The sequence below is a fragment of the Oncorhynchus kisutch genome, linkage group LG15, assembly GCF_002021735.2.
Source record: "Oncorhynchus kisutch isolate 150728-3 linkage group LG15, Okis_V2, whole genome shotgun sequence".
Taxonomy (NCBI): domain Eukaryota; kingdom Metazoa; phylum Chordata; class Actinopteri; order Salmoniformes; family Salmonidae; genus Oncorhynchus; species Oncorhynchus kisutch.
The window spans coordinates 33058578-33197649 of NC_034188.2; the positions used below are offsets into that span (position 1 = coordinate 33058578).

The following is a 139072-nucleotide window of genomic DNA, read 5'->3' on the forward strand; positions in this document are numbered from 1 at the left end:
GTGAACAGGCAGTGGCTCGGGTGGTTGTTGTCCTTGATGATATTTATGGTCTTCCTGTGACATCAGGTGGTGTAGGTGTCCTGGAGGGTAGGTAGTTTGCCCCCGGTGATGCGTTGTGCAGACCTCACTACCCTCTGGAAAGCCTTGCGGTTGTGGGGGGAGCAGTTGCCGTACCAGGCGGTGATACAGCCCGACAGGATGCTCTCGATTGTGCATCTGTAGAATTTTGTGAGTGCTTTTGGTGACAAGCCGAATTTCTTCAGCCTCCTGAGGTTGAAGAGGCGCTGCTGCGCCTTCTTCACGATGCTGTCTGTGTGGGTGGACCAATTCAGTTTGTCTGTGATGTGTACGCCGAGGAACTTAAAACTTACTACCCTCTCCACTACTGTTCCATCGATGTGGATATGGGGGTGTTCCCTCTGCTGTTTCCTGAAGTCCAAAATCATCTCCTTAGTTTTGTTGACGTTGAGTGTGAGGTTATTTTCCTGACACCACACTCCGAGGGCCCTCACCTCCTCCCTGTAGGCCGTCTCGTCGTTGTTGGAAATCAAGCCTACCACTGCTGTGTCGTCCGCAAACTTGATGATTGAGTTGGAGGCGTGTGTGGCCACGCAGTCGTGGGTGAACAGGAAGTACAGGAGAGGGCTCAGAATGCACCCTTGTGGGGCCCCAGTGTTGAGGATCAGCGGGGTGGAAATGTTGTTGCCTACCCTCACCACCTGGGGGCGGCCCGTCAGGAAGTCCAGTACCCAGTTGCGCAGGGCGGGGTCGAGACCCAGGGTCTCGAGCTTGATGACGAGCTTGGAGGGCACTATGGTGTTAAATGCCGAGCTGTAGTCGATGAACAGCATTCTCACATAGGTATCCCTCTTGTCCAGATGGGTTAGGGCAGTGTGCAGTGTGGTTGAGATTGCATCGTCTGTGGACCTATTTGGGTGGTAAGCAAATTGGAGTGGGTCTAGGGTGTCAGGTAGGGTGGAGGTGATATGGTCCTTGACTAGTCTCTCAAAGCACTTCATGATGATGGAAGTGAGTGCTACGGGGCGGTAGTCGTTTAGCTCAGTTACCTTAGCTTTCTTGGGAACAGGAACAATGGTGGCCCTCTTGAAGCATGTGGGAACAACAGACTGGGATAGGGATTGATTGAATATGTCCGTAAACACACCAGCCAGCTGGTCTGCGCATGCTCTGAGGGCGCGGCTGGGGATGCCGTCTGGGCCTGCAGCCTTGCGAGGGTTGACACGTTTAAATGTTTTCCTCACGTCGGCTGCAGTGAAGGAGAGTCCGCATGTTTTAGTTGCGGGCCGTGTCAGTGGCACTGTATTGTCCTCAAAGCGGGCAAAAAAGTTATTTCGTCTGCCTGGGAGCAAGACATCCTGGTCCGTGACTGGGCTGGTTTTCTTCTTGTAATCCGTGATTGACTGTAGACCCTGCCACATACCTCTTGTGTCTGAGCCGTTGAATTGAGATTCTACTTTGTCTCTATACTGACGCTTAGCTTGTTTGATTGCCTTGCGGAGGGAATAGTTACACTGTTTGTATTCTGTCATGTTTCCGGTCACCTTGCCCTGATTAAAAGCAGTGGTTCGGGCTTTCAGTTTCACGCGAATGCTGCCATCAATCCACGGTTTCTGGTTTGGGAATGTTTTAATCGTTGCTATGGGAACGACATCTTAAACGCACGTTGAAGATGGACAACGGCTGGGATCCATTCTGTTGTCCTGGGTGAAAGGCAGAACACAGGATCCGCTTCGCGAAAGTCATATTGTTGGTCGTACTGATGGTGAGTTGACGCTGCTCTTATGTTCAGTAGTTCTTCTCGACTGTATGTAATGAAAAAAACTGCATAGTTTCCTAGGAACGCGAAGCGAGGCGGCCATCTCTGTCGGCGCCGGAAGACCGCTCGTGCTACCGGTGGGTGCTGCTATGGTGACCAGTGAGCTGAGATAAGATGGGGCTTTCCCTAGCAAAGTCTTATAGATGACCTGGAGCCAGTGGGTTTGCGATGAATATGAAGCGAGGGCCAGCCAATGACAGGTCGAAGTGGTGTGTACAGGTCGAAGTGGTGTGTAGTATATGGGGCTTTGGTGACAAAAAGGATGGCACTGTGATAAACTGCATCCAATTTGCAGAGTAGAGTGTTGGAGGCTATTTTGTAAATGACATCGCCGAAATCAAGGATCGGAAGGATAGTCAGTTTTACGAGGGTATGTTTGGCAGCATCATTGAAGGATATTTTGTTGCGAAATAGGAAGCCGATTCTAAAGTTAATTTTGGATTGGAGATGCTTAATGTGAGTCTGGAAGGAGAGTTTACTGTCTAACCAGACAACTAGGTATTTGTAGTTGTCCACATATTCTAAGTCAGAACCTTCCAGAGTAGTGATGCTGGACGGGCGGGCAGTTGCGGGCAGCGATTGGTTGAAGAGCATGCATTTAGTTTTACTTGCATTTAAGAGCAGTTGGAGGCCACGGAATGAGAGTTGTATGACATTGAAGCTCATCTGGAGATTAGTTAACACAGTGTCCAAAGAAGGGCCAGAAGTATACAGAATGGTGTCGTCTGCGTAGAGGTGGATCAGCGAATACAGAGAAAAGAGTCGGCCCGAGAATTTAACCCTGTGGCAAATCAAAAGAGACTGCCAGAGGTCCGGACAACAGGCCCTCCGATTTGACACACTGAACTCTGTCTGATAAGTAGTTGGTGAACCAGGCGAGGCAGTCATTTGAGAAACCAAGGCTGTTGAGTCTGCCGATAAGAATGTTGTGATTGACAGAGTCGAAAGCCTTGGCCAGGTTGAGGAATAGAGCTGCTCTGTATTGTCTCTTATCGATGGCAGCATGGCTGAGGTGCACCCATGACCAGCTCGGAAACCAGATTGCATAGCGGAGAAGGTACAGTGGGATTCGAAATGGTCAGTGATCTGTTTCTTAACTTGGCTTTCGAAGACCTTAGAAAGGCAGGGCAGGATATATATAGATCTGTAGCAGTTTGGGTCTAGAGTGTCTCCCCTTTTGAAGAGGGGGAGGACCGCAGCTGCTTTCCAATCTTTGGGAATCTCAGACGACACGAAAGAGAGGTTGAACAGGCTAGTAATAGGGGTTGCAACAATTTCGGCCGATAATTTTAGAAAGAGATGGTCCAGATTGTCTAGCCATGCTGATTTGTAGGGGTCCAGATTTTGCAACTCTTTCAGAACATCAGCTATGGATTTGGGTGAAGGAGAAATGGGGAGGCTTGGGCAAGTTGCTGTGGGGGGTGCAGAGCTGTTGACCAGGGTAGGGGTGGCCAGGTGGAAAGCATGGCCAGCCGTAGAAAAATGCTTATTGAAATTCTCAATTATTGTGGATTTATTGGTGGTGACAGTGTTTCCTAGCCTCAGTGCAGTGGGCAGCTGGGAGGAGGTGCTCTTATTCTCCATGGACTTTACAGTGTCCCAGAACTTTTTGGAGTTTGTGCTGCAGAATGCAAATTTCAGTTTGAAAAAGCTTGCCTTTGCTTTCCTAACTGCCTGTGTATATTGTTTCCTAACTTCCCTGATAAGTTGCATATCGCGGGGTCTATTTGATGCTAGTGCTGTATGCCACAGGATGTGTTTGTGCTGGTCAAGGGCAGTGAGGTCTGGAGTGAACCATGGGCTATATCTGTTCCTGGTTCTACATTTTTTGAATGGGGCAGGTTTATTTAAGATTGTGAGGAAAGCACTTTTAAAGAATAACCAGGCATCTTCTACTGATGGAATGAGGTCAATATCCTTCCAGGATACCCGGGCCAGGTCGATTAGAAAGGCTTGCTTGCTGAAGTGTTTTAGGGAGCATTTGACAGTGATGAGGGGTGGTCGTTTGACCGCAGAACAATTACGGACACAAGCAATAAGGCAGTGATCGCTGAGATCCTGGTTGAAGACAGCAGAGGTGTATTTGGAGGGCAGGTTGGTTAGGATGATATCTATTAGGGTGCCTGTGTTTACGGATTTGGGGTTGTACATGGTAGGTTCATTGATCATGTGGGTGAGATTGAGGGCATCAAGCTTAGATTGTAGGATGGCCGGGGTGTTAAGCATGTCCCAGTTTAGGTCACCTAACAGCACGAGCTCTGAAGATAGATGGGGGGCAATCAATTCACATATGGTGTTCAGGGCACAGCTGGGGGCAGAAAGTGGTCTGGATATTAAGACATAGCCTGCAGAGTTCTCTCTGCAGTAGATTGCAACTCAGCCCCCTTTTGCAGTTCTATCTTGTAGGGAAATGTTATAGTTAGGGATGGAAATTTCAGGGTTTTTGGTGGCCTTCCAAAGCCAGGATTCAGACACAGCTAGGACATCCGGGTTGGCAGAGTGTGCTAAAGCAGTGAATAAAACAAAGTTAGGGACGAGGCCTCTAATGTTAACATGCATGAAACCAAGGCTTTTACGGTTACAGAAGTCAACAAATGAGAGGGCCTGGGGAATGGGAGTGGAGCTAGGCACTGCAGGGCCTGGATTAACCTCTACATCACCAGAGGAGCAGAAGGATAAGGATACGGCTAAGAGCTATAAGAACTGGTTGTCTAGTAAGTTCGGGACAGAGAGTAAAAGGAGCAGGTTTCTGGGCGCGGTAGAATATATTCAATGCATAATGTATGTACAGACAAAGGTATGATAAGATGTGAATACAGTTGAGGTAAAGAGGGTTAGCTGAGGCATATATTGAGCAGGGCTGGAGGCTCTACAGTGAAATAAGACAATAATCACTAACCAAAACAGCAATTGACAGGGCATATTGACATTAGGGAGAGGCATGTGTAGCCGAGTGATTATAGGGTCCAATGAGTAGCTGGACGGGCTGGAGACACGGCGATTCAGACAGGTAGTGGGGAGGGGCTAGCAGGTTAGCAGAAGGACCTTAGAGGGATGTCGTGATGGAGGAGCCAGTTGAAAAAACCCTCGGGCGGATTATGTCGGTAGTTCAGTCATGATGGATCGGCGAGTCCGTATCGGCAATAAAAGGGGTCCAGGCCAATTGGCAAAATAAGTATTGTAGCCCAAGGAGTGGCTGATGGTCCTCTTCAACTAGCCGGGAGATGGGCCTGGGTATAGGCAAGCTCTAGGCTAATTGGTGCTTGCTTTGGGACAGGGACGTTAGCTAGAAAAAGTAGTCCGATAAGCTCTGGGTTGAAACACGCTGTACTGACTGGCAGGAGTTGTCCTGGCTAAAGGTTAGCTGATGACCGCCAGCAATGGCTAGCTGACTCGTAGTTAGTTAGCTGGCTAGCTTCTGTTGGGGGTTCCGGTTCTGAGGTAAGGAAAATAGCAGATCCATACCACATTGGGTGACGCAGGTTGCAGGAGAGTATGTTGAAGTTGGGATTAAGAAAAAATATATATATTTAAGCGAAGAAAAAATATAGAAAAATATATATATATAAAGATATATACACGGGACACGACAAGACGAAGACAAAAGACGTCTGACTGCTATGCCATCTTAGATTGGGCGTTGTTATGACAGAACATAAAAATGTGGTGAAAATAAACAGGGGGGGGGGTCACCAAGATACACATCCCAAAAGGCACCGAATTCGCAGAACGACCCATTTGACAGTAGCTATTCAGGGGTTTATCAGGGAGGTTTATCTCTGAAGGGAAAACACACATTTCTTTGACCAGGAGATGGGTCTGATAATTGGAATTAAATGAAAGAGAGCGGAGAGGAGATGCAAACTGTGGAATGATATTTGTATCTGATTTGTTTAACAAACTGTGGATAATGAAACATATCCTCTGTTATTGTTTGAACTGAGACTGCATCAAGGTCTTGTGGTCTAAAATGCTGAAATAAACTATTCAAAACAATTCAAATATATTTACTCTTTACCTGTGCAATGTTATCGGCAAACCACTTGTGTTTTGAGTTGCTATTCAAACTCGGGATAATCAAAACTAGAAGAGATAGACGGATATTATGAGAGAGACTATAATAATGGTGTTCTGTTTCCATATTCTCATAATTTCCTTCAATCTAGCAATCCATCAGTCTACTCAGTCCCCCCCCCCCTCTTGAATCTCTATTTTCAACACCCTATCTCTGTCATCCTATCTCCATCTGCTCCTTTGTCTTTGTGTCCCTCCCAGCATTTTTATATTCAAATGTCTGTTTCCGTCTGTTGCTATAGAAGTTGCGTTCAAAAGCGCCGCTAATATAGAAGTTTCCAGACCGTTTGAAGATTTGCCCTTGTCATTACTGAAGGACCTCTATCGCTCTGTGAAGATTCCCTCCAGAAGCCTTTCTCTGATGTGATAGGAAGGCTCCTCTCTCGTTTAAGGTCGACTCCTTTGCCACACACCAAAGACTGAGGCTGTCACCCAAATGGCACCCTATTCCCTTTGTAGCGCACTACTTTTGACCAGAGCCCAATGTGCACTCGTCAAATCTAGTGCGCTGTCAAGGGAATATGGTTCCATTTGGGAGACAGCCTGACTCTCAAGCTTTGTTCCCAGCTATCAGCCTCTCAACTACTGTGCCCATTCTCACCTGGATTGTTTTTAATGTGGTTACCTCCACAATCTATGAGAAAGAGAACGTATTTATGTGTAGAGTGTTTTTTGAGATGGTGGGTAGGGAGGGGTGTACATACTATAAAACACTTTTAATTAGATCCATTTTTTAAGCCAAAAGAGGTGGGTGAGATTGTCACCTCCCTTGTTGCTTTTTGAAAGCAGTTGTTTGTGTTGCAATAAAACGTAGTGTAATAATGTAACGACCTCATAAAGAGGCTGCCTCTGTCTGCTGGAGCTGTTTATAGTGCAAGATTTCCCACTGCTCCTCTCTCTCTCTCTCCCTCTCTCATTGTGGTGCCCCTCTTTCGCTCTCCCTCCTTCCCTGCATTTTAATATTATCATTATTATCCCCCCCTCACCCCCTCCTCCCAGGGGAGTTGGCAATTTAATGGTAAGCACCAATTATACTCTCCAAGATTACAGGGCCAAAATGGTGCTCTTATAGCACCCTTAACGTGGTTAACATACACACACGAATGCGTGCACACACACACACACATACACACACACACACACACATACACACACACACACACTTACTTACACAAACGGCTGCACTGCCCATTGAAGGCCAAAGCTTTCTCCAGAGAAACTGGATTGTGTTTTACTTATGTGCTTACAACGCTCATTTGGTATATTCAGGCCATGGGTTGACTGTCTGTTGGTGTGAAGCCGAATTCCATTGTTCACTCTGTATTCTGTTTACATGACAAAACAACCTCCAGTTCAAGCCCAGTTTTATAGCTTGAGGTGGACAGAGAGGCTCTCTACAGTGTTAAAGGAGATCATTGGTTTTAGTTGTTGTGAATCTCAGAAAAGCGGCTCTCTGGTCCACCCCCTGGTTGAGAAACACACGTGTTGTGGCCCTCACAGCTACAACTGTGAAGGCCAACTGATACAGCCAGTGAACCAAGCCTTGCTTTAAGGAACTGCAGTTAGCAAGCATTAAAATGGGTAATATTGTCCCCTTCACAGTGTCATGTTTACACGCTGAATGGTTGGCCAAATGATCACTGCAGCAGATTGCTGTGTTGAGAACATCACAACAACACGCTGCCTGAGGGGAAGGAGATACAGAAGCAATGTACCATCCATCCTTCTATTCCGCAGTCTATCCATCTACCCATCCATCCCACTCCTCCACAGTCTATCCATCCAGTCATCTATTCTTGAATTCCTAAATCCATCCGTACAGTCGCCCATTCCTTTCCTCCTACATCAACCCATTCCTTGACCATCCATCTATCAATACATCCATCCATTCATTTATAGGAATCCTAGCTCTCTCAAATCTCTCCAGGTCCAATATTATGCTGTTCATATCATTAACAAGACATCATTAACAAGATGCTGAAAGAATAGAATATTAGGTATCACTTATCCACACACAGGCACACACATTCATCTGTAATTCCTTCTCATCCCTGCACCCCAGTTCCTTTTAAAAATACATAGAATATTTTTGAATTTCTCTTATCTCCTTTTATTCTCAAATGAGGCCTTTTCTTTTTGGGTTATCATTAGATTTCATCACCACCACAGTTTCAGAAGAGCAGCCTTTTTGAGGTGCTACACTGCCCTCCTTTGGTCTGACTGAGAACTACACTTGTTTGTATGCGTAGGTGCAGGCCCATTGTAAGTGGGTCTGTATGTGCAGGGCGATATGTGCAGAGATGTTCACTAATCTTTGAGGTAGAGTCCAAGTAAAGTCTCAAGTCTTTTAGGGCCAAGTCTAAGTCAAGTCTCAAGTCCCTTTTGGCAATGTCCTTCTGCCTGCTGTGGTCTATAGGTCTATAGACCCTGTAAATTATTTGAAGAGACTCCCTTGTTCATTAGTCCGTACGTGTATTCAAGAAAGCACATTAGGCGCTATTTAAATCAAAATACATTTCCTTTTAAAATGTAGACCGTTTACATTAATAAAAGTAATTGTACCAGATATGAAAAAAAGCAAACATAACATTTTAAAGTGCATGGTGGTTTGTGGAAGACATTGTCTATATTTCACATCATTCTGTCACACAAACCGAAAATCTGTAGGTGAGGGAAGATAAATGACAAGTATGAATGTAAGCCCCTAAATAAGATCTTGTGCAACCAATTACCTTCAGAAGTCACATAATTAGTTAAATAAAGCTCACTTGTGTGCCATATAAGTGTCAAATAATCTTTCACATGATATCAGTATATATACACCTGTTCTGAATGGCCCCAGTGTCTGCAACAACACTAAGCAAGGGGCACCACCAAGCAAGCGGCACAATGAAGACCAAGGAGCTCTCAACAGGCCAGGGACAAAGTTGTGGAGAAGTACAGATCAGGGTTGGGTTATAAAAAAATATTTGAAACTTTGAACATCCCACGAAGCACCATTAAAACCATTATTAAAAAATGGAAAGAATATGGCACCACAACAAGCCTGCCAAGAGAGGCCTGGTCCTTGAGTTTTGGTGGGCGGCCAAGGAGGGCATTAACCAGAGAGGCAACAAAGAGAACAAATATAACCATGAAGGAGCTGCAAAGCCTCACAGCGGAGATGGGAGAATCTGTCCATAGGACCACTTTAAGCCAAACACTCCACAGAGCTGGGCTTTATGGAAGAGTGGCCAGGAAAAAGCCATTGCTTAAAGAAACAAATAAGCAAACACGTTTGGTGTTCGCCAAAAGGCATGAGGGAGACTCCCCAAACATAAGGAATAAGGTACTCTGGTCAGATGAGACTTAAATGTAGCTTTTTGGCCATCAAGGAAAACGCTATTTCTGGCGACACCTCTCACCATCCCGGGAACACGATGCTGATGCTGCCACCACCATGCTTCACTGTGGGGTTGTTTTTCATCGGCAGAGACTGGGAAACTGGTCAGAATTGGAGGAATGATGGATTGTGCTAAATACAGAGAAATTCTTGAGGGAAACCTGTTTCAGTCTTCCAGAGATTTGAGACTGGGACGGAGGTTCACCTTCCAGCAGGACAACGACCCTAAGCATACTGCTAAAGCAACACTCGAGTGGTTTAAGGGAAAACATTTAAATGTCTTGGAATGGCCTAGTCAAAGCCCAGACCTCAATCCAATTGAGAATCTGTGGTATGACTTAAAGATTGCTGTACACCAGCAGAACCCATCCAACTTGAAAAAGTTGGAGCAGTTTCGCCTTGAAGAATGGGCAAAAATCCCAGTGGCTAGATGTGCCAAGCTTATAGAGACATACCCCAAGAGACTTGCAGCTGTAATTTCTGCAAAAGGTGGCTCTACAAAGTATTGACTTTGGGGGGTGAATAGTTATGCATGCTCAAGTTTTCCGTTTTTTTGTCTTATTTCTTGTACGCTTCACAATAAAAAATAATTTGCATCTTCAAAGTGGTAGGCATGTTGTGTAAATCAAATGATACAACACAATAGGACAAATTCCAAGGGGGGATGAATACTTTCGCAAGCCACTGTAGCACTGTACACCCTCACAGACAATTTCACAATATACACGCCTCACCTTGTAACGTTAGATTTCGCACCCCTGGTCGAAGCGGCCTTTCAGACGATGGACAAGAGTGCAGACACGGCACCCCTATCTAGAGGTAGCACCAATCCTTGGTCCTGAATGCTATAATGTACTCAATCATGTCACTTGCCACAATCTTCATTCAGAAAAATTTTAAGAACTTGTTTTTTTCCCCCTTTTTTAATAATGCCACCTAGACCAGTCCAATAACCTATTTTTAAAATAAGTAAAAACTTAATAGTTGCTCTTTAAGTTTACTAAAAAAGTTCACTAGGTCAACAGTCAATGTGAAACCATGTCCTCTTAAAAAAAAATAAAAAAAATAAACAGAAATGTCCTACATTTTTTGGGGACAATTTCATGAATTTAAAGTTAGTTGCCAAACACGGTCATAATTATATAATTTACAGCATATTATTTAAATATGACATGATTTCACATACTGTGATAAACGATAGATAACTTGTGCTTGTCTTAACAAGTTTAAGGTAAGATAAACTTAAGATAAACGATGGCTTAACTTTTGCTTGCGTTTTAATGTTCCAATTGATATAGAAATAGAATACACAATGTCCACTTAATCAAATAAGGACAAAGTGCAAATAAATATGAGTAACCACGATCCTCCTATTGAAATAGATACGTCCTAGTCTGCATATTTTTCTCTAACACGCTTTTCAGCCCTCTGTACTAAGCTACTTTCTCTGTGTTACAACGCCGCCTGTTCCACCTTATCTGACAGAATGCACAACAAAACTTAGCCCAGTAGTGACTTGCATTGTTCACAAGTCTCTCATCTAGAGTCCAAGTCAAGTCTCAAGTCAATTGATCACGAGTCTAAGTCAAGTCGCAAGTCATTTTCTTCTGAGTCTCAGACTCGAGTTTCCATCTCTGGATATGTGAGTGTTGATGCATCTGCGTTTGTCTCCAATCCCAAGATGTTGAAATTCTGCGATTTCCGCACCAGCACTGAAGCACTTTGAAAAAGTAATGGCTGGACTACATTCTGTACATGCATGAGCTTTTTTCCCATAGTCCTCTGGGGGTCAAAGGTCCAATGCATCCATTTCTATCTCAATATCAAATCATTTCTGGGTAACAATTAAGTACTTTACTGTGATTGTTTTCAATTAAAATATAAATAAATATATATCTTCCTAGCAAAGGGCAATTTCTCACCAGTCATTTTGCTAGCACTCTCTGGGAGTGGTCTGAGTTGGGAAGGGAAAACTGAAAGTTAGTTGTTATTGGCAGAGGTTTGGAACTCTCTTATTGGTCTATTAACTAATTTACCATGAGGTCACCATGGAAGGGCAAAGCAGGTTGTCTTTTCAAACAGCTTACACTAAAAGGGCATTATTCCAATTTTCACAATTTCACAGTATTATTCTAACCTCATAGTGTGGAAATATATATAAAACACACGAAAATCACATTTTTGACTGCACTGGGCCGTTAACTGGGCCCCCTGTGTTTATGTGATGACATTAGCAGCCGGTCATAAGGGAACTTGTCCTCTCTGTCCCTCTGTTTGCTTTTCTTTCTCCCTCCCGATCCCATAGCTCCCTCTCTCTTTCCCTCTCCTCCACTCTCTCCCTCTTAATCTCCCTCTACCTTCCTCCCATTCCTTCATGGATATGGTTGGCTCAGGTGACCTTGACGATGGGAAATTGCGCTGAAACCAGAGAACGGAAAAGTCACTTTTTTCCACCCAGAATTCTGCTGACAGTTCATCTGTGAATGGGCTGTGGAGTCTGAAGCAAGGAAAATCCAGTGTCACAGTTAAGCAGACAGATCTGGAGAGAGAGGGGGGGGGTGAAAGCGAGAGGGGGTGAGCAAGAGCACGAGAGAGGTCTTTGATGTTGCTGTGCCTCTGAAATGGTCTACCTCCAGGTGCCTTCAGCAGCATCCAAATGGGAATCCAAGGCTGGCAATATGACACTCTCTCTCACACACACACACTAGATGTACATAGATACATTCATATACCCCTACACATGCATGTATAAGGCCTTGTGTCACTGTAATTGGTGGCACACGTGTGTGTGTGTGTGTGTGTGTGTGTGTGTGTGTGTGTGTGTGTGTGTGTGTGTGTGTGTGTGTGTGTGTGTGTGTGTGTGTGTGTGTGTGTGTGTGTGTGTGTGTGTGTGTGTGTCTGTTTGCGTGCGTGCGTGCGTTTATGTAAAGTATGTCATTAGAGTGGCCGGTATGAGTGGTAGAATGACAGAGCCATATGTTCCTGACATCCACAGTCTTGTTCTGACTGGGCCACCTGCGGTGTGGAACACAGATATATGAAATAGGCTTATTAGACATATCACACTTTTTTCAGCTCAAATCTGGCCTTTAGCCCCCACACTGACAGGACTGCTCATTACACACAAATGCATACGGGTACAGACAGACTGACAGAGGAGCCAACCAACACTACAGAAAGAGACATTGATGTAAATAAGAGGAACATAACAGCCAGCAGTGATGGATTTGCATACGGTGGCTCTCACACGTCACCCCTGCATGGGTCAAAAACCCACTCACACACAACCAGGCTGTGGTGTTGTGCTCCAGTGCGCGCATACACACACACACACGGCGGCCAGTGAAAGTTTTGCATGGCGGCGGCTGACGGATCAGGCCTTCACGGGGTCACGCTTCCAGAATGTTCTAGTGGGCAATGGAGCTCAAAGATCAACCACAACAGCACTTGTTTCCCCCGACAACCTTAGAGCCAACTTGACCGACCTCCGACACCAAACACAAACATACACACACACACACACAGACAGAAACACATTATGAACACAGGAACATACCAACACTAAAAAAAGACCACACACACAAACATTTTACACAATGACTCTTACACTCTTTCTCCATCTCTCATCAGCTCCATTAAACTCTTCAGTCACCCTTTCGCTTTACATTCTGTCGTCTTGGTGGGTAAGTGTTCCAGGCACCATGCATTTTCTCTCTCTATCTCTGTCATGTGTATGTGTGTGTGTGTTTGTTTGTGTGCGCATGCATGCGTAACAGCTAATTGCTCCAGGGTTTTTCTGCCACGCAAATTGAATTCAGTGACATCTCTCCATTGCCCCTGCACTCCTCCGAGCCCACTGCATTCACCACCCTTCTAACCCTTGACCTCCGGTTGGCATGGCAACCTGAAGCCTTAATCATTTCTGCCCTTTGGTTAATGAGGAATCTGACACACACACACGCACACGCACACACACACACCTCCGTCAGAGAAGTTTGACTCATTGAGCTGCAAATCTACTGGTTAAGCAGCGCTCTGATGGAAATAAATGGAGAAATAAACTTGGCAAAAAAAGAAATGTCCCTTTTTCAGGACCCTGTCTTTCAAAGATAATTCGTAAAAATCCAAATAACTTCACAGATCTTCCTTGTAAAGGGTTTCAACACTGTTTCCCATGCTTGTTCAATGAACTATAAACAATTAATGAACATGCACCTGTGGAATGGTCGTTAAGACACTAACAGCTTACAGACCGTAGGCAATTAAGGTCACAGTTAGGAAAACTTAGGACACTAAAGAGGCCTTTCTACTGACTCTGAAAAACACCAAATGAAAGATGCCCAGGGTCCCTGCTAATCTGCATGAACGTGTCTTTGGCATGCTGCAAGGAGGCATGAGGATTGCAGATGTAGCCAGGGCAAAAAATTGCAATGTCCGTACTGTGAGATGCCTAAGACAGCGCTACAGGGCAGTGGCAGATCATGTGTAACAACACCTGCAAAGGATTGGTACATCTGAACATCACACGTGTGGAACAGGTACAGGATGGCAACAACAACTGCCAGAGTTACGCCAGGAACGCACAATCCCTCCATCAGTGCTCAGACTGTCCGCAATAGGCTGAGAGAGGATGGACTTGTAGGCCTGTTGTAAGGCAGGTCCTCAACAGATATCACCGGCAACAACGTCGCCTATGGGCACAAACCCACCGTCGCTGGACCTGACAGGACTGGCAAAAAGTGCTCTTCACTGACGAGTCGCAGTTTTGTCTCACCAGGGGTGATGGTCGGATTCACGTTTATCGTTGAAGGAATGAGCGTTACACCGAGGCCTGTACTCTAGAGCGGGATTGATTTGGAGGTGGAGGGTCCGTCATCGGCCTGTGGCGGTGTGTCACAGTATCATTGGACTGAGATTGTTGTCATTGCAGGCAATCTCAATGCTGTGCGTTACAGGGAAGACATCCTCCTCCCTCATGTGGTACCCTTCCTGCAGGCTCACCCTGACATGACCTTCCAGCATGACAATGCCACCAGCCATACTGCTCATTCTGTGCGTGATTTCCCGAAGACAGGAATGTCAGTGTTCTGCCATGGCCAGCAAAGAGACCGGATCTCAATTTCATTGAGCACGTCTGGGACCTGTGTGATCGGAGGTGGAGGGCTAGGGCCATTCCCCCCAGAAATGTCTGGGAACTTGCAGATGCCTTGTTGGAAGAGGGGGTAACATCTCACAGCAAGAACTGGCAAATCTGGTGCAGTCCATGAGGAGGAGATGCACTGCAGTACTTAATGCAGCTGGTGGCCACACCAGATACTGACTGTTACTTTTGATTTTGACCCCTTTGTTCAGGGACACATTATTCAATTTCTGTTAGTCACATGTCTGTGGAACTTGTTCAGTTTATGTCTCAGTTGTTGAATGTTGTTATGGTCATTCAAATATTTACACATGTTAAGTTTGCTGAAAATAAAACGCAGTTAACAGTAGGAGGACGTTTTTTTTTTTTTGCTGTGTTTACAATGCAACACAGCATGGTTTGGAGGCCAATCATCAATAAGAATGCTTAGAGATGGAGACCCACTCCCTGAGGACACAATCAACACTATGCATCACAATAGTAAACACATCTACTTTTAAACAACTGATAGGTATTCTCTTGCTGTCAATCAGACAGATAAGACAGTAAAGATTTCAAAACCTACAAATGTGTGTCTTTACCGTACAGTCCCAGCATGTTATCCAATAGATGTGTGCTTTCTTGCATTGATACAACGTCTGAAATGTGAGACCCGTGTCTCAGTGTGTGTTGAATCGGGAGTGCTGCCGCTACAGTGTTTGTGAAAGGCCTGCTGCTCTGTGCTGTTGTGTTGTAATGTAATTAACTGAGCAGTGTGGGCACCCTCTGAAGAGTCACAGTGACCCCTACAGGGACCTAGTGGAATAGCATGGACAGAGCGCCAATCACTGCAATGTAATGGAACCTCCTACATTAATTAATAGTATTATTTATATACTATAGGAGGGATCAACAACTACATTCAAACTGCAGGACGATTTTTTACTTGAGTGGACGGTCAGGGGCCGGATCTTAATTACAAATCATTTGTAGACAAAAAATGGTTTACTCCATGTGTAACTCTGTGTTGTCTGTTCACACTGCTATGCTTTATCTTGGCCAGGTAGCAGTTGCAAATGAGAACTTGTTCTCAACTAGCCTACCTGGTTAAATAAAGGTGAAATATACATTTTTTTTTTTTTATGTACTGCAAGAAGGCCAAACAGGTATATTTGACTAAAACATAATAATTTCCTAAATCACTTGGAGCTGATTGGCTGTTGTTTTTACAGTCTTTTATGTACAACAATATGCTCCGAAAACTTTGGGGAAAATCACCCGCAGGCAGTGGGGGAAAGAGTACCCAATCGTGATATTTGAGTAAGAGTATAGATACCGTAAATAGAAAGTTTCTCAAGTAAAAGTGAGTCACCCAGTAAAATACTACTTAAGTAAAAGTCTATAAGTATTTGGTTCTAAATATACTTAAGTATCAAATGTAAATGTATGTTAAAATATACTTAAGTATGAAAAGTAAAAGTACAAATCATTTAAAATTCCTTCCAGATTCCATCATTTTCTTGCTTTTTAAATTTTCAGATAGCCAGGGGCACACTCCAACACTCAGTCATAATTTGCAAATTATGTATTTGTGTTTACTGAGTCTGCCAGATCAGAGGCAGTAGGGATGACGTGTTCTCTTGATGAGTGCATGAATTTGATCATTTTCCTGTCCTGCTAAGCATTCAAAATGTATTGAGTACTTTTGTGTGTCATGGAAAATGTATGGAATAAAAAGTACATTCTTGTCTTTAGGAATGTAGTGAAGTAAAAGTTTTCAAAAACCTAAAATGGTAAAGTACAGATACCCCCGAAAACTAAACTACGTAAGGAGTACTTTATACCAACACCTGCAGGCCGCCATTTGGGGAACCCTGTACTGTAATATTCTCTGTAGTGTTTTTTCGCAAAAACACTACGGTGTATAGGCCTACTATATAAAGTCTGCAAAAAACATTGCAATGAATACTATATAGTATTTACTGTAGGGTTTTTACAGACATTGCTGTAGTATTTAACCCACTACAGGGTTTTATTTTAGCAGATTACTGTAGTATTCTATAGTAGGCTATTTAAAGTTTACTATTAGTGATGGGCATTTCGCGAACTATTCGTTATTTTTGAAAGAGTCATTTTACTGACTCGAGAGTCATGATTAGTTTTTTCTGAATGACACGTTATTTGTTGTCGTTCGTTTGACCTGCGTGTCGCAATGAATCCTATAGCAGGGTTGTGCGTTCCCCGGTGCAGCGGCTCCCGAGACATCCTCCGAACACCAACTGGAAAATAGATCATGCTGAAGAGAAGAAAAATACATATTTTAAAAAACTGATAATTGATCGCATGGTGCAATAATTAATGCAATGCATTGATTATTTAATTTTGTTGATGGACACAGCTTTGTAGAACCAAAACGTACACAGCTTGCCTTTCCGTGACTGCTGCAGTTCGAGAAGGATATTGTGCTCATCTCTCTCGCAGTGCTCATCTCTCTCGCAGCAGTCAAGCAATTGGATTCCACCAAGATTCGTTCACAATCTAGTCCGGTAGCGCCCGCAACTTCAAAAATGAATGTTATTTGTATGCCTAGCAATCACAAAATGTACATTGTTTGAATCACACTTTCATAAGTATCAGTCAGAAACGACAGTTCCAATAAGCCTCCTATGATGAACAAAAGGCTTGTAGAATCATGACTCTTTCGAGTTTTCAGTACATCGTTCGCCACCATTCGATTGCTCTGGAAATGACTGTATCAAATGAACGAAATGAGTCGAAATATGAGTTCCTTTAACTGAACGAGTTGAACAGATCGGAGTCAGTAAAAAGAGCCAAACTTTCCATCACTATTTATATGTAGTATATACTATAGTAATTACTGTAGTGTTTTTACTGACATTACTGTAGTATTGTTTATGTTTTGTTATATTTGACATAGAAATGGAGGCTTTCTTCGTCAGGAAACCTATTGGACAAATACTAAAAGAGCAAATGTTCCATAACCTGTAGGTAGGTAGAACTGTGGTCTGAACAGATAGAAAAGAGCAGAAGCTCTGACCTATAACCTGTAGGGAACACCATATATGGTCTATCCTTGGCATGTAGGTTTCTCACTCATGGGTGGCACACACTATGTGGGAGAAATGTGGGAGAGGAATTGATTGGGTATATGCAAGTGAATTACTGTAGTATTACTATAGTTTACAAAACTATAGTTTTTTGCAGACATTACTGTTGTATTTACTACAGTTTTTTTTATAATACTATAGAATTTACTATAGTATTCTACAACATTCTATAGTAAGTACTACACATGATCGAGGAATACTACAATGTGTAATATAGTATTCTATAGCATACTACATAATTCTAAAGTAAAGTACTGTAATATTCTATAGTAAACTGTAGTATTTTTTCCTGTGAACTGGCTGGAATGGTATTAATGACAGACAACTAGCGACAACAATGACACAGACAACACTGTGTTCTCAGTTTGGTTTGATGTCCAAACCTGTACACAGTGTGTCTTCCTCCTCCCCAGCCATCATTAAGATCTGAGAGAAGACAAGAGTGATGCTATCAGCCCAGGGAATTGGGTTTGGTGGTTAGGGGGTGGGGGGTTGCTTTTTTAATTGAGTGTGGGGTGCAATAGTGGCTTGTGGAGTGTTGTGTGACAGGAGGTTAGCAGCGTTATCTCCACTGATCCAATGATATAGGAAGTGATATGGAGCTGTGGGGATATTAAACCTCAATGTCTTATCAAGAGAGACGCACACACACCTAGGTTAAACGTGACATCCTGTTTTAGCCCCCTACACAACAGCTACAGCTAACACTCTGTCCAGCTTTGTTTCATTGAAATTAGATAACCTCTCTCCCGGGCAATGTTTTTAGCTTTTGAATTACATCCCCAATCAGAAAGGAAAAAATTGTTCATTGAGGAAGTTAGTCTTTCTTTTTCCCCACTCAGTTTTTGTTATGTGGATTGGTGATTTAACCCGCTGCGTATGGACAGACTGCCCAATGGGCACGGGGCATCAATTCAACGCCTGTTCCACGCTGGTTCAGCATAATTTCATTCAAACGCCTCGCTCCAACCCCAATTCAGTTCAGTGCAATTCAATTCAATACAACTTTATTATTCTATTGACGGGCAATCAAACAGAACGGGCAATAGCACTGCTTCTGTATTTCCCCTCGAAAACACTGCAGTTTAATGGAGGTGAGGCAGAGCGTCAATGCCATAAAAGTCCATAAAAGCCTAAAAGTGGTGTCTCCATTTGCGCTTGGGAAGCCAATTGCCGCCGGCGCCGTCTTGGCTCCATCTAGCCAACCTGTTACCGTGGACTCCACTTTGAAACGATTAAGCCTGTGATGCCTCTGTTCAGTTTGGCTTTGATAAGCCTATGAGAACAGGGGCAATTTTGGCTTTGTAAAGCCTATGTGGAGTGGGTCCATGTTGGCTCTGCAGAGCCTAAAAGCAGGGCTCCACGTTTCCCCTGATAAAGTGATCATCATGGTGGCAGAGAACCATCCTTGGGGAGAGGAGAGGTAGTTACAGAATCATAATGGTCCCCTTTTGTCTCAAATTACCTCTCTCCACTCTGGGCATCGTCCCCCTTTATCACATGTAATTGAATCACGGCAGAGCCAGAGGGATTCTCCAAAACACAGAGTCACAGTAGGAAGAAATAGAACAGAGGAATTTTTAAAAAGGGCCACGTTTTAACCAAAGCATAGTGATATGAGATCTTTCCAGGTACATTCCATAAGATTCAGGTTGTGTCGGAAATGGCACACGTTTACTTTTAGAGTGCAATACTTTTAACCGGGGCCCATAGGTTAGTTGTGTACTATATAGTTCACTATAATTCATGTGTGCCTCCTATATTGAACTATGTGGCTGGAATCTGGGGTTGTGAAGAAGACAAAACAGATAACTCTATTCCCGAAAAGAGACATAAGATGTTCCCTTGGAGTGAATAAGCTTGCTCCAAGCCTTGATATTCAAGGAGACATGGGATGGGAGCACTGTGAAATAAGACAGAGGGGGGAAATTATTTGATTATGGAACCATCTTATCAATATGCCAGAGGGCAGGATAACAACCCCCCCCCCCCCCCCCCCCCCAAAAAAAAAATCTGCTGGGATAAAACATAACTACCCTTGGACAAAGGAACTCAATGACAAGTATGTGGACACCTGCTCGTCGAACATCTCATTCCGAAATCATGGGCATTAATATGGAATGTAAGTAAGGGGCCTAGCCCAAACCATGAAAAACAGCCCCAAACCATTATTCCTCATCCACCAAACTTTACAGTTAGCATCATGCATTCAGGTTGGTAGTGGTCTCCTGGCATCCGCCAAACCCAGATTCGTCCATCAGACTGCCAGATGGTAAAGCGTGATCCATCACTCCAGAGAAGGTGTTTACACTGCTCCAGAGTCCAATGGCGGCGAGCTTTACACCACTCCAGCCGACGCTTGGCATTGTGTATGGTGATCTTAGGCATGTGTGCGGCTGCTCGGCCATGGAAATTCAATTGGTGAGTGTTGCAAACGAGGGCAGACGATTTTTACGCGCTACCCGCTTCAGCACTCGGCTGTCCCGTTCCGTGAGCTTGTGTGGCCTACCACTTCGTAGCTGAGCCTTTGTTGCTCCAAGACGTTTCCACTTCACAATAACAGCAGTTACAGTTGATCGGGGCAGCTCTAGCAGGGCAGAAATTTGACTATCTGACTTGTTGGAAAGGTGGCATCCTATGACGGTGCAAAGTTGAAAGCCACTGAGCTCTTCAGCACCGGCCATTCTACTGCCAATGTTTCCCTACGGAAATTGCATGGCTGTGTGCTCGATTTTACACACCTGTCAGCAACGGGTGTGGCTGAAATAGCCAAATCCACTCATTTGAAGGAGTGTCCACATACTTTTGGCCATGTAGTGTATTTAAGGAATATTAAGGGTGTGTGGACAGGTGTCTTTTATACAGGTAAGGAGTTCAAACAGGTGCAGTTAATACAGGTAATGAGTGGAGAACAGGAGGGCTTCTTAAAGAAAAACTAACAGGTCTGTGAGAGCTGGAATTCTTACTGGTTGGTAGGTGATCAAATACTTATGTCATGCAATAAAATGCTAATTAATTTAAAATCATACAATGTGATTTTCTGGATTTTTGTTTTAGATTCCGTCTCTCACAGTTGAAGTGTACCTATGATAAAAATTACAGACATGCTTTGTAAGTAGGAAAACCTGCAAAATCGTCAGTGTATCAAATACTTGTATGTAGGTATGTGCATATATAGATATGATAATTTGATTTGTATACACCAAATGCATTGTTTTATAAGCCCACGTGGGCTGGGCATCATGAAGATGCCTGACACTAATATTTTTTTCAGTTGGGATACAGCCTGAATTCAAACCAGGGTGTCTGTGGTGATGCCTCTAGCACTGAGATGCAGTGCCTTAGACCACTGCGCCACTCAGAAGCCCAAGAAAATAAATACATCTTATAAATGAAATAAGGCTTATGTGCCATTTCAGACACAGCATGGATTGATGATCCTCACCTCTCAGGTTATAATGAGACAGTTAAAGCCCTATCCCTCCGCCACCAGGACGATTACAGAGATTAAATAGGACCTAAAGGATTACACAGTCGGGGGATGTGTTACCGTGACGATGGGGAGGTGGTGTATCATGTCATCGCAGAAAAGGTCACGAGGAAACAGGCTCAACTGGCTAATGGGGCGACGCGATCTATGGCTCTGGGTGCATTTATCTTGTCTGGTCTGTCAAGTTCAATGCACCATGGCTCCTCTATCTAGTGACTAAGGCTGTTTTTGGTCGTCCACTGATGAGGAAAATGGAGGGAGAGGTGGAAGTGTTACTGACACAAAAGAGTGAGCAGCAGTGAATGGATGAATGAAGTAGATCACAACGGCTGTCTTTACACAGCCACCCTATCCTTTCTGACTGTCCACACTCAGTCGTGTGACCATATCAGATTTGCGCATTCATACTGATGTATCCTCTGGAGTAGCACCATAGAGAATGATAGAGGCCTCTAGTGGCCAAAAGGCAATTTTAGCATGGACAGTGCTATTGAGGGCTTATTTTTTTTGTTTATTAATTGAATTAAATCATTTTATTTTTTAAACAAGCACACATAAAACTTGAAAAAACCATACTTGCACATGAGTAATATCATTTTAATGTAGTCCACTGGGTAGGACTTGCAACTTCATCGGTTGATCCCTCTTGATGACACTGTTGGAGTCATGTCCAAACAGGTCATCAGGAGGGATCAGCCAATTGTGACTACTTCAAAATGGAGATGGCCTCATGGGCACCGCCCGTGTTCACATAGACACCATAATAGGTAGCATGTAAGGATACACTCTCTATCATTCTCTATAGCTGTGTTCGAATGCTCATACTAACCATACTATTTGTGATGTAAATTGAGAATATAGCATGCTTATTGGTCATGGTATGGATATAGTTAGTATGCCAAAAGTTCCCAGAATGCTCTGAGTTTACAAACGGACAATCTGACAATGCTCTGAATTTACGAACACCGAGTACACTCTGAGCGCTTCTGGCACTCCAGATTGAATTTAAGAACACACCCTAAGTCATAAAATGTCTAGCTAGTAAGTTATTATGCTAACAAGCTAGCAAGAGATTGCATAGCAACAGCATCAACTTCCGGTAGACAGACGAAGCGCTAGTATGCTAACCTGAAAGGTTACCATTCGTTTACAGTATACTAAAATGAAATAATAGTATATAGTATGTAGTATATACTCATTAAGTATGTAGTATACAGTATATTAGTATGGGTATTCAAACACAGTTTATGAGTAGCACACAAATGCAATCGATCTCCCGGTCTAAGGCACTGCATCGCTAGAGGTGTCACTAAAGACCCTGGTTTGATCCCGGGCTGTATCAAAACCGTCCGTGATCGGGATTTCATTAGGGCGGAGCACAATTGGCCCAGCGTCATCCGGGTTAGGGGAAGGTTTGACCGAGGTAGGCCGTCATTGTAAGTAATCATTTGTTCTTAACACGCCAGGTCATTTGCAACCCCCCCCCCCCCCCCCCCCCCAAAAAAATAGCTTCAGAGCATAAAAATCTGATCTGAGCAACCAGACAGATGGCGCATATGGAGGATGGGGTTTGCATCAGGATTCCGATCCACATGTGGAAGTGGTATGAATCAGAAGTCAAAAGATCAGATTCCATGTGGTTTTCAGGCTGTTTACACATCAGGGAAAAGATCAGACACGCAAATAATGGCACTCAGGTTGCTGAAACATGTTGTGGGCATAACCATAACATTGAACACGCTCTTACAGCACATCATAGGATAATACCCTATTCAGCTACTGAAGAAAATAACACACATCAGTATAAAATCACCTTTATTCAATAAAGCTAATTGATAGACCATCCATAGAGCATAATAACCATAACATGTACCACCCGTCATATGATGCACACCACCCATAAAACACAAAGCTCCTTCCTGTCGCAGCCCGCGGCTGACAAGGCTGCGTGATTGGCTTGTCTGCTTTCTCTGGCTAATGAAGAGAGGAGCGGAGAAGACCGAACGGTTAATGTCCAGTTAATATGGGAGACATTTTAAGGGGCTCAAGTTAAGGCTTGTTATATTACACGATAAATCACCTTACAGTAAGAAAGACGAGAACGGAGAGATTGTCCCCGCTGTGTTGAAGAGTGCGGCCCCTGTTCTAAGAGATATCCTCTTGTCTATGTCCACTCCAGGTCACACGTGTGGGTGCCTGTGGTGTGTAAATGGGCGTGTGCATGTAGGCTTGTGTGTATGCATGCACAAGCCATACGTGTTTGCATATTACTCCTAGTATTGCATAGAAAAGGCTAGAAGTTGATCATCTCAATTCATGACATTTCTCAGAACTAGTACATTGCAAAAGTCCTGGGAAACTAGGAACATAATGTATTTAATGCATGTCCCTGGGAGAGAGATTGTCTTGAAAGTCCTTTTCAGTTTGAAGAGGGAAAATAAAGAAAGTAATTTTCTCTGAACTGGCTCTCGGATGTAGAGGGTAGAGAGACTGATCGCCCTAGGCTCTGGCCCACTTCCTGCTTTCAAAACAAACCAGAACCACCAATCTTTATTGTATTGTGAGAGAGAATGTTTCAAACTAATACAGCCAAAACACCCAGAGTTTTTGGTCAGCTGCATTTGTTCCTGACTTTTTCTTATATAAAAATTAAATTATGAAGCTGTTTACTTTTCTCGTATTTTTCAAGGCGGCTGCTGTGGAGGTGGAATAAGAATGTGAGCTCGTGTATAATATGCTGATGTCCTGCAATACCATGATAACCATCACCATAAAGACTGTGTCAGGTGAGATTAAAATAGGCCAAACCGTGCTGTCTATTTCTCTTTAATCATAACATCTCCACATATATGAAATGTTAATAAAAGGAAGTAGATGAGAGGGGAGGATGAAGCAGGAGCAAGGTGAGAGAGAAAGAGAGAGAGCAAAATATTGAAGTCTAACTATTCTCCCACTTGCTGTATGATGCAGAGAGAGGGGGAGAAACAGAGAATTCAGTGAGATGAACTAGAATCCCTCGAAGGGCTCTTTGGCTAACAGAAACAGATAGCATATTTCATTAGCCTCTCCAGGTGATGTATAACCACGGTGGCTCTTCACTTTTTCACTGTGAGATTACATTCATTTATCAGCTGGGTTTCATCTCCCTCTCGGTCCCTTCTTCTCATCCCCAACCCTCTCTATCCCTTAATTCTTCTCCTTTTCTCCTCCCCCTCCTCTCTCAACCCTCTCCTCTCTCTCGCTCTGTTTCAGACTGGTGTTTATTAATAGCTTTCTGCATGGTTGGAGACAGTTCATTGCTGGGAGATTGAGTCGCTGTGTTATCCCAAACCCAGTGATAAACTATTTTTAATTAAACCTTATGAAACAATATTGAGAACTACCGAGCTGTGCCTAATTTTTCCACCACCTAGCTAGCCACAAACGCCCAGTATGTGCGCACACACACACACACGTATGCATATGTTGACATGCATGCACATACACACCGTCATTCTAGGTGACATGCTACCCTCCAAGTGTACTGACATGCAGGTAAACCACTCTCTTTTCTATCACTCTATCATACTTTGCTGAATGTCAAGGATAAAACCCTACCCACTTTCCTTCACAGAGGAAAAGCAAGAAGTGAATTTAATAAGGTGACGTTTTAAAGAGCGGTGTGGACGGAACACCTTGGTCCTGGTATCGTTAGTCCACTCCTCTACTCTCCTCCTCTTGAACCCTTTCATTCTCAGAATGAAGTGAAGATTCTGAGCGGTTCATTTAGACCTCTCCCACTAACGACCTCATTAGTCCATTTGGTAATTAAGCAATTAACTCCAGATTAGCTATTGATTAATGTTTGCCGTGAATAATGTTTCTCAATGGGATAGTACTGGTTAAATATTAAACCTCTGGTAATGAGAAACTGATTGATTACATCAGCAGATTAATTAGAAAAGCACATGTACAATGGCTCATTATCTCGTTAACACACTTGTTCACATGATATAATCTTTTTTTGGTACTAGCCTAATACTATAGGCTAGGTGGCATTTGGGATTTGTACCTTACGGCTCATGATAATACAGCAGATGACTCATGGGCATGGATTATCTCTCTGTTGATAACGGTGAGGCGGGGACATGGATTTAATAACTGCAAGACCATACTCCCATATTTGCCCAATGACTGTCAACTTACTTATTCTCATTTAAAATGGACAGCGATGTTGATATAAATACACTATATATACAAAAGTACGTGGACACCCCTTCAAATGAGTGGATTCGGATATTTCAGGCACACCTGCTGCCGACCGGTGTATAAAATATGCACAGCTATTCAATCTCCATAGACAAATATTGGCAGTAGAATGGCCTTACTGGCTCAGTGACTTTCAACGTGGCACCGACATAGGATGCCACCTTTCCAACAAGTACATTCGTGGCCTGCTAGAGCTGCCCCGGTCAACTGTAAGTGCTGTTATTGTGAAGTGGAAACATCTAGGAGCAAGAACGACTTAGCCATGAAGTGGTAGGCCACACATGCTGACAGAACGGGACTGCCGAGTGCTGAAGCAGGTAGCGCATAAAAATTGACTGTCCTTGCAACACTCACTACCAAGTTCCAAATTGCCTCTGGAAGCACAATAACTGTTCGTCGGGATTCATGAAATGGGTTTCCATGGCTGAGCAGCCTCACACAAGCCCAAGATCACCATACGCAACGCTAAGCACCTGCTGGAGAGGTGTAAAGCTCGCCGCCATTGGACTTTGGAGCAGTGGAAACACCTTCTCTGGAATGATGAATCACGCTTCACCATCTGGCAGGCCGACAGATTAATCTGGGTTTGGCAGATGCCAGGAGAATGCTACCTGTCCGAATGCATAGTGCAAACTGTAAAGTTTGGTGGAGGACGAGTAATGGTCTGGGCTGTTTTTCTTGATTTGGGCTAGGCCCCTTAGTTTTGGTGGGAAATCTTATTGCGACGGCATACAATGACATTCTAGATGATTCTGCGCTTCCAACTTTGTGGCAACAGTTTGGGAAAGGCCATTTCCTGTTTCAGCATGAGAATGCCCCGCGTGCACAAAGCTAGGTCCATACAGAAAAGGCTTGTCGAGAACACTTTTTGGATGAATGGGAATGCGGGCCTAATTTCCCAACATCAGTGCCCGACCTCACTAATGCCCTTGTGGCTGAATGAAAGCAAGTCCACGCAGCAATATTCCAACATCTAGTGGAAAGCCTCCCCAGAAGAGTGGAGGCTGTTGTAGCAGCAAAGGGGGGGGGACCAACTCCATGTTAATGGCGATGATTTTGGAATGAGCAGGTGTCCACATTCTTTTGGTCATGTAGTATATGTAAATATAGATTACATCTGAATTTAAATTAAGTTGGGGATATTACCAATTTCTAACCATTTACTTTATCTGTGCTGCTTGTATTTCACTAATAAGTCCACAGGTTTTTAATTACAGTGGGACAATAGTAGAGTATCCTGAAGTAGTCTCTGCTCAGAGTTACAGCAACAACAAAGGGGTATGCACATGACAAAACTGAATAAGCAAAGATTCAATGCACACACACACACAGCCCTATTTAGAATAGGTAAGGATCTGGCCCTGCGCTCCGGTCGTTGATGTATTGATGCGTTTAATCAGTGTGCCATTTCGCCGCCGCGAGGAGTAATCATTTTTCCATTACACTACCTCCGAAGGACGTCCACACACATTTGTTTGGCCTCTTTTGTGTTGTGTTTCTGGGCCACGGCTTTCCTCTGACTCATGTTTTATTTATTTATTTGATGGATTAGAGGCCCAACTTTTCTGCTAGGCCCCTGATGCAAAATGTCACCTTCCTCAATCACTGCCTCCCAAACACCTACCCCATCTTGCTCTACAAAAAACACATGCACCAGACCTAACTTTCTGCTCTGAGAATTGTGCTATTAAATGAATTATTACAAAAGAAGTGGAGGGAGGGAGAGGGTGAAATCAAGCAAAAAGTAATACAATTCCTTGGTCCTTCATTGGTCCCTTGTTTCTTAATTTATTTTGAACCAGAGTAATAATAGCAATTCATTTCCTTTTTAGAAAAAGCAAGTGGATTGGGTAAAAGTCAACTCTCAACACTTTTAAGCTTTCCCAGCAGTAATGCCATAATAAGGTATCTATAGGAGGATCAGAAACTGGGAAAAGAAACAGTTCTTGACAACCAAACATTTAAATAGATATGCTAAATGAAATTGTTATTGTTGTAATATATATATATTTGACAAGTTTAAGACTTATTTGAATTGTCACTGTACATTATGTATATTGAACACTGGATGAAACTTCTCCTAAAACCACTAAGGGCGACAAATCCACACATAATCCAATAAGGCATTGAATAAAAGACAAAAATGACTAATAAAACACATAAAAAAGGCAAAAGAAATGAAAAAACAACAAAAAACAGATGTTGCAGAGGGAACATCCAGTAATTCTTCATATCCAAATCCATTATAGTCCTTGTTTCAAATCGTACAGCAACAATTGTGCAAACACAAACGATTTGACTTGACACGTCTTAATCACAGAAACCTTCCTTGACCCTCGACTTCTTCCTCCTTGGTACCCATGCCCTCTTCAGGAGTGTAGTAATGATGAGACTTAGCAAAGACAAAGAGGCTGAGGGATGGAGAGACAGGCACGATGATGCTACCTTGTTGTTGTAGTCTCATTCCATAGAGAGCTGAACACTCTCACTCTGGCCTTGGTGTTGATGCTGGTCAAACTTCCTCGCTGTTAAAGGCATAAAGAAGTCCGAATTATACCAATTTAAACAGTGGGATTGATTTAGATATTTTAGAAGTGCTGTGTGAGCTAAGAGTTTATTAGTGAATGACACAGAGCTATTTGATAAACCAGAAATATATTTGACTTGAGTGATTAACAGATTTGAGGTCAGTTCCTAATCATGGACAGAAATATAAAAATGTATCTAGAAGAATTGTTCTATGTTAAATATGCATTTGACCCCAAGCTCTATCATAAGTGAGCACAAGTCTAACATTGACTGACGCATTATTCTGCAACAGCACTGAGACCAGGGCCGTTCCAGGCATAAGGGGTCGCTTGGTTGTACATCAGCCATCTTTCTCTTGATACGTCAGGCACTGGCAGTCACTTAATTAGCCATGTCAGCTAACAATGTTTGGATTGGTAGTTAGTCTAGGCAGGTATCTAAATGTGTAGTAATCATGGTCAAATACCATGCCCGGAGGCCCTGACCTCCAGCGGGTCCCCATTGATTTTGTTAGTCATTCTCACTTAAATATCATATTAACATGGCTTAAGTCATTACAAAATGTGTGGAATTGCAGAAAATGTGTTATAAAATGGCAAAAATGTCACTCCACCTTATGGCAAAATAGGAAGAATTGCAGGAAATTTGCTGTAAAACCACAAAATAAAGTATCTCTGCCCGATAGCAAAATGAGTAGAATTTCATGAAATTTGTAATAAAATTGCAAATCTGTCTCTTCACCCCATGGCACAATGTGTAGAATTCCCTCCACCGTCAAGGGGGGGGGGGGGGGGGGGCAACTAAAATGTTTTGCGTCTAGCTTAGGGCCCCCAAAAGGCTAGATAGAACCGGCAATCACTGTGACTGACAAACTCACCAAGAGAGTACATCTCCAGCTGCTGGCGGAGTCTCACTTTCTGCAGACTGTCATAGAAGTTCGGTTCGGTCGTGGCTCCAGCTGTGGGGGGCAGAGCGAATATCCTCATGATCTTCCTCTTATTTCTTATGGGGAGAAGAGGAGGAAAGCGAGTGAGACCCAACAGTAAACTGTCATTCATGTGCACTAGCTGGTTAGAAGCATTGTAACATCAAAGTGTATCAAAAACATGTTATTAAACACACATTTAGTTCAAAAGACTTATATATGTATTAACAGTCGGTCGCAAAAAAAACAAAGGAGCCTCTTACTTTCTAGCATACATTAGCAGTCCGAAGCTAACCAGAATGACGAGCAAATAGACATTGGTGGCCTCATTCCACGCCTCGTGCACCGAGTAATCCAACGATTCCTCGTTCGCCATCACACCATGACCTCCCATTGCGATCAAACAAATTGTGAGGTATGTTTCTATTTGTATAAACGTGTCTAAAAATAAGATTCAATACATCGATATTCATCTGAATACGTCCTACGATGTAAACAGAAGGCTGACGTTGTTTCCGGAATCGAATACTAGACGGTGATTGGGTTTTCATCCTCACAAAGACCAGCCCCGATTACTTTTTTTTAAAACAGGAAGAAAGTGCATTGCTTATTTATTATTATTATTTTCACTTCTCTTAATTTTGTTATTATTATAAAAATTAAAATAAATTATGAACACAACAAATACAAAAAAACTGAAATATACAAACAAGAGTACATAAACCTAACAGACAGGGGTATTACATTTCAATATTCATTTTCAATTTGTTAAATTATTTTATGGTGCATATTGCTTTTACATTTACTGATCATTTCAAAATATAATTATATAATTTAAATTCTATCTTAAATAATGTGAAGAGGGGTTTGTTCTCTCCCCACTTCATTTTATGGATAAAGAATCTTTCATGAAAGAGGTGTACCTGTGGATGTATTTCAAGGCCTACCTTCAAACTCAGTGCCTCTTGGCTTTACATCATGGAAAAATCCAAAGAAATCAGCCAAGACCTCAGAAAACAAATGTAGACCTCCACAAGTCTGGTTCATCCTTGGGAGGAATTTCCAAATGACTGAAGATACCATGTTCATCTGTACAAACAATAGTATGCAAGTATAAACACCATGGGACCACGCAGTCGTCATACCACTCAGGAAGGAGACACGCTCTGTCTCCTAGAGATGAACATACTTTGGTGCGAAAAGTGCAAATCAATCAGCAAATTACCTTGTGAAGATGCTGGTGGAAACAGGTACAAAAGTATCTATATCCACAGTAAAACAAGTCCTATATCGACATAACCTGAAAGGCTGCACAGCAAGGAAGAAGCCACTGCTCCAAAACCGCCATTGAAAAGCCAGACTACGGTTTGCAGCTGCACATGGGGACAAAGATCGTACTTTTTGGAGAAAAGTCCTTTGGTCTGATGAAACAAAAATAGAACTGTTTGGCCATAATGACCATCGTTATGTTTGGAGGAAAAAGGGGGAGGCTTGCAAGCCAAAGACCACCATCCCAACCGTGAAGCATGGGGGTGGCAACATCATGTTGTGGGGGTGCTTTGCTGCAGGAGGGACTGGTGCACTTCACAAGATAGATGGCATCATGAGGAAGGGAAATGATGTGGATATATTGAAGCAACATCTCAAGACATCAGTCAGGAAGTTAAAGCTTGGTCGCAAATGGGTCTTCCAAATTGACAATGACCCCAAGCATACTTCCAAAGTTGTGGCAAAATGGCTTAAGGACAACAAAGTCAAGGTATTGGAGTGGCCATCACAAAGCCCTGACCTCAATACTATAGAGAATGTGTGGGCAGAACTGAAAAGGAGTGCGAGCAAGGAGGCCTACAAACCTGACTCAGTTACACCAGCTCTGTCAGGAGGAATGGGCCAAAATTCACCCAACTTACTGTGGGAAGCTTGTGGAAGCCTACCCAAATGTTTGACCCAAGTTAAACCATTTAAAGGCAATGCTACCAAATATTAATTGCATGTATGTAAACTTCTGACAAACTGAGGATTGTGATAGAATAAATAAAAGCTGAATTAAATCATTCTCTCTACTATTATTCTGACATTTCACATTCTTAAAATAAAGTGGTGATCCTAACTGACCTGACAGGGAATTATTACTAGGATTAAATGTCAGGAATTGTGAAAACATTGAGTTGAAATGTATTTGGCTAAAGTGTATGTGAACTTCCGACTTCAAATATATATTTATATATTCAACATGATTTGGGTTAAACATTTATATTGAATAATGATGGACAACTATATGATTATCCAGCATTTATGAGAACACACAATGTTACATTCACATTCAAATTGTTGTTAGAGCTGTCCCTAAACGTGCTATTCTTCTTTTAGGAGAATATAACAGTACTCCAAGTGCAACTGTTGAGGATTTTGTAGCCTCAATACAACTAGAAGGAATTTACATTTTAAACTATAAATGTAATAACATGTATATAAGGAAACTATGTCAATATTTTACTATTCCCTCTGCTAAACTGTACTGGAATGCAGCCCTTGGACAAGTGAACTGGAACTGAAAGTTTCGTTGTTGTCTGGTAAATATTGTATATCTAATAAGGTGAAAGAAGTATTATACAAACTCATTCATAGAATCTGCCCTGTAAAGACCTTTATTATACACAGGTTTAAAATATCTATTGATAACAAATTAATCCTACAGACGAAAAACCATATATGTGACATTTAACAAATTTAAAAAGAGATAGACATGAAAAATCATTATTGGACACCCTTTTTCTATAGTGAACCGGCTTCACAAGCTTTCCACGCGCTAATTAACAATCATTTTAAATTTAAAGATAGGCTCTCGTGGAATAACCTTTTCGCCGAAATGTGGGAAAAAAAACGTAAAACAAAACTAAGAGAATGGAAAGACAGGCAAAGGAAGTTCTTACGGGATGCGGGAAAACCTTATACAAATATTAAAGGTCAAGAAAAAACTGGGAAAAGCTGTCCAAAAGAGGTATGTGGAAGAACCGTATATCAAACAATCAAGCTAGCTATCTATAGAGTACATTAACTAACATGTATGTTCTGGGTTGTCTCATTTGTAACTATAGAGAAAACATATTAGCTCAAGTTCGTTGACTACTAATTTATACATTATCGTTACAAATGTTATTGCTAGATTATAGAAGAAACATAGCTAGCTACTTTTTCTCCATCCACCGGATGATTCGACATGGCTACAGTAGCTAGCTAGTTATATGTAACGTTACACTGTATCCTGAGGGATTGCACACGGAGGGTCCATTGAGGTGGTAAACTGCATATTGAAGTGGGTGAAGACAAAACTCACGCCACTCACCAAACCAGAGTTGATCATCTTCAGTGACAGATGCTGTGGGCAGAATAACAACTGGCAGATCTGATGTCGATGCTCGTCTCTATGGGTTACTTTACCCACATTAAGCAGATGTTCATGGTCTCTGGTCATTCTTTTCCTGCTTGTGATCGATCTTAAAAATATATAATAATATAATAAATAAAAATAACTGATTATCTTAACATGGAAAAATTGTCACATATATGGTTCTTCGTCTGTAGGATTCAAATGTGTATTTTGTGGCTGTGACCCAGAAACTCTTGACCATTTATTATGTCAGAAGATTTTGGAGTGAGTTAGAATATTTTATTTGAAAAGATACGACTGTTAATGTTAATCTGAGAGACTGACATTATGTTTTATTTTGATATCCATATCCAAATGATATGGACCCTGACTTAACTTTCATTGTTAATTTGTTTATCTTTCATGGAAGATTCTTTATCCTTAAAATTAAGTGGGCAGAGAACAAAGCCCTCTTCACATTATTTAAGATAGAATTTAATTATTATTTTTTGAAATGATCAGTAAATGTAAAAACAATACGCACCATAAAAGTATTTAACAAATGTAAAATGAATCTTGATATGTAATACCCGTCTGTTAGGTTTATGTACTCTTGTTTGTATATTTCTGTTTGTATTTGTTCATTCATAATAATAATACAAATAAAAGAAATTGTTGTGCATGCGTACTGTAGTATGTAATTAAACCACTAGGGGGAGGTGTACCTCTATATTTGATCAACAGGACACATCAATACATCAAGGCTTTGAAAGGAGACTATTCCAGGTGTTAGATGGTCAGAACTATTTCACGACTGAAAGAGCAGAACAGTGAGGAAGTGTAACCATTGCTGCATTCTCCCAGGGAGATGAGAACCAGAGGTACACGAGTAGTACTGTTGTAAGGTGAGGTCTAGCTCTGGTCAGAACCGTAGGTCTACAGGAGAAGCCAGTCCACTCCCATCAGGCCCGTCAGACAGTGAGGTATGGCGTGGGAGCAGAGCACCGTACCAATCGCTGTATTTCTTTAATCTCATCACACGCCCGTTGGGTAATGTTCCTCCAGCCCACTGACATCAGTCAGGACACAGGTGTGTGTGTGTGAGCACACAGTACACCCATGAGGACCCAGCACAGCCCAGCCAAGGGTGTTTAGACTAGCAGGAAAATGACCGGGAGGGGAAAATAGTACGTAGGGAGGGAGTGATTATTTTTTTAACGAAGCCTCGAGTTAGGCCTGTGTCTTGAATGGGTAATTGTGATTTTTAGCCATACCTTGACAGATAAATTCCTTCCGGGGACGATGTGAGCCAAGTCTCTATGCATGTCTGTGGTTTTGTTGCGTGTGCTTGATGCCTTGTTTATTTTCAGAGACACTATTTTAAATGTCTCATTTGCACCTGCTGCCACATCCTGTTACCTAAGGTGAGGCAAGACCAAAGAGGTGTGTGTGTGTGTGTCTGTCTTCCAGCTCCAATCACCTCAGCGTTTGTACTGAAATGTTCTCCTCAGTAAATGCAACTCACTACCACAAGTGTTCAATGCATCATACTATTATTAGCAACACTATCCTACGTGCCCTATCACCAAGATCAAACGACTGGAGAGTAGGGAGATGTATTATACCATTTAAATAGTACCAAAATAAAAATCCCTCTGGTTCACAGCTAGACTTCAAAAACTGCTTGAAAGGGAACAGTTCAGAGTTCACTCTCGGACACCTTCCAGTTATGTCAGCACACAGGAGCTCGCCAGGCCCAGATGTAGGATCATCAGTTGAGGCAGTTTGTTACAGCAGGAAAATAATCCTGCAGCAACAGCAAATGTGGATGACGGTTCATGGCCATTTTTGTCGGGGTTGCTACGTTTTTCGTGAAGGCAAATTAAGTCAGAAATGTCCAATGGGAAATGATAGAAGCCCTTAGGGAAGCCAGGCCCCTCACTACTACACATTACTGATAGTCTTTAAACCCCACCTCTTCACCCCCATCTTTCCTTTACAGCACAAGGCTACTGTACCCACATGTCACTAACAGGGATTAATGACTATATGCATCTCCAGTATTTCCCATTTTCCCAACTCACCCATTCCCTATTCAATTTAGTTGATTACAAGCAGTATCTGACTCATGACTAGGGACATGTGTGGATGCTGATTGATGTCATACTGTAAGCAGACACTATTGTCCCTCGGGGCAGAGGTTTGGCCCCAGCCTACAGTGAAACCCTCAATTTAATGTGTTTCTCCACCCACTGACAGCCAGTATAAAACAATGCAGCCATCATGGCGACACGCGGTCGATTCAATCAATAGCCTTTATACACGGCCCCGGAGTCAGGGTGAGAGGGGCGACAGACAGGGGAGCCAAGGCGTTGACTGTCTTCATTCTCGTCATTCTCCTGAGGAAGATTAAACCGCATATGTCGATGGGGCCACTGTGTACGAGGCAGAGAGAAGGAAAGAGGAGATCAAACTATCAGCAGTCCAGTGTAGACATAGATCACCTCTCCTCAGTGAGTCTGTCTGACAGACAGGGCCACGCTACGGTAAGCGACAGTGGCAGATCGGTACTGCCGCCGTTGCAGGAGCGACTGAAAATGTTCCCTTGAGAACGGGTGAGCTTGTGGGTCATGTCATGGTAGATTTGTATGGTTGATTGTGATGCTGCCTTCTGGCCTGGGCTCCTTGTAACATCGATCTCAACGAGTCTTACCTGGATAAATGTATTTAATACAGAACGTTTAAGAAATCTGGAGCCAACTGATCTTTTGAAGAGATACCTTTTTCCCCGGATTTAATACAGTTCCCTATTCCTCTCTGTAAGTGTGTGAACTGCCCAGAGACCCAGTAGACTGGAGCTAGCCTCTGAGTTAGAACAGAAGGGTTTTTGGGAGTGCTTTTATAATGCCTCTTCTGGGGGTTCTGGGCCTTGTCTGTTCTCATTAAAGTCTCTTTGGACAACTCTCACACTTTCCTCCTTTGGTAGAGTAGACAGGGTTTGGGGGGGTCTGCTACTAAAATTGAGAACAAACCCTCTCCATTCCAAGGTTTTAAACTCTGTTAGCTAGGTGTTTTTGCTTGTGTTCGTTTATTTCCTGTGTGTGGCAGTTGGTTGTACTGTGTGTTATTGTGTCCCGCCCACCCCTGATCGGGGCAGACAGGCAGGCAGTCAAGCCTCTAAGGGATATCCGGGCCGACAACCAGAGGGGTTCTGACAAGCATATCGTCCTGTAAACAGTGTACAGTAAACACACACACACAAACATTATGCAGAGACATTGCTCAGATTGGTCTGTGAGCAATAACGATTCAGGTCATTTGCACCGGTAGGTCATTTCATGTGGAACAGAGAGCTTGACAGACGCCTACCTGTTTTCTGTCTGAGATAGCATTCCCAAAGGGTACACAACATAGATGTAGCTACATGTACCAGGTCAGCTGCTTCAGTCAGGGGTTAACACTGTCAGGAGAGGAATCAACCCAGGAGCGTTTTCTAAAATGGCCCAGAGTGATAATCCAAATGCACATCCAGTTGCCCTAATTCCCAGAGAGGATCTGTGTACAGTCTGTCTGTCTCATGGCTGCTGCTCTTAGAGGGAGGGCTCTGTAAAGCCCAGCATGTCGGTCCATTAGAGTGCTGCTCCTGCTGTTGAAACGGACTGGCACAGTGAATGACACAGTAGGTATGGGCATATGATGTTATGCAGACCACAGTTTACTACTAAAGATTTTTAGAACTAAACCAAGATAGACCACAGCTCGTCGCTTCCGTTGGGAACATATGAGTCCTTGTGGGCAGAACAAGCAAGGAGGTGAACAGAGCCAAGCATGAGCTAGCGAGATCCTATTGGCGTGATCTAGCATCATCTGCATATTTCAGTTAGGGAACACCTCTTCTGTGAAGTGCGCGTGTGCAATAACTCCATTCGCCTTTGCGCATCTTCTAAACAATGTGATAAAAAAATATATATATAAATCATTTTTGCAAAGTCTACAAAACTTTGTGTACTTTGTTCTTAACATATTCTAGTTTTGGGAACAGAAAACTGTGTTGAGATCAAATGTTTCATCGATAAGAACATTTGTAGAATGTCGGCCAAAATCCATCTCGTTCCATCGTCTCCCACTGCCCGGACGCTGGGCTTCCTCTCATTACCATATTTCGCAGTAGGTGGAAACGCCAAGCGGATGCTTCACGATTTATACATCCAGTGAAATATCGGTCTCATTGTTCTATCTGTGTTACTACCATGGCCAGGTGTCATTGTCATCTGAACAGCTGTCAAACATCTCACTTTAGATCTAGTCACAGAGATGTGTTAGATAAAACCATATCGATGTAAAGTGCATATGAACATATATCGACCAATATAATTAGTGTCATGTCTGTGCACAGGGATTTTCCCGCTCTCCTGCGATGACCTCGTATCCTGTTTAGTTGATCTCGTCATCCAGAATGTGTTGTATGTAATGTCATCTCTATTACAGTCTCCTCCGGCCCACTGGGAGGTGTCAGAGATCCTGGCCTGCATGAGTACCCAGAGATAAGACACTGTGGGTGGGCATGATGGATGACAGGAGTCCCTACCCACCCCTGGTTCTCTATCTTCTGCCATATCAAGTCTTCATTTACCTTCCTATTACCTCTGCCGTCTACATGGTTGTCAGGGATGGTATAATGGTAGGTTAGTAATTATGTTCGGGAATGTGAGCCTCCTGTGGCAGCCATTACTGGTGACAATCATCATCAAATTGCAGGTGTGTTATGATCTAGACACATTCAAATTCAGCGGTTGATCTCATAAATCCATGTCTCAGACAAATGTAAATGATTTATGGGTAAACATTGACATTTACAAAAACAAGCATCCACAACAGTTGACAGCTTCTTACTTTTCTCGTTCTCGCTCTGCTCGCAGTATGTTTAGGACTGCTCTGTTGGGGGTTAGACGGCAGGGTTCCACACTGATTTACACACTGCTATAGACACACACCAACCTGGTCTGGAAGAGCGGGAGAGGGCTGTTAGGAAGGTTAATAATGTGTATGAGATGGGATGAGAGAGTGGGGTGTGCCGAGGCGGTCAGTGTGAGAGGACTGGACAGATGCTGGGGCAATGGGAGGCTGCACTCATCTCACACCTGGCTGAGCCTGCAGCACCCTGGGTGGTTTTTACTGTGTGTTCTTGAGGGAGGGAGGGAGCTCGATGCACTCTTAGAAAAAAGGTTTCAAACGGGTTCTTCGGCTGTCCACCATAGGGTAAGCCTTTTTGGTTCCAGGTAGGACCATCTGTGGAAATGGTTCTACATGGAACCCAAAAGGGTTCTTCAAAGGATTATCCTATGGGTACAGCCAAATAACCCTTTTAGCGTATAGATGGCACCTTTTTTTGTAAGGGAAGGATAGGTAGGGGTGGGAGCAGCAGGGGATAAAGAAGAGCAACAGAGATGAGAGAATTAGTTTACTATGCCAAGCCAATCACAAGCCATCCGTTACTGATGGAGCTAGCCATGAAAGATTCCCCAGAACACCATCAAAACAAACATCGGATATCGCACTTAATCCGTACATAAACATGATTAAAAACATATGAACTAGTCTTAAAAAAAAATGAAATGTACCTAATAGGAATTTCAATCAAACTTGCTCTTTTATCTGATGTGAAGGAGCTGTTCTTCAACGCAGGCATTAATATTCCATCGTTAGTTCCAGAGTTAGTCAAAGCATGAAAAATAAATATGTTTTCCCCTTCTGTTCAAATCATTTGGCTGAATATTCCCTGCATTGCAGATAACCTTAGTTTTGGTACAGTGGTCAGGGCAATTTGTACGCTGAGGTGGGATGGAGGGAGTTTGTGGTAGGTCTCTCTCTTCCCTCTCTCTCTCTCTCTCTCTCACTTTCCCATCTCTCTTTCACACACAGACACCCCCATTTCTACTATTTTCCCCATAACTTATATCTGCCGACCCAGCACTTTACCAGGTATAGAGGTCTCTGCCATATTATACCCCGAATTGAAATTTCATTGGATTTCAAAAGCATTACTTATTTATACAGTTGTATTGCTTTACCCCTAGTGCTTCAGCCAGGGGCGCAACTTTCACTGGGGACGGGGGGGGGACAGGGGGGTCGTGTCCTCCCCACACAGCTAATTCCCGACTTTTCACACTGACACAGTAATAAACAGCTCTAATGTTACAGGCTTCACATGGCCCTACTATTGTATTACTGGGCAAGATCAGCCACTATGCTAGATGTTGTTTGAAGAGAGCAGATTTGGAGAGACTTGCACTTTCTCTCTAGTTATTTTTTTATAGTTACCTTTTGAGAAGTGGGAAGATTTTCAGACGGTAAAATATGGGTGATCAATAATTTAGGCCTATTTCTAGGCAATGTAGTAAGCTATAGCCTAGGAAGTACATTACCTTGAAAAGAACTGCCCCGCGCTTCTCCACCCATGCATAGGCTATAGCCTACTCTATTTCATTAAGACCACATGCACACCTGATCTCCCAGGTATGTCTATTGAACTGGAAGCAGGAAGAATGAGGACAGCGGCACTTCCTACGTTTTGCATAGCCCTGTTGGATATATCCTTCCTTTTTAGGGGGACGATTTTCAGGGAGAGACAAATAAATGGGTAATCAATACTTATCTTCTGACATGTTTTGATTGCACTTCGACTCGCAGCGTTTTCAGCGCTCTCCTTCATTCCATTATCAATATTTTTTTATTTACAGGCGCTCTAGTAAACTACAGTCTAATCGTATTTAAGTTTGTTTCATATTGAACTTAACTGTCAGGTGATTCGCCGCCCCTGTAGGCAGCCGACTCCATTTCAATGAGGCCACACGTACTAGGCCCACTTGAACTCTCACGCCCAGCTAGGAGAGGTAGGCTACGGAAGTTGAAGCAGCGAATTCTGAGTGTGTGAATAATGGGGGAAAATATGTGCTTTTAATACAATAGGAAGGCTAACGCATAAAAAGCAGAAAGAGGACCGTTTCCAAACAATCTGAGGGACGACAAAAATATTTTCATCCAAATGTCTTCCTGACCGCCAGCAGCGTAAAAGATGCAGACCGTGACGCAATTATCACTGTCAGGTCCAGCAGGCATCTCGCGGAAATGCAGCCCCTCTAGTGCAGTCAGTACACAACACTATGCTCATCATGTCCTAGCAGGATCAGATGGTGACAGGGGTCCCAGCAGGGTCACACAGCCAGGGTAGAACAGTCTACAGAGCTCAGGTGAATTCCGCAGTATATTAACAATATCAGTGAATGATTCAAAGTTCCATCTTATATTGATGGGCATAGCTACAGGACAGCAGCTTAAAGCTACAGTCTGTGAATAATGGTCATTTCAATTATTGAACCATTTCATTCTATTCTTGGATAATATAATGTATAAATATACACCAAGGTAATCATTTGCCATGCCTCAGCAGGGTCGGGCAGACAGGGAAGACCAGTCTGTGACTGATGTGAGGTGAATTTTGGCAGATACAACACTTTACTCTCTCTGTGCAGCAAACACTGGACAAGCCAGATGCTATTCTAAGGCGGTCTGACAAACCTCAAGTTCGTTTCCGAGAGAGAGAGAGAGGCAGTCAGCCGGTGCTGTAATGCAGAACTACAGGGTTGCATCGTGTTGGGTTGGCTTATGGAAGTGGCCTTGAGCTTATCTTTGTTTATCCGTCAAGATATCCTGCGTACACAATCAAGATACAGCAGGCGTCCAAATCTCCCTCCTGTCTCTGTACACAGAGCTGAATGCGTCTGTTTGGGGATCTCTCTCTGCGGGATCCAGGATGTAGTCTGGATGGGAGGAGGCTGACAGGAGTTGGGGATCTCTCTCTGCGGGATCCAGGATGTAGTCTGGATGGAAGGAGGCTGACAGGAGTTGGGGATCTCTCTCTGCGGGATCCAGGATGTAGTCTGGATGGAAGGAGGCTGACAGGAGTTGGGGATCTCTCTCTGCGGGATCCAGGATGTAGTCTGGATGGAAAGAGGCTGACATGAGTTGGGGATCTCTCTCTGCAGGATCCAGGATGTAGTCTGGATGGAAAGAGGCTGACAGGAGTTGGGGATCTTACTGTAAGATAATAAATAGATTTTTTTATCCCATTTTGGGTATATTTCCCGTGTTTGGATATGCACTAGGGTTTATAGATTAGATGTTTGTCTATTGCAATACACTCCAAAGCTTGAGTCCTATAACGGAATAGATTGGCTCGATCAGCTCCCCTGAATGAGATGCTAGCTCCTCTAAATGCAACGGGAGTCAAACTTTGGGGGGTCTCTAAATAATGCTAATTTAACCATTCTCTTATTTGTTTAAAATGTATGGCAGCTATGTTTTACAGTGGTAAATATGAAAAGAAAAACTTCCAAATGAAACAAACATTTCATGGTTTAAACCATTTATTTCTATGTGGCTGTCCACTCAGTAGTGCTGAATTTCGGCCTCAGCTGATCTACTTTACACAGATATTTCTTTCTACTTCCTCATTTTCACCATTTGTTTGCAATGCATCCTTGATTTTTTTTAAAGTATTTTATTCCGTTAGATTTAACCGTTGATTTGTCAATGTTTTATTTTGTCAGTCAGCTGTTTAGAGCGCACATTGTTTTGTTTTTCAGGTGGACACAGGCACTGGTGTTCTCCCTGCCATTCCATAACCAGAAGTACTAGACCATTTCTTTAGCTTCATTATTTTCCTCAGTATTTGTTTTCTTTGCTGGATCAGTTGGCGATGGTCAACAATGTCACTAGACAACTAGCCTACAGCTAGACAGCAATGCCCATCCAATCCATCTAACAAGTAGGTTATACATTAACCATAGGTTTATAAAGGAGACTCTTTCAGTTCGAAGAGGATTTATTCATGTTTGGTTAGAGGCATTCCATTTTGCAATGGCATAGGCCTGTGTTATTGTGGATTTGTGTGCCCACGAGAACAGTTTTTCACAGTGAAACTTAATGAGACGTTATGTACGCATAGTTACACTTACCTTGCACCTTGCAGGGATGTCATGTCATGCCCATTTTTAGCAGCGGCTAATTTATGTGGTAATCAATATGTACCTCATTAACTTCAGCTGCAAGCAAGGCGTGTGTGTGATGTTTAAATAGGACTGACAAATCTGCACTCCAATAAACTGTTATTCTCTCTCTCTCCCTCTCTCTCTCTCTCTCTCTCTCTCTCTCTCTCTCTCTCTCTCTCTCTCTCATAACTGTGGGAAGCAGGCCTCTGCTGATAGGCTGAGGTACACACACACACACACACACTACACAACACGCAAATGTCCCTGGACTGCTCCACCCTCTCATCTGCTTTCACACTCTCTTTGTCTCTCCCGCCCTGCCTCCCTCCCCCTGTCTGAGGTACTTAGAGCTGGGGTAGTCTGTCTGGCGGACACACAGGGATTAACCATAAGGAGGCGAATGTCTGTCTCTGAGCCAAAAAGCATTGACCATTAGCTTGAATGAGTATTTTGCTCTTTAATTACTTGTTTAAAAAAAAATATTCTTATCCATATTTTTCAAAACTCCATTGTTGGTTAGGGGCTTGTAAATAAGAATTTCACTGTAAGGTTGTTGTATTTGGCGCATGTGACTAATAACATTTGATTTGATCAGGTGCGTGTGCGTGTGTGTGTCACGAGCAACATGCATGCCCCGCCCATCTGAGGATCTGTCTTTCAGCTGTCTATTTCCTGTGTTTGAGGGGTGAAAAATCCACCTGGCACTTAAATCTCACTGGATTGATTGCTTTCATTTGACTCCTGTGACTCTTTCATACTCTTGCTTTGTGCCTGTCGTTTTTCCCCGTTAACGTTACAACCGCGGAAATATTTGTAATGACCTGTCAAACACACCCCCGTTAAAGGGCTGAAATGTACTCAATGGAATACAGTGCCTTCAGAAAGTATTCACGCACCTTGACTTATTCAATATTTTGTTGTGTTACAGCCTGATTTAAAATGGATTAAATTGAGATTTGGTACCACTGGCCTACACACAATACCCCAAAATGTCAAAGTGGAATTATATTTTTAGAATTTCTCACAAATTAATACAAAATGAAAAGCTGAAATGTCTTGAGTCAATAAGTATTCAACCCCTTTGTTATGGCAAGCCTAAATAAGTTCAGGAGCAAAAATCTGCTTAACAAGTCACTTAATAAGTTATATGGACTAATAGTGTTTAACATGATTTTTTTTGAATGACTACCTCATCTCTGTACCCCACACATACAATTATCTGTAAGGTCCCTCAGTCGAACAGTGAATTTCAAACACGGATTCAACCACAAAGACCAGTGAGGTTTTCCAATGCCTCGCAAAGAAGGGCAACGTTTGGTAGATGGGTAAAAATAAAAGCATACATTGAATATCCCTTTGAACATGGTGAAGTTATTAATTATTTAGAGTCTAAAGACGTTAGGGGGGGGTGCTAAGCTGACATATGGAATTGTTTTAAGATGCTCTAACTATGGATCATTTAGCCATTTGATTTGGAATTTTAGGACCCCTTTAGGTCCCCAAAAAATACTAATTTTATATGTATCATTTTTTATTTAAAAAAAATAAAATATTGAAGTTGACCTTTACTACTAAAGCCCTTAGAAACGCATTGAATAAGACATTCATAAATGTAAAAAAAAAGGAGTAAAAAATAAAAATCATAAGAAACAAGGTTTTGAAGTGTCTGTCCTAAATCTAGGCGATATGAAGAAATAATTTTGGGGGGGAAATATTTTGAGTTTTACATATTTAACCACTTTTTTGGGAAAGCACAAAACTACCCTCATACTTCCATTAGTTATTTTTGTTAACCGTACCGGTTGCCTTCAGACGAGTCCCGTGACACGTGTGGGGGTCCTAGAGCAAAACGGAGAAAACCATCATGAGAGTCTCCCCTTTCCATAGAGGGGTCATAATAGTTCGTAGGTCAAACCGTTCGGACGTCTAAGTGAGAAGACCGATTTTATTTATTATGTTTTTTATTTGTGGAATGGAAAAAAGTTCATTGAATACAGTGTTAAATGTTTATAAATTAGATGCACTGAAATTAAAGAAACTTCAGAAAATGAACACTCGGATTATAGTGATATTATGTCGGATCTCACAAACAATAAAGACCGATTTTCCTGGTCTGTCAAACACCGCTCCTAGCTCTGCGAAGTGAAACACTGGCGGATGTGGTGGATTGAGATGCATCCAATACAATGAGTATCTCTAGCTTAAAACTGAATGATTTTGATGGGGATTTAAAAAAAATGTTATTTAGATTGACGCACCGGTGCGTCAATCGACTCTAGTGGGTTAATTAAACGTTGGATGGTGTATCAATACACCCAGTCACTACAAAAATACAGGTGTCCTTCCTAACTCAGGTGCCGGAGAGGAAGGAAACCGTTCAGGGATTTCACCATGAGGCCAATGGTGACTTTCAAGCAACGACAGTTTAATGGCTGTGATAAGAGAGAACTGAGGCTGAATCAACAACATTGTGTTTACTCCAGAACACCTAAATGAAAGTGAAAAGAAGGAAGCCTGTGCAGAATAAAAACATTCCAAAACATGCATCCTGTTTGCAACAAGGCACTCAAGTAAAACTGCATGAAATGTGGCAAAGAAATTAACTTTATGTCCTGAATACAAAGTGTTATGTTTGGGGCAAATCCAACACATCACTGAGTACCACTCTTCATATTTTCAAGCATGGTGGTGGCTGCATCATGTTATGTGTATACAGTACGGCAAGGACCATGGATTTTTTTTTAGGATAAGAAATGGAATATAGCTAAGCACAGGCAAAATCCAAGAGGACAACCTGGTTCAGTCTGCTTTTTTTTAATCCATTTTCAATTCAGGCTGTAGCACAACGTGGAATATGTCAACTGGTATGAATACTTTCTGAAGGTACATTGTCCTTCTGTTGCATCTATAAGAACACTAAAACTTAGTCAGCGCCGTCTTGACACACAAGGAAGAGGAGAAAGATCTTTATTTTGATGGCTTTACATTTTTTGTAGAATTGAAAAAAGTTCAAAAGGTTTACAAATGAGTTGCGCTGGAATGAAAAACCTCTGAAAATTAACAATCGGATTATAGTGATATGTCTGATCTCACAAACAATGTGAAGTATGTATAGATAGGTGTAATCTAGAGCCAAGCGTGTTGATCTATAAACCGAGGGTATCCTGCTATTGACACACTTGTTGAATTAATGAGGCTGGGCAGGTGATTGCAGGTAGGCAAGTTTTTGGCGTTTGCAGCCCTGTTCCACCCATTGTATTCATGCAAATTAGGCACAAATAAAATTCTTTAAAATACTAATAAAAAATCTCATACTATTAGAATGTGTGTATTTATATATGTATGACTGCATTCTAAGAAAACAAAAGTGAAATTTGACAATAAATTGAATACCTGAATTCCCTCCAAAATCATTATTTGTCCCAGCAAGTAAAAATGTGTGTGCTATAATTCAGTCAATATCTGAAGGGGAAAAAAACGATTCTTAAAGTTTTTAGTATCTTCATCCATTGTGCAACTGTTTCATTTATTATAACTGTTTTGACTTTTGAACTATTTTGATGACTGTTGCTAGTGTGTGCATTAAGCTGCCCGCATACTAGGTTGGGTTTGCTCATAGCAGAACTCAGCTAGGCAAAGCAAACTCCCTTAAAAGACCTTTGTTTCAAAACATTTTTTTTAAGAATCCTGTCCATATATCCCACTCCTGTGGGAGAAGTACTGTTGACAACTCACAGATGAAGAGGCGTAGACTTCGGCTACCAAACTTCGACTTGGCTCAAGAAAACGTTTTGTGATCGAACAGCCGTAAAAAAATAAAAATATGAAAAACTGACGAACACCAAAGCGAAACACACAAGTCACATAATGCTGGCATAATATATCATCTGTCTTCAGAGGTTCCCTGGTTCAATCCCAGGTTGGGGCGAGGAAAGGTGACGGACGGCTACATGGAGCAGGCCTTTGCCAATCAGCTTCTTAAATACCAGCCCCCCGTGGCACGCTTGGAGAGCCTCGGGTGTAGGTGCAAGCTGATATTTGGCACTCTTGGCAACGTACACAGGCTTTTTTTTGTGTACATTTGATTGGTGGATTCAAATAAAGTATTTTGTGTGTGTATGTGTCTTTTGTGAACTAACACTTCCTTTTGAAAATGTTCCCCCTTACTAGCTCTGACTTTGCTGATAGCTACTTTATTGAGGAACATGTGTGTGTTTGTGTGTGTGTGGGATGTGAGTTATATAAGTGTCAGTTTGACACACCCGTTCTCCCTCTCTACATCCCTCCATTCCCTTAGGCAATGCTGCAGAGAAGCAGGCAAGGAGGGTTAAAGGTTAGCTCGCTAGCATCAGCTTCAACTCAACTAACTCACAGCCTTGTCAAACACACAGGCACACACACACTGACAAACACACACACAGCCAGAGCCCAGTCTTATCTTTATCCTAGAGATGATCAGTGATTTTAAGAGGATCCCTGCGTCAGTAGAAATGTTCTTTACTACCCTATTCAATGTCTTTCTGAGGTACTCCCTTTCCCTACTTTCAAATCTCTCTTCATCTCTCTCTCTCTCTGCCTCTCACTCTCTCCATCTCTTTCTCTCCCCTCTCTCCATCTCTCTCTCTCTCTCTCCATCTCTCTCTTCCCACCTCTCTCTTTATCCCCCACCCTCTCTTCCCTTTCTTTCTCTCCCCTCTTTCCATCTCTCTCATGCTTCATCTGTGATGTTGGGGAGGGTGGAGGTAAATCTTCCAATAAAACACACACGGTCATCTGGCTGTTAAATCCTCCACTAACCATAAACACAGAGCCTTTAAACCCCTTTTAAAACATCATCCCTATCTCTTACTCAAATGGGCAGACACACACACACGCACAATCCTCTACAACACGACGACCGTGATGGTGATCAAGGCACACAAAGAACTCAATGGTGCGCACAGAGAGTGGTTCCTATCAAGGCATGGGAATGCTTGGCCTATATTGCACTCTAACGACTGGGCCTAGAATTGCTGGACAGTCATACCAACTTCCTCTGAGCGTATGTGGCCATGGCAGTTTGTGACGGACTGTTTTAACAGTCTAATCCTCAACTATCGATAATCCCTCTCAGCTCGCTAAGCTTTATACATCATTATACTTTGGGAGTACCATCAGTGGGGTACTAAGTTCTCTGAAATGTTAAGTGGGCTGAATATACAACAACCTGAAAGGTCATTGAATATCGCCAATGGTGCAGAACATCACTTTCAACAGAACTGGGCCAAATAGAACAGATTGGAGTTGCACAGAGGCAGAACAGAACCCAGGTGATATCAGAGGTTGAGGTCATAGAAATAGAATGGATAGAGGCAGCACAGCGGCAGTTTTCCATTCTATGTCACTTTAGTGTCGCCTGTACAATATGGCTGTGCAATTGTTGCATACTGCGAGGGTTCAGTGACCAGCCAGAGGAAGATGACGCGACAGCACCCTCCTCAGGGGGTAGGTACTCAGTGGAAAGCCAATTAGTACACAGCTTGGCCCACTAATTGCTTTGTGTCTTCTTCTATATTCTATATAGAGGTGCCAGGAGAGGAGCTGGGAGAGAATTGGGAGTAGAGGCGGGGACCTGTGAGGTTGTCGGATTTTCATACCTTAGAGAAAGCTTATTTTACTGGGGAACCTTGTCTCTCTGTTAACCCAGGCAGGCTATATAGTGGGGAAACATTCTAATCAGATTAAAGAACTAGATAACTTTTTGGATTTTATTTTACATTAAAAAATACATTGACACCATTCTGTTTTCTCAATTACATTCAATTCAGCATTGAAAAAAGGCGCAATTTTAAGTTTGTTCCACCTGAGCGAGTCGGACCAAATCAGAGACCACTATGAAGACACATTAAATGTGTTTAATGGATCCTTTTTGTCTTCTAATGCCTCTTAAAGACATGCTCCGGAACTCTGAAGACTACTAAGTCTTTTTTAAACCTCCTGCTTCGGGCTGGTTGTGTTAATGTGTAGTTCATACATGCATAATCCATGAGCAGAATGACTGTTTTACCTCAATTAGCCACAAAATTCCTAGTTGAAAGCGACTGTTTTTCTGGAAGCTGTGCTGCGCCATTTTACCATTTGAGGCCAGCCAATGAACTTCAGCCCTTCGCCATTTGAGTGACAGCTAGCAAGAGGCACATCATGCACATACAGCAGAGTGAGAGCGAGAGCAACGACGTGATGCACAAATCTGCATGTGACGTAGTACTTTTTGGAGGACCGAGTTTTGAAATCAGTGGAATTAGACTATGATAGCTAAGGAGATGGAGTAAACACCAGTCTCCGTATTACATCTTCAAACTAAGGGCAACCATGGCATCCTTGACAGGGAGAAGTGTCCATCTATGAGGTATACGGGCAAGATAGTCTAGCTAGCTACATTTTCAGATACTACACGTTTATAATTTTTGTCAGAAAGTAATTTCTATTTCAGGTTAAAGTGTTCTGTTAGCTAGCTAGCTAGCTAATACGTGTGTGATTGTATTACTCGTATCATAGAGCCATTTGCTTTGCTAGTTATAGCCTAATGTTAGCTAGCTAAAATTGAACCTGGTTGGTTAGCTACCTGCAGATTCATGCAGGGTAGTAACATCACGAGTTGGGATTATGTTTCATTGTTTACCTAGCTAGCTAGCTAGCTACATGTCTTAACAAAAGACTCCACTATGCAAGTAACTATTTCAATAGAATGTCACTGCGACAACTGTTGATAGACGTAGCTGGTAAATTCGCTCTGGCTATCTACTCCGATTTCAGCGCACTCTCGTGTGTGTGCCAGATCGCAGAATAACTGACGAATTTACAAACGCTCAACACCCGTAAACATTCGCAAAAAAAGAGTAAATTGTTGCCAGCAGCAGAGTTGCATTCATCAACGCTCTGGATAACAAAAAAACTGCCTATTCAGCTCTGTTAGGCGAGCAGTTCTCTCGATTGTGTCTGGAAGTACCTAGCAAGCTAGCCAATGTTAGCCAGTTAGCTTGATTGCTTGACTGTTGTTATTAGGACAGAACAAGCTTGTCAACTTTCAAAGCAGAATTACATTCCCATTGTTCCTCAAATGCAGTGTATGACATAACATTTTGTAGCTCTGATTCTCTGCTTTTATCAAATGTAAAAATATTTTTTTTTTAAGAGTTTCAAATTGTGCTACATAAGACCAAATCAAGGCGGTCGGCCACATATACACCCAGTCAGACCCTCTCCTGTCCCATTCATGTACATATGGATAGTCCAGGTTGATCTTTTCTTGGGCTACATGGGAGATTTATTAGGGAAGTACAACGAAATCACAGGAAGAGAAGGACAGCAGTGTGACAACCGATACAACAGAGGAAGACTGACTGTGGGGTGGGGGGAATATGTTCAGTACACAGTAAAGATGGTTATTAATAGAAAAAGACAGACGCACAGACTTACTCTCTGACATGACAGGCAGTCGATAAGTCATTGAACTTAACTATCTGCCATGAGAGCTTTCATATAACATGGTCTTTATGGATAATAATACCACATTAAAACAAAACATGACATCTGAGTTTGTTTCAATCAATAAAAAGAAGAAGAGTCAGCCCCTGTGATCTTTAGTCATAGTGACCTCTACGAGGTCAGAGGTTATCACGAGAGACAGACATCCTCCATGTTAATGTAACACCACTATATACAACACGTCATATCAACTGATTACAATTACTAATACTACTTGGATCTACTGTAGTTATCTGATGTATGGGGGCATTACGGTGTCCACACTACTTTTTAGTCATTTAACAGACGCTCTTATCCAGAGGGAACATCGACAGATCTTTCACCTAGTCGGCTCGGGGGATTCGAACCAGCAACCTTTCGGTTACTGGCCCAGCACTCTTAACCGCTAGGCTACCCACCACCTTTTTATATTAGGACAGCCTCCGTCTCAGCAGGAGTTTCTTCCGTCTAGCAGCCGGTGCAGTAGTTCAGTATCCACTGATAGTCGCATGGTCATGTCTTTGTCCAGTGGTTTGTTTCCATAGCTCCTGTTGTTGCAGGTTGTTGAAGGTTGAGTCCTCTTCTAATGTACATGTGAGTCTTACACCATGATGTCACAAATCATTCAATGTTATCATAGAGTGGCACAGTCAATGTCAGAGTTAATGACGTCATTTGTGGACCTAGAGGACACCCAACTACTTCTACACCCGTGACAAAGTTAGCTGCTATTTAGAATCGACAAGCAAAAAGTAAACCGTGGGTATGTACAGTACGCAAACGTATAATATAGTGAAAGTAAAATGGTTAGAATACGATAAGAAGGTCATGGTCACAGTGAAACATCTCTGTATTTACACAGTTACTTTAACAATGCTACATAATGTCAGAAAGTCCAGTAAAGTTCTAAAGGTCATAGAATGCATGCCCAGGAATCCAAAGATCAAAGGTCAAGTTGATATATTAATGAGATATCTGGATGGCATGGCAACAAACAGGAACAACCTCAGTTAAGCTGGATCCAAGCAGAGGAGAGGGACTATGGAGAACCCTTGCATTGATGTTCAGTGTACATCTATTTACATTAAAATCCATTTTGTCAAATATTCTCCAGAGTAATCTGGATAGAACATGTAAGGCTTGTTTCCCGTACACAGCATTGGCCTAGTCCTGTACTACAAAACATGCCGAATGGAGATTCTCCATTGAAAATGGTTCTTAGTCCAGACCTAGGCCTAATCTGTTGTCATGACGTTGGCCTGAGGGTAGGTTTATGACAGTCATAAATACCTCTTCCCCCCCTTTTTCCTCTCTCTACCCTACTGATGTTACATTTGCAAACACCTTGGTTAACAGAGATTCTGGGAACATCAGAAGGTGGGGGGAAATTAACTATATTCTGGCAATGCGACCAATTGAACATATGCGGTGGTACTTAATGAATATGATGTCAGTTCGGTTGTCATCTGAGACATTCTCATCAATGATAAGATGACATAAACTCTACAGTAGAAAGTCTACACATCAGAGTTATTGGATTCACATGGAATTGTTGTTCAATTTAAATGTTTGAATATGAAATTATTCGTGATGGGATGAAATGTGATTTTAGCTTCTAAAATGTGAGATTTGGGTTTTCATGAGTGAATTCGGCCCGACTCAGTGGCCCGCCCACGTGAAGAGAGATAGGTTGTAAACTATGAAACACACCCCGTTTCTCCCTTCCTATATAAAGCCTTGACGACAATATAACCTTCTGTTCTGAGGATGTGAGGACGACGGTCCGATGTCAGAATGGTTCAGATAATAACAGATAATAATTGCGAATGGTATGAACTTTGAACTCTTATACACTACAGAAGTGATACCGCCTAGCCGTTGAGTTAGCAACAGCCGCTTCAAACGACGGTCAGGAAGGAACAGACAGAGTATCCCGTCTATCACACAACAACGTTACTACAACGTATCCAATTGACCACCAGAGTCATTCTTCAAAGGACAAAGTTTGGCAACACGGCCTTCCATCTACCACCAACCTACTGAAGCGCAGCTCAGATAAATATTTATAGCATTTTCCTTTTCCAAATGGGCGGTAATTTAGAATACATCAAATATTGTATTTACGATAGCACAGCTTCGCCCTTTGTTCCTCAGTCTTCCCGCTCTTTCACTCAAACCCAGCCCCTTTTCTTTTGTGTAACAAGCTGTCGTAACTGTTCCGCCCGACGTAATTTGTAATCAAGTTATGATTAATTATGTGTATGTGTAATTCTGTGTGATTAGTTAGGTATTTAGTAAATAAATAATTAAACCCAATTTTCAACTGATTCAACTTGTTAGCCAGGGTTCATGAAGATAACCAAGAATTTACAACTTTCAGATGAGACTGAATTAACGTGACGATTAATATTGACTGCTATTGATGTAAAATATTACTAGGTCTTTAAGAGTTTATTCGGAATATAACAGCTCTATAAATATTATTTTGTGGTGCCCCGACTCTCTAGTTAATTACATTTACATGATTAGCTCAATCAGGTAATATTAATTACGGAGAAATTATTTTATAGAATAGCATGTCATATCACTTAATCCGGCATAGCCAAAGACACGACACTGTGTTTGGGGAAACTGGCCTATACGGTTTAATATATTGACACTATTTCTTTAGATAGTCCTTGGTGACGGCCTCCAAGAAGTTGGGAGCAGACATGAGGATGGTGAAGGTGCCGATGATGGAGAACAGAGTGAAGGCCACCAGACACAGCCTGTCCACCACGGCAGCAGCAAACTTCCACTCGCTGCAGATCGCCACTTCCTCATCTTGGTCCCTGAAGCGCTGGGCGATATACGACACCTCCTCCAGGATCTGAAAGACTTCTGGAGGAGTAAAGATCAACCCCCCTCCTCCACCACCTCCTCTCCCTCTTCCAGCACCTCCCCCTGGGGGCTCAGCCTCCTCGCAGGGGGTCCCTTGGGCCAGTCCCCCCGACGCCACGCCGGAGTCGCTGGAGGTGGGACAGCGGGGGCTCTCCACAGCGTTGTAGCTGAAGTAGAGGCTCATGCTGCCGTTGGAAGTGCCAGTGGGGCAGGGGGCCTGGGAGAGGGGTGGGGTGAGGCCCATCACGGTGCCCATAGGTCCCATCTCGATGGAGCTGGCGCTGGAATGTTGCTGGGGAGGGTGGCCGTACTGGTAGCCAGCGGGTTTGCGCTCCTCACCTGGCTGTTTCATTCGCAGGAACCAGGCACACCAGTTCAACAGCACCACTCTGACCTGGACCGAGAGAAGAGGGGGATGAGACTGAGACACACACACAATGGAGACGATGATGATAACGATAATGATGATTGAGGGATACGATGAAGACTGGGAGCGGGACTCACCCATCTGGGCATCTTGCCGCCCTGTGGGTCGTGGTGATGGAACTGCAGAACCAGAACAGTCACCACCACAGACAGACCCACTATCATCATTGTACTGGCAAAGTACTGAGCTACAAAACAAAAGCCACAACCACATCAAACATTAACACAGTAACATCACACATGATACAGACACTGACCAAAAGAAAAAGAAGATTGTGTGTCCCAAATGGCACTGTTCATGGCAAAAGCTGTGCACTCAAGAGGGAATAGGTCGCCAGTTGAGTGTGTCATTGTATATCAGTGGAAAATCAAGCAACCCAATAAAATAACAGCAGTAAAACAGAAGAGAAGGCCAACAACACCAAGCTTTAGTGCTGAGTCAAAGAGGGCACATCATGAATGGGTTCTCTCAGGGGAGGGACTGGGGGAGGCAGGGAGGGATGTGAGGGGAGCTTCACCCCATTCAAGCGTTAACTCAACACTATTCTTACCCAAATATCTCAGCTCTGTAGCTGCCTCCCAGGCCAGTCACACACCCCTCCCTCTCTCTGTTAGCAAACAACAGCTAAACAGTTCAGACAAGAAGAAATGCTAGCGGGGCAAAGTGCACATGACCCACTGTGGGATCAGGGGTTAGGGCTATCCTAGTCAGCTTAGGAAGAGGAAGATGAGGAAGATGGGAAGGAAGAGGAAGATGAGGAGGGAGGAAGAGAGGAAGTGGAGGAGGAGTGAAATAGAGAAGACAGAGGAAGAGTATGGTGAAGGGTAAGGGAGAGAGCAGGAGAAAAGAGGAGGAGTAAAACACAGAAGCAGAACACAAACTAAGATAAGTATGAGAAAGAGGAGGAGGTGGATCCAGGAGAAGAGTTGGATTCTAATAAGGAAGAGTTGGATGAAGACACCAGATAGCAGTCCTGCCAGAGTCTAATCCAGCAGAATGGAGGTGGGAAGTGCAGAGATGCCCCTACAGACCTACAGAGTGCTGACTAACACTGCCCTTCACTTAGAACTCTACCCAGCCCATCCCCATCGGAGCCTGTCAGCAGCTTCACATTCACACACACACACAAATCTACATGAGTGTGTTCGAGTGAGACACACAGAGATGGATCAGGCCAGGGAAGGGTAGGATGGGGGGGAGATGAGAGAGGGTGCTGACGTTACCACTTTTTGGGTATAGTGGGACCTCATCAGTACCCTGACTGTGGTTCAGTGTCTCGAGGCCCAAAAAACACATTCAACCAATCGACTAATCATCAACGTGGATTTGACGGATCAGGTGTGTTAGTGCTGGTCTGGAACAAAAGCCTGCAAACACTATGGCCTTCTAGCAGCAGGAGTGAGAAACACTGCTGTATAATGTATAAACAGACTGAAATGTACAGGCTTCTGGAGTATAACTCACTGGCAGACAAACGTGCTGTGTAGTTCATAGAAAAAACGGGCATCATTCATTTTTATTTGACTCCTCAAAGTTTGAGCGCTGAGCCTCCATGCTGGTCAATGGGACATCAAATCTGATTGATTACGTCATAAACACAACTAACAGTTTCTGGCGCTAATACAAATGCACAGATATTTACATGGTAAACAAATGTAGGACTATTTTGCAGGAAGATGTATAGAACCTGCATAGGTCGACAGACACAGACACACACACACATACACTCCTCATAAGCCTCCACACCAGAGAGCTGATGGCTGAATTAGTGAGCGTTTTACCCTCATATCACGAGTGTCTCATCGCAGCAGCTGAAGCCTTTGAAGTTCTCTCTCAGAACTTTAGCCCCTAAAGGTTACTCATCTCCCTCCCTCCCTCCATCCAGCCTTCCGTTCTGCTCTTCTTCCTCTCCTCACGGGGAGCCTGGCTTGCTCTTCTTCCTCTCCTCACGGGGAGCCTGGCTTGTCACAGCCTACTAATAACGGTGACAGTATCATCGCCATTGTCCGTCAGTTCCAACACCGTCCAGCTCCATCATAACATTAAGGGATTGACACTGACATACTGGACGTATATCACAGGAGGCTGGTGGCACATTCATTGGGGAGGACGGACTCGTGGTAATGGCTGGAGCGGAATAGGTGGAATGGTGAAAAATAATCTGATGCAGCCGAAACGCGTCAGACTTTTGACATTTTGTTTCCATTGAACAAAGCCATACAAATAAAGGCATTTTAATTAATGATATGCAGAGTGCCTTGCTCCTCCCTTCTTTTTGATAATCAATGTAAAGGGCTTTGAAAACAAAAAGGCTTGGTAGAGTATATGCTCAGTGCTCCATTGACATTTCACATCCAATCTGGTTTGAGCTTAGTGGGACTAACATTTGATTTTCAACTGGACAATGACCCAAAACACACCTCCAGGCTGTGTAATGACTGTTTGACCAAGAAGGAGTGATATAGTGCTGCATCAGACGACCTGGCCTCCACATTCACCTGACCTCAACCCAATTGAGATGTATTTGGGATGAGTTGGACCGCAGAGTGAATTAAAAGCAGCCAACAAGTGCTCAGCATATGTGGGAACTCCTTCAAGACTGTTGGGAAAGCATTCTAGGTGAAGCTGGTTGAGAGAATGCCAAGAGTGTGAAAAACTGTCATCAAAGCAAAGGGTAGCTAATTGTTTGGTTACTACATGATTCCATATGTGTTATTTCATAGTGTTGATGTCTTCACTATTATTCTACAATGTAGAAAATAGTAAAAATACAGAAAAACCCTTGAATGAGTAGGTGTGTCCAAACTTTTGATTGGTACTGTATGATTTTGATTGGACACCCTAGTACATAGGCTCTCATCCCTCACTGACATTAATAACTTATTAATGTACCGCTTAGTCAAACCTAGCGAGGCCCTCAGAGGATCACAGACTGTATAAACATACACATTAACACAAGATTTGCACACACACATTAATACAAACACACTCTCTGGCTTTACACTCACTAATGCACAGCCAATCAAACGAAACCATAAGAGGACAGAGGGTAATGTATATAACACACACACACACACACACACACAGAACCCACCGATGAGAGGCACAGAGTCTGAGGTGGCGGGCATGATCTCAGCAACCAGTAGCATGAAGACTGTTAGAGAGAGCAAGACCGTGATACCTGGAGAGAGACAGAGAGACAGAGGCAGAGAGAGAGCGAGACAGAGACAGACAGAGAGACAGAGAGAGAGACAGAGAAAGAGAGAGAGAGAGAGAGAGAGAGAGAGCGAGAGAGAGAGAGCGAGAGAGAGAGAGAGAGAGAGAGAGAGAAAATAAGTCATTTTATCTGTTAAGTAATGCATGATAAAAGACAAGCAGGTCTAGAGGGAAAGGGGTGGTGTGTGCGTGCGTGCCTGGGTGCGTGTGAGTCTTTGCTGCCTCAGCCCAACCTGTCACAGTAATATTCAGTGAAGTGTTATGCATGGCTAGCTGTGGACCAGCCTACACAGGACCAGAGGTGATGCCCAGGTGAGCTGATGATGTCATTAGATGTTAAACATGCAGCGACAGTCAGGGAATAAACAAAACACTGTCGTCCTTCATAAGTAATCAGCTCGCCTGCTATGCCTGTTTATGTCTGTTACACTGCTACTGACTACTGGGTTGTTGTAAACACACATTTCTATTAGTGATCGGGGAAAATAACTTAAATCAGTTCTACCAAATTTCTATCAACATGTTAAATGTGCAACCAGAGGGAAAACAATTCTAGATCACCTGTACTCCACACACAGAGATGCATACAAAGCTCTCCCTCGCCCTCCATTTGGTAAATCCGAGCACAACTCTATCCTCCTGATTCCTTCTTACAAGCGAAAATTAAAGCAGGAAGCACCAGTGACTCGGTCTATAAAAAAGTGGTCAGATGAAGCAGATGCTAAACTACAGGACTGCTTTGCTAGTACAGACTGGAACATGTTCTGGGATTCTTCCGATGGCATTGAGGAGTACAACACATCAGTCACTGGCTTTATCAATAAGTGCATTGAGGATGTCGTCCCCATAGTGACTGAACGTACGTACCCCAACCAGAAGCCATGGATTACAGGCAACATTCACACTGAGCTAAAGGGTAGAGCTGCGGCTTTCAAGGTGCGGGACTCTAACCCGGAAGCTTACAAGAAATCCTGCTATGCCCTGCGACTAACCATCAAACAGCCAAAGCGTCAATACAGGGCTAAGATTGAATCATACTACACCGGCTCCGATGCTCGTCTTATGTGGCAGGGCTTGCAAACTATTACAGACTACAAAGGGAAGCACAGCCGTGAGCTGCCCAGTGACACGAGCATAGCAGACGAGTTAAATCACTTCTATGCTCGCTTCGAGGCAAGCAACACTGAGGCATGCATGAGAGCATCAGCTGTTCCGGACAACTGTGTGTTCACGCTCTCCAATAGCCGACGTGAGTAAGACCTTTCAACAGGTCAACATACACAAGGCTTCGGGGCCAGACGGATTACCAGGATGTGTGCTCCGGGCATGTGCTGACCAACTGGCAGGTGTCTTCACTGACATTTTCAACATGTTCCTGATTGAGTCTGTAATACCAACATGTTTCAAGCAAACAACCATAGTCCCTGTGCCCAAGAACACAAAGGCAACCTGCCTAAATGACTACAGACCCGTAGCACTCATGTCCGTAGCCATGAAGTGCTTTGAAAGGTTGGCAATGGCTCACATCAACACCATTATCCCAGAAACCCTAGACCCACTCCAATTTGCATACCGCCCAAACAGATCCACAGATGATGCAATCTCTATTGCACTCCACACTGCCCTTTCCCACCTGGACAAAAGGAACACTTATGTGAGAATGCTATTCATTGTCTACAGCTCAGCGTTCAACACCATAGTACCCGCAAAGCTCATCACTAAGCTAAGGATCCTGGGACTAAACTTCTCCCTCTGCAACTGGATCCTGGACTTCCTAACGGGCCACCCCCAGGTGGTGAGGGTAGGTAGCAACACATCTGCCACGCTGATCCTCAACACTGGAGCTCCCCAGGGGAGCGTGCTCAGTCCTCTCCTGTACTCCCTGTTCACCCACGACTGCATGGCCAGGCACGACTCCGACAACAGTGATCACCGACAAAGACGAGACAGCCACACTAGGGAGGAGATCCGAGACCTGGCAAGGTGGTGCCAGAATAACAACCTATCCCTCAACGTAACCAATATTAAGTAGATGATTGTGAACTACAGGAAAAAGGAGGACCGAGCACGCCCCCATTCTCATCGACGGGGCTGTAGTGGAGCAGGTTGAGAGCTTCAAGTTCCTTGGTGTCCACATCACCAACAAACTAGAATGGTCCAAACACACCAAGACAGTCGTGAAGAGGGTACGACAAAGCCTATTCTCCCTCAGGAAACTAAAAATATTTGGCATGGGTCCTGAGATCCTTAAAAGGTTCTACAGCTGCAACATCGAGAGCATCCTGACTGGTTGCATCACTGCCTGGTATGGCAATTACTCAGCCTCTGACCGCAAGGCACTACAGAGGGTAGTGCGTACGGCTTAATACATCACTGAGGCTAAGCTGCCTGCCATCCAGGACCTCTACACCAGGCGGTGTCAGAGGAAGGCCCTAAATATGGTCAAGACCCCAGCCACCCCAGTCATAGACTGTTCTCTCTACTACCGCATGGCAAGCGGTACTAGAGTGCCAAGTCTAAGACAAAAAGGCTTCTCAAAAGTTTTTACCCCCAAGCCATAAGACTCCTGAACAGGTAATCAAATGGCTACCCGGACTATTTGCATTGTGTGCCCCCCCAACCCCTCTTTTACACTGCTGCTCTATGTTTATCATATATGCATAGTAACTTTAACTATACAATCATGTACACGCTACCTCAATTGGGCCGACCAACCAGTGATCCTACACATTGGCTAACTGGGCTATCTGCATTGTGTCCCACCACCCACCAAGTCCTCTTTTACACTACTGCTACTCTTTGTTCATCATATATGCATAGTCACTTTAACATGATCTACATGTACATACTACCTCAATCAGCCTGACTAACCGGTGTCTGTATGTAGCCTCGCTACTGTATATAGCCTCACTACTGTATGTAGCCTCCCTACTGTATGTAGCCTCCCTACTACATGTACATACTACCTCAATCAGCCTGACTAACCGGTGTCTGTATGTAGCCTCGCTACTGTATATAGCCTCACTACTGTATGTAGCCTCCCTACTGTATGTAGCCTCCCTACTGCATGTAGCCTCCCTACTGCATGTAGCCTCCCTACTGCATATAGCCTCGCTACTGTACATAGCCTCTCTACTGTACGTAGCCTCTCTACTGTACGTAGCCTCTCTACTGTATATAGCCTCACTACTGTATATAGCCTCACTACTGTATATAGCCTCTCTACTGTATATAGCCTCCCTACTGTATATAGCCTCTCTACTGTATATAGCCTCTCTACTGTATATAGCCCCTCTACTGTTTATAGCCTCGCTACTCTATATAGCCCCGCTACTGTACATAGCCTCTCTACTGTATATAGCCTCTCTACTGTTTATAGCCTCGCTACTGTATATAGCCTCGCTACTGTATATACCCCTCTACTGTTTATAGCCTTGCTACTGTACATAGCCTCGCTACTGTACATAGCATCTATACTGTATATAGCCTCTCTACTGTTTATAGCCTCTCTACTGTTTATAGCCTCTCTACTGTTTATAGCCTCTCTACTGTATATAGCCTCGCTACTGTATATAGCCTCGCTACTGTTTATAGCCTCGCTACTGTATATAGCCTCTACTGTATATAGCCTCGCTACTGTATATAGCCTCGCTACTGTATATAGCCTCGCTACTGTATATAGCCTCTCTACTGTATATAGCCTCGCTACTGTATATAGCCTCGCTACTGTATATAGACTCGCTACTGTATATAGCCTCTACTGTATAAAGCCTCTCTACTGTATATAGCCTCTACTGTATATAGCCTCTACTGTATATAGCCTCTCTACTGTATATAGCCTCTCTACTGTATATAGCCCCTCTACTGTTTATAGCCTTGCTACTGTACATAGCCTCGCTACTGTACATAGCCTCTCTACTGTATATAGCCTCTCTACTGTTTATAGCCTCTCTACTGTATATAGCCTCTCTACTGTATATAGCCTCTCTACTGTATATAGCCTCTCTACTGTTTATAGCCTCGCTACTGTATATAGCCTCTCTACTGTATATAGCCTCGCTACTGTATATAGCCTCGCTACTGTTTATAGCCTCTCTACTGTTTATAGCCTCTCTACTGTATATAGCCTCTCTACTGTTCATAGCCTCTCTACTGTATATAGCCTCGCTACTGTATGTAGCCTCGCTACTGTATGTAGCCTCTTTACTGTATATAGCCTCTACTGTTTATAGCCTCTCTACTGTATGTAGCCTCGCTACTGTGTATAGCCTCTACCGTATATAGCCTCTACTATATATAGCCTCTACTGTATAGAGCCTCTACTGTATATAGCCTCTCTACTGTATATAGCCTCTCTACTGTATATAGCCTCTCTACTGTATATAGCCTCTCTACTGTATATAGCCCCTCTACTGTATATAGCCCCTCTACTGTTTACAGCCTCGCTACTGTATATAGCCTCACTACTGTATATAGCCTCTCTACTGTTTATAGCCCCTCTACTGTTTATAGCCCCTCTACTGTTTATAGCCCCTCTACTGTTTATAGCCCCTCTACTGTTTATAGCCCCTCTAGTGTTTATAGCCCCTCTACTGTATATAGCCTCGCTACTGTTTATAGCCCCTCTACTGTTTATAGCCCCTCTACTGTTTATAGCCCCTCTACTGTTTATAGCCCCTCTACTGTTTATAGCCCCTCTACTGTATATAGCCTCTCTACTGTATATAGCCTCTCTACTGTATATAGCCTCTCTACTGTATATAGCCTCTCTACTGTTTATAGCCTCGCTACTGTATATAGCCCCTCTACTGTATATAGCCCCTCTACTGTATATAGCCCCTCTACTGTATATAGCCTCTCTACTGTTTATAGCCCCTCTACTGTTTATAGCCCCTCTACTGTTTATAGCCCCTCTACTGTTTATAGCCCCTCTACTGTTTATAGCCCCTCTACTGTTTATAGCCCCTCTACTGTATATAGCCTCGCTACTGTATATAGCCTCTCTACTGTTTATAGCCCCTCTACTGTTTATAGCCCCTCTACTGTTTATAGCCCCTCTACTGTATATAGCCTCTCTACTGTATATAGCCTCTCTACTGTATATAGCCTCTCTACTGTATATATCCTCTCTACTGTATATAGCCCCTCTACTGTATATAGCCCCTCTACTGTATATAGCCCCTCTACTGTTTACAGCCTCGCTACTGTATATAGCCTCACTACTGTTTATAGCCCCTCTACTGTTTATAGCCCCTCTACTGTTTATAGCCCCTCTACTGTTTATAGCCCCTCTACTGTTTATAGCCCCTCTACTGTATATAGCCTCCCTACTGTTTATAGCCCCTCTACTGTTTATAGCCCCTCTACTGTTTATAGCCCCTCTACTGTTTATAGCCCCTCTACTGTTTATAGCCCCTCTACTGTTTATAGCCCCTCTACTGTATATAGCCTCTCTACTGTATATAGCCTCTCTACTGTATATAGCCTCTCTACTGTTTATAGCCTCTCTACTGTTTATAGCCTCGCTACTGTATATAGCCCCTCTACTGTATATAGCCCCTCTACTGTATATAGCCTCTCTACTGTATATAGCCTCACTACTGTTTATAGCCCCTCTACTGTTTATAGCCCCTCTACTGTTTATAGCCCCTCTACTGTTTATAGCCCCTCTACTGTTTATAGCCCCTCTACTGTATATAGCCTCGCTACTGTATATAGCCTCTCTACTGTTTATAGCCCCTCTACTGTTTATAGCCCCTCTACTGTTTATAGCCCCTCTACTGTTTATAGCCCCTCTACTGTTTATAGCCCCTCTACTGTATATAGCCTCTCTACTGTATATAGCCTCTCTACTGTATATAGCCTCTCTACTGTATATAGCCTCTCTACTGTTTATAGCCTCTCTACTGTATATAGCCCCTCTACTGTATATAGCCTCTCTACTGTATATAGCCTCGCTACTGTATATAGCCTCTCTACTGTATATACCCTGTATTTTTACTGTTGTTTTTATTTCTTTACTTACCTATTGTTCACCTAATACCTTTTTTGCTATATTGGTTAGAGCCTGTAAGTAAGCATTTCACTCTACACCTGTTGTATTCGGCGCACGTGACAAATACACTTTGATTTGAAATATGTATACAGTTACATATCGCCATAATATTTTGGACAATATTATATCGATACTTTGACCCCAAATATTAATTTGTAAAAAAAATGATAATAACATATTTTTTTTGCTAGGTAGCGTTAGACAGCACTAGTCGGCTGTACCTCCGGCAGAATTCTGGTAAAGCGAGCGAGATAAGATTGTCAGACTTATAACCTCTTGGCTAAACTGACTTGTTAGACTGACAGTTTAGGCAAGTTACCAATTGGAAGAGATTACAGGTAACTGCTGACCCTGCGATATCTATTAATAAACCTGACAGAAGTCCAGTATAGATAGTACTCCGTAACATACAAAAATCCAAGATGGCTTCCCGGCGTTCCTTCCTTACCCAGGGAGATCTTCTCTCCGGAGTCGGCGGGCAGCAGAAAGACCAGCAGGGCCAGGCCAGAGATGAGGACACAGGGGATGAGCAGGTTGAGACCGTAATAGAGGGTTCGTCTTCGCATGGTGACCGTGAAGGTGACGTCAGGGTAGGGCTCCTTACAGCAGTCATAGTACAGCTCATTACGCTTGGCAGGGACTCCTAGGAGACACACACACACACACATTAAGAAACACAGAGGGGGGATTCAAAATCACTGAATTTACATTGATTCAACAATGGACTGTTCACATTTTCTTTGACACACACACAAGTACGAACCACACAAGTACAAACCACACATTTCAAAAGACATACAGGCAACACATAACACAGGATGGAGATCTCCACACATTTTCAAACACATGTTCCTTTTTCTAAGCAGAGTTAATCCCAGTAACATGCCCTCTCTGGCAGTGTGAAGTAAACATGAAATGTGCCATCGGGATCAGGTCTGACAACCCCCCCCCCCCCCCCCCCTATACGCAGACACCCCCCTCGGGGACCCTCCACTGGCCAAGATGGGTCGCAACTGGCTGGGGTCCCACAACCTCATTCCCACCCACCTCTATAGAGATAACGACAGAGGCATGGACATACATGCTGAGAGAGAGATTAACCACATCGTACCCACGAGGTCCCACTCTCCATTGGGTATGTAGGTAGACGTGTCCACGTCCAGCATCTGCAGGTCCAGCAGCCAGCCGTTATGGGTCCACGAGCCAAACTTCAGGTCACACTTCTGGACGTCGAAGGGGAACCAGCGCACGTCAATATAGCAGGTACTCTTCAGGATGCCCGGGGGGATGTACTGGCAGTAACCCGACGCATTTACCAGCACGTTGGTGTGGAAGGTGGCATCAAACCTCTCATCAGCGCTGCAGGGAGAAGGAGAGAGAGCAATGCATCCCTTTAACCTGTGACATCTCAACAGATCCAAGTCAAAAAGTGGTACTTGTATATTTGTGATGTATTTGTGATGCAAGACAGAATACAAGGAGACAGAGTGTATGTGTGTATTAGAGAGAGAGAGAGAGAGAGAGAGAGAGAGAGAGAGAGAGAGAGAAAATAAGTAATTCTACCTGTTACGTAAAGCATGATAAAAGACAAGCAGGTCTAGAGTGAAAGTGGTGGTATGTGTGTGCGTGCGTGCGTGCCTGGGTGCGTGTGAGTCTTTGCTGCCTCAGCCCAACCTGTCACAGTAATGTTCAGTGAAGTGTTATGCATGGCTAGCTGTGGACCAGCCAACACAGGACCAAAGGTGATGCCCAGGTGAGCTGATGATGTCATAAGTGGTTAAACATGCAGCGACAGTCAGGGAATAAACAAACCACTGTCGTCCTTCATAAGTAATCAGCTCGCCTGCTGTGCCTGTTTATGGCTGTTACACTGCTACTAACTACTGGGTTGTTGTAAACACACATTTCTATGGTAGAGCATATTACATATATGTTTAGAGGTCAGCTAAAGCCCGAGTTAGAGAAGTTAAAACAGTCAGACAACCTGTCCTGTGTCAACACACACACCCTGAGTAACGTACACAGATCTACATTGACACACACATAAACTAATTGCACTATAACAGTGACAAACGGTGCCCACAAACTGTTAGGGCCTACATAAAGCTGTCCCAACAGCAGAGTCCCAACAGCAGTCCCAACACCTTACCGCCGCTACACCTGGCTAAACCATTCATTCAGTCTCATGTACTGCCTTTAAAAAATACATAGCTGATATGGCTGATTTGCTTTAACAAATGTGGGGGGGGGGTTTCGGACAATTGAGATGTACAAACTATGGCATAAGGGGAAGACAAGCAGATAAGAGGCAATCCGTGATTTTGATTAAGACATTAATGAGTGAGCTAGGACAGACATAGTCAGTATAACTATTTGGTCAGCACTTTTGAAATGTACAGCAAAATAATTCAGAACATGGGTCGTTCTTACAGTGTTCTCCCTGCACACAAAGTCAGAACTGTAGGATAAATAAAGGGGGCATATAAGCAGACAATAAAAGCTCTTACAATATTTGATGATTACATTTCTCAAAAACAGGTTATAGGCTACATGTGCACCACCAAGTCAGAAAAGTAGGCAAAATTAAGAGGTGAAAATAAACCAAATTATTAGGGTGAGGCACATGGGCTACTAACAGCTTACTACACAACATACACTTCGTATTACTTTCTAAGCTACAGAATACATATCTCCCTGGCATATTACAGAATTTATGCAGCAGCATATAATACATTTTTGGACTCCTCTTGTTTTGCTGTGCTCACTTGAACAGGAAGGTGGCGCAGCAGTCCCTCGTGGGCATATTTTGACATCAAACTTTGATTGCTTTGCAATGATTGCTTTGCAATGATCTGAGAAAGATTTAGTGAGTCCCACATGCACATTTCCAGATATCATCAGCAGAAATACAATCAAGGCACGGCAGAGGACTAGGAGATCTCTGCAGGGTTGATTTATGACATTTGAATGTGCATTAGGTGGCAACAAGATCATATTGTACAGCAATTGTATCAGGTAACATGAATACAAAGCCGTCGAGAGGTGGTTAGAATAGAATGGGAAGCCAAAAGTCTGTGTAACCAACAGAGAGTCAGAGTCCCGAGTGTGGGAACAAACATAGTCTGTCCCACAGTTGGGTAAACAAGAAAGCTCATAGTCAACAAAGTATGCAGGAGTCATGAGGCAAATAACAAAATGTACAAGAAAAAAAACGACTTGGGGCTAGACATTGAGTTCAGAGTCGCTCGCCTCAACAGTGCCTGTGTGCTGGAGGCGCTTGAAAGCTTGGGAGACCTTGAGCCTTCTTGGATGGGCACTTCTAATGTAACTCTAAGGCAGCATCCAAGGGGCTTGAATTTTCTAGCGTCCCCATGAGTGACGGAACACTGAGCCAAACACGGCGCAACGCTCCGTATTTTCTGCTGGCTTGCCCCACCACCACAGAAAGCACTGAGCTAGGCTGAAACACCTGCATTTTGGAGCTGCCTTACTCAAATAAACAAAAAAAGAGACCATGTTTGTATGCGGCTTTATAAACTCAATTATATACACTACCGTTCAAACGTTTGGGGTCACGTAGAAATGTCCTTGTTTTTGAAAGAAAGCACATTTTTTGTCCATTAAAATAACATCAAATTGATCAGAAATACAGTGTAGACATTGTTAATGTTGTAAATGACCTTTGTTGCTGGAAAAGGCTGATATTTCATGGAATATATACACAGGCGTACAGAGGCCCATTATCAGCAACCATCACTCCTGTGTTCCAATGGCACGTTGTGTTAGCGAATCCAAGTTTATCATTTTAAAAGGCTAATTGATCATTAGAAAACCCTTTTGCAATTATGTTAGCACAGCTGAAAACTGTTGTGCTGATTAAAAAGAGGCAATAAAACTGACCTTCTTTAGACTAGTTGAGTATCTGGAGCATCAGCATTTCTGTGTTCGATTACAGGCTCAAAATGGCCAGAAACAAAGAAACTTTCTTCTGAAACTCGTCAGTCTATTCTTGTTCTGAGAAATGAATGCTATTCCATGTGAGAAATTGCCAAGAAACTGAAGATCTCATACAACGCTCCCTTCACAGAACAATCTGGCTCTAGGGCTAGGGTTAGGGTTGAACCGGGATGTGGACATGAAGCTAGGGTTAGGGTTGGGGTTAGGGTTGAACCGGGATGTGGACATGAAGCTAGGGTTAGGTTTGAGGCTAGGGGTTAGGGTTGAACCAGGATGTGGACATGAAGCTAAGGTTAGGATGGAACCGGCATGTGGACATGAAGCTAGGGTTAGGGTTGAACCAGGATGTGGACATGAAGCTAGGGTTAGGGTTGGGGTTAGGGTTGAACCGGGATGTGGACATGAAGCTAGGGTTAGGTTTGAGGCTAGGGGTTAGGGTTGAACCAGGATGTGGACATGAAGCTAAGGTTAGGATGGAACCGGCATGTGGACATGAAGCTAGGGTTAGGGTTGAACCAGGATGTGGACATGAAGCTAGGGTTAGGGTTGAGGCTAGGGTTAAGGGTTGAACCAGGATGTGGACATGAAGCTAGGGTTAGGGTTGAGGCTAGGGGTTCAGGTTGAACCGGGATGTGGACATGAAGCTAGGATTAGGGTTGAGGCTAGGGGTTAGGGTTGAACCAGGATGTGGACATGAAGCTAGGGTTAGGGTTGAGGCTAGGGGTTAGGGTTGAACCGGGATGTGGACATGAAGCTAGGGTTAGGGTTGAACCGGGATGTGGACATGAAGCTAGGGTTAGGGTTGGGGCTAGGGGTTAGGGTTGAACCGGGATGTGGACATGAAGCTAGGGTTAGAGTTGAGGCTAGGGGTAGGGTTGAACCGGGATGTGGACATGAAGCTAGGGTTAGGGTTGAACTGGGATGTGGACATGAAGCTAGGGTTAGGGTTAGGCTAGGGGTTCAGGTTGAACAGGGATGTAGACATGATGCTAGGATTAGGGTTGAGGCTAGGGGTTAGGGTTGAACCGGGATGTGGACATGATGCTAGGATTAGGGTTGAGGCTAGGGGTTAGGGTTGAACCGGGATGTGGACATGATGCTAGGATTAGGGTTGAGGCTAGGGGTTAGGGTTGAACCGGGATGTGGACATGAAGCTAGGGTTAGGGTTGAGGCTAGGGGTTAGGGTTGAACCGGGATGTGGACATGAAGCTAGGGTTAGGGTTGAGGCTAGGGGTTAGGGTTGAACCGGGATGTGGACATGATGCTAGGGTTAGAGCTGGGGGATGGATCCAGTGATTAGGTGGGACTGGGACTGAAGTTTTAGTTGGAGGGACTGGGTATAGAATCTTACCTGTGTGAATGAACCATTATCAGATATGATCAGACACACGAAAACACATCCACAACGTCACTAGCACAGGTAGCACAGGTAGCACAGTACCAGAAACAAACACACAAACTGCGGGTCCATTGGGGCCCACCCTCCCTTCCCCTTCTGTCAGGGGTCCATCCCCAGCAGTGGAACCCAGCAGTGGAAACCCATTAAGGCACCTGACAGTTCTATTCAGACCCCTATCAACGACCACTTATCCCCCAGACAACCACGAGACACCCCAAGCGCTAACGTAGACGCGCCTGGGAACACAGTCCTCAGGTTTACACACTCATTCAGCGCGGTGACAGGCCGAGCCTGAGAGAGGATTTGCTGATTACCCTCGTCTCCCTATCTCTCCTTCCTGCTCCACTCAGTAGGTTGAATGATCTACCTTTTCAGAGTTTAGTAGCGTCATCAATTTCTCGTTCGTGTCAGTGTGTTATCTGTGCTGGTCGGGCAGGAGATGTGTGTGTGTGTGTGTCTGTGTTGTGGGGCAGGGGAGATAGGGCTGCATGTGCAGGGCTGTTGGGGCTGTGTGTGTCGCTGCCATCCCTGGCTCATTGAATTATTCAGACCTCTGCTTCATTGTGTCAGAAAGCTTCTGCCCGCGTTCCACTGCAATCAGCACGCATATCAGCTAGTGTGTGTGCCCGAGTGCGCATGCACACACACACACACACACACACACAAAACAGAGAACATCAAACACATAAACATAATCCAGAAACAGACAAAACACACCCCAAAAATAGAAGCGCGTTAACACACAATGGGACAGGTGATACCCCTGAGAGAAGGCACAGAGAGCGGGGGCACATAGTTTAAATCACACACACACAGAGAGAGAGAGAGAGAGAGAGAGAGAGAGAGAGAGAGAGAGAGAGAGAGAGAGAGAGAGAGGCCCTAGACATGTGTCCTAGACATGTGAGCACAGTGAAAGGGGACAAAGCATTCTGGCGACACACAGAGGTCAGACAAACAACGGAGGTAGTGACAGGTTTCTGCAACCAGGGGACGTGAGTCACCTTGCTGTCTTCTCCACTTACTCAACACCTCATTCTTGCACCTCCACGCACGCGTGGTAATGAGATGGAGCAGCTCAAGAGAGAGAGACAGAGAGATTAAACCCAATGAAAGACACACAGAGAAAGCAAGAGAGAAGTAAGAGATATGGAAAGGAACATCCAACCAGAGGGCAGAAGAGACAGCCAGTCCAGTCTGCCCCGAGAGGAAGAGAGAAGAAGAAGAGAACGGTCTCTTTGGAGGTCCAGCCAGGGTTCTATGTTCTTGCTCTCTCCAGAAGCTGAGGAAATAGTATGGCTCATGCCTCTGTGAAACAGAGTAGAAGTTATCCAAGCACATTATTCTGGATATGCCTTCCCAGATCATTAGGATCAGGCATAGAGGGTGACAGCCCCAGGGGCCTGATGAGTTGGAGTGGGGATATGTCCATCTCTATCTCTGCATGCCTATCACACTGAGAAACAGTGTAGTGACAAGGTGAGCCTCATCTCCATATGTTCCCAGTATAAATACACACAATATTCAGTACAGAGAAGGAAGAGGGGGTAAATATTTTCTTAACTCTTTTTTTCTTAAAACGGCACTGTCGGTTACGGGCTTGTAAGTAAGCATTTCACGGGTAATTGTATTCGGCGCATGTGACAAATAAAATGTGATTTGATTTGAAGAGAGAGAGAGAGTGATTATCTCGCTTTTTTTTTACGGAATGTGTCCGTTCACATTGCTGTCATAGTCACAGCGGCAGGTAGCCTTGCAGGTTAAGAGCGCTGGGCCGACCACCGAAAGTTTGAGGTGAAAAATCTGTCGATGTGCCCTTCAGCAAAGCACTTAACCCTAATTGCTCCTGTAAGTCACTCTGGATAAGAGCGTCTGCTAAATGACTACAATTTATTTGAGAGTATGCTTCGCCAAAGGGCTAGAGACACTACTGTGCGGCGTGTGCATGTCCCGCCTGGCTCCTTGACTTGGATGTCCTTGGTCTGATGGATCCTATGAAAACATTGACTTTAGCCCTGTCCTTCTCTGACGAGGGAGATGTAGTCATGTAGTCATGTAGTAACTGATCTAATGGTGATTAAAGTCTGTCTGATGCTGACCACATCTACACAAGGTTATGGCGTGAGATGTGTGTACTTGTCACTGTAGAATTGTCAGTGCCCACATGAAAAACACATTTCAGTTTACTATAGATTACGACAGTACTTACTATAGAATTATGTAGTAAACTGTAGTGTACTGTAGAATACTATACTACACACTAATATCCCTCGATCATGTGTAGTACTTACTATAGAATGTTGTAGAATACTATAGTAAATACTACAGTATACGACAGGGCGAAAAAACCCTTCAGTGAATACTACAGTAATGTCTGCAAAAAACTCTATAGTAAATAGTTCAGTATACTACAGTCTGCAAAAACACTACAGTAGTTACTATAGTATACACTTCAATATTTATACTATGGTAAACTGTAAATACTCCTTTAGTCCACAAAAACACTACAGTAATTACTATAGTATATACACAGTATTTTTACGATATTGAACTGTAAATACTACTTTAGTACACAAGAACACTATAGTACTATAGTATTTGTACCATAGTACAATACCATAATAGAATGTGGGTGTGTACAATGCTCAGTGTGAATGTACCTTTTCCTGAGATTAGCTATACGTGTCATGTTTGAATTGTTTCTGTGTAATACAACAACATACAGCCTTTCACACCCACATGCCATTACATTCAGCACATACTGTCTACGAAGCACGTCACTAATAGGGATCCTTTCAAGGATTCCTTCATGGCAATTTATCAATGGAATCAACCACATTGAAGTCAAATCCTGCCATGTGCTGAGTCACAAACAAACAGCAATCAGAGTCGTGTTCAACTCCCTTTTCATCCCCCCCAGCCCTCGGCGGCTGAATACCAGACAGACGCAGATGCCAAGGGATCGTTCCGAGGGGAAATGAATGAAATGGAATGCAGAAAAAGAATGCATAATCTGTCACATGCTGTTGATCCTTCCATTGTGCCTATACAACCCTCCACACTGAAATGGTCTTTTGATTAGAAACATGGGATGTATTGAACTGACTCATTAAGGCTCTCGTTAATTAAGCGCAATAGAAGTGAATACATTCGTTATTGCGTTTTCGCACCTCAAAAGCATGCTAATGAGACTGGGTTCCTCTGCTATACACCGCTGTCAGACTAGTGTGTTATTGCTTGCGGTTTCATGGCGCATGTTACGTCACGAACGTCTGCTGTGTCAATGTGTTTGTGTGTTTGTGTGTCGATATCATGGAAGCAGACTGCAAATTTGAACTTCCCTTTTGGGGAAGCTAAACCTCAGCAACACTCTGAAATGGGTTCTCCTCGGCAGCTCCCCTCTATTACAGAGCCATGGCATGATCTACAAGGTTAATTCTGCTCTTATGGTGAAATTCCTCAACATCTGTGATGTTTACGTCACATGACCCAAACCAATGACTCTAACCGTCACGTAACTTCTTTACAGCATCGTAAACGAGTGCACGCCAAAGAATTGGGAGAGCATGAAGAATAGAAGAGAACAGACTCATTTTTAGATGAAGAGAAGAGGGGTGAGATGTAATCCCTTTTCCAAATCAGGATTAAATACCCATTGTTTCTCTCCTTAATCCTGTGATCATGTGATGGTGTGGTGTTGTGTGTGTGTGGTGTGTGGTGTGTGCTGGGTGTGTACGCGCATGGAGATTGTAATTAAGCAATAATACATTCAAGTCCATATGTTATGACATGTTTATCATGGCTGTGACGTGGTCATAGCCACGAGGCGAAGCCGACAAGTTACCAGCATTAAAAAGCACGATTATTATTATTAGTAGTATTTTTTACCTGATGTTATTCACTAACACTGGTTGTCAAGTGCAATTTGAGGTGTTCTCTGGTCTTTAGTTCTATGTCCATTGACTGCCATGTAAAGCTAAACTAAACAAGTGCTGGTGGATCATTCCGGGAACTTTGCAGGTTGCTGGCCAACTACACAGCAAACTAGCTACATTTCATGTTGTTTTACCAGTTCGGATGCTGATTGGTGATTTGGACTGGCTGAGAAAAGCTGCATTCCTCTCTCCTCTGCCGACACATTCATTAATACGGGAAACTGTGGAGATCGAATTACAATATTACAAACATTTTGCAAATGTCGGAGATAACGTCTAGGCACTTTTTACAGTGGAGATCAAGTTAATTAATTGCGTGGCTGGGCAGATCTGTAAAAGTAGTAGTACTAGCAGTAGCAGAAGCAGTAGTAGTAGTTGCTGGTTACCAATGTAATTAGAACAGTTAAAATAAATGTTTTGTCATACCTGTGGTGTACAGTCTGATATACCACAGCTGTCAGCCAATCAGCAGTCAGGGCTTGAACCGCCCAGTTAATCATTATGAATGAACCCTCTTAAAAAAAGGACTGAACTTCCTTCACTTCTCTGTGTGCCTACCTCTCTCCATATATTTATCTTTCTCACATGGTCTAGCCAGTGCATTTACTTGTGGTTTTGCCCTACATGGCAAAGTGAAGAGGAGTAGATACCATCTCTGTAAGCTTTCCCCACTAACAGGAGAAAGGGGTTAAGAACAGAGAGATGAGACAGAATAAACCCGACCTGATTCCAAACACTGTGCACGTCTAAAAACACAAATACCCAACTGTATCTCAATGCTAACTCACACACACGCACACAGAGAGAGATACACACACACTCACACAGAGAGAAACACACACACACACACAGAGGTACACACACACAGAGGTACACACACACACACAGAGGTACACACACACAGAGGTACACACGCACAAACACACACACACACAGAGATACACTCACACACACTTCGGGAGACTTCCAGACTAAACACAGCCGTAAACATATTTCACATTCAGGTCCTGTCCCTCCAGGCAGGCTGATGCCAGGTCACAGATGCTCCGTTGCTGTTGGTTTATCAACCAAATCTCAGCTCTAAAGTAATCCAAAGAAAGGATCAATCATAAATGACTGCATCAGTAAGTTGTGGGAGGAGATGAGGATGATGGGAGGAGAGGATTATTGGAGAGAGGAGGGTGATGGGAGGAGAGGAGGATCATGGGAGAAGATGGGGATTGTGGGAGCACACCTGTTGTAGAGGAGGATGTCAGGGGTCCAGATCTGGCTGGAGGGGAAACGTAGGTTCTGAACCCCAGGGTAGTTCTCTGGATTCCAACTCAGGTACACATCAGTCCAGTACTGAGGACAGAACACAGAGATACACATCAGAGATAATCACACACCAAAGAGGTACATCAGTCCAGTACTGAAGACAGAAGACAGAGATACACATCAGAGATAATCACACAGCAAAGAGGTACATCAGTCCAGTACTGAAGACAGAAGACAGAGATACACATCAGAGATAATCACACAGCAGAGAGGCACATCAGTCCAGTACTGAAGGCAGAACACAGAGATACACATCAGAGATAATCACACAGCAAAGAGGTACATCAGTCCAGTACTGAAGACAGAAGACAGAGATACACATCAGAGATACATCAGTCCAGTACTGAAGACAGAACACAGAGAGAAGGTCAAAATAAAGACAAGAAAGAAGTGTAGAGTTAAGTGATTTGTCTTCCACCAAGTTCCACCGGGGGGGGGGGGGGGGGGGGGTCAGTCTGTCTGTGATAAAAGATCCAGTCTGAGCTTGGGTCTTGGCAGTCTGTCAACTGAAGGGATGTGACAGCACTCGTCTCTTATGAGTTCACACTAGTTGACAGATATTGAAAAGTATTTCCCATGGCCCACCTGGGAAGCGTCGCATAAACCACACAGCAATGACACTGATTGGCTAGAAAATTGTCCTGTCAGGAAGACTTCTATAAAGGAGTAAATGACTCGATAAAAAATCGAATGAATTGATGGGAAATTGGACGAAGGTCTGTTTGTAGTGACTGTAGAGAGTGGAGGCGTGGGTCGTGTCGATGGTAGAGACCAGACAAGATGTACCGCATGCCCCTCTCACAAATCCAACCTCATCAACTCTCCATAAGCATGTATCCTCCAGATTACCAAGGAAACATCGGGATAAGCAATCAAAGCTCTATGTCCAATCCAATATGTTGGATCAAGCTCAGACTGGCTAAGAGAAACTAGCAGTTTTAACTTAACAGAAGCAATATTTCAAGAGACAATACGGACAGGCTATTGTCATCTCAATATACAACTAACAGGATGTGGTAGTACCAGACAACACCTGCGGCATATCAACTTGAGATGGTGTTACTGCTGTTACTGTGTCATTCAGTCCTCAACCATTTCCACTCACCAGCTGTAGCCATGCGTTGGTCATCAGAACCTGGTTCTTCTCGTCCTGACCAAACAGAGAAGAAAAGAACAATTCAATTCAACCGCCACAACAGGAAATCATCACAGTGAATAGAAAGAGGTAAGGTTTCGCTGAGTGCCTACTGTAGGTTCAGCATGGGTGCAAAACAACTGGGGTGTGAAACCTCTCTAAAAAGCTGTATTTATGTAACCACAGTGTTTTTCTACGCATTGGTTTTTCAGTGGAGGCATGTAGCACATCATTATTAGATGCCTCATTTCAAAATCTCAAACAACAAGCCCCGTGGACCTAAACAACCCAACCCAACACACAGCAGAGAGAGAGAGAGAGAGAGAGAGAGAGAGAGAGAGAGAGAGAGAGAGAGAGAGAGAGAGAGAGAGAGAGAGAGAGAGAGAGAGAGAGAGAGAGAGAGAGAGAGAGAGAGAGAGAGAGAGAGAGAGAGAAGGAGAGAGAGAGAGAGAGAGAAGAGAGAGAGAGAGAGAGAGAGAGAGAGAGAGAAGGAGAGAGAGAGAGGAGAGAGAGAGAGAGAAGGAGAGAGAGAGAGATTAAATAGGGCACTTAGCAAGATGTAAGGTGTCCTTTTGTCTTGTTCTCTGCTCTCTCTACATTATCTCTCTCTCTTTGCAGATCTCAGTTTTTGGTCTGTTTCTGCCTCTCTTCAACTCTATCAGTCATTAACACCCACTTCCATCAATTAGGGCTGAGTTATGTGCCAAATATTTCTACATATCCAGGATTCCATCAAATGACCCAGATGATGAAGACGGAAAAGTTCCATTATTTTTAAAGTGAATGTAGAGATGCTTCGCAGATCGCCCTCTCAATGTGCGTGTTCTGATCCCGCAGTAATGGTGTCTGACTAGCAAACTGGGTCGGGGGGAGATGGGAGTTGGGAGATGTTAGGGTCAAATCTATGAAGGGAAAACATTAACCCTCCAACTCAAGGGTGATCACAGCAGCACACACACACACACACTTTAGTAATTTAGCAGACACTCTTATCCAGAACAATTTACAGAAGCAATTAGGGTTAAGTACCTTGCTCAATACACACACACACACACGTTGTCTCTCCAATAGAAAGTTACAAAAAAAATGTAATGTCTTCAAAATGTCAAAAGACCTTGGCATTTAAAACAATATTTCCTATCTTAATGTTTTAAGATTGTTATCATTCTCATCCGTTGCCTAACAATGTGTCTCAGCTGGTGTCTGATACCTGTCTAATTGCTGTCCATGAGGAGCCAGGAGCCAATCAAAACTAACTGGCTCCCCTACACGAGCAGCAGAGAGACATAAACAGATTGGAAAGTAATTACCTAGCATGACGAAGAAAACAATTTACAGGATGTGGTGGGATGTGAAAAAAGGAATTCTCTCTCTCTCACACAAACAAACACAAACACCCCATGCCATCAAATCCAGCATTATCTTAAAGAGACTTTCCAGGAAGATTTGCATACTTTATAGCCAGTCGTTTTGAAAGTAGTGCTCAAGAGCCAAAACGGGTCCTCCGAAAATTGTGTACTACATCATATATGGGCAGATATCTGCAGTATGTCATTGCTCTCTCTCTCTCCCTGCTGTGTCACCTAGCCATTAGGTACAGCCTGAAACCTCAATGGATAATGCTGGGCAGGCCTGGGCCAGCCTTCTTTCACTGTGAAACCGTCAATGTGCATCTTGCTAGCTGTCACTCAAATGATGAGGGGCTGAAGATCATTAGCTAGCATTTTGAATTGCATTAGTGAGGTCGGGCACTGATGTTGGACAATTAGGCCCGCATTCGGCATTTCAATTCATCCATAAGGTGTTCGATGGTGTTGACGTCAGGGCTCTGTGCAGGCCAGTCAAGTTCTTTCACAACAATCTCAACAAACCATTTCTGTATGGACCTCACTTTGTGCACGGGAGCATTGTCATGCTGAACCAGGAAAGGGCCTTCCTCAAACTGTTGCCAAAAAGTTGGAAGCACAGAATCATCTAGAATGTCATTGTATGCTGTAGTGTTAAGATTTCCCTACACTAGAACTCAGGGGCCAGAACCATGAAAAACAGCACCAGACCATTATTCCTCCTCCACCAAAATGTACAGTTGCCACTATGCATTCAGGTAGGAGGCATCCGCCAAACCCAGATTCGGACAGCCAGATGGTGAAGCGTGATTCATCACTCCAGAGAACACGTTTCCACTGCTCCAGAGTCCAATGGTGGTGAGCTTTACATCACTCCAGAGAACGCGTTTCCACTGATCCAGAGTCCAATGCCGGTGAGCTTTACATCACTCCAGCCGACGCTTGGCATTGTGCATGGTGATCTTAGGCTTGTGAGCGGCTGTTCAGCCATGGAAACCCATTTCATAAATCTCCCAATAAACAGTTCTTGTGCTGAGGTTGCTTCCAGAGGCATTCTGAAACTCGGTAGTGAGTCGGCACTCAACGATCCCGTACTTGTGAGCTTGTGTGGCCTACCACTTTGCGGCTGAGCCTTTGTTGCTCCTAGACGTTTCCACTACACAATAACAGCACTTAGAGTTGGGGTAGCTCTAGCAGGGCAGAAATTGACGAACTGACTTGTTGGAAAGGTGGCATCTTATGACCGTGCCACGTTGAAAGTCACTGAACTCTTTAGTAAGGACATTCTACTACCAATGGTTGTCTATGGAGATTGCATGGCTATATGTGCTCGATTTTATACACCTGTCAACAATGGGTGTGGCTGAAATAGCAGAATCCACTAAATTGAATGGGTGTCCACATACTTTTGTATATATAGTGTATGTTCAATTGGGTGCATCAACAAAACACCAAATGATGGAATTTCTACTGGAATAAAGGTGTCACATCCCTTCAGACAGTCTTCACACCCATTTTTTTTTTTTTACACATTTTGTTGAATTATAGCCTGAATTTAAAATGGATTAAATTGAGATTTATTTGTCACTGGCATACACACAATACCCCATAATGTCAAAGTGGAATTCTGTTTTAGAAATATTTACTAATTAATTCAAACTTAAAAGCTGAAATTTCTTGAGTCAATAAGTGTTCAACCCTTTTGTTATGGCAAGACTATATACGTTCAGGAGTACAAATTTGCTTTACAAGTCACATAATAAGTTGAATGACTATCTAATTTACGTATCCCACCTCAGTCGAGCAGTGAATTTCAAACACAGATTCAACCACAAAGACCCGGGAGGTTTTACAATGCCTTGCAAATAAGTGCACCTACTGGTACATGGGTAAAAATATAATTAAAAAACAGACATTTAAAAGCCTTTGAGCATGGTGAAGTTATTAATTACACTTTGGATGGTGTATCTATTACACCTAGTCACTACAAAGATACAGTCGTCCTTCCTAACTCAGTTGCCCGAGAGGAAGGAAACCACTCAGGGATTTCAGCATCAGGCCAACGGTGACTTTAAAACAGTTACAATCAACTTCCGGCGCCGACAGAGATGGCCGCCTCGCTTCGCGTTCCTAGGAAACTATGCAGTTTTTAGTTTTTTTACGTGTTATTTCTTACACTAGTACCCCAGGTCATCTTAGGTTTCATTACATACAGTCGAGAAGAACTACTGAATATAAGATCAGCGTCAACTCACCATCAGTACGACCAAGAATATGTTTTTCGCGACGCGGATCCTGTGTTCTGCCTTACAAACAGGACTACGGAGTGGATCCTATGCAGCGACCCAAAAAAACGACTCCGAAAGAGAGGGAAACGAGGCGGTCTTCTGGTCAGACTCCGGAGACGGGCACACCGTGCACCACTCCCTAGCATTCTTCTTGCCAATGTCCAGTCTCTTGACAACAAGGTTGATGAAATCCGAGCAAGGGTAGCATTCCAGAGGGACATCAGAGACTGTAAAGTTCTCTGCTTCACGGAAACATGGCTCACTGGAGAGACGCTATCCGAAGCGGTGCAGCCAACGGGTTTCTACACGCATCGCGCCGACAGAAACAAACATCTTTCTGGTAAGAAGAGGGGCGGGGGCGTATGCCTTATGGCCAACGTGACATGGTGTGATGAAAGAAACATACAGGAACTCAAATCCTTCTGTTCACCTGATTTAGAATTCCTCACAATCAAATGTAGACCGCATTATCTACCAAGAGAATTCTCTTCGATTATAATCACAGCCGTATATATCCCCCCCCCAAATAGACACATCGATGGCTCTGAACATACTTTATTTAACTCTCTGCAAACTGGAAACGATTTATCCGGAGGCTGCATTCATTGTAGCTGGGGATTTTAACAAGGCTAATCTGAAAACAAGACTCCCTAAATTTTATCAGCATATCGATTGCGCAACCAGGGGTGGAAAGACCTTGGATCATTGTTACTCTAACTTCCGCGACGCATATAAGGCCCTGCCCCGCCCCCCTTTTGGAAAAGCTGACCACGACTCCATTTTGTTGATCCCTGCCTACAGACAGAAACTAAAACAAGAGGCTCCCACGCTGAGGTCTGTCCAACGCTGGTCCGACCAAGCTGACTCCACACTCCAAGACTGCTTCCATCACGTGGACTGGGAGAAGTTTCGTATTGCGTCAGATAACAATATTGACGAATACGCTGATTCGGTGTGCGAGTTCATTAGAACGTGCGTTGAAGATGTCGTTCCCATAGCAACGATTAAAACATTCCCTAACCAGAAACCATGGATTGATGGCAGCATTCGTGTGAAACTGAAAGCGCGAACCACTGCTTTTAATCAGGGCAAGGTGTCTGGTAACATGACCGAATACAAACAGTGCAGCTATTCCCTCCGCAAGGCAATCAAACAAGCTAAGCGCCAGTACAGAGACAAAGTAGAATCTCAATTCAACGGCTCAGACACAAGAGGCATGTGGCAGGGTCTACAGTCAATCACGGACTACAGGACTACAGAGTTTAATGGCTGTAATAGGAGAAAACTGAGGATGGATCAACAACATTGTAGATACTCCACAATACTAACCTAATTGACAGAGTGAAAAAAGGAACCCTGTACAGAATACAAATATTCCAAAACATGCATCCTGGTTGCAACAAGGCAGTAAAGCAACTGCAAAAAAAAAATGTTGTCCTGAATACAAAGTGTCATGTTTGGGGCAAATCCAATACAAGACATTACTGACAAACACTCTTCATATTTTCAAACATAGTGGTGGCTGCATCATGTTATGGGTATGTTTTTAATCATTAAAGGACTGGGGAGGTTTTAAAAAAGCTAAGCACAGGCAAAGTCCTAGAGGAAAACCTGGTTGTCTGCTTTCCATCAGACACTGGAAGACTGATTCACTTTTTAGCAAAACAATAACAAATAACAAAAGGTCAAAGCTACACTGGAGTTGCTTACCAAGATGACAGTGAATTTTCCTGAGTGGCCAAGTTACAGTTTTAACTTAAATCTACTTGAAAATCTATGGAAAGACCTGAAAATGGTTGTCTAGCGATGATCAACAACAAATTTGACAGAGCTTTAAGAATTTAGAAAATAATAATGGGCAAACATTACACAATCCAGGCATGGAAAGCTCTTAGAGACTTACCCAGAAAGACTCAAAGCTGTAATTGTTGCCAAAGGTGCTTCTACAAAGATTTGACTCAGGGGTGTGAATAATTACAGAATTAATCAATAAATCTATCTATAATTGGACACACCTACTCATTCAAGGATTTTGATTTACTTTTACAATGTTCTACCTTGTAGAGTAATAGTGTAGACATCAAAACTATGAAATAACACCCAAAAAGTGTGAAACAAATCAAAATATATTTTATATTTTAAATTCTTCAAAGTAGCCATCCTTTGCCTTGATGACAGCTTTGCACATTCTTGGCATTCTCTCAACCAGCTTCATGAAGAATGCTTTTCCAACAGTCTTGACGGAGTTCCCACATATGCTGAGCACTTGTTGGCTGTTTTTCCTTCACTCCACAGTCCAAATCATCCCAAACCATTTCAATTGGGTTGAGGTCGGGTGATTGTGGAGGCCAGATCATCTGATGCAGCACTCCATCACTCTCCTTGGTCAAATAGCCCTTATATAGCCTGGAGGTGTGTTTGGGGTCATTGTCCTGTTGAAAAACAAATGATAGTCCCACTAAGCGCAAACTAGATGGGATGGCGTATCGCTGCAGAATGCTGTTATAGCCATGCTGGTTAAGTGTGCCTTGAATTCTAAATAAATCACAGACAGTGTAACCAGCAAAGCACCCTCACACCTCCTCCTCCATGCTTCACGGTGGCAACCACACGTGTAGATCATCCGTTCACCTACTCTGCGTCTCACAAAAACACGGCGGTTGGAACCAAAAATCTCAAATTTGGACTCATCAGACCAAAGGACAGATTTCCACCGGTCTAACATCCATTACTCGTGTTTCTTGGTCCAAGCAAATCTCTTCTTATTATTGGTGTCCTTTTAGTAGTGGTTTCTTTGCAGCAAACCGACAATGAAGGCCTGTTGCACACAGTCTCCTCTGAACAGTTGATGTTGAGATGTGTTTTGAACTCTGTGAAGCATTTATTTGGGCTACAATCTGAGGTGCAGTTAACTCGAATGAACTGATCCTCTGCAGCGGAGGTAATTCTGGGTCTTCCATTCCTGTGGCGTTCCTTACGAGAGCCAGTTTTATCATATCGCTTGATGATTTTTGCAACTGCACTTGAAGAAACCTTCAAAGTTCATGACATGTTCCGTATTGACTGACCTTCATGTCTTAAAGTAACGATTTGGCTATCATTTCTATTTGCTTATTTGAGCTGTTCTTGTCGTAATATGGGCTTTATCTTTTACCAAATCGTGTGTATACCAACCCTAACTTGTCACAACACAACTGATTGGCTCAAATGCATTAAGAAGGAAATAAATTCCACAAATTAACTTTAAACATGGCACACCTGTTAATTGAAATGCATTCCAGGTGACTACCTCATGAAGCTGGTTGAGAGAATGCCAAGAGTGTCCAGAGCTGTCATCAAGGCAAAGGGTGGCTACTTTGAAGAACACTTTTTTGGTTACTACATGATTCCATATGTGTTATTTCATAGTTTTGAGGTCTTCACTATTATTCTATAATGTAGAAAAAAAGTACAAATAAAGAAAAATCCTGGAATAAGTAGGTGTGTCCAAACTATTGACTGGTACTGTATGTAAATTAGATATTTCTGTATTTCATTTTCAATGAATTAGCAAAAAAATTCTAAAAACATGTTTTTCACTTTGTCATTATGGGGTATTGTGTGTAGATGGTTGAGAAAAAAACATTTATTTAATCCATTTTCAATTTAGGCTGTAACACAACAAAATGTGAAATAAGTCAAGGGTTAGGAACGTTGAAAGCACTGTAGTTCCAGGCACTTACAGAATCTATGCGCATTGAAGCTGTTCTGGCGGGTCATGGTGGCCCAGCACCCTAATGAGACACGTAATGTTGGTGTTTCCTTTATTTTGGCTGTTACCTGTATGTGCGCTTCCTTCAGTGTGTCTGAGTGTGGAGCGCCAGTCAGTCAATGTTGGTGTTTCCTTTATTTTGGCTGTTACCTGTATGTGCGCTTCCTTCAGTGTGTCTGAGTGTGGAGCGCCAGTCAGTCAATGTTGGTGTTTCCTTTATTTTGGCTGTTACCTGTATGTGCGCTTCCTTCAGTGTGTCTGAGTGTGGAGCGCCAGTCAGTCAATGTTGTTTACATAAAGGTGATAAATACATTAACAACTCTAAAGCTATCAGTGCTTCCCTGAGGATCAATGTGTTGGGAAGAACTAACATACAGTATCCTGGCTAATATCCACCGTGCTATGCTAACAGCAAACAGGCTCTGAGACCATTTGGACTACGCTAGGCTAATAATGAATCTGCTATGTTAATACGAGCTGTGCTGGCTTACAATAGCTACTGAAGCCTGACGTGTTTGCATTCGGATGGCCGGACCAATGACCAGTGTGTCAGAAAGGCTAAATTGACTATGCTAATCAGCTACTGGAATACCAAATGAGTTTATTACTGTTGATCTAGAGACATTACTGCCAGTGATTACCATTACCACACGTAATCAAGCACAAGTAACTGTGATTCATTGAACCATGTGTAGAGCTGTGCTGTAGCTATGGCGACAGGTAGGCTACTTTGAAAGGTTACATATGACATATGGAACACAGGGAGAGATTTCATGCTTAAAGCAGCTCTTCCTCAGAAATAATCAAGAGTCACATTCTCACCTACTCAATTTAGAAATCTGAGGAGAGACAAAGGTAGGTTGTTTTTTATGCATAACTCAGGTCAACATTGGGCCACATTAAGTGTTTAATGTAACTGGAAAATAAACTAAAAGACGGCTCTGCATGATAAACCCATCCAGGTCACCTGTGATACAAGTCAGTATTCGACGTCCATCCATGTCTGAGTATGTCGGGAGAAGACGTGGAAACCAGCCACTAGGGGCAGCAGTGAGCACTGGTACCTTCAAGTAGGTTTCGGTTTTGCCGGGTGTTGTAGACGGGGATGGTGGATGGTTGTAAGCATCTGCCTCTGATTCCAAAGGGCCAAATGTTGCCTGTTTGAATCCAGCGATAGAAGATTGTTTTTGATGTTTTTGATATTGATGTTTTTGATATTTTTGTTTTAAGCCTATCCCAAACGTTAACATTTACCTTAACCATTGTGAGTTCATGCCTAACCTTAAAAATGTGGAGTTAATGCCCGAAAGGTTGACCTTAAACACTTCAAAATGTTACGTTTGAGAAACATTGATAAACGTCTAATTTTGACTTGAGACTGTGAGAGCTGGGATAAACCACACACCCACACACATTATTACAGTGTAGGGTGAAGCTTCCTGGCAGCCGGTCAACAGTAACACGTGTTACAATGTTTCAAATGTTTGTTTCAAATGTTTTAAAAAATTGCACTGCATACTTTTCCTGCTCTTTTAGCGGATTAAGCGTGGCTTTGATAGCGATGGATTGTACAAACGTTCTGGAAAACTCATCACATTTTCTACGGATTTACAAAAGACATGCACCTCCTCTGGCACTGCATATCCGAGACAAACTTCAGTGCTTCGGGAACAGCTGGTAAGGGCAGAAGGAGGAAAATACTAACAATAGAAGTTATTAACAGACCTAATATACATGGAAAACACAATCTCTCACGTCAATGCAGAGCTCTAGCTGAATTATGGGATGTCGCAAAATACGTCCCAGCATGCTCCAGAGACTCCGAATGTGCTAGTTTGTAATTCAAGATCATTGGTAAACAAAGTGGATGAATTTGAACTGCTCCTTCAATCAGTAAATGGAGTTACTGGATGGGTCCCTGAAACATGGGCCCGCGAAAATATCCCAGATGAATCTCTTTTGGTACAAGACTATCAGCTGTTCAGAAACGACTGGTCCAGAGAGGGGATGAGAGGAGCTATGGACGTAAATCACAGTATTCAGGAAAAGAGAAGAACTGACCTAGAGAAAGAGGAGTTTATTTTCAATTTAACCAGGCAAGTCGGTTAAGAACAAATTCTTATTTACAATGATGGCCTACCGGGGAACAGTGGGCTGACTGCCTTGTTCAGGGGCAGAACATATTTTTTACCTTGTCAGCTCGGGGATTCGATCCAGCAAACTTTCGGTTGCTGGCCAACCCTCTAACCACTAGGCTACCTGCCGCCCCTGCCGTATATGTGGCTTCAGCTTTGTCCTAAACCACTCGGCAGCTCAGTTTCAACTCTGGTAGTGGGAGTACTCTACCATTCACTATGGGCAAATGAGAAAACACTTCAGCAGAACACTGTGGATTATCTCATAAATACTATCCATGTCCTCAGGATGTCCATGCTGTGTAGACTTTAATCACCTGCCCATCAAGATGCTGACAAACTCCCATCCAGACATGAAACAAGTGGACATGATCAGAGGGGACTCCATCTTAGATTGGATCATTATAAATCTGAAGAATCACTACAACACCCCCACTGTACTTGCTCATCTCTCGGATCCAGTGATCACAAATGTCTGCTGTTCTCCCCAAACACAACATCGGGAGGGAGATGTGAGGTGCAGTGGGGGAAAAGGACGTTTGGTAACCCAGAACAGAAAGGAGGCCTTGGCACGATGTATGGCAAGCACTGATTGGTCTGCCATATATGAGGTGGAGAGCATCGATGCAATGGTGGAGAATAGAGGGCTGATTTCTAGTTTTCATAACAATCGGTAATCAGCATTTTTGGATGCCGATTATGGCCGATTACATGAGGAACCCACGAGGAAACTGCGTGGCAGGCTGACCACCTGTTACGCGAGTGTAGCAAGGAGCCAAGGTACGTTGCTAGCTAGCATTAAACTTATCTTATAAAAAAACAGTCAATCTTCACATAATCATTAGTTAACTACACATGGTTGATGATATTACTAGGTTAACTAGCTTGTCCTGCATTGGGTGCCTGATAATTTATCATCAAATCACAGCCAACTTTGCCAAACGGGGGATGATTTAACAAAAGTGCATTCGCAAAAAAAGCACAATCGTTGCACGAATGTACCTAACCATGAACATCAATGCCTTTCTTAAAATCAATACACAGAAGTATATTATTTTTAACCTGTATATTTTGTTAAAATAAATTAATGTTAGCAGGCAATATTAACTAGGGAAAATGTGTCATTTCTCTTGCGTTCATTGCATGCAGAATCAGGGTATATGCAACTGTTTGGGCTGCCTGGCTCGTTGCGAACTAATATGCCAGAATTTTACATAATTATGACATAACATTGAAGGTTGTGCAATGTAACAGCAATATTTAGACTTAGGGTTGCCACCCGTTCGATAAAATCCGGAACGGTTCCGTATTTCACAAAAAGAATAAACGTTTTGTTTTCGAAATGATAGTTTCCGGATTTTACCATATTAATGACCAATGGCTCGCATCTCTGTGTTTATGATTTGATAGAGCAGTCTGACTGAGCGGTGGTAGGGGCAGCAGGCTCGTAAGCTCGTAAGCACTCAGTCAAACTTTACTGCGTTTGCCAGCAGCTCTAAGCAATGCTTGCTTCACAGCGCTGTTTATGACTTCAAGCCTATCAACTCCTGAGATTGGGCTGGCAATACCAAAGTGCCTATTAGAACATCCAATAGTCAAAGGTATATGAAATACAAATGGTATAGAGAGAAAAAGTCAACGCGTCATAATTCCTATAATAACTAACTACAACCTAAAACTTATTAACTGGGAATATTGAAGAAGTGGGAATATTGAACCACCAGCTTTGATATGTTCTCATGTTCTGAGCAAGGAACTTCAACGTTAGCTTTTTTACATGGCACATACTGCACTTTTACTTTCTTCTCCAACACTGTTTTTGCATTATTTAAACCAAATGGAGCATGTTTCATTATTTATTTGAGACCAATTAGATTTTTATTTATGTATTATATTACGTTAAAATAAGTGTTCATTGTTCATTCAGTATTGTTGTAATTGTCATTATATATATATATACTGTATATATATATATATATGTATTTATAAAATCGGGCGGTATCGGTATTGGAGTTGAAAAATCTGAATCGGTCAACCTCTAGTGGAGACATTCAACTTATGCATTCAAACTGCACTTGATGTATGCATGCCAACAACAACACTGGACAAGCCCTAGATGACTGACCAAATAAAGGCTGCCATCAGGAAAAGACAGAAGATTTTCAACAGATGGGGAAATGGAGAAAAACAATGAAATGGAGAAAAACAATAAAATGGAGAAAATACAGAAACAAAGCACAAATGCTTATCAAGGAAGCAAAGACAAACTACCACAAAACTGAAATTCTAAAGCCATGACATCATTTTCTGGAATTTTCCGAGCTGTTTAAAGGCACAGTCAACTTAGTGTATGTAAACTTCTGACCCATTGGAATTGTGATACATCGAATTATTTAAAAAATGACTTGTGTCATGCACAAAGTAAATGTCCTAACCGACTTGCCAAAACTATAGTTTGTTAACAAGAAATTTGCGGAGTGGTTGAAAAACAAGTTTTAATGACTCCAACCTAAGTGTATGTAAACTTCCGACTTCAACTGTATGTCCAAAGATCACGCAAAGCTCCTGCAATGTCTGTCTGACATTGAACTGTGTCCAAATTACTAGCCTGGCTCCACAGATACCCCATTGGAAGAAGGCAGAGGGTGATGGCAAATGGCACATTTAGCCCTGGGTCAGAGGTCACCTCTAGTGCCACAAGAGGACACTTCCATGGGCTTGGAGGCAAAGCAGCTGGAAGAGTGGGCCACACCCAACAACATATATTTTTCTACAGACCATCCACAACCTGCACCACTAATCCTAGGAGGACAGGAAGTACCAGTGGTAACAACAACTAAGTATCATCTAGACTCGAGCAGTCAGTGAGGAAGGCCTCAAAATACCTGCACTTTGACTGTTCTTGCCAGAAATGGCCTACCCACTGATGATCTGGTCAAAGTATACACTACACTGGTCAGGCCCTGTCTGGAATATGGTGGAGGGTCTTGAGGATCATCTCCAGAGGTGCAGCAGTCCAACCACAGCTCCCGTCACTGCAGAGCAGGCGAGAGCAGGCTGCAGTGCACCTGGTGAAGGACATGCACACTCTTGACCACTGAATGAACTGCTTCCTACAAAAAGAGGTAACTGCACCACCAGGCTCCTGAGAAACAGCCACAAACTGTCCTGTATAACTGCCCATACGAACCGCCTGCGAAACTCCACTCTACCCACCGCTATCAGACTGTCTAATAACTTAAATGGTTCCCCCAAATATTATATTTTTAACAGTCACACTTTAGTATTTCAATTTCCATCATGAAAATTGTAATGTTTCAAGTGTTCTGTATTCTTTTTTTCACGTATTATGTATCTATTTTAAAATGAGTGTTTGCAGTTATTAGTAATGTAAATTCTGAATTTCTTCAGTTTTATCTGTGAGCAAGAATAAATTAACTCTGACACACACACACACACACACACACACACACACACACACACACACACACACACACACACACACACACACACACACACACACACACACACACACACACACACACGCTCAGTGGAGCAGTGGCAGCTGTGCTCGTACCGTTAGCCAATCAGGGTTAAATCATGCGTTGAGCGTTTCACAGACAGGACCCAAGGGCCCCCCTCACCACCTGAGTCTCACTGCCCTGCCCTGAGTCAGGACCACTAGACTTGACCTCATCTAGACTAGACCAACAGACTGGACCAGACCTAGATTAGACCTGACCACAGGACTGGACCACACCAACAAAAAAACACACCAGGGGACTAAACCAGACCGTTCACCGACAACAACCAAAACATCTGGACCCCTATAAACCACTAAACAATGGGTTCATCTCCATCTGTGTCTAGCAGAACTAGCCTGACCTAGATCACAACGTAGTAGTTTTAAGACAAGGCTGAAAAAGACTGTGTGTGTGAATCAAATCAAATGTCATTTGTCACATGCTTCGTAAACAACAGGTGTAGACTAACAGTGAAATGCTTACTTACGGGCCCTTCCCAACAAGGCAGAGACAGAAAATAGAGAAATAATAGAAAAGTTAAACACGTAATAATAAAAGTAATAATAAATACACAATGAGTAACAGGGTACCCGTACCGAGTCGATGTGCAGAGGTACATACAGTGGGGCAAAAAAGTATTTAGTCAGCCACCAATTGTGCAAGTTCTCCCACTTCAAAAGATGAGAGAGGCCTGTAATTTTCATCATAGGTACACTTCAACTATGACAGACAAAATAAGGAAAATAAATCCAGAAAATCACATTGTAGGATTTTTAATGAATTTATTTGCAAATTATGCTGGAAAATAAGTATTTGGTCAATTACAAACAAGCAAGATTTCTGGCTCTCACAGACCTGTAACTTCTTCTTTAAGAGGCTCCTCTGTCCTCCACGCGTTACCTATATTAATGGCACCTGTTTGAACTTGTTATCAGTATAAAAGACACCTGTCCACAACCTCAAACAGTCACACTCCAAACTCCACTATGGCCAAGACCAAAGAGCTTTCAAAGGACACCAGAAACAAAAATTGTAGACCTGCACCAGGCTGGGAAGACTGAATCTGCAATAGGTAAGCAGCTTGGTTTGAAGAAATCAACTGTGGGAGCAATTATTAGGAAATGGAAGACATACAAGACCACTGATAATCTCCCTCGATCTGGGGCTCCACGCAAGATCTCCCCCCGTGGGGTCAAAATGATCACAGGAACGGTGAGCAAAAATCCCAGAACCACACGCGGGGACCTAGTGAATGACCTCCAGAGAGCTGGGACCAAAGTAACAAAGCCTACCACCAGTAACACACTACGCCGCCAGGGACTCGAATCCTGCAGTGCCAGACGTGTCCCCCTGCTTAAGCCAGTACATGTCCAGGCCTGTCTGAAGTTTGCTAAAGAGCATTTGGATGATCCAGAAGAAGATTGGGATAATGTCATATGGTCAGATGAAACCAAAATATAACTTTTTATAACTGCACTGTTCATGAGACTACTGGGTTTCCGCCCTTCTTCTTGATGTTTGGACGCACCCCTAGGTTGCCGGTAGATGTTATGTTTGAAAGTGTGCTGTTGGATGGGGACACAGTAGATGTGGATAAGTATGTCCAGTCTCTGGGTGAGGATCTGAGAGAGGCCATGACATTGGCCCAGCAGCATGCCAGTAAGCAACAAAAGAGACAAGCTGACAACAGACAGTCTAAGGGTCACTCGGTGCAGAAGGGAGACAGAGTTCTACTTGCTAACAAGAGGGACAGGGGCAAGAAGAAACTGGCTGATCACTGGGAGAGTGTGGTGTACATAGTGGTTGCGAAGAACAGCTCACTGAACACATATCGTATCCAACACCTTACAACATGGATCTCTATCGAGTGGTGACGTGATCTCTGAGATGTCTGCAGAGTCCAGCCAAATGGATGGGAGTGACGCCAGGACTGTCCACTGGGTAGCAGACTGTCCACTGGGTAGCAGACTGTCCACTGGGTAGCAGGCCTGTCCACTGGGTAGCAGGCCTGTCCACTGGGTAGCAGACTGTCCACTGGGTAGCAGACTGTCCACTGGGTAGCAGGCCTGTCCACTGGGTAGCAGACTGTCCACTGTGTAGCAGACTGTCCACTGGGTAGCAGACTGTCCACTGGGTAGCAGACTGTCCACTGGGTAGCAGACTGTCCACTGGGTAGCAGACTGTCCACTGGGTAGCAGGCCTGTCCACTGGGTAGCAGACTGTCCACTGGGTAGCAGCCTGTCCACTGGGTAGCAGCCTGTCCACTGGGTAGCAGGCCTGTCCACTGGGTAGAAGACTGTCCACTGGGTAGCAGACTGTCCACTGGGTAGCAGGCCTTCCTGAGTCGCAGACTGTCCACTGGGTAGCAGACTGTCCACTGGGTAGCAGGCCTGTCCACTGGGTAGCAGCCTGTCCACTGGGTAGCAGCCTGTCCACTGGGTAGCAGGCCTGTCCACTGGGTAGAAGACTGTCCACTGGGTAGCAGACTGTCCACTGGGTAGCAGGCCTTCCTGAGTCGCAGACTGTCCACTGGGTAGCAGACTGTCCACTGGGTAGCAGGCCTGTCCACTGGGTAGCAGGCCTGTCCACTGGGTAGCAGCCTGTCCACTGGGTAGCAGGCCTGTCCACTGGGTAGCAGGCCTGTCCACTGGGTAGCAGGCCTGTCCACTGGGTAGCAGGCCTGTCCACTGGGTAGAAGACTGTCCACTGGGTAGCAGACTGTCCAATGGGTAGCAGGCCTGTCCACTGGGTAGAAGACTGTCCACTGGGTAGCAGGCCTGTCCACTGGGTAGCTGGCCTGTCCACTGGGTAGAAGACTGTCCACTGGGTAGCAGACTGTCCAATGGGTAGCAGGCCTTCCTGAGTCTTCTGGGAGGTTACTCCAAGAGGATGGTGAAGTCCCAGCTGATGGAAGTGAGGTGGAACAACCGTATGAAGGCCCCTTAAATGATGTGTGCTCAGCGGAAGTGGACCAGAGAGATATCCACAAAGCCCACAAGAGTTCTGATTGCGAAACTCCATTCCGTGTGGATGATGCTGTGACAGATACCTTGGTTGAAGATGCTTCGTCAGTGTGGTCTGTGTCAATATACCAGGATTCTGATCAGTCGTCTGACAGTACTAGCGTTGAGTCTGTAACTGAAAGTGTGCTAGCTCCGAATATGCCGATCTGTAATACTCCCCATCCTGAGGTCAGACCTCTGAGCAGAATTAGTGCTGTCTGTGACATTCCTGCTAGGTTTTTGAGTGAGGGTGTTCGGACTAGACTAGGTAGACGTATTAAGCCAGTGAATAGGCTAATACAAACTATGTCTACACAGGAAATGAAACAGTTCCTGGTTTCTCAGTGATGGTAGGATATTGCCTACGTTTTCTTTTTTATATATATGTAGTAATCTAAGCGTGTCTTAGAATGATTTGTGGGTTTGTCTAATATATTTGGCAATTCATGTAACTTTGTGTGTAGTCCATCGGCATAAAATATTTAGGGCATTTTTCCTATAGGGTTGAATAATGGATTAGAGGGGATGTTAAAAAATTTGATAATAATAATAATAATAATTCAGTGTGTTTATTTAATTACAGCTGCATAGCTGGTGTTATTATTTGGTGTACAAACACTTTTTCATATCAATATTGTACATACATGTGATTGTAAAAGTTTTGTATATTTTGGTTTGGCCCATCGCGGGTTATCTGTATTTCCGTACCCTCTTATTGTTCTCTTTTGCCTGACCTTCGGCATAGCGAGGTATGTTGTCCTTGGCTCCAAAATTGTTCAATATAAAACGGTGGTAATGTTACACAATGTGCTGTTATGCAAACATAAGTTTGTTACAATGTGGACAAGATAAAAGATTTATGTTAACACGTTTCACCAAGCTCGCTAACTAGAGTATCTATTGTAACTTGTGAGTACTTGGGACAGTGTTTGAGTGTGTGTCCATGTGCTTGCGCAGGTGCCTGAGAGCTATGACTGCGCCAAGGGCTAACATAGTGTGTGTTGTCTCTTCGTGTGCAGGGCCTATAAAAATGATTCAACTAGCAGACCTCCAGTTGTGGCAGCGTCCTAATTAAAAGTACACAACGCAGAACAAACCATGAAATATCACATTTACAAAAGTATTCAGACCCTTTATTTAGTACTTTGTTGAAGCACCTTTGGCAGTGATTACAGCCTTGAGTCTTCTTGGGTATGACACTACAAGCTTGGCACACCTGTATTTGGGGAGTTTCTCCCATTCTTCTCTGCAGGTCCTCTCAAACTCTGTCAGGTTGGATGGGGAGCGTCATTGCACAGCTATTTTCAGGTCTCTCCAGAGATTTTTGATCGGATTTAAGTCTGGGCTCTGGCTGGGCCACTCAAGGACATTCAGAGACATGTCCCGAAGCCACTCCTGCATTGTCTTGGATGTGTTCTTAGGGTCGCTGTCCTGTTGGAAGGTGAACCTTCGCCCCAGTCTGAGGTCCTAAATGCTCTGGAGCAGGTTTTCATCAAGTATCTCTCTGTACTTTGCTCCATTCATCTTTTCCTCAATCCTGACTAGTCTCCCAGTCCCTGCCGCTAAAAAACATCCCCACAGCATGAAGCTACCACCACCATGCTTCACCATAGGGATGGTACCAGGTTTCCTCCAGACGTGACGCTTGACATTCAGGCCAAAGAGTTCAATCTTGGTTTCATCAGACCAGAGAATCTTGTTTCTCATGGTCTGAGAGTCTTCAGGTGACTTTTGGCAAACTCCAGGCAGTTTGTCATGTGCCTTTTACTGAAGAATGGCTTCCGTCTGGCCACTCTACCATAAAGGCATTGGTGGAGTGCTGCAGAGATGGTTGTCCTTCTGGAAGCTTCTCCCATCTCCACAGAGGAACTCTAGAGCTCTAAGGCCCTTCTCCCCCGATTGCTCAGTTTGGTCGGGCGGCCATCTCTATTTAAGAAAGATGGAGGCCACTGTGTTCTTGGGGACCTCCAATGCTGCAGACATTTTTTGGTACCTCGGATTGTGCCTCGGCACAACCTATTTTTGCTTTGTCATTATGAGGTATTGTGTATAGATTGCTTCAGATTTTTTTATGTAATCCATTTTAGAATAAGGCTGTAACGTAACAAAATGTGGAAAAAGTCAAGGGGTCTGAATATTTTCCAAAGCTTCTGTATGTGTTCCTCGTGTCCAGGTGGGAAAGGGCAGTGTGGAGTACAATAGAGATGTCGTAATCTGTGGCTCTGTTGGGTCAGTAAGCGAAATGGACCGGGTCCAGAGTGTCTGGGATGGTGATGAGCCATGACCAGCCTTTCAAAGCATTTCATGGCTACAGATGTGAGTGCTACGGGGCGATAGTCATTTAGACAGGTTACCTTGGCGTTCTTGGGCACAGGGACTATGGTGGTGTCATGACTGGCCTGTTCAGGTCAGGTTAACGTTGACCACAATTCTGCATAGATATCTCTCACACCCCACCAAGGGGGGGGGGGGGGGGGGGGGGGGGGGGTAGAGAGGTAGGGGGTATTATGACACCTCACTCCCATTGTAAATCTTAAGGCAGCAGACAAAATCCTTTGTCCCCTCAGTGTAGAAGAATGGAATGTATGATGGCCCTATGGAGCGCCAACCTCAGAACAGTAACATGCAATAAATGCACTTTGGGACAATATATTTCGTAAATCAAAATGGTGGTAATGACAATAGATGGAATATGAAAATGAATGTCGTTTTTGTTATGTTATTAAATGTTCAATGACGACGTTATAATGAAGACATTGTAACTTGAAGAGTTTGTATAATATGTACCTCATGTTTGCATACTGTACGTTGTGTGGAAAATGTCCAGATCAAAGAGAATGTTTTTGTAAAGATGAAATGTGAAGTTAGTTGTCTAAATTGGATCTGAGTAAAATCCAGACCTTGCCTCGTAACTAGTTATGCCCAGAGAACTTTCCATAAAGACAGACCTGAGGGTTTAAAACATGTGAGTTAAGAATTTACATATCAGACTAGATGTCTGTGCGCTGCAGCCAAGGTCGAGGATTAGTCGCATCCCCAAAATCCAACACGAGGTTGAAGAAGACAAAATAAAGGAGGAGATACCCCATCGGACACCTTCGACAAGTAATTACATCATTATATTCTGACCCAGTTCGGGGCAAGATCCGGGCTCTTCGCTGGCCATGGCAGAACACTGACATTCCGGTCGTGCAGGAAATCACGCACAGAGCGAGCAGTATGTCTGGTGGCATTGTCATGCTGGAGGGTCATGTCAGGATGAGCCTGCAGGAAGGGTACCACATGAGGGAGGAGGATGTCTTCCCTGGAACGCACAGCGTTGAGATTGCTGCAATGACAACAAGCTCAGTCCGATGATGCTGTGACACACTGTCCCTGACCATGACGGACCCTCCACCTCCAAATCGATCCCGCTCCAGAGTACAGACCTCGGTGTAACGCTCATTCCTTCAACGATAAATGCGAATCCGACCATCAGCCATGGTGAGGCAAAACCGCGACTCGTCAGAGAAGAGCACTTTTTGCCAGTCCTGAATGATCCAGCGATGGTGGGTTTGTGCCTATAGGCGACGTTGTTGCCGGTGATGTCCGGTGAGGACCTGCGAAAGTTGAGTGAGCCAAAGCCAAAACCCATTTCAGAGCCACTATAAAGTCCTGAGGGGAACTCTGCATGCTCTGTCCGGCTATATTTCCTCTCCGTTTCCTCATTGCTCAGAGTCTGGCTGACGAATGGGAATTGTAAAAGCCATATTTAAACACAGAGACAGTTTGGTTCGCTCTGAGAGTTTAACAGACACACTTGTGTTGTTTTCTGCAGCTCTGAATGACTGACTGACATCCATTGGGGAAACACCACTGCCCCATGGGCCCTTGACAGAGAAGAGAATCTGGAGGAGAGGACACACACTCCTAACACTGCTAAAACACCCTACACACCCCTAAAGGTTCATACAAGCTCCACTCTGTTGACCTACATGCATGTCTGGGATGATGGTGTTGATGTGAGCCATGACCAGCCTTTCAAACCCTCTCTGCATCATTAAGCAGCATCGCAGCCCAGATGTTAAGGCTACTGAGGTACTGTAGACATCTCTCTGGTGATTAGATGGTAATTATAAAAGTATGATCATACCCTTCACAGGTCACTGAAGTGTGTGTGTGTGTGTGTGTGTGTGTGTGTGTGTGTGTGTGTGTGTGTGTGTGTGTGTGTGTGTGTGTGTGTGTGTGTGTGTGTGTGTGTGTGTGTGAATGAATGATAGAGCTACTGAGGATCTAATGACTAGAACATAGGGATTAGACAGCCTACTATGGGGTAGTGGTGTGTCCATGTGTCAAAGTCTCAACATGGGTCTGTTCTGACTGTGAGGCGATGGAATGGTAGTGCAGAACTCTATCAGTGGACACACACAGTTTACACACACACACACAGCATGTGGGGAAGTGTGACGGAGTTTCTAGATCTTTGCTAAAGCATGAAATGCGCTGCATTAGCATCACCCTGGTGAGACTCTCTCTCGCACGCATACACACACACACACATATACACACACATCAGTCTACATTTCTGAGGAACTGACATTCAAGTAGGCACATTTTTCTTCATTTGGCTATTTACATTGAGTGTACAAAACATTAGGAACACCTTCCTAATATTGAGTTGCACCCCCTTTGGCCCTCAGAAGAGCCTCAATTTAGTCGTGGTATAGATTCTAAATCAAATCAGATCAAATGTTATTGGTCACGTACACATGGTTAGCAGATGTTATTGCAAGTGTAGTGAAATGCTTGTGCTTCTAGTTCCGACAGTGCAGCAATATCTAACAAGTAATCTAACAATACCGCAACAACTACCTAGTAAACACAAGTCTAAGTAAAGGAATGGAATAAGAATATATACATGTATATATAAATATATGGATGAGCAATGACAGAGAGGCATAGGCAAGATGCAATAGATGGTATAAAATACAGTATGGACAGTATATACAAGGTGTCCAAAGTGTTCCAGGGGGATGCTGGCCCATGTGGACTCCACAGTTGTGTCAAGTTGGCTGGATGTCCTTTGGGTGGTGGACCATTCTAGATACACATAGGAAACAGTTGAGCGTATAAAAACAGGCAGTATTGCGGTTCTTGACACAAACCGGTGCACCTGGCACCTACTACTAAACCCTGTTCAAAGGCACTTAAATCTTTTGTCTTGCCCATTCACCATCTGAATGGCACACACACACAATTACTGTCTCAGTTGTCTCAAGGTTTATGAATCCTTCTTTAACCTGTCTCCTTCCCTCTATCCACGCTGATTGAAGTGGATTTAACAAGTGACATCAATAAGGGATCATAGAGTTCACCTGGATTCACCTGGTCAGTCTATGTTATGGAAATAGTTCTTAATGTTTTGTACACACAGTGTATACACATACAGTGTGTGTGTGCGTACGTGTGTGTGTGCGTGCGTGAGTCTGTCTGGGAGGTCTTATATAGACGTGGTGAGGGAGGGACTTCTGCAAACAGCAGAAGTGCATTATCTCTACAGGTCTGCAGATACGGGACCTAATCTCAGAAGTACATACCTGCCACTGTACACACACACACACACACACACACACTGAATGTGTGAATGTTTGAAGTTAAAACATCGGTCTTACACACCAGTAGTGAAAGTGTCAGTCCTTGTTAAATCAACATACACCTCCACACACATAAACAACTAGCCGACAAATTCATTCACCCTCTCACACGCACCCCCACCCCGACACACACAAACACACAGTCCCTCCCTCACCACGTCTATGATCTGCAGCAGAGTCATTCCCAGCTCCACCAGAAGAGGAGAGGAGTCGTTGATCACTGGTCTCTCCAGGCGGTTGTAGTTGGCCATCAGCTCCTTGTACAGTCTGCGCTGGTGCTCCCCCTGTAGGGACCCTGGGGAACAACAAGGGAACCAGTGAGAGTTCATGTTAGTTAATAAAATGTCTATTCTACAGTTTCTCAGTTGGCTGGGAGGGAGGGGGGGGGGTCAGTGGCGATTAGGATGATGTGTTTGCTGGACCAACTCTTTTCCTCTCTCTTCCCTCTGTCCCACTGATCCCATTAAGAGCCATCTCTGGAGAGGAGAGGAGAGGAGAGGAGAGGAGAGGAGAGGAGAGGAGAGGAGAGGAGAGGAGAGGAGAGGAGAGGAGAGGAGAGGAGAGGAGAGGAGAGGAGAGGAGAGGAGAGGAGAGGAGAGGAGAGGAGAGGAGAGGAGAGGAGAGGAGGCTAAACTACCTGCAGCACTGGTCAGTTAAGGACAATGGTCATTAAAACACACAGGCTGTTCATTAACTGATCCTAAAAGGGAGTTTGTTCAGAACGATGGCTAAACAGATGCATGGCCTAAATGTGTTCTCCACGAGAGAGAAATGAATACATAACCGAAATGTGCAGACAGAGTTCACAAGAGAACACTCCAGTCCTAGACACACTGTTCTGGGTTGGTTCATAGACAACTGTGTAGATAAGAGGCGAGCAGTTGTAGTCTACAGTACACGTTGGCTTTGGGTTCACACCTCTCGCCCCATTGCACAGCCAACACCAGGAAGGGCAGACTGTGGAAGACACGCACAGACAGTCACATATGCATAAAAGAGAGAGAAATCATGGAGCGAAAGGAGAGAGAGACAGTGAGAGAAATGTAGGGAGAGTGTCTCTGTCCCAGTGTGTTGCTGATGAGGTCCATTGAGGCCATAGTGAGGTTACAGCAGGACAGGACTCTATTGGGAGTTCAGAGCGAGAAAGAGAGAGAGGTCGTGTCTACACTTGATACTTACATGTGACTTCTGCTATCAGAATAGGAAGATCGCATTCAAAAGACGGGTTTAGACGCACAAGTGGCTTTGTGGTCTGATTGTGTTCGGATCTGTCTGACCACTTCAGGAGCTGGTCAGGGATGCATTGTGTGTAGATTTCTCCTCAGTCTGGACACAATCAGGCTACCAAAAGCATATAGAGTGGGCGACGTCATCAGCGCTCCTCGAACAAGTCTCCACAAAAATTGTGTTTTGGGACCGAGAGGCACCTTTTCATTATAACGAGGAAATACGTTCCTAGCGTGTGAGGAACGTGTTTGCTGGACTCCTAAATGCTAACCAGCTAGCTAATATGCTAACCCATTTTCAATCCCTTTAGCATTCCTTGCTAGCTAACAGAGGTTAGCCGGCTAGTTAGCTACAGTAGTTAGCTACAGTAGTTAGCTACAGTAGTTAGCTACTGCCATCGGTTGCTGTTGCGGTATCATATTTAGCCTATTCCACCATTTGTAGAATGGATACCGGCATTTGAATATAGCGCGGGAAAAGGGAATCCGGACACACTGTGGACAAATTTAAATGTAGGTGTAGATGCATGACGAGATCAGAACTCCATGATCAGAACACCAAAGCTACATGAACCTGTCAGGTCTAGACATGGCCAGAGAGGGGGAGAGAAACCTGAGCACCGCAGCACACTGACACTTACCCACTTCTTCATACAGCCGCGTACTTAAACATCTATATACTATATCCATACACCCATACTTCATATCTATACACCTGTATAGGCACACGTTCTGTACAACACCCATGTTGCACACAGCCTTTGATAACAGTGGTTTAAAGCGCTATCCATAGTACACGTCAATACTTACAACTTGTGCATTGATATAACTATTAGCAATTCAGCACCTGCTGTATAAGGCACAGCCCTGTGGGTTCTGAAAACATGTTGAGATTATGCAATCCGCATACTGCACATCCATATTTGTCCGTAATGCACATCATCACATCTGTAGGTCTCCTGCATAATACGCAGCTTGGCAGAAACACCCCCCCCCCCTTCCTCTCACCCTCTCTAATGTTTTATTCCTCTCTGATATATCAAGATGACATTCCTCTGGGACAGTCACCTTGTCATGGTGAAGGGGCTGTTGTAGCTTAATGCCAGTGGGAGGTAACTCCAGGCAGGTCTAACTAGTGGTGTAAAGCACCCAAGTAAAACATGTATTTAAAGTACTACTTAAGTAGTTTTTTTTGTATCTGTACTTTACTATTTATATTTTTGCCAACTTTTACTTCAATACATTCCTTGAGAAAATAATGTACTTTTTACTCCATACATTTTCCCTGACACCCAAAAGAGCTCGTTACACTTTGACAGCAACATTGTCAATTTCATAAGGAATTTGAAATGATTTATACTTCTACTTTTGATACTTAAGTGTCTTCTAGAAATTCCATTTACTTTTAAAATGATTTTGTTACACAGCGGCAGGAAGGATTGCAGCAGGTTCCTTGGCAGACAAAGAGAAATCCACATCTGCTTGGTTCAGATTGGAGTCACAAACACAGATTCACAGAACACACACACACACACTCATATTCCTCCATGTCCCCAATCTCATGATATTCATAGCTTCTCTAATGAAGAAATGATCTCTTTGGTCTCAGTGTCTGTCACACACACTCATACACTCACACACAAGAGGAGAGTCAAATGCCACATCCGTTTTTCCTCTTACTAACCAAGGAGTCGATAGGCCTCCGCTAACTCCTCTCTTCCGCCTCCGGGAAGGTGTGGTGGGGAGGAGTGTGCTAAGAGATAGTGTCTCTGTCTCTCGTTATATTTCTCTGTTTCTATCTCTTTGTGAGACCAGCTTCTAACAGTGATTGGTTATTCTTTTCATTGTTAGGCTACATCTGTCCTGCCTACAGCTGTGTGCTACATTCGACTGAGGGTGTCACGAATCTATTCTTAATGCCCTAATAATTCTAGCAACAACAAATAAAATGATTGAGTAAAACTGTTTATTGAAAATACATTTTGTAATTGAAGCAATGTTAGCCAGTAATTTTAGCGTTGATCATGAAATTATACAAAATGTATCCGTTTGTGGTCAAACGATCATTCATCTGGTTTTGGTGCCAAACTTCTGTTTACGTCTCCACTAGGTTATTCTTCCATTCGAGCATTTGTCGATTAAAAGTGACTATAAATCACTATAAAAGGGACCATGTTTAAGAATTAAAATGCTTAAGTTAAAGGAGAGTTTCACCCTGGCTCTGCCACGGCATATAGTCATTACTATATTAACAACATTATGTTTAATCATAAACATCAACATTATCCAAACCACAAGCTACAACTAGCACATTTTCATTTCACTGGTAGAATCAGGCAGTGTCCTTACGGTGACCAAAGATTAGCAGAGGGATTTTCAGGCTGAACGGATGGGGAATCCATTTAGACGATGACAGCTGAGAAGTGGTACGCATCACTGTCAATTGATTTTGCCTATACCATCGTTTTCTCCCTTCACAACAAAATGGAAGATCCTCGATTAGAGGTACGCATCACTGTCAATTAATTTTGCCTATGCCATGGTAGTCACTGCTAGACTGGTAGCTTCCATCAGCAGAATAAACATGTTTGTCTGTTCGTTCTATCTTTTACTAATGTTCCCTAACATAAGCTAGCTAACATTAGCAAATAAGAGTAACTCAATCTGGTAGCCATCTACTCCACCCTTGTCTGGGGAAAAAAACAGAATTGCCAATATATCTAACTCACACTCTGTGTGTCACACCCTGACCTTAGAGCTTTTATGTCTCTATTTTGGTTTGGTCAGGGTGTGATTTGGCTGGGCATTCTATGTTATTTTTTCTATATTTTTGTATTTCTTTGTTTTGGCCGGGTGTGGTTCTCAATCAGGAACAGCTGTCTATCGTTGTCTCCGATTGGGAACCATACTTAGGTAGCTTTTTCCCCACATGGTTTTTGTGGGTAGTTAATTTCTGTTTAGTATTTTGCACCTTACAGGACTGTTTCGGTTATTCACTTGTTTATTTTTGTTATAGGGTTCGGTTTTAATAAAACAAGCATGAACACTTACCACGCTGCGCTTTGGTCCGATGATTCCTCTTCTTCAGATGACGAATACCGTGACACTGTGTGTTCGTAGTAATTATGAATGTGTATAAATTGTATAAGGTTGATTAGTAGCTTCTCAGCTGGCTAGCAATCTTGCTGCCAATTTAGTGATGCTAACTAGCCAACAGCAAGCTAACAATATTAAAATGTCTATGTTAGGTGTGCTAAGCTAGCCAGTCTAATAGAGATCAATACAATTAGTGGGGTGGTTAAATTGTGTATTGTTGAGTGTTTTGTTGTAGGTGGTACATAATCTGATTCCACGAGCATGTGTTTCCAACCCCAAGTTAAATTGGGAAAAATATTTACAAGCTGACGGCTAAGATAGCTCAATTTACAGTAAGCGTATGGTTTGTATGGGTTTGTGTCATCAGGTTACACGTAGGTCCATCGTAATTCCCAACACAAACATGTCTTTCCAGGAGACGTACAGTACCAGCAAATCTTTGGCAAGAGGTCCAAACAGTTGGTGGTTGGTCTACGAGCCCAACACCACTTCTGGAAGTCTTATCCAGCTGGCCACACACCGCAGATGCGAGACCATTCGCCACAAGCACTCTGCTTCTGCAGCCCATCATGCCAAACACTACTGCCAGTGTACCGGAGCCAGACATAGGACTTTAAAATAAATATGGACATTTTCAGATCAATCCTCAAAATGTTCCTGCCTTCATGGATTCACAGAAGATTTCTATTGTTTTATATGTTCAGATAATAGCCAAAGAATTGACAAGATTTAATGCAAACAAAAAGAGAACTGGGTATTCAACAAGAATGTTATGGGAAAAAGTAACATACAAAAAATACAGTGTATGAACAGTGTAGTGCAGTTCAGTTATGTCTGAAGTGTAGTCAAGTGCAGAAAACTGTAAGTACAGATTATTACAAAAGATATTGTGATTTAACCAAAGATTGTTGTTATCTATTACTGGGAGTTATAGGATAGTGTCGTGACGTTGTTTTAGTTAATGTGACGACTGTTGCTCATCGAATGATTAAAGGTTTCTAATTGCGTGATTAACTGAATTAAGCGATTATTAACTCCTTAACCTGGGGCACCATGGGAAAATTAGTTTTGAGTTTCTATTTCCCAAATTAACTCAAAGAATATCAGAATATCGATTTTACAACAGCCGCTAATTAATCAGTTACCTCTACAGAACGTCGCATAATCCGGGTATCTGCACGGACCCGGGTCTCACCAATGAGTTCGTACCACACCAATCTTAGTTGAGTATTTATTTACTAGAAAGCTAAAATGATGATAAAAGATACACATACACAAAAACACATTCTAGGCTATTGAGTAGAACTTAGTATAACGGGCCAACGCACTATGGCGCATGTTACCCAAAATGGGGATTTAAAAGAGAGCGAAAAAGAGAAAGTACACGAGAGAAATATACATTTGGGTGAATTTGCCAGCTATGCTTATTCTAACCCTAGCCTTGCACCAAACTCCCACTCTCATGGGTCAGAATATAATGATGTACTGTAATTACGTGTGGAAGGTCTCCGTGGATTCCCCGCATGGACCGTTCAGGCTGCTCATTCTCCGGCGCAACTCTGGTTGTCCTCACGATGTCAGTGTCCTTTTGGCTTAGGGGTCTGTTCCCTCGCCCTTGCTCTGGAAGGGGTCTTCTGAGGACAGACAGCTCTGTAGCTCAGAGCTCACAGATACCACGATTCGATGGGAGTGGAGGCTAGGTGGTCTGGCTTGAATTCACCCGCTTAGACACAGCTACTCATCAATAGCATGGGTAGAAAAATATTTATTTGTCTTCAAACTTGTTTTGGGTTCGTTGACTTTTCTAGACCTCGGCTGCAGCTTGGGTCACTTAGTCTGATATGTTAATTCTTCACTCACAGGTTTTATACCCTCGGGTCAGAAGTGGGCGTAACCGCCTTTAGGGCAATTCTCTGGGCGTACCAAATCAAATCAAATCAAATCAAATTTATTTATATAGCCCTTCGTACATCAGCTGATATCTCAAAGTGCTGTACAGAAACCCAGCCTAAAACCCCAAACAGCAAGCAATGCAGGTGGAGAAGCACAGTGGCTAGGAAAAACTCCCTAGAAAGGCCAATACCTAGGAAGAAACCTAGAGAGGAACCAGGCTATGTGGGGTGGCCAGTCCTCTTCTGGCTGTGCCGGGTGGAGATTATAACAGAACATGGTCAAGATGTTCAATGTTCATAAATGACCAGCATGGTCGAATAATAATAAGGCAGAACAGTTGAAACTAGAGCAGCAGCACAGTCAGGTGGAAGTTGAAACTGGAGCAGCAGCATGGCCAGGTAGACTGGGGACAGCAAGGAGTCATCATGTCAGGTAGTCCTGGGGCATGGTCCTAGGGCTCAGGTCAGTTGAAACTGGAACAGCAGCATGGCCAGGTGGACTGGGGACAGCAAGGAGTCATCATGTCAGGTAGTCCTGGGGCATGGTCCTAGGGCTCAGGTCCTCCGAGAGAGAGAAAGAAAGAGAGAAGGAGAGAATTAGAGAACGCACACTTAGATTCACACAGGACACCGAATAGGACAGGAGAAGTACTCCAGATATAACAAACTGACCCCAGCCCCCCGACACATAAACTACTGCAGCATAAATACTGGAGGCTGAGACAGGAGGGGTCAGGAGACACTGTGGCCCCATCCGAGGACACCCCCGGACAGGGCCAAACAGGAAGGATATAACCCCACCCACTTTGCCAAAGCACAGCCCCCACACCACTAGAGGGATATCTTCAACCACCAACTTACCATCCTGAGACAAGGCTGAGTATAGCCCACAAAGATCTCCGCCACGGCACAACCCAAGGGGGGGGGGGGCGCCAACCCAGACAGGATGACCACAACAGTGAATCAACCCACTCAGGTGACGCACCCCCTCCAGGGACAGCATGAGAGAGCCCCAGCAAGCCAGTGACTCAGCCCCTGTAATAGGGTTAGAGGCAGAGAATCCCAGTGGAAAGAGGGGAACCGGCCAGGCAGAGACAGCAAGGGCGGTTCGTTGCTCCAGAGCCTTTCCGTTCACCTTCCCACTCCTGGGCCAGACTACACTCAATCATATGACCCACTGAAGAGATGAGTCTTCAGTAAAGACTTAAAGGTTGAGACCGAGTTTGCGTCTCTGACATGGGTAGGCAGACCGTTCCATAAAAATGGAGCTCTATAGGAGAAAGCCCTGCCTCCAGCTGTTTGCTTAGAAATTCTAGGGACAATTAGGAGGCCTGCGTCTTGTGACCGTAGCGTACGTATAGGTATGTACGGCAGGACCAAATCAGAGAGATAGGTAGGAGCAAGCCCATGTAATGCTTTGTAGGTTAGCAGTAAAACCTTGAAATCAGCCCTTGCTTTGACAGGAAGCCAGTGTAGAGAGGCTAGCACTGGAGTAATATGATCAAATTTTTTGGTTCTAGTCAGGATTCTAGCAGCCGTATTTAGCACTAACTGAAGTTTATTTAGTGCTTTATCCGGGTAGCCGGAAAATAGAGCATTGCAGTAGTCTAACCTAGAAGTGACAAAAGCATGGATTAATTTTTCTGCATCATTTTTGGACAGAAAGTTTCTGATTTTTGCAATGTTACGTAGATGGAAAAAAGCTGTCCTCGAAATGGTCTTGATATGTTCTTCAAAAGAGAGATCAGGGTCCAGAGTAACGCCGAGGTCCTTCACAGTTTTATTTGAGACGACTGTACAACCATTAAGATTAATTGTCAGATTCAACAGAAGATCTCTTTGTTTCTTGGGACCTAGAACAAGCATCTCTGTTTTGTCCGAGTTTAATAGTAGAAAGTTTGCAGCCATCCACTTCCTTATGTCTGAAACACATGCTTCTAGCGAGGGCAATTTTGGGGCTTCACCATGTTTCATTGAAATGTACAGCTGTGTGTCATCCGCATAGCAGTGAAAGTTTACATTATGTTTTCGAATAACATCCCCAAGAGGTAAAATATATAGTGAAAACAATAGTGGTCCTAAAACGGAACCTTGAGGAACACCGAAATTTACAGTTGATTTGTCAGAGGACAAACCATTCACAGAGACAAACTGATATCTTTCCGACAGATAAGATCTAAACCAGGCCAGAACATGTCCGTGTAGACCAATTTGGGTTTCCAATCTCTCCAAAAGAATGTGGTGATCGATGGTATCAAAAGCAGCACTAAGGTCTAGGAGCACGAGGACAGATGCAGAGCCTCGGTCCGATGCCATTAAAATGTCATTTACCACCTTCACAAGTGCCGTCTCAGTGCTATGATGGGGTCTAAAACCAGACTGAAGCATTTCGTATACATTGTTTGTCTTCAGGAAGGCAGTGAGTTGCTGCGCAACAGCCTTCTCTAAAATTTTTGAGAGGAATGGAAGATTCGATATAGGCCGATAGTTTTTTATATTTTCTGGGTCAAGGTTTGGCTTTTTCAAGAGAGGCTTTATTACTGCCACTTTTAGTGAGTTTGGTACACATCCAGTGGATAGAGAGCCGTTTATTATGTTCAACATAGGAGGGCCAAGCACAGGAAGCAGCTCTTTCAGTAGTTTAGTTGGAATAGGGTCCAGTATGCAGCTTGAAGGTTTAGAGGTTCCAAGTTAAGAGGCAAGGTCTAGATTTTACTCAAATCCAATTTTAAACAAATAACTTCACATTTCATCTTTACCAAAACATTCTCTTTGATTTGGACATTTTCCATACAACGTACAATGTATAAACATCAAACATATACTGGGAAAACTCTTAACGTTAAAATGTTTTCGTATTAACGTCATCTATTAACCTTTAAAAACAAAACAACATACATTTTCATATTCCATCTATCGTCATGCCCACCATTGTGGCTGACGGAAACCATTGTTCCAAAGTCCCTTTATTTCATGTTTAATGTTATGAGGCTGGTTCTCCATAGTAACAGGACAAAGGAATTTGTCTGTGGCCTGAGATTTACCATGGGTGTGAGGGGTCATAAAACCCTCACATCTTCAGACCCCTAGATCTCTCCTCCTCTATTGGGGTTGAGAGATAATCTGATCTGATCAGGACAGTCATGACAATAGGCACTGTTTGGTGAAGCACAGAGAATTTTCAGCCGACCTTAGCTTGGCGATGCGGTCTTCATCCTTGATTCGCGGAAACAGGAGTCTCAAAATGTCTGTGTCCAGTTGCAGGGGGTCCATTTGAATTTACAAAATGCTCCGTTATAAAAAATAAATACTTTTCTGCTCATTGAAGTAATTCAACAGAGTGCGCCGCCATCTTTTCTATTTCAAGTCTTCTGTCATTGATCGAGACAGGTGAGTGTCCACCCCAAAGTGCCGCATGGCATGACCAGTGCTTCATTTCAGCCAGATCCTGCCGGAACAGGATCCGGCACCTCTCAGATTTGACTTTGTTTGTTCCGGCATCCGGTACCTCTCGCGGCACGAGTTATTAATTATTTAACTGTTTGCACTGTAGACATTCTAATCATAGCGATCAGTATTAAATCAAGTTGCCCCCTCGTTATTTTTCCCACCCCCCCAGAAAGACCATCATTTAAAAACGTGCTGATCTTTCTATGTAATAATCCTATCCTGCCACACTGATTCCAGACCTGCTCTTATATTTGTACATAGAGGTTATGGGGAGGGCCAGTGGGTTAAGTACCTGATCCTGACACAGGTATTGGTAGTGGTGGTCAGCTAGTGAAGAGGTCCCTACATAATCACGTCACATAGAGTCGTCTCCCTACTGAATTTGAATCATGGGAAAGCCAAATAAAAAATGGATAAGAAAAGGCAATCAAGTTTGACATTTTTCAAGTTCAAAAATCCAGAGAAAGATGGTGAATCGAACCCAGAACGAGCCAAGGAAATGTCAGTGCTGGAGGAGAGTGGTGAGCGGCAAACTGTTCCTGATGGCAATACTAATCCCACCAGTTCAGCATCACCACCGGCAGCTCCACAAGCTAGCAGGCCTCCTAGTGAGTCAGACTCAGTGGGAGAGGGAGACGGGGACCTGGGGGAGGGGGGCAGTGCATCCACCGACGAAGTGCTCGGAGCAGGTGCAATTTGCAGTTCAAGAACAAGCAAACGTATAAGCCCTGGCTGGTCATGCATAATTCAAAGTTGGGCTGTACAAAATGCAAAAAGGTAGGGAGCTTGGGTCTAAAAATGAGGGAATAAACGAGCAAAAGAGTGGGTGGAATGTACAGTAAATTAACATCCTATGCATCAGATGTAAAAACAACAACAAGGTGGCTAAACATCACAGCCACAAGCAATCGCCATCACACTGCACACTGCCCTATCCCATCTGGACAAAATTAATATCTATGTAAGAATGCTGTTCGTTGACTACAGCTCAGCATTCAACACCATAGTACCCTCCAAGCTCATCAGCAAGCGGGAGGCCATGGGTCTCAACCCCACCCTGTGCAATTGGGTCCTGGACGTTCTGACGGGCCGCCCCCAGGTGGTGAAGGTAGGAAACAACATCTCCACTTCGCTGACCCTCAACACTAGGGCCAAAAGGGTGCATGCTCAGCCCCCTCCTGTACTCCCTGTTCACCCACGACTGCGTGGCCATGCATGCCTCCAACTCAATCATCAAGGTTTCAGACGACAACAGTAGTGGGCCTGATTACCAACAATGAAGAGACAGCAGACTGAAATGGTCCATAGACAGAACCCTGACAAACTTTTACAGATGCACAATCGAGAGCATCCTATCGGGCTGTATCACAGCCTGGTACGGCAGCTGCACCGCCCTCAACCGCAAGGCTCTCCAGAGGATGGAGGAGTCTGCACAACGCATCACCGGGGCAAACGACCTGCCCTCCATGACACCTACAGCACTCAATGTCACAGAAAAGACTAAAAAGATCAAGGACAACAATCACCCGAGCCACTGATTGTTCACACCGCTTACCATCCAGAAGGAGAGGTCAGTACAGGTGCATCAAAGCCGGGACCTTACATTACTCATATTACATGTATGTACTGTATTTTATACCATATATTGCACCTTCGCCATCGCTCATCCATATACCTACATGTACATATTCTCATTCACCCCTTTAGATTTGTGTATTAGGCACAGTTGAAGTTGGAAGTTTACATACATCTTAGCCAAATACATTTAAACGCAGTTTAACAATTCCTGACATTTAATCCTACTAAAAATTCCCTGTCAAGTTCTTGAGATGTTGCTGCAAAATATCCACATAATTTTCCTCCCTCATGATGCCATCTATTTTGTGAAGTGCACCAGTCCCTCCTGTAGCAAAGCTCCCCCACAACATGATGCTGCCACCCCCGTGCTTCCCGGTTGGGATGGTGTTCTTCGGCTTGCAAGCCACCCCCTTTTTCCTTCAAACATAACGATGGTCATTATGGCCAAACAGTTCTATTTTTGTTTCACATCAGACCATAGGACATTTCTCCAAAAAGTATGATCTTTGTCCCCATGTGCAGATGCAAACCGTAGTCTGGCTTTTTTATGGCGGTTTTGGAGCAGTGGCTTCTTCCTTGCTGAGCGGCCTTGCAGGTTATGTCGATAAGGTCTTTGCTGTTGTTCTGGGATTGAGTTGCTTCTACACCTGCATTGCTTGCTGTTTGGGGTTTTAGGCTGGGTTTCTTTACAGCACTTTGTGACATCAGCTGATATAAGAAGGGCTTTATAAATACATTTGATTGATTTGCACTTTTCACACCAAAGTACTTTCATCTCTAGGAGACAGAACACATCTCCTTCCTGAGCAGTATGATGGCTGCGTGGTCCCATGGTGTTTATACTTGTGTACTATTGTTTGTACAGATGAACGTGGTACCTTCAGGCGTTTGGAAATTGCTCCCAAGGATGAACCAGACTTGTGGAAGTCTACAATTTTTATTCTGAGGTCTTCGCTGATTTATTTTGATTTTCCCATGATGTCAAGTAAAGAGGCACTGAGTTTGAAGGTAGGCCTTGAAATACATCCACAGGTACACCTTCAATTGACTCAAATTCTGTCAATTAGCCTATCAGAAGCTTCTAAAGCCATGACATAATTTTCTGGAATTTTACAAGCTGTTTAACCTTTCTAGCGCAGCGGAACCCCTCGACAACATTCCGCCGAAAAGGCAGCGCGCGAAATTCAATTTTTTAGAAACATGTAACTTTCACACATAAATAATTCCAATACAGCAAGTCCAAAACATCTTGTTAATCTACCCATCGTGTCTGATTTCAAAAATGCTTTACAGCTAAAGCATAACATATGATTATGTTAGGTCATAGCCAAGTTGAAAAAACACAGCCATTTTTCCAGCCAAAGATAGGAGTCACAAAAAGCAGAAATATAGATCAAATGAATCACTAACCTTTGATGATCTTCATCAGATGACACTCATTGGACATCATGTTACACAATACATGTATGTTTTGTTTGATAATACTCATAATAAACATTGACAACAGATACAAGTGTTTTTCACAGAATTAAAGATCGACTTCTCCTTAATGCAACCACTGTGTCAGATTTCGACAGAACTTTACGGAAAAAGCATAATCTGAGAACGACGCTCAGAACCCAAAACAGCCAGAGGAATATCCGCCATTTTGGAATCAACAAAGTTAGAAACAACACCATAAATATTCACTTACCTTTGATGATCTTCATCAGAAGGCACTCCCAGGAATCCCAGTTTGACAATAAATGACTAATTTGTTCCATAAAGTTCCATCATTTATGTCCAAATAGCCACTTGTTGTTTTGCGTGTTCAGCGCAGTAATCCATCTTCATGAGGAGCAGGCACTTCATCCAGACTAAAACTCAAAGAGTTCCATTAGGGTGCTTTAAAAACAAGTCAAATGATGTATGGAATCAATCTTTAGGATGTGTTTAACATAAAACATCAATAATGTTCCAACCGGAGGATTCCTTTGTCTTCAGAAAAGCACTGGAACGAGAGGTAACTCTGTCGGGAGCGCGCGTCATGAGACCAAGGCACTCTGCCAGACCACTGACTCAATGAGCCCCTCCTTTAGAGTAGAATCCTCATTCAAGTTTCTAAATACCGTTGACTAGTGGAAACCGTAGGAAGTACAACTTCATCCATATCTCAATGTGTATTTGGTAGGCCAAGCTTTGAAAAACCACAAACCTCAGATGTCCCACTTCCTGCTTGGATTTTTCTCAGGTTTTCGCCTGCCGTATGAGTTCTGTTATACACACAGACATAATTCAAACCGTTTTAGAAACTGCTGAGTGTTTTCTATCCAATACTACTAATTATATGCATATATTAGCATCTGGGACAGAGTAGGAGGCAGTCCACTCTGGGCACGCTATTCATCCAAAAGTGAAAATGCTGCCCCCTATCCCAAAAAAAGTTAAAGGCACTGTCAACTTAGTGTATGTAAACTTCTAACCCACTGGAATTGTGATACAGTGAATTATAAGTGAAATAATGTTTGTAAACAACTGTTGGAAAAATTACTTGTGTCATGCACACAGAATATGTCCTACCCGACTTGCCAAAACTATAGTTTGTTAACAAGAAATTTGTGGAGTGGTTGAAAAATGAGTTTTAATGACTCCAACCTAAGTGTATGTAAACTTCCGACTTCAACTGTAGTTGTTGGGGAATTGTTAGATTACTTGTTAGATATTATTGTTAGATATTATTGTTAGATATTACTGCACTGTCGGAACTAGAAGCACAAGCATTTCGCTACACTAACATCTGCTAACCATGTGTATGTGAGAAATAAAATGTGATTTTAATTTGAAGTTGACTCTCAGGAGTTAAACGGACTTGACATGGGGAGAGTCATTGTGGGAGGTTTTGAAAACGAAGGTAGGACATTTTCTGTTACTTTACCTTCACAGCACAGAACAAGTTTGTAATCTGAATATATGCTTCACATTATCACATAGGCAGGAGGCCTATATATTCTCATATGTGTGTTCTGCTGTAGCCTACATTTGAAGTTCTATTCAGATATTGTTCTACTGCTACATTGAGGTCTTGAAAATGATATGAAACCCGGGTCTGGTGAGCCCCACAGCTGAGTATGTGTGCATATGGAGGGTGGTCTGCAGTGTCATCTAAAAATGTTGCTGTACGTTGATGTCTAGAAAATGAGGCTATAAGAAATTCAGACTTGTGTAAAGCCCCGCAGCTATTCTCAAGTTTGCGGGCATACTGCAGTGATGTCTGAAATTATTTTAATTAATTAGCACCTTGGAGAGTGCTGTCCGTTTCACCACCATAAATATTAGGCAACTTGGTTGCTACGTTGTGTTTGACCCTTTTTTTCTCAATGTGTTCCGGTACCTCAGAGCTCCCCCGAATAACCCCTCTAGCGCTCAAAAGGAGAGATTCATTAGCAATACTGTAGGTGAGTGTGAAAGAAAGAGAAATACCTCGAAGTGGTGAAACTCAATATTTACATGTGTGCCTCTCAAGGGGATGAAAACAGAGGCAGAGAAAGTGAGAGAAGAAGAGATACAGAGATTAAGTGAGTGGCCTGTAACGCACTGTCCTAATCTCTCTCTAACTGACCCTTTCTTGTGATTTACACCGTAGAGCTATGTCTCTCTCGCTCTCTTTTAAGGCGTCCGCTTGCTGTATCTGTAAATATTTCTGTATTTGGCGCTCTGCAATTTCACTGGATGTTGACCAGATGGGACGCTAGCGTCCAACATACCCTAGAGGGGTTTTAAGAACAAAATCTTATTTTCAATGACGGCCTAGGAACAGTGGGTTAACTGCCTTGTTCAGGGGCGACAGATTTGTACCTTGTCAGCTCGGTGATTCGATCTTGCAACCTTTCGGTTACTAGTCCAACGCTCTAACCACTAGGCTACCCTGCCGCCCCAAATAAAAAAGTTTAACCGTCCTAATAGTGTGTAACGTTTGTTCGCTTTAAAACAGAACTGCCTCTGAACTGGTAGGCTGAGAAAGCCTAAAGAAGAAGTGTCCTAATGCATTATCTAGTAGATGGAAGTAGACGCCTTGGAAGTAGGTGTATAAAGAGCGTTGTCCGTGTTCTAATGTGTTCTTCATTGTGAGCTGATTTACCCTGAAGCACATGAACCAGGAAAAGGGCCTCTGTTCTGGGTAGCATCTGCAAACAGAAGCTGAGACAAGACAACCCCCCCCCGCCTCCGCCTAATCCAAAACACACACACACACACACTCTCTCTCTGATAAGACTGACAGCCTCCCTCTATCCCTCCCTCCTCAATGATCATGCCCCATCTGAGACTCTTTACTGGGTCGGTACGCTCAGATGTGCACCCCACATTCAGCTCCAGACACAAGGCACAGGCTGGAGCCTAGAATGAGAGTTCCTCCTTCTGCACCAAGACTCCCTGAGACTAGAGCTAGCCGTCATTGATTTCAATCAATTTTGCGTCGTTTTTGACGAGTTTGCGTCATATTTCTGTCTATACTTTTCGTTGAGGCTTGCATCGATGCATGCTTTTCGAAATGTGTACAAGCAGAGTACGTATCCGTGCCCCGTTTCGCATACTTTGATTTGGACTTATGCTCTAAACCTACCGTACTCCAATTTGCGTGCTCGGAGCACGGTCGTACGCATATTGAGAAACACCCAAAATCTCAAAAGGAACAACAGAAAATAAAACAGTAAGGGACATAAGGGCCGGAGTTTAGACCCTGGAAGGGACAGAACAGAGTGTGTTTCACGACCACTCCCCAGAATCTCTGCTCTGTCTCTCGAAACACACCATGCGATATTAATGCAGAGTGATGGGAAGACAGTCACAGCTATGTAAGGTATGCAAATCACAAGGACTTCTCTCTCTCTCTCTCTCACACACACACGAACCCAGACAAAAGGATGTAACTAATGGCAACCCAGACCTTCACGGGTGTCCTTTTAACTGCCTGTCAGAAAGCCATCCCAAGGTGAAGAAACAAAGGACCCATATCGCAATAATGTCACAGTGATAGATGAGGTTTTTAAACGGCTAGGAGTAATACATGTGCACTGTTCTACAACTCTAAACAAGTGTTTTAAAATACCCCCAAAAACCCATTGTGAAGACAGAATGCGTCCAAAGTGGCACCCTATTCAAATCAAATCAAATGTATTTGTCACATACACATGGTTAGCAGATGTTAGTGCGAGTGTGGCGAAATGCTTGTGCTTCTAGTTCCGACAATGCAGTAATAACCAATGAGTAATCTAACCTAACAATTCCGCAACTACTACCTTATACACACACAAGTGTAAAGGGATAAAGAATATGTACATACAGATATATGAATAAGTGATGGTATAGAACGGCATAGGCAAGATGCAGTAGATGGTATAGAGTGCAGTATATACATATGAGATGAGTAATGTAGGGTATATAAACATAAAGTAGCATAGTTTAATGTGGCAAGTGATACATGTATTACATAAATAAGGCAAGATGCAGTAGATGATATAGAGTACAGTATATACATATACATATGAGATGAGTAATGTAGGGTATGTAACCATTATATTAAGTGGCATTGTTTAAAGTGGCTAGTGATACATTTTTTACATCAATTTCCATTATTAAAGTGGCTGGAGTTGAGTCAGTATGTTGGCAGCAGCCACTCAATGTTAGTGGTGGCTGTTTAACAATCTGATGGCCTTGAGATAGAAGCTGTTTTAGTCTCTCGGTCCCTGCTTTGATGCACCTGTACTGACCTCACCTTCTGGATGATAGCGGGGTGAACAGGCAGTGGCTCGGGTGGTTGTTGTCCTTGATGATCTTTATGGCCTTCCTGTGACATCGGGTGGTGTAGGTGTCCTGGAGGGCAGGTAGTTTGCCCCCAGTGATGCGTTGTGCAGAACTCACTACCCTCTGGAGAGCCTTGCGGTTGTGGGCGGAGCAGTTGCCGGCGATACAGCCCGACAGGATGCTCTCGATTGTGCATCTGTAGAAGTTTGTGAGTGCTTTGGTGACAAGCCAAATTTCTTCAGCCTCCTGAGGTTGAAGAGGCGCTGCTGCGCCTTCTTCACGATGCTGTCTGTGTGGATAGACCATTTCAGTTTGTCCGTGATGTGTACTGTTGGGGAATAATACGCAGAGGAACTTGAAACTTACTACCCTCTCCACTACTGTCCCGTCGATGTGGATAGGGGGGTGCTCCCTCTGCTGTTTCCTGAAGTCCACAATCATCTCCTTTGTTTGTTGATGTTGAGTGGGAGGTTATTTTCCTGACACCACACTCCGAGGGCCCTCACCTCTTCCCTGTAGGCCGTCTCGTCGTTGTTGGTAATCAAGCCTACCACTGTAGTGTCGTCCGCAAACTTGATGATTGAGTTGGAGGCGTGCATGGCCACGCAGTCGTGGGTGAACAGGGAGTACAGGAGAGGGCTCAGAATGCACCCTTGTGGGGCCCCAGTGTTGAGGATCAGCGGGGTGGAGATGTTGTTACCTACCCTCACCAACAGGGGGCGGCCCGTCAGGAAGTCCAGTACCCAGTTGCACAGGGCGGGGTCGAGAGCCAGGGTCTCGAGTTTGATGACGAGTTGAGGGTACTATGGTGTTAAATGCTGAGCTGTAGTTGATGAACAGCATTCTCACATAGGTATTCCTCTTGTCCAGATGGGTTAGGGCAGTGTGCAGTGCGGTTGCGTCGTCTATGGACCTATTGGGGTGGTAAGCAAATTGGAGTGGGTCTAGGGTGTCAGGTAGGGTGGAGGTGATATGGTCCTTGACTAGTCTCTCAAGCACTTCATGATGACGGAAGTGAGTGCTACGGGGCGGTAGTCGTTTAGCTCAGTTACCTTAGCTTTCTTGGGAACAGGAAGAATGGTGGCCCTCTTGAAGCATGTTGGAACAGCAGACTGGGATAAGGATTGATTGAATATGTCCGTAAACACACCAGCCAGCTGGTCTGCGCATGCTCTGAGGACGTGACTGGGGATACCGTCTGGGCCTGCAGCCTTGCGAGCGTTAACACGTTTAAATGTTTTACTCACGTCGGCTGCAGTGAAGGAGAGCCCGCAGGTTTTGGTAACGAGCCATGTCAGTGGCACTGTATTGTCCTCAAATCGAGCAAAAAAAGTAATTGAGTCTGTCTGGGAACAAGACATCCTGGTCCACGACGGGGCTGGTTTTCTTTTTGTAATCTGTGATTGACTGTAGACCCTGCCACATACCTCTTGTGTCTGAGCCGTTGAATTGTGACTCTACTTTGTCTCTATACTGACACTTAGCTTGTTTGATTGCCTTGCGGAGGGAATAGATACACTGTTTGTATTCGGTCATGTTTCCGGTCACCTTGCCCTGGTTAAAAGCAGTGGTTCGCGCTTTCAGTTTCACACGAATGCTGCTATCAATCCGCAGTTTCTGGTTTGGGAATGTTTTAATGGTTGCTGTGGGTATAACATCTCCGATGCACTTTCTAATGAACTCGCTCACCGAATCAGCGTATTCGTCAATGTTGTTGTTGGATGTAATGCGGAACATATCCCAATCCACGTGATCGAAGCAGTCTTGAAGCGTGGAATCAGATTGGTCGGACCAGCATTGAACAGACCTGAGTGCGGGATCTTCCTGTTTTAGTCTCTGCCTGTAGGCTGGAAGCAACAAAATGGAGTCGTGGTCAGCTTTTCCAAAAGGAGGGCGGGGGAGGGCCTTATATGCGTTGCTGAAGTTAGAATAACAATGATCCAGGGTTTTACCAGCCCTGGTAGCACAATCGATATGCTGATAGAATTTAGGGAGTCTGGTTTTCAGATTATCCTTGTTAAAATCCCCAGCTACAATGAATGCAGCCTCAGGATATGTGGTTTCCAGTTTACATAGAGTCAAATAAAGTTAGTTCAGGGCCATCGATGTGTCTGCTTGGGGGGGAATATATACGGCTGTGATTATAATCGAAGAGAATTCCCTTGGTAGATAATGCGGTCGACATTTGATTGTGAGGAATTCTAAGTCAGGTGAACAGAAGGGCTTGAGTTCCTGTATGTTGTTATGATCACACCACGTCTCGTTAATCATAAGGCATACCCGCCCGCCCCTCTTCTTACCAGAAAGATGCTTGTTTCTGTCTGCGCGATGCGTGAAGAAACCAGCTGGCTGCACCGACTCTGTTAGCGTCTCTCGAGTGAGCCATGTTTCCGACTATTCCCTATATAGTGCACTACTTCTGTCGGGGGCCCTATGGGCCTTGTAAAGGCAATAGGGTGGCATTTGTGACACAGATAGAATTGATTTGACCACAGGAAGAGTGTTCCAATATTTCAAGCACATTTTTCAAGATTGTGTTCAGTGTTTTACTGAAACAATCAGTGTTTTACTTTCCAGTCAGTATCCTGTTGGGTAGTAGAGGCTCCAGATGGAATACAACTAGTACAGATGTTGTGTCTTCACTCTTACATCAAAGTATAGTTGTGCATATTCCCTGACCTATTTTCCACCCAAACCCACCCACAGAGAGGGGGGAGGGAGGGAGGGGGGATGGAGGGCAGAGAGAAGTGAGTGGGAGAGGGGGGGGGGGTGAGTGGAGAGGGACAGTAGAGAGCGTTCAAACATAAAAACAATGCCACAAGAAATTACACATTTTCACACGAGGGAGTTGAAAAGCAACAGTGGCTTTCTAAGGCTGACTCTTCATTTTAACTCATGTGTGTGAGTGTTGCTACTGTTGAAACCCCTTCTCCCACCCTGCATCACTGGGCTCAGAGTGTGGGTGGGGTATGGTGGGGGTAAACTAGGGGTATGTGGTATGGCTAGGGTAAACTAGCATGGTAATGACGGTATAGGGGCTGGGCTGAGATGACGTGAGTGGTTGACAATCTATACTCCTGTGGTCAGACCCACCCACCCAGCCTCCATCTCAGGTCCCTAGTCTTTAATCCTAATCTAATCCAATGTCACGCCACAGTGGAACAGACCCATCACAGCTGCTACACATGTATTTGCATTCATATACATTAACTTTGACCTCTTACACAGATAAAAAAAAACAAGGCTGGTTATGTAAATCCAAAAGTTCATTAGCCTCTTTGGCTCAAAGGCAACAGAAAAATATGTCTCATAGCATACATGTATACCATGTAAGCAGTTGCTGTATTTTACCATGCTGCTACTGGGCAGTACTGTAAGCCTTCCTCCTATGGATGCCAATCACAGCGTAAGTAGCCTTGCACAAGCGCCTGTTTATGTAGCGCGAGGAAGCTTGAGGTACAAGTACATCCCCTGGACAGGGCGCGAGTCTATCATCACTGCATTCCTTACCAAAAGGCTGGCTGCACCTCTTTAAAGTCACATAGATCTCATCATTACGCTCATAAGAAACACTTCATTAAAGCCACAAAAACACCCAATCAATAATACACAGGATGTGGTTTAATTGACATAAACTAGAGATTAAAGAAAGTGAGAGGCTAGACAGTCTCTCAGGAGTTACTGGTGAGGGAAAGAGAGGGAGAAGAGGGGAAAGAGTGAGGTGTTGCATAGGAATCAGAGACAGATTCATTTATTGACAGATGCAATGCAACTCTACATATTGTATAGATCCATTGAGGTTAGAGGGAGATTTAGAGGGAGGTATAGAGAGAAACAATAAAAACAGAATTTCATTGGTAAAAGTAATATCTCTTCATTGCTCCACAGTTCATCTTACTCTTCAGATTCATCTCATAGAATACTTTCAGAAAGTATTGTAAATTAACATAGATCAGCCATTACTGAAAGTTAATGTGTAAATGATTTGATCACTAACACTTGCCTGTATGCATTGCATGGCCTCATGCACAAGAGTGCCCGATCCGAGTGGGAGTAAGAAGTGTAAAGTCTAGAAAAAGCTAGTCTGCGTCAATTATAAATCAAACCGTTAAAAAGACCAGTCTGTCTATCAGACAATGGCAATGGTAGGACAAGTCTGCTTGAGACCAAAGCACTGTCTAAACGCACTCAAAATGTAACTTTCTCTCTCCCTCCCTCAGTCCCCTGGCCAGTGATGTGAGTGGAGTGGATAGGTGAGGACAGGGAGTGTCCGTGTACTGATACACACAAAGAGACGATGAAACAATGCGTGGAGACGGTAACACGCAACACACTGGAGAGATGCCTCTGTGCCAAAAACCTCTGTTAAACCCTGTGAAGTGCTGCGTCACAGTGCATAAGGTAGACTCAGATGTCAGGGATGTTAAGGGGGAGCGAAGGGCAGGGGAGGACTAAGGCCTATGCATGAAACACACAGAGAATCTCACTGCCGATAGACTGCTAATAGGTACTCATCCCAGTCGGAGGCCGTTCCTTCTCTCGCTAAAACAAAAATGGTACCTGCTGCGTGCTGACCTGGTAGCGACGAACCTACCATTTTCTACTTGTAGAATCGCAATGCTCGTCAGTTGCCAACCATATGACTTTGAGCCAATCAGAGAGCACAAACCTCCACAGGGGGAGCCAACAGGAGGGACAACAAAAAGGAACATTTTCTCAGTATATCCACGGATAAGCCAGTCACACTTTATATACAATGTAGGCTATGAGATAGTAGCTAGCTAAGTGCACACAACACTAAATACTTCCTCCAAGCTAGCTAACCACTGTAGCTAGTATTGACATTATAATTAAATATGAGCTAGTTTCCATGAAACAGCTGCCAAATTAGTGCAGTGTCATTAGCTAGCTAGCTATGCCAGCCCATAGGCAAACATTTGGCTATGGGCTGGCACTGACAGAATGGGATTATGGAGAGTGAATTCAATTGTTTCTTCATCATCTTGCTAGGTAGTTATCTGGCTGTGGCAATCTGGCTTTCTACAAAATAGCAACATTAGCGCAGCTAGCTAGCTAACGTTGGAATCTAGACCATAAGCAACACACACGGACGCGCATTGCCAAACAACGCTACTGCCACCCTCTGGTTTGCAGTATTTTAACAAGGCTGAGCTGCTGACGGCTTCAGTTTTTGCTATGTGAACAGCAACCCTACTGGTGTGTCTGAGATGTTGTGTTTTGGAGGCCCCATGCAGAGCCCCCCCACCCCACCAAAACCTTTTTTTCATGGATTTATAGTAAACATTTGTAATTTACCTGTAAAAATGTATTACCTTACAATATGTCATGAACACAACCAGTCATGATGTGTTCATAGGATTGTCAAACAAATCACTTCAAAATGTAGGTTACCTTGGCACGTTCATCCAAAATAATTCCAGCATCCGAACAGTGCACTGTGCACCAGTCAATGTTCCTACAATTCGCAAGTGGCTAAAACTGTCTTACCGGAGAAAGCATCCGAGCAAGCAAAACAGCGCCCCTCTGTATTACTATATGTAGCCCATGTATCTGATGCTGTCTGGCCAAAAATAGTATGACATGCCATGGGCCACACATACAGTACATGTCCTCTGCCTCGATGACCATGGCAGTATTATCAGCAGCACCTGTCTTTTTACTAAAGAAATGCTTTAATTGACATAATTTGTATGTAAAAATGTTATCTTTCTTTCTTGTTCTCTGCCCGTCCTGAAAGCACCTCGTTGCTGCAGCTTAATGACAATGAAAGTCACGTTTGCAATGACATTGCGTGAAACAATGCAGGTAAACTCTTTAGTGTGGAATAGTCCTTTATTATGTACCATTATGTGGATGATTAATGACACTTGTTTCTAATATTATGAGAAAAACTTGGATTAATATTGATATGAAATATATGTAACAGTGTTAATAATTCCATCCTTCTCCTCGCCCCAACCTGGGCTTGAACCAGGGACCCCTGAACACATCTGTAACTGCCTCCCACGAAGCATCGTTACCCATCGCTCCACAAAAGCCTCGGCCCTTGAAGAGCAAGGTAAACAACCACTTCAAGGTCTCAGAGCAAGTGACGTCACCGACTGAACAGTTATTAGCGTGCACTGCTAACTCGCTAGCCATTTCACACCGGCTACATATATGTATGGAAAGAAACAATCTATTATGAATTATTATTCCGCTGTTTTAATTAATTAACTTTTGGGGGGGACCCTTTTTGTCAGCAATGTGTCTTAATTAACCTGGCCACAGTGTCCAGGCAAAAAAAAAACTCTCTCAGCATTTCCTTTGCAACTTTTAAGCTTCCTGCTGATTTTGCTGCTGCTGAATCAACCTGCTGATGGGGAGGGCATGGAGTGACTCAAACAGAGAAATTATTATAAGATAAGGTAAAAAAAAATATTATAAGATAAGGTAAAATAGATATTACTAGTGTTATTTGTATTAATTATCCCCAGCTCATGAGGCCCATTGATGATGTGAGGCCTGAGGCAATTTCCTCTTCTGCCTAATGGTAAATCCACCACTGGGGAGGGGAGGGAGAACGGGGCAGTGAAAAATAACGAATTACATTATCCCTATGAATAAGCACAACGTGCGCACACACATTTAACTATTTTACATGAACTCCAAAATGATGGACTGTACATGCATGATATTATATCGTACATAACTCCTACTATCTAGAATGGATGACATAATCTTGCTGTACCTAACAACAGACTGCACTGTGACAAGTAAGGAAAAGACACTATGAAGTATAATAACGCAACAACACTGTAGCCTCTTCCCAAAGCAAACCGCATCACAACTGTATTTCTGCTTTAATCAAAGCTAACAGGTTTCATTGAAGAAGAAGAAGAAGCCACTTTCCTTTCATATACATTTCCTCCTTCTGTGTTCCTTCCTTTCAAATTGTAAAAAAAATTGTGCCCAGAACTACCTGGAAAACCAAAAACTAGACCTAGCCTGCTTTGGTGTCCCGCGTAGCTGACTAAACTCCACTCCACGGTGAAGGAGGTTTCGGATGAACTTCGAGTGGAGTTTAATCAGCTAGTGTCCCACCCAAAACTCAAACCAGAGTAACTAGCCTACCATGGTTATGGCATACATTGACGCCACATACTCCAAACAGACATGCAACATCGTTCAACAGAGAGAAGTGGACCTGGATCCCGCCATACCTTTGAAAAGGACCGCCATCCATAGATAGATCCCAATCGAACACCGTCCAAAAAACGTGCGGCACCGCATCCTTGTGTTCACAGGAATCCGACGTCCCGCGAGTCTTCACTGGCGGCTAGATTGAAATTGCTCGCTCAGCTCGGATATGAGCACTTGGTTGGGAAAGGGTGAGAGTGAGCGCGGTAGATATAGTTAACAACATTTGCGTGTGCACGCTGCTTAAAACACATTCTCATACATTGTCAAATGATAGTCTGCTGTAATGAAATACATTTAGCGCATAACAAAAATCCAACTACCCGGTGTCGGAATTGTCGGTTAACATGATATGATGACCATGTGAATCTTACACCAAACTTGTGGCTGACGTTAGGATGTCCCTCTTCGCTCGCTTACCTTTTCCGTGACTCTCTGCTCCTCTGGTCTGTTCGACGCGCGCGACAGGGTTCGCGTCGTCTCGGCTAAGAGGGCTTTCCACTATTTACCACAGCCACAAACTCAAAATTGGCTCGTCAAAATTCATGAAAACGCGAACATTCGCTTTTTGGTCAACATTTAAGGTTAGGCATACGGTTAACAGTGTAGTTAAGGTTAGGGCTAAGGTTAGAGTTCGTTTTTAAAAAATCAAATTTTAAGAAGAGAAATTGAATAAATATACTTTGTGGCTGTGGTAACTAGTGAAGACCCGTTAAGAGTTTATAGATTCAGAAGGGGCTTAGTGTTGAGGTCAGAGTCTGGTTTTTATAGTTTTACAGTAAATGTGACCATCAATGTTCTTGTGAGTGAGTTGTAACCTATAGGCTAGCAAAAACAGAGGAAGGGAGTGAATAGGTCATAGACAGTAAAGTATAATAGATGAATGGGCTAAAAGGTGGTACTCCTCTACGTTAGTATTGTTTAGTGCTAACCGTCAAAAGGCATTTTTGCCATTCTAGTATTAATCAACTTCATTTAGGTCTGTTTATCCTATGATCTATTATCTTGATCTATTATTCCATTCCATAAATAATTTAAACGAGAATATAATCCGATAAACGGTGATGGGGAAACTCAACGCAATAAAGCGTGCCAATTGGCTGCCTTCTCTCTCTCTCTCTCAAACTGGAATTTCCATTTGTAGACTACTTTAAAAAGCGATCTAAAGAAAAGCAACATTGACATGTTTGTTCTTGCTATTTTACAGTTCGGTTGTCTTGATCCCAGCAGGACGGTTTGATTTGTGCACACTGACATGCGCGTTGCACACAATAGGCTAGCGGTTGGGAGAGGGGGAACCAGACAGGAACTGTCCAGTGCTTGGTGGTGCTGTCTCTGTCTGCGCCGTGTCTGTCCTGTCTGGGACAGCCGAGGTGTCCATGTCGCCCTCTGAATCTAGAACTCTTTTGCAGGTCTAAATTTGCTCTGTCATTTCACCGCTTGGGATGAGGCAAAGTGTGTCTGAGTGTGCGAGTTTGTGTGTGTGTTTCCTCATTCAGCGTCACTAACACACCAGACACCAGGAGAATTTGTTCCCAATGTGCTACTGCCTCCCACGCCTTATCCCTTCCATACTCCCGGGGGACTTTCCTTTCACTGAGAGCAGTAAACACATAATGCTCACAAACACACACTTTGAGATAAGCAATAATACACACACTCTGCTCAGAGTAGACAGATCTGTCACAGGGGAAATTTTCTGAACTCTGAGCTGCTAGGGTGAGAGAGATTTTGAGTGCCAAGCTTCCAGAACATAGACTTTGACTGTCTGAAACGCCCTAGCCTGTCCTCCCTCTCTTTTCAATCATTTCCCTATTTCTCTCTCTACCCCCTCTCTCTCTCTCTTCTGTCACGCTCTACCCCCCCCCCCCCCCCCCCCTCTCACACGGTTGGAGGTGATATCCAGAGTGACAGAGACTCAGTGGCCTGGTCTTTACCAGCAGGAGCACCGCTGTGAGCTCGAGATCCGATATGGCAGCAGGACAGACCACAGGAGTCAGCAAGCACCGTGTGTGTGTGTGTGTGTGTGTGTGTGTGTGTGTGTGTGTGTGTGTGTGTGTGTGTGTGTGTGTGTGTGTGTGTGTGTGTGTGTGTGTGTGTGTGTGACAGAAAATGAGAGATATGGTGTTTTACAGAGGTGGAAACAAAGGGGAGGTTGGGAGTGAAACAGTGAGTGAGAAAATAATCTGATGAGGGAGGGATGCTTGAGAGATGGAGTTAGATAAAGAGGACAAAGCTGCTTGGCTCATGTTAATTTTAAAAATATTTTATACATGAGATGTGCTGTACTAATGGGATTTAATGCAGTAGACTAGCGTGTAGTCCACTCTCCAGTAGACTAGTGTGTAGTCCACTCTCCAGTAGACTAGTGTGTAGTCCACTCTCCAGTAGACTAGTGTGTAGTCCACTCTCCAGTAGACTAGTGTGTAGTCCACTCTCCAGTAGACTAGTGTGTAGTCCACTCTCCAGTAGACTAGCGTGTAGTCCACTCTCTAGTAGACTAGTGTGTAGTCCACTCTCCAGTAGACTAGTGTGTAGTCCACTCTCCAGTAGACTAGTGTGTAGTCCACTCTCCAGTAGACTAGTGTGTAGTCCACTCTCCAGTAGACTAGTGTGTAGTCCACTCTCCAGTAGACTAGTGTGTAGTCCACTCTCCAGTAGACTAGTGTGTAGTCCACTCTCCAGTAGACTAGTGTGTAGTCCACTCTCCAGTAGACTAGTGTGTAGTCCACTCTCCAGTAGACTAGTGTGTAGTCCACTCTCCAGTAGACTAGTGTGTAGTCCACTCTCCAGTAGACTAGTGTGTAGTCCACTCTCCAGTAGACTAGTGTGTAGTCCACTCTCCAGTAGACTAGTGTGTAGTCCACTCTCCAGTAGACTGGGCACATCACTCATAACACGTTAAGACTGCCCTGGGCACATCACTCATAACACGTTAAGACTGCCCTGGGCACATCACTCATAACACGTTAAGACTGCCCTGGGCACATCACTCATAACACGTTAAGACTGCCCTGGGCACATCACTCATAACACGTTAAGACTGCCCTGGGCACATCACTCATAACACGTTAAGACTGCCCTGGGCACATCACTCATAACACGTTAAGACTGCCCTGGGCACATCACTCATAACACATTAAGACTGCCCTGGCTTTAGCAGGGCCTGGACACATCACTCATAACACGTTAAGACTGCCCTGGCTTTAGCAGGGCCTGGACACATCACTCATAACATGGTAAGACTGCCCTGACTTTAGCAGGGCCTGGACACATCACATGTTAAGACTGCCCTGGCTTTAGCAGGGCCTGGACACATCACACGTTAAGACTGACCTGGCTTTAGCAGGGCCTGGACACATCACACGTTAAGACTGACCTGGCTTTAGCAGGGCCTGGACACATCACACGTTAAGACTGCCCTGGCTTTAGCAGGGCCTGGACACATCACACGTTAAGACTGCCCTGGCTTTAGCAGGGCCTGGACACATCACACGTTAAGACTGCCCTGGCTTTAGCAGGGCCTGGACACATCACATGTTAAGACTGCCCTGGCTTTAGCAGGGCCTGGACACATCACACGTTAAGACTGCCCTGACTTTAGCAGGGCCTGGACACATCACATGTTAAGACTGCCCTGGCTTTAGCAGGGCCTGAACACATCACTCATCACCTAAGGATGTGATGGAATGGGGTCAGGTGAGTTTTGGTGTTTGTGTCTGAGGCTCTGTGGCTCTGTGACTTTGATGTTTGGGACTACGGGTTCCACAGGGACAGTTCCCAGATAGATAGAGCACAGGAGCCGTATGTAACATGCATGTCACAGTAGGAGTGCTGATCTAGGGTCAAGTCCCCCATGTCCATGTAGTCTTATTCTTTGTGATCTAAAAGGCGAAACTGATCCAAAAATCAGCATTCACACTGAGACGCTTGAGCTACCCCAGTGAAGACACTGATGAAATACACCCACAAGTCGTTCTGAAACAAGCCCCTGTTGAGCCACAATGACTGCCCTGATATAAACAGGCCAAGAAGACCATAGATCTTCATATTGGTAACAGAGTTATGAGGTGTCTGGGAAAGGTTGGACCTCTCGCAAACACTTAGGAGTCAGAGTGAAAAGGTCAAGAGTTACACAGGGAGGAGAGGAAGAAAGGAGAGGAAGAACAAAGAGCTCAATGTGATATTGTATACAATGTCAGTATAGCATTAGACCTGTGAGGAAACGGTTCCACGCACTTTACTAGCTGAATTGAAGGGAGTACAGTACAGCTTCTCAAAGACACATATACAGTACCTAAAAAGAAGCATCCTACAGAATTCATTTTTTCCCCCTTTATGTCATTGTGTTTGTCTTGCATGCACTCTGGCAAGGTGTCTACTTTTCAATATGGTGGCTGTGCATGTGCGTGTCTGCATGTGTGGCGACGTGTTTGTGTGCATGAGAACACAAGCAAGAGTTTGTGTCAGTGTGTGAGAGATAACATGTACATCTACATATAGTGAAGAATCAGGGCCAAAGGATTGTTATAAATAATCACCTCCAATAGGCCTACAGACTGTTGACGTGTAGGAGAGAGACCGCTGACAATCGTCTTACCAAGGTTGCCACCTAGTGGAATAAAATACTACACGCACAACTATCTTGCGCAATTTGACTATGTAACAGCAGCATCAGTCTGCGTTCCAAACAGAGTTCCAAGCGAATTCAAATGAAGGGATATAGACATTCAAAACAACATGACAAAATACGAACTTGCCGTATTCAAAATCTCTTTATGATGATTTGATGTACATCAGGACGATGGTTGGTAGAGTCTGCTTCACTGTGTTACCCATCATACTCCTTAACAGTAATCACAAAAGTGGCTGGACATCGACGGAGGAATTTTTTGGGGGACTATAGTCATTGTACCTGAATAATAATTTATTTAAATTAACTAGTTGATGGAGTGCCCAAACAAGTGTGAAATAAAAGTCAAAGGTCACAACAGCCAGAACAAAAAACAGAACTCAAACAATTCCTAGCTAATGAGGACCCTCCACAATTTATTTTTATTTAATTAGGCAAGTCAGTTATGAACAAATTCCTATTTCAATGACGGCCTAGGAACAGTGGGTTAACTGCCTTGTTCAGGGGCAGAACGACCTATTTTTACCTAGTCAACTCGGGGATACACTCTAACCAATCGTCTACCTGCCGCCCCGAATCACCACAAATAGAACACTGATCGTCCAATCAGAGCGGACTGGATGCCGCTAACATTCCACTCACAGACAAACTTACACTAACTAAGATCACAATATTTGGGTCTGACGATAACGGTTTTGAGGAGTATAATGAGAAGAACTAAGTATGTTGTTGGTATCTACAGTAACCACAGAGAATATATTGCACATTTTACACTAATTCAAAATATTTCAGTCAATGTTTGTGCTTCAAAATGCTACATTACTGTACATACTATCGTGGCTTTGATACAAATTTTGAACACCTTTCTAATTAGCTTTGTTATTCATCTTCTGTACATTGAGTGAACTCTGTCATAAAGACCATTTAATATGTAAACTGATAAAAGATCTATAGCAGAACTGCTCTAGCATGGTGATGTGCTAATTCTGACTCAAGGTGTGGCACGGAAGGTCAGGGCATAGCTCCACCATAGGGGGTTGGCTGTGCTGACTATGGCCAGTTGGCTGAAAAGCTCAGGAGAAACTGGAGGTAGAGGGGGCTATAGATCAAGACTGGGGGTCAGGGTTGAGTTGTTGGTCGGGAGTCCAGGGCTCAGTTTGGGGAATTCAGGAGGGGTAGAGGGCCTGGACTGGGCCTGGACTGGGTGCCGAGTTGGAGGGGGATGCTAGGTCTGGACTGGGGGGGGGGGGGGGGGGGGGGGGGGTGATGGTGAGTTAATGGGGGTTGCTGGGTCCTGACTGGGGAGGGGTACTAAGGAATATCTGCAGGGCAGGGGTGAAGATCAGGATGGTCCCTAGGACCGACACAGTGAGGAAGGCCCACAGGAAGATCCTGTCCAGAACCTGAGCCACAAACTTCCAGTCCTGGACCACCTGAAAACAGGAAGAACAGGAAAAATCAGGGAAACAGGAACAAATTCAGTATCTTAGTATTACATTATATAAATGACATTACCCTACATATCATGTTGATTAAAACATATAGCATGGTGACCCACCTCTCTGATAAAGTGTTCCTTGCGTATATGGCAGCTGATGTAACGCACGGAGTACGTAGCTCTCTCCAGCATGGTGACCCAGGCTTGACTCTCATCTTCCTTCCCCTCCAGAGGACTCTGTCCATGGGCCCCGCTGCTCCTCTGACCCCCAGACCGGGGATCCTGCTCAGGACTCTCCGGCGCCAGCTCGGGGTAGTGGTACCGGTCAGTGTGGCCCCGCATGCACAGCATCCGAGGTAGCCTCTGAAGGAAGAGGGAACGAACCCAGGGGGACATGGTGTGGTAGGTGGCTGAGGACCGGTGGTGCACGTTGATGACAAACACTGTGACGATGATGGAGAGGGTGACGAAGATCATGATGAAGAGGAGGTACTCCCCGATGAGAGGGATGACCTTGGAGGAAGACGGGATGATCTCTTCTATGACCAGGAGGAACACAGTGAGAGACACAAGGACGGAGGTGGAGAGAGAGAGCTTCTCCCCTTCATCAGATGGCAGATAGAACACCAGCACGGTCAGGAACGACAGACCGAGGCACGGGATAATTAGAAACAGTGTATAGAACAACGGAAGACGTTTCAGAATGAACGAGTACGTTATAAAGGGGAAGGAATAAAGCCCATCTCGCCGGTTTCCTCTGGCCCCCGTGGCGTTCAGGATCTCCCACTCGCCGTTGTCGAAGAAGTCCTTCCTGTCGACATAGTCGTCTAACAGGATCATGTCCACCATGTTACCATCGTAGGTCCAGGAGCCAAACTTCATGGAGCAGTTCTGTCTGTCGAAGGGGAAGAAGGTGACGTCCATAGTGCAGGCCGACTTGTAGCTGGCCGGAGGGGTCCACGTGATTCTACCGTTGGACTTAACGATGGCTTTGGTCATCAGGGAGCCCTCGAACCGCCCGTCAGCACTGGGAGAGGAGAGAGGGGCAGGGGGTAAGATTAGGGTTAATATTATGGTTAGGGTGTGTATAAGTCCGAAACTTATTTTACTAGCACCTTGTACTTCCACTTTTTGTATTATTTTGAGCATGGATTAATATAATTATATGATTTTTGTATCTCGGCCTGGTTTTGAGTACAAGTACTTTTTGAACTCAGATATTTTTTCCCCCGACACACTGGCCGCCTTTCATTGTAGCCTGAGAGCTAACCTCCATACTGGCTCTCTAGTGTGTATAAAACATATCTTTTTCAGGAATACATCAAACAAACAAAAAGGATATAGAGTATCAATGTGGGCTATTAGTGTGAAAATAGGTGGAGGTTACACTGTCTTGTCTGAAGACTTTATGCTAAATGGAACCCTTCATAACACGTGACATCATCATTGAGCTTACTTCTCATAGAGCACAATGTCGGGCAACCAGATGGTCTCAGATGGAACTCTGATCGATGTGATCCCACCATAGTCCTCAGGGTTCCATCGCAGTTTATAATCTATCCACTCCTGTTGAGGGGGAAAAAAACAGATTGTTATCCATCTATTCTCTTCTGTGGACAACAGTTTCTATGCCTCTTACAAGCTAAAGTTACACACAACCCCCCCTTCTCCTCACCTGCCACAGCCACACATTAGTGGTCATCAGCTGGTTCTTCTCATCCTGTGTGTGTGTGTATGTGAGAGCGAGAGAGAAAGAGAGGTCATGTAGAGTGGAGCAGAGGAGAGGAGACATCCAGGTTAGAAATGTGTATCGGATGTCATTTAAAATGGAATCAGATTTTGCTGTCTGTTCCATTTCCTTTTTACACTATGTCATGATTACACCTTAAACCATTTCTAAATGTATCACTCGTGCAATTTATATTGATAGGCTACATGAAGGTTCTGCCTTTATTATTTTAGTCTGGTATTAGAGCATAAGCCTAAGCTTTTAGGGCCAAACCGTACGGTCGTCAAATAGCCAACACGCCAATCGCCAAATGCTTTTGGGAACGGGCATAAAACGTTAACATCAATCCACGGATTCAAAAAGGACAAGAGTCAGAGTTGAAATCATTAGGAGAAAAATCTGCATAATGGAGAGTTGAAAATAAAGGGCCTGAAAAGTCATGTTTTAGAAAGATCTGGTGACGGATTGTGAGGCGCTACACAAAATGCCAGTCACAAGATGGGGACTTCACATACTGTAGGCCTATGTCACGTCAAGGGAACTGTAGCCTACTGTTCAGATGGGCTAAAATGGAACTGAAATCTGGACACCGACTGTATATCCATAACCTCTCCACCAAACTGAAATTCTTCTGACTAGCTTGGAAAGACCATACCGTGCAATATAGAAGAGCCCTCACAGCTGCTCGATCAGCCTATTTTTCCAACCTAATGAGAATAAGAAGCCAACATATTTTTGATACTGTCCCAAAGCTAACTAAAAAGCAGCATTCCAAGAGAGGATGGCTTTTTACTTCAGCAGTGATGAATTCATGAAATTCTTAGATGAAAAGATTATGATCATTAGAAAGCAAAATTACAGACTCCTCTTTGAATCTGAGAATTTCTCCAAAACTCAGTTGTCCTGAAGCTGCACAGAACTGCCAGGGCCTAGAATCAATGGAGACACTCAAGTTTTTTAATCCTATATCTCTTGATACAGTCACAAAAATAGTCAGCTGCATACTGGACACTAATCCAACTAAACTACTGAAAGAGCTACTTCCTGTGCTTGGCCCTCCTATGTTGAACATAAATGACTCCCTAACCCCCAGATGTGTACCATACTCACAAAAAAAAGTGGCAGTATTAAAGCTTCTCTTGAAAAAGACAAATCTTGACCCGGAAAATCTTTTTTTTTTAAATGTAAACTATTGGCCTATAACGAATCCCCCACTTCACGCAATTTCTTTTAAAAGTTGTTGCGCAGCTTACGGGCAGTTGCGACCTGTCGTTCAGGGCAGGAGAGGCAGAGCCCCACCTGTTTTGAGCCCCACATTTTTTGCAAATGTTTTTGACGTTGCCTGTTATTTTGGCATTAACACATGTCACATATCAGTTTGTAAAATATATATATATTTTTTTTAACTATTAGCCTATATCTAATCACCCATTTTGAAAAATCTGTTGTGCAGCAACTCACTGCCTCCTGAAGAGAAATAATGTATACGAACAGCTTCATTCAGGTTTGAGACCCAATCATAAAACTGAACTCATGAAGAGGGTAAATGACCTTTTAATGCATCTGTCCTCATGCTCCTAGACCTTAGTACCGTTTGACACCATCAATCACCACATTCTTTGGAGAGATTGGAAACCCTAATTGGTTTACACAGACAAATTATTGCCTGGTTTAGATCTTATCTGTCGGAAAGATATGTTTGTCTCTGGATGTAAGTTTCGGGTTTTTCTCAAGTTTCCGTTTCAGGACCACTATTGTTTTCACTATATATTCTACCTCTTGATGTCATTCGGAAAAACAATGTCAACTTTCACTGCTTTGTGAATGACACACATGTACATTTTGATGAGACATGGTGAAGCCCCAAAATTGCTTGCCCTGGAAGCCTGTTTCAGATAAAGGAAGTGAATGGCAGAAAATTGTTTACTTTTAAACTCAGACAAAACAGAGATGCTAGGTCTAGGTCAAGAAATAAAGAGATCTGTTTGATCTGACAATTAATCTTGATGGTTGTACAGTCGTCTGAAATTAAACTGAAAGACCTCGGTGGTACTCTGGACCCTGACCTCGCTTTTGACAAACATATCAAGAATATTTCAAAGGCAGCTTTCTTCCATCTTCGTAACAATGCAAAAAAATCTGAAACATTTTGTCTAAAAATGATGCAGAAAAGCTAATCCATGATTTTGTCACTTCTAGATTAGAATACTACAATTCTTTGTTTGCCGGCTGCCCGGATAAAGCACTATATCAATTTCAGTTAGTGCTAAATACGGCTGCTAGGATGTTGCCTCGAAACCTCCAGTGCTAGCCACTCTACACTGGCTTCCTGTTAAGACTAGGGCTGATTAAGTTTTTACTGCTAACCTACAAGGCATTACATTGACTTGCTCTTACCCATCTCTCTGATTTGATCCTGTCGTACACACTTACACGTACGCTACGGTCCACCAAATGTTGGGCTTTATCCTATAGAGATACATTTTTATGGAGTGGTCTGCCTATACATGTGAGAGACGCAGACTGTGTATCGACTTTAAGTCTTTACTGAAGACTCATCTCTTCAGTAGGTTCAATGATTGAGTGCAGTCTGGTCCAGGGGTGCGAAGGTGAACGACAAGGCAGTGCTGCTTGCTGTCTCTTCCTGGCCGGCTCCCCTTTCTCCACTGGGATTCTCTGCCTCTGGCCCTATTGCGGGCAGTGGCGACCCGTCGTTCAGGGCAGGAGGGGCAGACTGACACCTCTTTGAGACCCAAATTTGTTGCTTTTTTTTGTTATTAAGACTTGTCACATATCAGTTTGTAAACAACGTTATATATATATATATATATACACACATATACACACACACAGTTGAAGTTGAAAGTTCACAAACACCTTAGCCAAATACATTTAAACTCAGTTTTTCACAATTCCTGACATTTAATCCTAGTAAAAAATTCCCTGTCTTAGGTCAGTTAGGCTCCCCACTTTATTTTAAGAATGTGAAATGTCAGAATAATAGAGAGAATTATTTATACCAGCTTTTATTTCTTTCATCACATTCCCAGTGGGTCAGAAGTTTACTTACACTCAATTAGTATTTGGTAGCATTGCCTTTAAATTGTTTAACTTGGGTCAAACGTTTTGGGTAGCCTTCCACAAGCTTCCCACAATAAATTGGGTGAATTTTGTCCCATTCCTCCTGACAGAGCTGGTGTAACTGAGTCAGGTTTGTAGGCCTCCTTGCTTGCACACGCTTTTTCAGTTCTACCCACACATTTTCTATAGGATTGAGGTCAGGGCTTTGTGATGGTCACTCCAATACCTTGACTTTGTTGTCCTCAAGCCATTTTGCCACAACTTTGGAAGTATGCTTTGGAAGTATGCTTTCTCCAGAAAGTACGATCTTTGTCCCCATGTGCAGTTGCAAACCGTAGTCTAGCTTTTTTAATGGCGGTTTTGGAGCAGTGTCTTCTTCCTTGCTGAGCGGCCTTTCAGGTTATGTCGATATAGGACTCGTTTTACTGTGGATATAAATACTATTGTACCAGTTTCCTCCAGCATTTTCACAAGGTCCTTCGATATTGTTCTGGGATTGATTTGCACTTTTCACACCAAAGTATGTTCATCTCTAGGAGACAGAACGCATCTCCTTCGTGAGCGGTATGACGGCTGCGTGGTCCCATGGTGTTTATACTTGCGTACTATTGCTTGTACAGATGAACGTGGTATCTTCAGGCGTTTGGAAATTGCTCCCAAGGATGACCCAGACTTGTGGAGGTCTACAATTGTTTTTCTGAAGTCTTGGCTGATTTCTTTTGATTTTCAAATGATGTCAAGCAAAGAGGCACTGATTTTGAAGGTAGGCCTTGACATACATCAAAAAGTACACCTCCAATTGACTCATATTATGTCATTTAGCATATCAGAAGCTTCTAAAGCCATGACATTATTTTCTGGAATTTTCCAAGCTGTTTAAAGGCACAGTCCACTTAGTGTATGTAAACTTCTGACCTACTGGAATTGTGATAATGAATTATAAGTGACATAATCGTTCTGTAAACAATTGTTGGAAAAATGACTTTTGTCATGCGCATAAGAGATGTCCTCACCGACTTGCCAAAACTATAGTTTGTTAACAAGAAATTTGTGGAGTGGTTGAAAAACTTGTTTTAATGACTCCAACCTAAGTGTATGTAAACTTCTGACTTCAACTGTATGTACTTATGGAAAACATAGGGACCACAATGGAAGTAAGTCCCTGAGACAAAAAACCCTCAACCTCCAGATCAGTATGAGGGTGGAGTTTAAGTTTAATTCTTACAAGGTTGGCTTATTCTTTAGATGTTTGGGGATGCTAATGAACCATAATCAAAGTGACACTGGACTAATGCATTTGCGTGTCTATAGCTACACCTGTATATGTTTCCATGCAATTGGTGACAGATGTTCATGTGAATATTCTATCTTTCCATTTCAGAGTTTCTTTTAGGATCATTTGGTGCAAGATGACATGACACTGAAGATTTTAGTTTACATAGTCCAGAGGTGGACTGTAACCTAATACAGGACAGACGGCTAGCAACACTGGCACCACTTATCAGCCTGAAGCAGAGCACTTCTCTCTATCGCTTTCTCCTGTGATTCACCTCTCTCTTCCTATCCCTCTTACTCCTGTGCTTCAGCTCACTCCCCCTCCCCCCCAATCTCTTTTCCTATATTCTTTCATTCTCATTATTTGGTATGATATCAGTTGGTATTTACAACCTCTCTTTTTGAGTTGAAACAATTACGTACATGCCACAGACATCTCCCCTCAGAGCGAGAGATATGCATCCTGCTGTTTGTTTAAGCAAGGTTCATATTTAAGACCATGAATGGGACTGTTCTATTGGCTGCTTGTGTTCTTTGACAGAAGAGCTAAAACAGCTCACCTTATCAAATCAGGCCCTGAAAAGTGTAAAGCTCTGTTGGAAAAGAGCGTGTTCCCGAGAGTTTCATAAAACGAGAGAAAAAGCTAGATAAAAGTCCCACTGAGGCCACCAGCTTTATTTCAGGACCTTGGTCAGCTCAGGAGTGTGCTCAGTGTTCCACTGTGGTTTATAAGATTCCTTTCTTTCAGCATTACTTGTTTGAGCAACATGGACAGGGTCAGAATTACAAGAACTACGTGGCTCAAGCAATTCAGACAAGATATTTTGAGACGTCCATGTCTTTTACCGCTTGTTTATATGGCAAGGTCTTTCGCCGCGGTGCGCGTTTAGCGTGTGTGCGTTCGTGCCTGTGCATGCATACGGCATCCTCACCACGTCCACCAGCTGTGAGATCTTGAGTCCAAAGCGTACTGTGACCGTGTCGTTGGCGTGCTGGATGGGCCGGACCCAGCGCTGGTACCCCTGGAACAGGTTCCTTAACAGGAGGTCCTCCATCTCAGCCAGAGAGCCAAACTCACCTGTGGATGGGAGAGGAAGGGGGGGGGGGGGGGGGGAGAGTTTAAATGGGCTGAGAGAAGAGAGAAAGCTCAATGTCAATTAAACATATATTTTGAATATAAAATGTTTAAGCGTCACAGACCAAAAGGTGTCTAATTTTAGTTTAGCACGTAGATGGTGTTTACTGGGGTTGCATGAGAAGAGGTTGAGTAATACGAATCAGAGTATGAACAAACAGCTGAACAATGACACAGGAGTTGGGGTGGAGCAGAGAGCCAGACAGAAGGCTAGTGGGACACAGACACTGCAACCCGGCAGCCTGTGGCTGATTCTCAAAGGACTTGAAACTCCTCTGAATCTCCTCCAGGAGAGATGAGTGTGTAGCTTAAAGGATGTGTTTTTTGTGGTGTCGGTTTATCCCTCCCTGGCTTTCTGTATGCTTTGGACACTTGGACAGCCTCGGTGTAGGTGCAAGCTGGTGGCGCTGATATTCGGCAGTCTCAGCCACAGGCTTGACCGTGGCCTCCAGATTGCAGGGCCTGACAAAAACTAGGGCAAAGCAATTGGCTAGGTTCCGCTCTGTTTCAGCTGTCGTGTGCAGCCTAGCTGTTTGGAGAGGGAGGTACTCGCTGTACCCTTGAGGGCCGTACATACAGGGACCTTTGAAATAGTAGATCCTTTTTTTGAAAAATATGATTGGTGGATTAAAATAAAGTGTTTCAAATGTGTGGGTGTGGGTGTGCATGTGCCCAATAACCTGCAGCTAGAGCGAATTTACCCTCCGGCTCCCATTCTGTCAGCCTTCACATAATTTCCTTCCAGGAATCAAAACTGTATTACATTAGAAATAAAATGCAACCCTCTACTTAGATGTTGCCATCTTCAACATAACCTTCACACATATATACCAATCGTTTACGAATAGCCCTGGGGTGTTACTGACAAATGGGAATTACCCTTCAATAATTCAATAGATATTATGACCGTTAGTTTCAGAAAGAGAACAGAAGGGGAGACAGACACTGTCACCTGACACCGTGTCTGTCACTGCTTCCATCGACCGGTTCTGTCTGTCAGCAGAAACTGAAACAGACCGGCGCGAGCGTCCTCCGGAGATTGATTCTGGTTGCTTGGAGAAACAGGCGCACAGCTTATGCTTCCAGTTTGTCAGATGGAATATGAGTAATTGGAATCTCGAGGAAGGTCATATCGTAACTTGGATGTAAGGCCAGATGTGTTATACTCCCCCCGTGACTTGGATAGAGGAACCTCTATTTCCATCCTAACCTAGTGCACTTTTCAGTTCCATATAGGCTATCCCTCGCAAGCACCACACGTTTATAACTCTAACTCACCCTACTTATCGTACAAGACATGCAATTGTTCCAGTTCCTGTACTTACCGGGGATGGTGCCGAGACAAAACGCACACATCGCCGAAAGGACAAGCACAGATACCCGCAAATTCATGATGATTCTCATCCGCTCTGTAGAGGCTTCTATAAACTAATATCATGCATTAAAGACATACAACTTCTCGAGAGCCCCCGTAGCAATGAACAAGTCTCATAATTCCGTTAGCAACGCTGACAATGAAAAATAAACCCTATCTAATATTAAAAACGAGCCTTCCACTGATCTCCCCGTGAACAAAACTCCAGTTGCGTGGAGGACTGGCACCGACGGCTGTTCTGCACATCTCTCCAGCGTGTGGCGCGGTGACAAAGAGGAAGGAGCAGAGCGGGAGTTTGAATGGGGTTTAAACGTGATCCTAAACCAATCAGAGGAACAGCTAAGGATCCACAGCACCCTGGCAGATGACCGTACGTGCATGCGCACCTGAGGGGAAACCGTAGCACGTAGACTAAACTCTTCAAATTTAGCTGTTGTTGTAATGATCTTCTGAGACACTGGGAGATGGCTTGGTAGCCTAATATATCGCAGCAGTTTGAAAGACGAAGAGGTTCATGTCTGTTGAAAGTCCACGTGCAGGGCACGGACTGTCCACTAGGGCGCGCTTAAAGCAGTGAAGTCGGGATGGATGTCAGCAGATGATTCCCGGTAGTTTCAGTTGATAAAATATATGATACAAAAAGTCTTACCAGTTCTTCATCCTAAGCGATGCCCATAAAAGGTTTAGCATCAGCCTGTCCTCAAAGAGGAAAGTGAGTGGTGCTAGACCCTCACCTCTATTGATATCCTACTTAGAGAGGGAGTCCTTTACTGTGAGAAGGGGGGAAGAGGGAAGGATGGCTGACTCGGTGCTTTATGAAACTAAACAAAATCTTCTTCTGACCTAATGCTGACATGGCACATCACTAGAGATGGCACATCACTCTCTCTCTCTCACACTCACTCTCTCTCTCATTCGTTTATCTCTTTCTCACTCTCTCAAATATATATCTTTCTCTCTCTCTCTCTCTCTCTCTGTCTCCCTCTGTCTGTCTGTTTCTCTCTCTCTCTGAGACTGTTTTTCTATGTTGATGTTCACCCTGTCATTTTCCATCAGTTAGTCAGCCTCAGAGTTCTGAGTTGGAGTCTCAGATACTGTCTCAGAGTTCTGACTCTATCATGTGTCACCACACACAGACTCTGATAGCCCCTGACAGGGCCTGCTTGACGTGGCCCAACCAAACACACTGCTGATCCAGAAGCCTCTCTGGGTCAGGAACCAAGCCAGTGAGCTCTAACCTTACACCACACCCTATCCTGCTGCTGTGGAATCTAATATATCATATCTTAGGAACTGGGTGGTTTGAGCCCTAAATGCTGATTGGCTGATAGCCATGATATCAGAACGTATACCACGGGTGCTCTAATTATGTTTATAATAGCAATAAGGCACCTCCGGGGTTTTTCTTATGTGTTGCGCCGTGCATAAGAACAGCCCTTAGCCGAGGTATATTGGCCATATACCACACCCCCTCGGGCCTTATTGCTGAAATATAATATGCCATTTAATATGCCATCTACAGTATGTGTGTGCGTGTGTCTATCTCTCTAGCTGGGCTGTGTCGACATCCTTTGCTTTGTCCAGTAATATTCTCTTGTCTTTGTCTGTCTGGCTCTTATCCAGTTCCTCTGTTTTTCTTTGTCTTTCTGCCTCTCATTTGGTTCCACCCCCTCTCTTTCTCTCACTCTCTCTCTCTCTCTGGGAGATTAATCCGTGTGTTTTCTCTCTCTCTCTCTCTCTCTCCCTCTCTCTCTCTCTCTCTCTCTGGGAGATTAATCAGTGTGTTTTCTCTCTCTCTCTCTCTCTCTCTCTCTCTCTCTCTCTCTCTCTCTCTCTCTCTCTCTCTCTCTCTCGTGGCTGAGTACAGACTATTCTATTTTAATTTCATTTTCTCTCTCCATCTCAGCCCAAGAATTCCAAGGTAACCTGACTAAATGACTATCGCCCTGTAACACTCACATCTGTAGCCCTTAAATGCTTTGAAAGACTGGTCATGGCTCGCATCAACACCATCTTCCCAGAAAGCTGTACCCACTTTCAATTCACAAACCATCCCAACAGATCCACAGATGACGCAATCTCTATTGTACTCCACACTGCCCTTTCCCACCTGGACAAAAGGAACACCTATGCGAGAATGCTGTTCATTGACTACAGCTCAGCGTTCAACACCAGTATGCCCTCTAAGCTCATCACTAAGCTAAGGACCCTGGGATTAAACACCTCCTGCAACTGGATCTTGGACTTCTTGACGGGCCGCCCCCAGGTGGTAAGGGTAGGCAACAACACATCCACCACACTGACCTGGCATTGTGGTGCCAGGACAACAACCTCTCCCTCAACGTCAGCAAGACAAAGGAGGTGATCGTGGACTACAGGAAACGGAGGGCCGAGCATGTCCCCATCCACATCGATGGAGCTGTTCTGGAACAGGTCGAGAGCTTCAAGTTCCTCTGTGTCCACATCACTAAGGATCTATCATGGTCCACACACATCAACACAGTCGTGAAGAGGGCACAACAACGCCTCTTCCCCCTCAGGAGGTTGAAAATATTTGTCATGGGCCCTCAGATCTTCAAAAGGTTCTACAGCTGCACCATTGAGAGTATATTGACTGGCTGCATCACCACTTGGTATGGCAACTGTTTGGCATCCGACCGCAAGGCGCTACAAGAGTATTGTGTACAGGCCCAGTACAGGAAGGCCCTAAAAATGGTCAAAGACCCCAGCCACCCAAGTAATAGACTGTTCTCTCTGCTACTGCATAGCAAGTGGTACCATGCACCAGGTATGGAACCAACAGGACCCTGAACAGCTTCTACCCCAAGCTATAAGACTGCTAAATAGTAAGTTACATCTGCATTGATCCTTTTTGCACTAATCTCTTTTGACTCATCCCATACGCTGCTGTTACTGTTTATCATCTGTCCTGTTGCCTAGTCACTTTATGTGCCGGGGCCAGTGAGTGTGAGTCTGAGCAGCACATCACCATGACTGAATGTCAGCACAAGGTGTTTCACAGTGCGAGAGAACAACCAGTAGAGGCACAGAGTGACCACCAGGTGGGAGAGCTGGGGCGTGTGTGTGCATGCACTTGTGAGAGAACTGGGCAGAGCGTCGGGATTAGCGTGGCATAATTGGGTGAGCAAGAGCGTACCCCGAGGGGCACGGCGAAGTGCCAACCTCCTCAGAGAGAGAGAGACAGATGGGGAGACAGAGAGATACACACAGAGAGAGCAATGAGACCCAACCAAATCATGAGAAAACAAAAAGATAATTACTTGACACGTTGGAAAGAATTGACAAAAAATACTGAGCAAACTAGAATGCTATTTGGGCCTTAACAAGAGAGTACACAGTGGCAGAATACCTGTCCACTGTGACTGACCCAAAATGAAGGAAAGCTTTGACTATGTACAGACTTAGTGAGCATAGCCTTGCTATCGAGAAAGGTCGCCGTAGGCAGACCTGGCTCTCAAGAGAAGACAGGCTATGTGCTCACTGCCCACAAAATGAGGTGGGAACTGAGCTGCACTTCCGACCCACCTGAACATATTAGAGGCACATATTTCCCTCAGATTACACAGACCCAGAAAGAATTCGAAACAAATCAAATTTTAGTAAACTTCCATATCTATTGGGTGAAATGCCGCAGTGTGCCATCACAGTAGCAATATTTGTGACTTGTTGCCACAAGAAAAGGGCAACCAGTGAAGAACAAAAACAATTGTAAATACAACCCATATTTATGTTTATTTATTTTCCCTTTTTTACTTGAACTATTTGCACATCGTTACAACACCGTATATATACATACTATGGCACTCCACACTGCCCTTTCCCACCTGGACAAAAGGGATGTGAGAATGCTGTTCATTGACTACAGCTCAGTGTTCAACACTATAGTACCCACAAAGCTCATCCCTAAGCTAAGGACCATGGCACTGAACACCTCCCTCTGCAACTGGATCCTGGATTTCCTGACGGGCCACCCCCAGGTGGTAAGGGTAGGCAACAACACATCTGCCACGCTGATCCTCAACATCCTGACCGGTTGCATCACCGCCTGGTATGGAAACTGCTCGGCATCCGACCGTAAGGCGCTACAGAGGGTAGTGCATATGGCCCAGTACATCATTTGGGCCGAGTTTCCTGCCATCCAGGACCAATATACTAGGCGGTGTCAGAGGAAGGACCTAAAAATTGTCAACGACTCCAGTCAACCAAGTCATAGACTGTTCTCTCTGCTACCGCACGGGAAGCGGTACCGGAGCGCCAAGTCGGGGTCCAAAAGGCTCCTTAACAGCTTCTACCCCCATAAGACTGCTGAACAATTCATCAAATCACCACCTGGACTATTCACATTGAACCCACTCCCCTTTTTATTTAATTTCTTACTTTAGTTTATTTAGTCAATATTTTCTTAACTCTATTTATTGAACTGCATTGCTGGTTAAGGGCTTGTAAGTAAGCAATTTGATTTGACATGAAATGTCTTTATTCTTTTGGAACATTTGTGAGTGTAATGTTTATTGTTCATTTTTGATTGTTTATTTCACTTTTGTTTATTATCTATTTCACTTGCTTTGGCAATGTCAACATATGCTTCCCATGCCAATAAAGCCCCTTGAATTAAATTTAATTGAGAGAGAGAGAGAGAAAGAGAGAGAGTGAGAGAGAGAGATAAAGACAGAGCGATACACAGAGAGAGATAGAGAGAGATAGGGACAGATTGAGACAGAGAAACATACCGATTCATCTCCCAGAGAAAATAACCACATGAAAACACATAAATTAACTCCTCGCAGATCACAATGATGGAAATGTGTGTGTGTGTGTGTGTGTGTGTGTGTGTGTGTGTGTGTGTGTGTGTGTGTGTGTGTGTGTGTGTGTGTGTGTGTTGTGTGTGTGTGTGTGTGTGGTGTGTGTGTGTGTGTGTGTGTGTGTGTGTGTTGTGCTTTTTATGTATGAGGAGGTTAAACCATTGAAGGAAAGAGTTCAGCTGCCAACAGAAAGCATCTGATAATCAATTATGGCATTTACTCTTGTCTAGAACAGCCACACATTTAAAGCTGACAGACAGATTTACTGTTAAGAATAGCAGTATGCATTAAATTAGTCACATGAGAGAGAGAGAGAGAGAGAGAGAGGGGTACTGTGGGAAACCAGGCAGGAAGTGCACTTTCTCTCTTTTGTATTTCTATTCCTCTCTGCTCTTTGTTCCGTGGAAGTAGTCAGGAAATATGAGACTAATTATCACAATGAAATTATCCTGATTTTCCGCTCCACTTGGAGCCGTGGGCCGGACAGCTGCTGCCTCTGAGAGGCTCCCGCTCACTCAGTGCCTGCCCGATTTCTAATCACTTGGAAAAGGGAATTCTCGCGGGCTAGAAACCTGCACGCCGGTTCCCTTCACAGGCGATGGGGGGCCCAGCGTTGCAGTGTGTGTGTGACAGTACTTGTGCTTACCGTGCCTTACCCCCGACGTGCCTCTCTCTCTCTCTCTCTCTCTCTCTCTCGCTCTCCTC

At 43.8% G+C, this 139072-nt stretch overlaps 3 protein-coding genes across 4 annotated transcripts; all 3 read right to left on the reverse strand.

Moving 5' to 3' along the window:
• Positions 1–22828: 22828 nt before the first annotated feature.
• Positions 22829–29262, reverse strand: LOC109905192 (small integral membrane protein 19). Its single transcript, XM_020502427.2, has 3 exons — positions 28996–29262; positions 28685–28809; positions 22829–27803 (listed from the first exon to the last, which is right to left on the reverse strand). The coding sequence occupies exons 1-3, from the start codon at positions 29124–29126 to the stop codon at positions 27739–27741; spliced, it is 321 nt and encodes a 106-aa protein (XP_020358016.1). The 5' UTR covers positions 29127–29262; the 3' UTR covers positions 22829–27738.
• Positions 29263–48435: 19173 nt separating this feature from the next.
• LOC109905193 (neuronal acetylcholine receptor subunit alpha-7-like) lies at positions 48436–119355 on the reverse strand. Of its 2 annotated transcripts, XM_020502429.2 has the most exons (10): positions 119299–119355; positions 118902–119054; positions 94811–94950; positions 72947–72991; positions 71759–71868; positions 62348–62595; positions 61685–61879; positions 55060–55146; positions 52043–52152; positions 51191–51932 (listed from the first exon to the last, which is right to left on the reverse strand). In XM_020502429.2, exons 2-10 carry the CDS (start codon positions 118969–118971, stop codon positions 51318–51320), a joined length of 1620 nt encoding a protein of 539 aa, XP_020358018.1. In that variant the 5' UTR covers positions 118972–119054; positions 119299–119355; the 3' UTR covers positions 51191–51317. The 2 variants fall into 2 exon arrangements, with proteins under 2 accessions (XP_020358017.1, XP_020358018.1); XM_020502428.2 differs by having other exon boundaries at positions 48436–51932; positions 118902–119307.
• A 4290-nt stretch (positions 119356–123645) lies between these two features.
• LOC109905969 (neuronal acetylcholine receptor subunit non-alpha-3) lies at positions 123646–133826 on the reverse strand. Its single transcript, XM_031790131.1, has 6 exons — positions 133495–133826; positions 131967–132112; positions 126625–126669; positions 126406–126515; positions 125070–125976; positions 123646–124944 (listed from the first exon to the last, which is right to left on the reverse strand). The coding sequence occupies exons 1-6, from the start codon at positions 133571–133573 to the stop codon at positions 124786–124788; spliced, it is 1446 nt and encodes a 481-aa protein (XP_031645991.1). The 5' UTR covers positions 133574–133826; the 3' UTR covers positions 123646–124785.
• Positions 133827–139072: the final 5246 nt, after the last annotated feature.

What these genes read in the sequence shown, in the direction of transcription:
- LOC109905192 (XM_020502427.2), bottom strand. Translation starts at nt 29,126, where the DNA reads ATGGGAGGTCATGGTGTGATGGCGAACGAGGAATCGTTGGATTACTCG. An exon ending in CTGCTAATGTATGCTAGAAA is followed by an intron (nt 28,810 to 28,995) that starts GTAAGAGGCTCC and finishes TCTCCCCATAAG; the next exon opens with AAATAAGAGGAAGATCATGA. An exon ending in GCTGGAGATGTACTCTCTTG is followed by an intron (nt 27,804 to 28,684) that starts GTGAGTTTGTCA and finishes TGCCTTTAACAG; the next exon opens with CGAGGAAGTTTGACCAGCAT.
- LOC109905193 (XM_020502428.2), bottom strand. Translation starts at nt 118,971, where the DNA reads ATGCGGTGCCGCACGTTTTTTGGACGGTGTTCGATTGGGATCTATCTA. An exon ending in GATGGCGGTCCTTTTCAAAG is followed by an intron (nt 94,951 to 118,901) that starts GTATGGCGGGAT and finishes GTTGTTCCCCAG; the next exon opens with GGTCCCTACAGGGGGAGCAC. An exon ending in TGCTGCAGATCATAGACGTG is followed by an intron (nt 72,992 to 94,810) that starts GTGAGGGAGGGA and finishes CTGTTTGGTCAG; the next exon opens with GACGAGAAGAACCAGGTTCT.
- LOC109905969 (XM_031790131.1), bottom strand. Translation starts at nt 133,573, where the DNA reads ATGAGAATCATCATGAATTTGCGGGTATCTGTGCTTGTCCTTTCGGCG. An exon ending in CTAATGTGTGGCTGTGGCAG is followed by an intron (nt 126,516 to 126,624) that starts GTGAGGAGAAGG and finishes CCCCCTCAACAG; the next exon opens with GAGTGGATAGATTATAAACT. An exon ending in AGGAACACTTTATCAGAGAG is followed by an intron (nt 124,945 to 125,069) that starts GTGGGTCACCAT and finishes TCCTGTTTTCAG; the next exon opens with GTGGTCCAGGACTGGAAGTT.